The 144,179-nt window shown below is 43.2% G+C and overlaps 1 protein-coding gene across 1 annotated transcript; it reads right to left on the reverse strand.

Moving 5' to 3' along the window:
* Positions 1 to 7,073: 7,073 nt before the first annotated feature.
* RSPO3 (R-spondin 3) lies at positions 7,074 to 68,716 on the reverse strand. Its single transcript, XM_086632091.1, has 5 exons — positions 68,620 to 68,716; positions 33,604 to 33,795; positions 31,947 to 32,093; positions 29,279 to 29,476; positions 7,074 to 7,267 (listed from the first exon to the last, which is right to left on the reverse strand). Exons 1-5 carry the CDS (start codon positions 68,714 to 68,716, stop codon positions 7,074 to 7,076), a joined length of 828 nt encoding a protein of 275 aa, XP_086488217.1.
* Positions 68,717 to 144,179: the final 75,463 nt, after the last annotated feature.

Raw genomic sequence — 144,179 nt, forward strand, 5'->3', positions numbered from 1 at the left:
TTCGTTCTGGGATCATTTATCCTAGTGTTTTATTCCCTTTATACAAGAAAAAGCAGTTGCTGTTCCTAGTTTAATTTTGTTCACATCACCCTTTTAAAGGTGGCGGACCAGCTGAACAACTCTTTTCCCTCCTGACCGTGTTATATTGCATCCTATTTTTGTGGTACCTGCAGATTTTCTTCTGCCTCCGCAGGGCTGATTACAGGAAAAGTTGTGCTGGCAATTCCATCCAAGAGAGCCTACTTACCCTACCCTCCTTTTCCCAGGCTGAGGCTCCGTGATTACAAGCATGGTTGGTAGTGAGGCAGTTTGGTTTCACTTTACTCCATAGCCTTCATGAGAAGAAAGAACTGCAGTAAGATAGCAAGGGAGAGGTGTGAAGAAAAGGAAAAGGAGGAAAATTAGAAGTCAAATGCACTCAGTTTACCACTCAGGTAGCAGACAGATTTGCCGGTGAGAATACCCAAGGTGAATTAGAAGAAGAGGAACAGAAGTAGTGAAGAAGAAAGATGGAAAGTGGAGAGGACAGGAGGAAGAAGCAAGAATAGAGGTGAATGTGAGACCACTCTTTCCTTCTATGTGTGACCACAATGACCAGAGCTTCAAAAGTTCAGCTGGAGACAGGAAACTCAGAAGATATGTGTATCTAACTGAAGAAAAGACAGTCAGAAAGGAGAATGGTTAACGACTCAAAACCAAATCCATCTACACGTCTATGTGAGCTAAGCAGGACAGAGAAATTTAGATGTTTGCACAGTGTGAGTGCAGACCTGGATGTGCATAGAGAGAGGAAGGTGGAGACGACTGTACCTGTTATTCACCAGCATTCATCCATCAACAACCCAGATTGGGTGAGGTAAGGCTGAGATGGAAACAGAGCCACAAGGTGAAGAAATGCATCTTAAGGACTACTTCTAGGAAACTGGCACCACATGGCCAATTTCAAAGACCCTTAAAGGTCCATTTTCTTGCTGGCATATGCATGATCATTCTCAGACAGCTTTATATCTAAAAAGATGTTTAACAAATGTTCTTCAGGCAAGGTGCATTTCCAACCAGCCTTCTTCAGGAGTGCAGAGAGCTGATTTTTAAGAAACTGGATGACTGTCTTGTGTATGAGGGATTGATATGGACGTTACTAGTACTCTGAGATGCTCTAGAGAACAGTATCAGCAAAAGTTTCATCCACCCGTGAAGACACAGAAATTTCTGTGCCAGATCAATCAATGGGTACTCTTGTTTCTCAAAGACAAATGCAATTAGCATTCTGGATCTGAAAAAGCAAGCCTACAATCCACTAGGAATCATAGAGTCATAGAATCATATGATGGTTTGGGTTGGAAGGGACCTTAAAGATCATTTAGTTCCAACCTCCCTGCCACAGGCAGGGACACCTTCAACTAGACCAGGTTGCTTAAAGCCCCATCCAGCCTGGTCTTGAACACCTCCACGGATGGGGCATTCACAACTTCTCTGGGCAACCTGTTCCAGTGCCTCACCAGAAGTAAGAATTCTTCAGAGTGAAGAATTTCTTCCTTATATCTAATCAAAAACTACCCTCTTTTAGTTTAAAGCCATTGTCCCTTGTCCTTTCACTACACGCCCTTGTAAAAAGTCTCTCTCCAGCTTTCTTGTAAGCCTCAAGAGCTGTCAAGAGCTACCAAGAGCTGTCTTCCATCTGAAACCCCTTTGCCATTTAACTCCTACACTTAATTAAGGCAGGAAAAAGACACAGTCCTACTGATTAGTTTTAAGAATTATAGACAAATATCACAGTTAAGTTAGAAGAGGAAGACATAAAGGACAGACAGGTTACTATAATGATAAACAAACATGCTGACTTAATTTATCTTTAAATTATGCCAATTTATTACAAAATAATAGGGAAAATCTGATCCTCTATTAACAAGAGGCCATATGGAAGAATTATTTAAGGATGTGTAACTGCAGAGTACGCTTGCTGCATAAGGGTGCAAGGGCTTTACCATGTAAGGTTTGTGCTAAGTAATGACAATTAAGTAGCAGATCTGAGCCTGAAAAGGTGACAGTACTGCCCAAGCTCTCGCTGTTGGACTTGGGCAAGCCTGAAACTGCGGCTTCAGCTGCTGCTTGCAGAATGTCTCTGCAAAGAGTGGCTCCCATGATCAGCTGTTGCGTCATGCTGTGCAGGTTTTTTTTGTTTGAATTCTTGTGATGTCATGTGAACCATGCAAATGAAACTTGGTGCTGTCTCTGAAAGTAACAATGCATAGCACTTCAGTACGAAAGTCATAGTATATTCAGCTGCATCATAAAGTTAAGCCTTCAATATGTTTCGGAGCCTAAAACCACAGAAACAATAAACGGCAGTGACTCATGAGGGCTGTAGAGGAATGCTTCTGAATTAATAACAATATTCATGTGCTGCTTTCCCATCAGCATATCAGCCACAAGTATCCAGAGGCAGTTGGTAGAGGGTACTTCACAAGACCTTCATTGTGGGGGATGACTGGTGATGGTGATGGTCCCATTCTGCTGATGGGTCCTTCTGCTGCCACTTTGCTACAGGGTACAGCAAAACCTGTCATTTATTTAGTGCATTGATCAGCCCAACAACTCTGCTCTGGTGGATCAGAATAAAGCTGCTGGGACAATTTCAATGAAGGGTTCAGAAGTTCAGAACTTAAACTGTGTGTGATACCTTAACACTGGATTTCCTTATACTGATCTTCACTAACATGGAGCCAAGTGAGAGAACAAACTACAGCTTGATTAGACAGATCTGAAGCCCGGGTCATAACAGTTGCTTTTTTGCATTTTTCTGCCTCATAGTTACTATTATAATTCCCTGAGCAGCTTAGCTGTCAGAAGTAGCACCTCATTTGTATTTATCGACTGACCATAGCTGATATTTAGTATTTTATTCCAGAACTGTTCTTTAATAATTAACATGCTATGAATTTGGCTGACAATTAACACCCATTCAGTTTAGCTCCCATTCAAGCAAAGTTGTTTATAATCCTCCTGTATTCGTAATCCTCCTCTGGAAATTAATTAAAATTGACTCTTAGGGTTTTGAGGTATTTTATAACTGGGAAGTAATTGTCAGGAAGGACGTTTTACACAAATTTAGTCACACCTACTTGCAGTACTTAAACAGATCTTCTCCAGTAGGGTCATATGAGTCCCCATTAGCTCTTCCTCAGTTAGCATGTGAGATCATCGACTCCTGATTTTACATATTTGTTACTGAGTGGCCAAAAAGTGTTATAGCAATATATATTTGACCTACAAAGGCCCATATTCTTTTTCAGTTTCTTGGGAGTCCCAATGGAGTAGTTCACCTACCATCAGGGTAGTCTACATTCCATGCCAGGACTGGAGAAAATTTTAGTTGCCCAGATGAGCTGGGATGTATTTTTTAGTGCTTCACCATGGCTACAGAAAATATTATCAAACATTATTCTGTGCGGGAGGGAACAATATGACGGCAGCTTCCTTGATCATTTCCAGGAAAAGTTGTATCATAGTTTTTCAGGTGCTATTCCTACGAATTATTACTGCCACGAGTCAAATTTCTTTTATATTTTTATCCCTTGCTGAAAGGTGATAGTATTCCAAGTCCTGCTTTTGGTAAGACAAACCGTCTCTCTTGTCACTGCCACTTGCGTAAGCAGGGAGAGGCATGCTGGAGTTTGTAATAAAGGTTTATGTGGCAGTGTATAACAAAACTCACATTTGTATCCTAAATTCTCTTCTTTTCCTTTCACCTATTTTTTTACCTTCAATCTGTGGCTCTTCAGCTACTTGACACTGCTTTTCCACCCTTCCGACTATCTTTGCCAAATAAATGGCATTCCTTTGACTCCTCCAAGTGTTGTAGTAGAGAATAACTGAGATCAGGGACATTCTGGTTTTAGCTACTTGTTTTGCTTTTTCCTCTTTTTAATTCCCCTCTGAACACTCTTGTTCATTTTTATGGTTTTCGATTGTGCTTTTATCAAGAGCTGTCTTCCATCTGAAACCCCCTTGCCATTTAACTCCTATACTTAATTAAGGCAGGGAAAAGACACAGTCCTACTGGTTAGTTTAAGAGTTGTAGACAAAGCTCTCCTGGATTCAGTTATCTGTGTGATCCAGTGGGTGGTCTAGTTTGCCGAATCCAACTAGCGATACTTCATCTGGCCAACAGCCTGTCCCTGGAGGAAGTAAATTGAGCAGTAAATCCTTCCTGAGCAGCTGAACATCCCTGTCTGCCCACCAGCGCCCCAGACAGATAGGTGACTGAAGCTGCAGGAGAGGGTTTGAAGCACCAAGTGCCGCTTTCTGTTGTGATGCCAACCCCTCTCAGCCTAAAACTGATGCTTGCACCTCATCTTTTGGTGCCAGCCTCTGAGCCTGGCAAGCAGCAGGATTTCTCCTTTCCTCTCTCTGCCTGGCTTCAGCATCACCCAGAGCCTCAGTGGTGAGCACAGGTCCTGCGCCCTCTGCTTCTCCAAGATCAGTGTCTCAGTTGCTGCTGCCAAGGTGGGAAGATGCTGGTGGAGGAAGATGACTGCTGCTGCCCGGATGGGTAGTGGGAGACCGAGACCAGCTCACTCTGGAGGAAGGTGTAGACAAGTTATATGATGGAAGGTGTCCCTGCCTGCGGCAGGAGGGTTCGAACTAGAAGATCTTTAAGGTCCCTTCCAGCTCAAGCCATTCTTTGATTCTGTGATGGAGCTGTGACCTCACAGATAGCCACCCCCACTCCAGTTCCAACTGTTAGGTGCCTCTCACAGGTGTTCAGCACACCCTGCTTTTCTCTCTCACTGATTCAGTCTTCATTGTATGTGATGAGTGTTACACGCATATGATACTTATCTCTGTAAAATTCAGCCTTTGGCATTTAGATCTTCTCACCAGCAAAAATATAATATATGCCTATAATCGGGGACTGGTTACAGAAAGGTTTGCCTAATTCTCATAAAAGTTGGAGGCAAGCTGTGGGAGCCTTAAACACCCATGTTATTATACTATCGCGTCTATACATGTATCATTAAGAGACAAAGCTCTTACAAAGCAAAACATAGGAAATTACCCTGCCTCGCTGGCTGGATGATTAGCATATTTCTCCAAAAGTCACTGAAGCCTGTTGCTCAGGCTTCCTCAGCCTCAGAGACAAGCTTCAGTGTTGGGCAGAATCTTTTTTAAGATCAAACTCACTGTGAAAAACAGTGAACAGGGACAGGAACTGGCTGGGCAGGTTTGCCTGCCACATTTTCTTGTCCACACACTGCACTGGGCAGGCTGTTATCCCGTGACAGCTGCCCTTGGGGAAAGCATGGCACCAAAACACATGCTGTGAAGCATGTTTGGTTCCTCTAGGTATTTCTCTAGGAGCAGGAGATAATAATTCTAGGAGCAGGTCCAGAGGAGGGCCACGAAGATGATCTGAGGACTGGAACGTCTCTGCTATGAAGACAGGCTGAGAGAGTTGGGGCTGTTCAGCCTGGAGAAGAGAAGGCTCTGGGGTGATCTTATTGTAGCCTTCCAGTACTTAAAGGGGGCCTACAGGAAAGCTGGAGAGGGACTTTTTACAAGGGCATGTAGTGATAGGACAAGGGGCAATGGATTTAAACTGAAAGAGGGCAGATTTCGATTAGATATAAGGAAGAAATTTTTCACTCTGAGGGTGGTGAGGCAGTGGAACAGGTCGCTCAGAGAAGTTGTAGATGCCCCATCCCTGGAAGTGTTCAAGGCCAGGTTGGATGAGGCTTTGGGCAACCTGGTGTAGTGGAGGGTTTCCCTGCTCATGGCAGGGGGGTTGGAACTAGATGATCTTTGAGGTGCCTTCCAACCCAAACCATTCTATGATTCTATGATTCTGTAAAGGGTATATCCATTTCTGAGCAGAGACTCGGTGTATAGCATAGCCTGTGCTTCACTCGTGAGTCACTCTGGCCACTAATATAACCAGAATGGTACCAAAAGGGGCTTGGTTTGTCCCCTGAGCAGTGGAGATTTTCAGCTCTACTGTGTCAGAGGGAAGAACTAGAACAAAAATTTAAGTAAAATTGGACAGAAGTTTGTAATTTCTATCCTTTAATAGGTTTATTGTCCTGGATACTCCTTCACTAGATGCACATTGTGGATGTTAGTTGTGTCCTCTTCTGTCTGTGAAGCTATGAAATTATTCCCTCCTCCAGTAGAAAAGGCAACACCATCACCGTGAAAAACACATACTTACATGATGTATTTTTCTGGTTTTTATTAGCTCAACATTGTCTCCTACTAATACGATTTGTCATTCACCAGAAGATTTGAAATGTAGACTTAAGTTACACAAAGGTATAAAAAGCATAAAACAGCACACACGGTACCACTGTTTAGACCAGAGAACATTGTGTTGTTCCACAGATAAGAGCGCTATTCAAGCTCAGCTCCATCACCTTCTGCCTCCGGGATTCAGTCTTCGAAGCTGCAGATGCTTCTGCTTCTTTTCTCTCAGCTTGTGAAGCCCTGCTAGCTTTCCCCTGGTGTTTCTCACCCATGTCTGGAGGCCAGACCAGGGAAACAGAGGACAATCTCGTCCTGCTCCACCAGAGGTTATAAACCCTTGGGTTCCTACTGGCTCTTCAGAAACGTTTTCCTCCTTCTCTTAATATTTATGTACAATATATGAAGGGATACGATTTGCATCTTTGATTTAGACATATCTCTTGCCTCATACTTAAACAATAACTTGAAAAATATTTTACAAAGAAAAAAGAACATTGTTCATCTGAATGTCATTCATTATTATATTGCTATATTTTATACCCTATTATTAATATATACAAAAATTCTTAATTGCCTTTTACAGATGCATGGAAGCATATAATATAACAGTTTTAAAGTATCCCATTTTTAGAAAATTTTTTTTCCTTGGCTCATGTCAATCTCTTTAATAAACTATGGTTGCTTGGAGAATATAGGAAGTATTTGGAATGTTGTTTAAAGTTTAATAATAACTGGTAGCATTGTCCATTTGCGGCCTGAACGGTTGGAGCACCTGTCAGGGCGGTCTGGTAGAGATAGCAGCATCATAAGACTTAAACAATCATGGAGGGCTGTTAATGTGCAGTGTCGACGGGTGCCAGGGTCTGTTCTTTATTTGGGGCTTTTCTTTTCTTCGGCTGCGTTTTGTTGTTGTTTTCCCTCTGTTCTCGGTTTTGTCTTCGGGCCGCTCGCCCTTTGCTTTCCTGTCTTGTCTCCTTGCTTTCGTCTTTGTTGGACTTTTTTCTTTTCTCCTCCCTATTTTTTTTCCCTGAAATAAAAATAATGGCACGTTAGAAGATTTGCTCAGGCTGTTGCAATTTCTGACTCCCCTGCTTTGCCATAGCCTGTAAAACCAGCCCTGGATTAGCACCTCCCATTAGAAGCTGGACACTGGTACTAGTGTTTAGAAATCTCCAACTCTTCATCAAACTGCTAAATTCAGCCACTGGACTAGCACCTCCCATCAGCCTGACTCTCAGCAGAGCTGAGAACTCCCTGGGGAGTCCCAGTGCAGTAGTGCTGGTGTAAATCCCTCACACAGCACATCCTGTCTCCCACAGCCAGGGGCACAGCTCCATGCACTCCACCAAAACGCAGCTGGTTTGGGGACATCTATAGCTGAAGCCAAGTAACGTTAACTATTGACTGGTCGAAGTTTATCTTGGGCTGGGACCCAGAGCATATGGTGAGAGGAAATTAGCCATCATGTTACTCCCCTTCACTGCCAATGCTCAGCATCTAGGCCTTTTAAAAATCCTTCTCCCCTTCCTTAACCCCCACCACACCCACATCCCAGGGGATTCTTGGTATTGCAGCATAAATCCCATGACAAAGTGTCAACTCCAGCACAGGTGTGTGACCCTGTTCAGACTAAAAAGTGGTCTTAAGTCTTAAGACTAAAAAATCTCAAGTCAAGCTTTAGATCATTGTTACAAAACTAGGTATTCAAATACTTTATTGCTTTGAATGCTTATAAAGGTAAGATGTTCAAGATTTTGTTACTGCTACAGACCTCTCAAATAAAGCTTCCCATTCCCTTAGGGGCATTAAAACTTTGTGTATTGGCTGAGGAGATGATATTGAATAGTGCGTTTACACTTGGACATAAGGAAGAAATTCTTTTTGACTAGTGTGGTGAGGCACTGGAACAGGTTGCCCAGAGAAGTTGTGGATGCCCCATCCCTGGAAGTGTTCAAGGCCAGGCTGGCTGGGGCTTTGAGCAACCAGATCTAGTGGAAGGTGCCCCTGCCCACAGAAGGGAAGGGCTGAACTAGGTCACCTTTAAGGTCCCTTCCAACCCAAACCAATCTGTTATTCTATGATTCTGTTCCTTCTATTTGCTTCACAAATCAATGCAGGTATGACATTGAATCGAATTTGTACGTACACACAAGCCTAAAACAGATTAGATTTTTTTTCTGTGTAGAACCGGTTCATCTAGTACGCTATGCAGCTGAAATTTATCTGTGGTTAGATGAATCCCAATGATGTCTTCAAAAGCAATCTCACATGAGACTTCCATGACACACTATCATATCGCCCTGTATGCTTGCTTACATGGAGAAATTTCTGAACAAGTATTGAAAAGCATCTGACCAAACTCTGTTTTATGATATCCTGGTAACGATGCTACTGAAAGTAATCTACCCCTCTTTGTTACAGCAAAAGTACTTTCTGCTTTTAAATATCAACAGAGATAATCCAGGCCCTGTGGAGGTAGGTCACAGTGAGGGAGTAGGTGCAGGGACAGCGCCTTTGTTCTGAGAACAGATGACCATCCAAGGAAGAGTAAGTCAGATAAAGGGAGAAAGATTCAGAGGAGGTAAAGAGAGCAAGGAGTAAGACTAAGATGTGAGGATATGCTGTATCCTCTTCTTGTTGTGTAGCTCCATGGGCTTATTTTACAGCTTTCCTTACCATCACTGCCTGAGTTTGGAGAGCAAGGGAAGATTTAGATACACATGGTAAGCCAAGTAGGAACGAACGTCTGCCTTTCTCATCTGTTGTTTCTGAAACATGCAGTAAAATTTTAAACGTAAAATGGCACCTCAAATTTTAGGTAGCCAGTCAGAGATTACGCCAATATACGCCCACATACCTGCAGAATCCCTGTCTGAATTTGGCAATGCCATCTCAAATGTGCAGAGGTGAGCAGGGGAGACCTGCAGAAAGGGCCTGCGAGGCTCAACAAGAGCTACTGCCATGGGGAGAGCCCCACGCAGGAGCAAGCCACATCTCACCCAGCTCTAACACTGCCTCTTACCAATGGATAAATGACAGTATGGAATTTTGTTACAGTGGTTTGTAAATACAGTTGGCCCAAGATGAAATGTTATTTGAATGGAAGCTGTCCAGACATTCAGTGTTTGACATTGTTCACTTGGTGATTAGCCAAAATCCTTCAGCTGTGACTTCCTAACCACAATTTAAGTACGTTGGAATGACATTTAATGTTTTCTCTTTCAGTCATGGATCAAATCTATGCATTTATATGTATGTGTATGAATATGCTAAGGATACGGTGTCTTGCTAGAGGTTTATCTAGGCATGGCTTTACTGTTTCTGTTTTAATCAGACTGGTGTCATTTTAAGGGACAAGCAGAACTGATCTCTGGAAAGTACTTAAAACTCAGTCCTAATCCTCTTCTCCTCTGAAGATAACTAGTTTGGAGTCCCCTGTGCAATTTTATACATGGTTTAATGCCATCATCTCCATGCTGTTGCCATTTGTGAATGCATCTGCCCTCTAGACCTGTGCTGTTCTGCTAATGCCATAAAGCATAGAAGGGTCATCTTTGTTCAGGCTGGTTGTTTAGCCCCTTTCACCCCTATTTTAGTGGGGGTTTTTACATGACAATATAATGTTACTTCCAGTCAGTCCTTGGTTCGGTTTAGACCCAAGAGAAGATTCTGCTAGCAGTTATCTGCTAGCATGGGGGAGTAGCTGGAGCCAAATTCTGGCATGCATCTCTCCCCTTGTTCATATCCCTGCTCTCTTCCCCGGACTTCCAAACAAGAGCGGCCAGCAGGTCACAGGAAGTGATTCTGCCCCTCTACTCTACTCTCGTGAGACCCCACCTGCAGTACTGTGTTCAGCTCTGGGATCCCCAACAAAAGAAGGTCATGGAGCTGTTGGAATGGGTCAAGAGGAGGGCCAGAAAGATGATCAGAGGGCTGAGAGAGGTGGGGCTGTTCAGCCTGGAGAAGAGAAGGCTCCGGGGTGATCTTATTGCAGCCTTCCAGTACTTAAAGGGGGCCTACAGGAAAGCTGGAGAGGGACTTTTTACAATGGCGTGTAGTGATAAGACGAGGGACAATGGCTTTAAACTGAAAGAGGGGAGATTTAGATTGGATATAAGGAAGAAATTCTTCCCTCTGAGGGTGGTGAGGCACTGGAACAGGTTGCCCAGAGAAGTTGTGGATGTCCCATCCCTGGAAGTATTCAAGGCCAGGCTGGATGAGGCTTTGAGCACCGTGATCTAGTGGCAGGTGTCCCTGCCCATGGCAGGAGGGTTGGAACTAGATGATCTTTAAAGGCCCTTCCAACCCAAACCATGCTGTGATTCTATGATTTGTTCCAGAATGTTTTTAGTTCTCTGCACTACTTGCTGAAGCCCACTTCATAACAGCATAGCCAGCTGGGCACCACAAGTTGCGGAAATTCATTGGAAATTTGGGCATTAGGCTATCTGTGAAATGGAAAGTGTAAAAATGACACAGGTCGTTGCAAGTTCGTCTCTGAACTACTTTGCAGAAGAAGAAGAAAAGGTCAAGGGCAGCATTAAAACTGAAGCTCATCAGAGAAGTGAGTGACGCAGCAACATGACTTAGAAGAAGGCGTTCTGCCGGCATTTCGGCTCCCCGCGTGAAGAATGTTTTTCTCAGAAAGCCCTTCTGCGACATTTTACGCACGTGTCTATCTCGGTGCCTTTGCAGGCGGCTCTACCGCGTTTCCACGAGGGTCTCTGCCCGCGGAGGCGGGCCGGGGCCGGCAGGGGGCGCCGCGGCGCCGCGCCAGGCCGCTCCGCGGCGGGAGGCGGCGGGGGGAGCCCGGGCCGGGAGCGGCCCCGCCGGCCGCGGGGGAGGCGAGCGGCTCCGCAGGCGCGGAGGGTCCGTCTCCCTACCGGCGGGTTATTTCTGCGGGAGTTAGCGGCGGGCGTTTCCCGTTCAGTTCCCTCCCTCCGCGCTTTTGCCTTGCTGCTGTATCTTCCATCTACGCTTTGCGTTGCCTACGATGGACTTTTTAAGTATGCAAGGAAAAGGATATTAAAAAAAAGGCACTGTGCTGTGCCACGGCATGGGAATGTTATTGTTTCCTGATGGGTTATAGAATTCTCTTACAGTGATGACTGTTGCTACTAACGTTTACGTCTTCTTACGGGTTCACTAAAACCATCCAAAATTAAAAAAAAAAAAAAAAAGGGTAAGGCTTTTTAAATAGGATAGTCAAACATTTTCCAAGAGAATGTTTTGCTCATGAAGATGTGGATTCATGAGATTCTACTAGTTCTGTGAAGTAATTATTTGACATTAAAATAGCTTTTATTCCAGAACCCAAAATTCCTACAGTCAACTGTGCTGGAAGAATTAGTCTGTAGACAATGCCCAGTGAATTTCCCTGTAGACAGGGGATACTTTACTACTTCTAAGAATAGCAACTTTGTATATTGAAGAAAATCTACAGACATGTTATAATTTTCAGAGAGCAGAAGTTCAAATTAAATGCAGACATGAAATGAATTCAGAGAACATATAACTACATGTCAAATCAGGTTGAAGGTGCTGAGTTCTTGTTAATCTAATTTATAGCCCCTGGTGGAAGAAATCCCTGCATCTGTGTTTATGCAATCTGTGTCTGAATACATCTTTAAGTATGCAACTCAGACTCAGAGACGTCTTTGCGTTATCACAGCACATGTGGTGTTTCCACTAGACCTATAGCTGTGTTTTATGGAGTAAAGGGAGGAAGGGTGCTGACGACTTGGAAGCGCTTGATACTTAAGAGTACCATGAGAGAGAGTTAGTTACTGAAAAAATCGTGACTGATCTGGATTAACTGCCACTGGTTCCAGATTTCATCAGCTTTAGGCATTATCACTTAGTCGCACCCTATTATGATCAGCTGTCATTACTACAGGGAACTCAGAGCAGCATATTTGTTCACTTCTCCCTTCCATGGGCACTGAAACCCCAAACCACCATAGGAAGGCATAAAATCTGATGGTGCAAACTGCTTTGCTTTGGTGGGGGGGTGTCGCAGAGTAGGTCTCATGGAAACCCCAGAAGGATGAGAATCTGGCACCAGGCATTTGGGATGATCCTGTTTGGTTTGGAGAGATCACTTCCACAAAGAAATGTACCCTGGGAGAGCAGAAGGAGCAAGAGGAGTCACTGAACTGTGCCTGGCAGGGTTGCAGGCACCGACCTCATCAGCTCCTATCTGGAAGGGTCCTGGCGCTTCTACTGTGCATGTCACCACGGACCACAAAATCCTCCCCGCTACACTGTAATAAGCTGAAGAGCTATAATAAACGACCACAAGCCACAGCTGTAACGCACCACAGTGTTCTTTCACACCCCTCACAGACTCAGCTGACCTCTCAGCACTTTCCCAGTGACAGGAGCACTGTCAGCACCGGTGCTGCAGTACCAGTGCCCCAGTACCTCCATACTCCACAAGGCACAGCGACAAAACTTGGGGACTAAGTGCCATCCCTCTATATCGCCCTCCGCCTCACCTATCCACATCCTTCTCAGAGACTTTTTAAAGTCCTCTTAGACTAAAAGTCTGTCACCTTTTCCTCATGACACAACCTGGACAACAGCAGCGTGACGTGTGCTGAGCAAAGACCCCAGTAAGAAGAGCATGCCCCAGGCTCTAAAACCACTTACTACAAGCTCTGTCTACAATACATTCCTGTCGTGTTATGCAAATGAGTACATCACTCTCATTTTCCAGAAAAGTGACACATTTTTTTTTCTGGAACACAGGCCGTAGCATGTACTCATGCTGCTTGCCAAGATAACAATCCTCGAAACCCTCAACCAAGCAGTGATGCAAAGGACATTCTCCTTTCGTTCAGAAGCCATTAGTGGCTGATTCATCTGGTACGTCTTGCGGAAGTTTAAACAGCATAACTTTCTTATCAGCAATCATTGTTTTCCTAGTTATAGTGGCCCTGTTTTATAATCACTAGATTTTTGGGTGACCAGAGTGGTGAGAGTCAACAACTGCAGAATGACCTAGGTGCTACGTGGCTCAGTGCATTTCCTGGCCTTACTTACTCTTGAAGATGCATCAACTGCTGAAATGAATCTGGGTAAAATTTTTAAAGGAGGTAAGGTTCAAAGGCATTCAAAGACCAATTAATTTGGCCAAACATAAGTTCTCCTGCTATTGAGATGCATGAGGGCAGTCTGCCTGGCTTCCACATACCAGTCTGGATGAATACAAATCTTAAGGCATGTGTCATATCCACTGTCCTGTGTGATCTTAGATAACCCAAGATACCTCAAATGACACTTATGGTTGAGCAACTGCATTAGAGGACTTAGTGCCTAACTTGTACTTATGTGCCCTATCTCCTCTTGAAAATGGAACTATTTCTCTAGATGTAGACTCTAGGTGATGTTGGAGCCTGAGACCTCCAGAAGCCTTTCTATGAGATTTAGGATCCTTCAGTGTCATTTGCCTCTGAAAATAGGATCTGGAATACTAGATTGCCTTCACTTGAAAAATGTTCTTATTTATGTCGTGTGTGCTAGCCTGTCCTTTCAAGAAGAGGACAATGCTGAGGCAGGCACGTTAGGGGGAATGAGAACATCGTGTCTGACTACAGGGATAGATGAGCCCTGCACAACAGCTGTTTGCATAAAGCAGGCAGAGACGAAAGAGGGGAGGCTGAGCAGATCAGCTGTGCCAAGACAAGAGATGTCAGGCTTTGCTGCTGTAGCAAAGAGCAAGTTGTATCCCATTAGATGTATGGGAAGCAGGAAGGGATCATTTCTTCCATGGGCTGCTTGGGAAATGACACCGCTATACTCAGGAGCTCATAAGCGAGGCTTATGGAAAGTCCCTGGCTTAACTGTCTTGTGAGGACCTCTTTGCAATAGAAGTGGGTTGGATCTGCCTTTCCTGTGCCGTAGAAAAGACGTTGCCAGTGCCTGAAAATACAAGGATATGCTCCAGTCAAAGCGGCAGCTGGGGAAGAGGATTTCTGTAATGAGTTCTGTTTGCTGTTTGTGGAGACATTTACTGCTGTCTCTTCAAACCAGAGCCTGTGGGGATTTATTTCCTTTGCACTTGTCTGTTGAGACTAAGGGAATTTGTTAGCAGCCTTGTTTTAATCAGGACTAATGTTGTGCTAACAAGAGCAATTTTATAATTACATAACAGTTTTCATCTTATAAGATCCTGCAGCTTATAAACTCTGAACACAACTTCCAAAGGCAGGAAAGTAATGGCTATTTAGCAGAGCAGAAAACCACTCCGCATTGCTTGGCACAGGAAGTGACATACACCGTGCCGGTATTTAGGAAAGTGGTGTTTTCTCGCCGAGCTTGCTTTGAGATTTTTAACAATGACTTCTGAACGGGGTTTAAGTTTTACAACTCTCCCAAGACTTGTGAAAAGGTAGAGGAGTGTCCAAATCCACCATACAAGCCTCTTTTTAAGACTAAACAGACTAACAGAATCAGATGCTGATACAAAGATTGGTGATAGCAGTGATTGGTACAGAAAACCTTATCCTGTTGTTAGAGCATCAGAAAGGCAGAAATCTATACTAGTTTTTTTTCTTTTTAGGCAACAATAATCCAAACTCTCTCATTAGCCCAGATTGAGGTAATAAATATAGTCCTTTTTAGAGACTTAGTTCAGCTGGTGCAGGCTTTGGAGAAAACCAGAAATAAAAATGTGATGCTGCATTATGTCAGAGCCTCATGTTTAGTCTGCCTCTCTAGAAATAATCAAGAAAAGTTATACATGATAAGAGACAGATGCTAGCGCCTCAGCGGACATTTGAATTCTTTCTAGTACAATAGTAAAAAGGAGAAAACACACGAAGAAACTTGTGTCTTTAGTACTAAAATTTGTACTTGGAGTTCTCTGAAGGGAGAGATAAACGAGAAAAGATGTTTTCCTTGGCTTTACTTAACCCAATTGCATTAATATAACATGCCCATTCCTAAGATACTCATATGACCCTGATATTCGGATGGATCCATAACAATGGCTTTTTCCCTAAAGGATTACGGCTCAGAGCTGGGCTATACCGATGCCGAGTACAGATCCTGGAGGGGATTTGTAAGTGCTGACTCCAATGCTTGGACCAGGCCAGCACTTCCTGCCCCAGTACTACATGCCGGGGCCAGAGATCCTGGGAACCTTCCACCATTTCATTTGCTGGTATAGGTGCAGCTATACACTCCCGCTGGAGCCCCCTCCTTATGTCTCCTTAAGTTTCCCAGTGTGCCAGGAAGGTGAAGGGAGATGGGGAGTCAACAGGATGCACCTCTGGCCCCACTCTGCATGGTTCACTTGTCCTGTCCGCTCTAAGCACGGTTTGTTTGCGTTCCCGCCCGAGGTGACACCTGTGCTGACAGGTAGACGGGAGCCCATGCGTGTCCCACAGGTAAGCCAGCCCAGCCTGATGGATGGATCGACCAGTTGGCAGCAGCTAATATGCAGGGGGAAGGCAGACCCTGATGGATCCACTCAGCAAAACCATCAACCCAGAGCCAGGGTGCTATTACTTAAATTCACCAGCGGCCCGATTCTGCCCTCCCTTGTACTTGCTTAAACACATGGAGGTCACCGAGGTTGGTCTCTTGTGTAGATGGAGGGAGAATTTGCCTTCAAGGATACTTTTCAAAACAAGTTGTTGAAAAACGACTGTTTATTTCTGTTTCCTGTCTCCAATGTGTGGGTACTATTGCAACTGGTCAAAGCATTCATCCTCCTCTCTCTAGGTAGTGCCAATATTCCCAAACGCATTTTCATGCCTATTGAAATGACGGGTCAGCTTTCTAAATTTCATACAGATCAGAGACTCTAAAGGTCTTCTTTCAAAAAGGGTGACATGACATGTCACTTTAGCCATCTCTGTATGTTTTCTCACCTACTCAGAAGATATCTGACAGTTCACCAGGTAGAGGGCAGCTTGCGGAGAAGGTGTTTTCAATCACCAAGACTCTCAGGCTGCCTCTGAAAAAGGCTCAGGAAATTTTATTCCAAAGTGATTTAGAGCTTAGCCCTAGGAAGCTTGGGGAGCTCGGGTGACCAAGATGCTGTCAAAGGGGTCTCAGGTTTTCAGGCTCTCAAGTCGTTGTCCGCCTGCCGGGTGGGCTGCCAAGGGCCAACCCAATGAACCAGCTGGCAGGATACTAGGCTGAAATCTAACACAAAGGCAAAGTTGCTTCAAAACCTGCCTGCTTTCTGCTGAGGCTTCATTGAAATCAGCAAGCTTCTGGGAAATGTGATGACTTTGATAATCTGGTATTTTCCATTCCTTTAGAAAAATCAGCCCTATAAAATATTTAAAAAAAGATTTCTAAGTAGGGGTCATGGAGGACATGCATGAAAAAAACTTGAATGGAAATATTTTAACACTGCCCGTAAGTCTTCAATTTAAAATGAATCACAGATAGAAGTTGTCCCTGTATTTTTATCCAGGCTGTCTTGTCTTCTTTTTTTTTCCCCCAAGAATGTGATAAGTTTATTCTTTTTTAATCCCTCTGGGAATGAACTGTGCCTTCAGAGCTGTTTGTAGTAACACAGGCTTTGCACATTGAACTGAGCAGCCGGCTTTATGAGTAGCTTGAAGTGGAATGTGAAGAATAAGTATGCCATGTGACAGTCCATCGCTGGAGTCCACTTTATTTGGTATACTTTATAAACTGTCCACCACGCCGTTTAGATCGGATACAGACGATGTTGGATGGCCCAAAGGTTAGATGAGATGCAGCCCCGAGCAGGATGAGAAAGCAGCCTCTCATGACAGAAGACACCAGCAGTATACAACGACAGTTCAGAAGAACTTGCCATAGGCATGTTTTATTTTTCTGCTTGGTGCTTGACTGGTGTCTTAAGAGTTTTACAGCTGTGCTGGTACAATGGTAGCAATCCCAGGCTCTACACTTCCAGGCATGCCTGTGGGGTGTGTGCAGCCCATACAGCGGGGCTGGTTCCAGGAGCAGGGTTGTAGGGCTGCAAAAATGTTCTAGGGAACCCGAAGCAAAAGTTCAGCGTGTGATATTTTCTGTACTACGATGTGTTACAAGAAGTCAGGACTTTCTCTAGCCTCTGAAAACTGGGACTGTGGGGACCAACAGTCTCTTTCCAGCTGCCTCCTGCACCATATGAAGGAACCCACTGTACACTGGTCGACTGGTACGTTCACGCTTCTCTGTAAAACCCAGTAACTAATCACTTTCCTGCCTCCCACAAGAACTTTTACATTAGTCAAAAGGAGAAACTACTACTATTTCTACAGATCTGAGCACCACTTGCGTTTTCTAGCAAATCCTTAGGCACTCTTCTGTAACATCTGAGATCAGCCCTATGAAACGAATAATATTTTGCGAGGGTCTGGTATGACATGCTCAGAAACGCTTTATAGACTGTCATACAGAAGTGCAGAACTCTCTGGGGCAAGAAAACAGCAGACAGTTGGTGCATACAAACTGTAGTAAGATAACAAAAGGAGCAGGATGCATTGTCCAAAGAATCTAGAGCAAATAGACCCTCGACCATAAACTCTAAAAAGGTGCTTAAAATCGTTGATGTGCTTTTGAAAAGGTTACCCAAGATGTCTCTATGTCCAGGAATTTAATTTATGGGCTCTGAAAGAATGAGTTGCTTTCAGTTAGAGATTCCATCAACCTTAAATCTGAATATGCCCTGTAGTATTCAGAGGGATTCAGAAAGATTCTTCCATCTCCATATTGCGTCTTCCACTGTGTCACATTTAAACTTTAGAGATTTACCCATGATAGCTTTAGTTTGATTTAAGACCACTGGGGAAAAATTCCAGCAACATAAAATATACTGTGGCTGCGAATGTGATCCTTTTTCTCAGTGATGAACCTTTTTTTTTCTTTATAATACAGTCTTCATATCAATTCCTCAGGCTCCACAACTGTAAAGTGAAGATGGCAGTTCCTTAATTTTGCTGAGTGCTTTGGGATCCATGGATGAAAACCACTACTGGTGCAAATCAAAGCGACTGAAGTGGACAGAGAGACAACTCCTTACTTCAGCTAATGTTTTGATGGTCCAAACATCGTGCTTCAGTCAGATAGAGAGCTCGGGGTCCTTCTTTACAGAGTACAGTTTCCTAGAGAGCTTGGGGTCCTTCTTTACAGAGTACAGTTTCCTAGCTCATGCTTAAAAGTAGCAGGAGCTGAATCACCCACTGGCATTCCCTCCCACCTCCCACATCCGTGCAAGAAATAAAATCAGTTCCTCTGAATTTAAGCTAAATCCTTCTGGTTTAGCAATGCACATTTCTACTTAAGCAATAAACATCTGTCGTCTGCCATTCATTAATATTAATTATAAATGGTCCCTAACTCATGGGATCCAAGTCCACCAGCTGAGATTCTTCCAACTCTGACCTTGTTAGGGTTTGTATAAAAAGTGTTCGGAAGGGTCCTTCGAAGCTTGAAGCCAACAGTAAGTGCAATTTGCAGAGTACAGCGTTTAGATTATGCACTTAAAACAAGGGCAGTCAGAAAGGGTGATGGGGAGCGGGGGAGGGATGGAAGGAGGGAATACAGAGCTTGAAACAGCGTTCCTCTAAACGCTTAAGAGTTTTAGACCTTTCTGCAGGCTAATGACAGGGAGAGGCATTGTCCATAATGAAACTGGCCCATCCATTAAGCATTACTGTAAATGAAAGGTTGCGTGAATTAAAGGTTGTTCGTCTCATGTTTCAGGAATGTAGCTGTGTTTCATGTCTGAAGCCTATTTTCCTTTTAAATGGAGTTCTTCAGATGACAAATGAGAGAGAATTTCAGAAAGCAAATGGTAAGAAGTAAATACATGCTTGAGAACAAAGCAGAGACATAACTGGAGCTGTAAATCTTTATACTGGGGCTACTGTTTGCCATAGATATTGAGGATTAGATTAGAATTGAGAAATTTCATTACTGGGTCATTTTGCTTGTAAACCAAAAAATAATAGAAAAATCCCCACAGTTAATGGTTAAATTTGAGCCTTAATATCACCTGTATATCTTTCACTCATGGACCGCTGATTAATTCTTTGCTACCATTTTGAATTTCAAGGAATTAATAGAAATAGAAAAAAAAATAGAAAAATGTAGGGGAAAAAAAATAGAAAATGTAAGGAACAATTTTTCTCAAGTTTATGTGGCTGCCGCATCTTTAAATGATAAATTATTATTTTTTTCTCCCCTTTAATTTCTTGTCACTGCAAAACTGGTTCAACAAAAATTACTGAAAAATAGTACTTGTTTGCATCAGTCCTTAAAATTAGCTCACTTCTTTTCAGGCCTAAGCATATCGCACTATGGCCTTCATGGGCCACATCTTCATCCACTCTTAAAATACACACAGCTTCAGTGCAGAGACGTGCTAGCTTATCTTCCTGGTGAATCAGTGTAACGAGTCCACGGAAATTTTCTGTAAGAAAGTCCAGTCCTATACTCTTCCCATAACAATGTTTCAAAACTGATGAATGCAAAGAGGAACACGAACAGATATCTCAGCAGTGCAAATGACTAAACTCAACAAAATGACAGGAAAATTGGTTTTAGTTCCTTGACTCAGGCCCAAATAAAAGTCTGAGCTTGGCAAAGGCAACAGGAGGCCCTGTATTGATGTCAATGGACAGAGATACTTACATTTGTGCTCTGTAGATGTGCAGTATGCTAGCTCTTTGTGGCAGTCTTACAGAAAGCAACAGGCAAGAGAAAATTTTGTGGAAATTTTGTAGCAATTTTAGAAATGCTTATCAAAGCATTATCTAGTCCCCTACTAGGCTATGAAGCTGAATTACTGTACTTAGCCTGTCTCTGATGGATGTTTGTGTAACCTCCTTTAAAATCTTCCATGATGGAGATTCCCACAACCTCTGTCCTGATCTTTACAACCTCTGATAATAACTTTGGATGTTATCATCTCGTTGGGAACACTCTGAAGCTCCTCTAGACTTTTGTAAAGGAAAGTTATGGCAGCAAGTGTTTTCTTTTTCAAAGTTCTGAGGTTGGAAGAGAGCTGGGAGGTGGCAGCCTAAGCAGACCAAAGGCTACATGAGGTGTCAGAGCTGGCAGGGAGGGTGAGCTGAGAAGAGACGAGGAGACTGGAGATGCAGAGATCTGGGTGGGGAAAAGCAAACAGAGCTGGGTGGGGAAGAACAGGCAAATATCCAGTAAGATGAGGAGAAATAGCAGCCAAAAAGTGCTGCTTTATTTTCGCTTTGTTACAAAGGAATCCTGCAAATCCCTTCTCTACAGCTAGATCCAAAGTACTCTGAAGTCAATGGGCTTTCAGTGGGTCTTGGATCAGATCCTTTAGAAGAGCGGCAGCTATGACACAATAGTGAATGAGTGCCATTGCTGTCCACGATTGGCAGCATTATAGCAGCATTGCTATACATGGACGTGTTCCACAGCCCTGGATTTAGCTGATTAAACAGTGCTGCATGTGTCACCATTAGACTTGAAACATCCACTGCCTGATTTACTCCATAGCTCGCATACCCCAAATGTTTTACATTCTTAGACTAAATTTGATAGATGTACTAACAAACTTCTCTCTTGCATTTGTTCTTCTTCCCAGGGCACGCAGGCCAAAATAGTGAGGGGTTTAGATCTCCAGGTGGTGAGGACTGGGTGAGCCCTGCTGTCAGCAGCCACTTCCCTTTACTCTGTGGTAAAATTGCCCAAAGGTGAGAAAACAGCTTGCTGTGGTCTTCTGGAGAGTCAAGAGAAAGAAGTTGGCAAGATACCTTGCCATGACCTGCAGGCTGGGAGAAGCTCATTTCTTCTCCCAGCTGTAAGAAATGTGTCCCTCAGAAAGAGCTCCCTAAAGCACTGGAAGTTAGGGCAAGGACTTCAGGAACATCAACTGCAAGAAGTGATAGAAGGACCAGTGTGGAGAGAAAGATGATTAAGTGAGGACGTGAAGGCAGAGCAAGCAAGTGGTGTGGGGTAGGAGGGAGCGATACTCTGCCCTTTCACACGTGGTCTCTGCCCTGTGCTGGGAGGAGAGAGGAGCCGCAGTTTCCTGTTTGCCTCTCCCTGTAACACAACAATGTGATGTCTCTGAAGGGGAAGGTGCCGTGGGTGAGTAAAGCAGAGCTGTACCAGGAAAGAAGGCCAGTGACCTGGCAGACCCCTGCGTATCTGCACAGCATGACTGGTAGTTTGTTTTAGGACTTGGTTTGACCTGCCAGAGCCATCCCTCTTCCCCAGTCACATCTGCTATGGAGGGAATAGCCCCAGCTAGCTTGGATGCAAGCCAGAAGATGGTCCTTGGCCTTGTGGCCAAGGAGCAGACCTTTGCCTGCTTTTCTTTGGCAGTATAGACATAGCTACAGATTTCACCTTCTAAAGCTGGAGCTGCTCCTCTCAATCTCAAACATTTTTATTCGAGAGGGAAGATGTTAGGCAGGTGCTGGAAATTTGGTGCTGAATGAATACCTGATGGGCACTTTGGAAGGCGGTGGAAGAAGGGTTCATGAGAGGTTTGTAATTCCTCCTTTTTTTTCCTACAGAGCTCAGGCATCTAAAAGATAGTCAGCCAGCCAATTCTGGAGCACAAGGAGGCACTAGAAGGGAACATCAGAAGAGAAAAAGCTGATTTCTATCTCTTATTTGGTTTACTGATCTGAGGAGAACAGCTCTCACGTCATTCACGTTTTCACAGAAGAATGCAATCAGCTTTTCTCTTTGATTCACTTCTCTTAGGGGAACAATTGACCACATGCTTCTATCTCAGCTTTAACACCTTTCCCATTAATATGAGGTTGATGCTGTTTACCAGCAGTGTGTCCAGCACATGTTTAATAGCACGCTCCAGAGGACCTCAGGGCAGCTGAGTGACCTCCCCTCTGCTCCCAGGCCCACCGGGACAGGCAGGAGAGGGGAGGTGGCAGGAGAGGAACTGGCAGTAGGAGAGGAGAACATCTCTGAGGAGCACAGAGGCAGCATCAGCCCAGTACCCTGCGAGTACCCTGGATACGTGTCTGTCAGAACTGGGAGGTGTGATGAGAGTTTAGTGTTCATGCTAACACAAACAAAATAAACATACTTGTAGCAAAAGGCGATATTACTATTCATTAGTTCAGATTTTAAGGTCTTGGTTTGCAGGTAGTAACCTGATAAGACTTTCGAAACGGCCTGTGATTAAATTTTGAAACTATTATGATTGAAGTTTAAAATGGCTTTTTCCAACCTTTTCAGCCCTTGAATTCTAGAGCTAGTAACTCCTCTATTATTAGCTATTTGGATTCACAAATCTCTCTGACTCGTCTCGGTCCCGTTTTTCCCCTCTCAACCCTTCTCACCCAAATCTCTCTTCTAGACAGTGACCCTGTCCACTGGCCTGCGGCGGCGGGCAGCCCTGTGCTATCCCTGCCCTGCCTTGCCCAGGGTGTCCCCAGGACGCCATTTCGCTTCGTGTCGCAACCAGCGGATTCCCAGTCTCGACAGCCTTACTCTTGGTGGCTGGAAATGTGTTAAAGTTAAAGAGTCAAAACCCCTGCAAGGAAAGGAAATGAGAGGTCCTCTTGGCAGCAACAAACAGAAAATAAACAACCAAACTCTTCACAAGACAGATTCCTCAATTATAGTAACTCAGGCTCGCAAAGGCCAGAGTTATGACCCGTTGGTGTACGCAGTATGTAAACACAGGGATGCAGTAATTAGCTTTGTGTTCCTTTTGAGGCTTCGGAAGTCCTGTGACCCGCCGTGGAGTAAGGTCATTAACCCTAACCGCACTGGTGACCTTCGCACAGGACACCCCGTCTCTCTCAGTTACACGAGCGAACTGTGCACTGCGATGGCTCTCTGGCTCACGTGCTCCAGCCGTCCGGCTTTAAATGCCGACGAGCTGTGTATGAGGGGGAGGATGTGACTTTTGGGATGAGCCGTCACTGGAATAGCTTACTTTCCCATGTAGCTATGCTTAGGACTTAAATGTGGTTAAGAGAAAATACTCAGTACCAAAAACATCCAGGATTTCACCCAATTATTATTTTTTTTAATCAGAAAAATTTGTTTAAAAATAGTACACTGGGGAATTATTGGATTGGTGTGTGCCTCAGTTACCCTGGGAAGAGACTTTTATCTTTGGTGTGTGGAGTGTGTAGGGATAGACTATTCATAACTTGTTCTGTAAAGGGCAATTCACCTTTGAATAAACAGGTGTAGAGCCATTACTAGATGTTTATCAACAAACACAATAAAAAAACTGCTCTAACCTTGATTTTGCCAGCAATAAATGAAAGCAATATTTTGAATTTTGGGGAATTTGGGGATTTTGATTTACTGTGGCTGACCCGTGGATGCCCTGAAACATGTTCATCTTGCTCTACAGAGTCAGCCTGGGTGAATCCTGGTTTAGATTTTGCAGTGTTATGAAGTCATTACTGTGCAGACGGAGAAAATGTGCTAATTCTAAGCATGTAATAGTTAGCAGGTAAAAGTACACATCACTCATACTAGGCTGTCCTTAACAGTCATTGGAAAGAAGCACTTTCAGGAGGCAAATTATTTTGCCCTTCTTAGAATCCATGTTACAGTGTCATGGATCCCCCTACTCAAGTGAAGGATTAACTCCACAATTAATGTGACCCTCCCAGAACTTACTTTGACAAAAACAACTAATTTTTAGCTGTCCAACTTCAGTGCAGTGAAGCCCACCATGCTCTTGAGAGCTTGTCTGAATTCTCAGATAGCAAAAACCTGTCTGTGAAAATTGCATCAACGTCCAATTCAGATTGTCCGGTATGAAACATTGCTCAACAAAATGCACAAGCAACTGTTCCAGAGGCCTGGAGTCCAAAATTTTGGGGAAAAAAATTATATTACCACATGAATAAACACATTGATGTGGCACATCCTTATGCAAGTCTTAAGCAGCTACACAGAATTTTCTATGGGTTGTGAAGACCATCAAACCCTGATTTTATGTGACACGATTCAAAACCCGTACAAAGAAGTGATGAAACTCGCACTTATTTCAAATGACTTTCTTCACTACTGTACTTCCATGTACATTTTTAAAATGTAATGCAACTTACACATGTTTTCTTTTAGTAGGGGCTCTCTTTTTCTTTCTCTGTTTTGCCAGGGACAACTTAATTGACCGTTAATGAAATCACAGTGCACCTCAACCGGAGATCAGCTGCAGAAACTTTTCTTTGTGAGAAACGCTAAAGGAGCAACTTTGTTTAGACTCCAGAGCTCTCTGTGCTCTGCTGTTACACGGATCCATATGGCATCAGAGCGTGTAGATTACAGTGGGTAACTCAATGATTTTAAGAAGTGAGTGAAATTAGTTTATTGCCTAACACTCTACGTTTGTTAATATTAAGTTACGTTGTTTTCAGCTAAAGTAAATTCTTGAGGAATGGCTTGGGATTTTTAGCTGAGTGATGGTTTTGGAAATGTGATGGGTGCCTGATAGGCCTCTTTCCTCACACCATAGCCAACTGAAGACATTTTCAGACGTGATCTGATTAGCATGTTTGAAGCATTATGCGGACATATAGCAATAAGGAGTGGAGGAACTAGTTCAAAGAAACAACAGAGATGACCTGAGTCTCAGTTCTCTAAGCTATTCAAATCAAACCTGGATTTTTATATTCCAGTGCAGGATAGAAGCGTATATTTTACTTAATTTCCCCAAAATATATAGGCTTCCTCATTAAAACTGCTCAACAACAAATCCTGTTCCCTTCTGTTCCCTTCTGTTCACCAGTCTGCATCTAGAATTCAGTTCCTTATCTCAAAGGCACTGCTTTCTCTCTTATTCTTGCTGTACACTAAAAAAAAATCACAGCGTAACATCTATATTCTCCTTACAGTACAAACTATTAATGACAAGCTACCTTGCTGCCAGGGCATCGCAGCCTTGTGAATTTTGACCCTTATCCTTTCGTAATGGTATCCTGCTTTCAAACTGTACAAGGCAACAATTCCTACACTCCACAGTGAAAAAGGAATTTGCTATTCTACATTCATCCCACCATCTTTTCACATCTAATGCTTGAATTTTTGCCTGTTTGGAACAGGAGCTTTCTTTGATCTGTGTTTGCACAGAACTGGACATGGTTAACATTGGTGCCCTCCTTTGAACATGTAAATGCCACCAGCATGGAAATGAAACAATATATGAACAAGCAACACTTGAAGTGTATTTATTTTTTTACAATAAAACTGTGTAACCTATATAGCCTATCTATCAGCTTGCACAATACCCAACCCTTTAAGATGTCTTCCTTGTTCATAGCCACGCACTTAGTCTTTTGGTGAGTGGTTTCAGTCTCTTCAAATGGATCAGAACATGTTCTCTGAAAGCACTTAACACTGTCTGCTCTATGGAGGTTTTAGTTGGGACTCAATAGAAAGTCATATCGTAAATGTTCTCTTCTTGGCAGAATTACTCATGCATGAAAACATGCAAATCCTTCCCCATAAATACCTTTGTATGCAATTCTGATATTTGTCTTTTGGTCAGTACAAGTCAGTCTCACATGTTTGCAGATAGCTGTCTAAAGGGACTTGCATTTGGCCAGAGCACATTTATTAAGGCAAAGAAATAATATTGATTAATAATTTTCTATGTTTGCTGATCTCTGCAAGTTATGCTTTTCCAGGACATCTAAAAATGCATTTGCCATTTGTGGACTTGGCTACAGGAAACACTTGACTCTCAAAGTATGTCTAGAAGTGAAAGACAGGAGCTAAGAATATGTTAAGTGTGGAAAGGTAAAAGTAACAGTGAACTGTACTGGGGAAAGAGAACAGAAATACGTGAGCGAGAGAAAGGAAGAAGAAGAAACGGGAACTTAAAATCATATAGTCGTGCAGACTAAGAAGAGCTCACCATCATGGGATTAAAAGAGAACAATTATGAAATAAATTACAATGAAGTTTAGATGGGACTGAACTATAAAAGGAGCCTGTATGTGAAACACATGGGAGTTGCCACATCAGAACACACCAGGATCAACTAATTTAGTGCTAAAATGAGTAGGAAGAATCTTTTAGGCTAGTCAGGCTATTTGTAACCTCACTATTCCCATTCATTTGCATTCATTCTGAAATTACTAGCACCTTCGCCTAGTAAAATTTCATTTTATAGCCAGCGAGGGGAAACAAAAAAAAGAGTTGCAATAGATCTCACCAGCTTTAATGACATGCCAGCAGATGGGAAAAAAAAAAAAATCCTCTCTTCATCTGTATTATCTTGTTTTGCATAGCTATTCCAGAAACATATCTGTGCTTCTGTGTGATAGCAGCGACTTAACTGACTAACATCCTGTTTCTGACCTCAACTTCTTGAGCAAAGTCACTGAGGCATCTGTGACGAGCATACCCCGTCATCATGTGGTCTTTGCCCTAACTGCCTCGGCCGCAGACATCTACTCAACATGGGAATGGCAGAGGCCAACTAAACTAATTCTCTCTTCATCGCCATGGAGAAAAGATTAGCAGCACTGTTGGTTAACTGCTGAGTCTGCTGGTAGACTTCAAAAGCTGATGGATGCCGCAGAAGCTAAACTCAAGAGCAATGCCTGAGTGGCAATGGGGAGTGGTAAAATGCAAAAGAGCATTTTTGATATTTCTTAACAGTAAATACAAGCATATTTACTTTCCCTTCCCTTTCCCAAAGTGTTTCTGTTGTTATCTCCTTCTCCACTTGCTGACTGGACAAAACTAGCCTAGGAAGAGAACCTGGCTTGGTTTCTTGTGTAATTACTCTGTTGTTCCAAGGGGAACAGGAGTTTCCCTCTGTGTAATAAGGGACAGTGGCAGTAAGGAAGATAAGTTGCCTGGAGATTAAGTTGGAAAGCTTCATTTCCCCACGCCAGTAGGAACAGAAGGAAAACTTTTAGTTTAATTCTCAGTTTCCTGGCTTGTGTCACCATAATCCGTCCCTTTAAGCTATTTTAACCTAATGCTTTATGTGTGAATTTCCTCAGTTTTATTAAGGATTATCTTTTTTATATATAATGTTAAATTCATCTCCCTGTGAAGGGGTATGAAAGTGAATGGGACAGACTTTTGGGGCTACATTTACAGAGAATTGTACAGTGCTAGATTTCAGAACATTTTTGAAAAAGGAATCTCAGACATACACATAAAAATCCCAAGGGCAGAATTGGAACACAAGTTCCATCTGCTTGCATTAGTTTCAAAGGAAATGTCTACTGAGTGTAAAACAGGCGAGAATATAGTCCGTGACTTGCTCAAATGGAAGAAAAAAAAAACACCTTTATGTGCATTGCAGAAAAAAAAAAAAGAAAAAGATTCACAATTGTGAAGGAATTCTTGTGGTGCACAGTATTTTTCAAGTATGGCTTGGCTCAGATCCCATAAAATAAGAACTGACAGTAAAATACGTGAGTAGTTTCTTTTAAAGTACTTACTACACAGGAACAGCAGGCATTTCACAAAGAGAAATGTCTTGTCCAATCTGAAGAGATCGCCAAATTGCCATAAGCAAATCACTACATAATTATCACCTCAAAAAAAAAACAGTTTCACAGTTCTAAGATTACAGTTCAGTCCTACATTTTCAACATTCACAAAATTAGCTTTGGTAGGAAAAAACTCGACTCTTTTCTGCCAGTTACAGTGGGCTAACAAGACTGTGTTTCAAATTGTGCCACTATGCAGAAGCAGAAGCAAGTATATTGTTATGGACATTTTCGATATAGAGTCTACCCATAAGAGGATCCATAAATAGCTTGCCATGGCTGCTCCCATGAGACAGATACACCTCTCTACCTCTTCGAGGCACTGCCCAACACAAGGAGGTTGAGCCAACCTCAGGGAGGTGACATCTGCCTCATAGGTTGCCATAAATCAGCAGATCTAGCCAGTTCTTGGGTAAGGGAGAGGCACTTGTAGCTATCTGGTTCATAAGATCTTTCTGCTAAAGTTGTTTTCCTTCTCATGAGATGTATCCCTAGGGAACAAGCCAACTTTCAAAGGATTATAAGCTTTAACAGTTCTATAAGTAATCTGCAGCAACTCTAGTGACCATTTAACAATGAAACAGAAGTTCCTACTTGGTACCAGCTGCCAGCTGGGGCTGACTCACACACGTTCACACAGGGGTCAGCTGCTCCACCTGTTCCACTCATCCTCAAAAGAGGTGAAATCCTGGTTTGAGCATGGGAGGTATTGGGAAAAATGGAAGGGATGGGGAAAAGAAAATATTCCATCAACACTCCTGTGCCAACCATAGTAACTTTACCGAGGACAGAGCAAGTAACTTCCCTCCTACAAGAAGCATAGAAAAGGGAGCAATGGAATAGCAATCGCTACTGGGTGGAATTTGTATAAATTATTATTTCATAGACTTCTTAAGCGTCTCCCATTCTTAACATGTAGAATGCCATTCACAAGGTGCTGTGATGGGGAATAAGTCCAATGATCTGGCTCGCATGGAGCGGTGGTTCTGCTGGCACTGTTGCTTATTGGGCAAAACCAAGAGGAGTTTCCCTTGGCTGCCACGCAGTGCTGTGGTCTTTCTCCCATGCTGGGACTCCATGAGTCAGATGCAGATGGCAGGATCAGGCCATGTTGTTCAGCCAGAGCTAGTACAAAGTGTTCAGAGTGGGAGAGAGGCCACAGCACTGCAATCATAAGAGCGATGGTCTTACCTGTAAAGAAGCATGAAATAGGGATCAGTTTGGAGGAATCCAACAGTTTAAGTGTGAATCTTGGCTGCCTGATACCAAACAAACAACTCCCGCCATGATATGTTTTATGATGAATCTTTTTGTTCTGAGCTCCACATGCAACCCCTCATCTTGGCAGCTCTTTCATCAGAACTGAGAGAGAACGTTCCTTCCCATCCAACCCACCCTGTCCTCTCTGGATCACACAGAGCATGTTTTTTGAGCAGCGTTAGTACTTTATTTACTCCAGGCAAGGGCACAGTTCTCTCCAGCCCAAACAACACCACATCAATGGGAGCTTTGGTGAAGCCTGCAATTGAGGTCTGGGAAGTCAGATGTAAATTATTAAACAAGCACAATACCAATCTCATATTATGACGATGATAATGTGGTACCTTTTCCTTCCTTCTGACATCTCTTTCTTTGTACAATACATTTTCTGCTCTCGCTTGTAGCTGGGCAAGGATTGCCCATTGCTGACGGATGCTGTACGATCTCTCTGACCCTTACTTCATTTCCTCTTTTGAAACCACATGTTTTTCCTTTCTTTGTGCAAGGGCTCCATGGACTCCACTCACTAGCTTCACAGTGCACTGCAATAAACATAGGACAAGCTGAGCCTGACCAATATCTTTTTGTATTCACAATGCATATGGTACATTCATTGGTTCTGCATCAGCCAAAAGACAGAAACAATTAAAGGAATTAATCAGGATTTGCAGCAGTGAATTGAGAGAAATTGGACTGCTGAGAATATATTGCACAAAATAATGTCAAATAACTATGTCAGTTACTATTTTGTACTCGCTGTCTTGTAATTCCATTCCTGAAATGGGGCAACACCACCACAGTTGATCTCAATGAAATCAGTTACTGGGGCTTGTTCTGAGGTTGCTTTGGCTTTGTGGAGGTATAAATCCTTATAGCTTCAGTGGAAGCTTTGGTCATGCCTATGTGAAAGGAGAGTGAAGTCACTGGGTCAAGCTACTGCAGCTGGTCTTGAAGGTATTGAATTTGGAAATGAATAGAGTTATAAAGGACCAACTGGTATCAAAAGGCATTACTTTAAGAATCAAGTATCTTTGGTGATCTGCTGCTTGGTATTCAGTTTAAATGGTGGAAGAGCCATCATCTGTAGCATACACAAGCTGTAAGTAGGCAAAGCAGAGGAGATTTTGGGTTGAGGGTGTGCAAGCTTTTCAGAAAAGTGCAGGTTGCAGCTTTCAAACCACAGTGATGTGAATGCGCGTTCCGTACTATTGGGAACTCAAAGGTGTGCAGGTGGACACTTGTCCTAACAGTGTAAGCAAAAATGAGAGAAAAATTGGAAGCTTAACAACATGCTCTTAATGCCTATTCTTCTTTTATGCCATCTCCTCAGTATCCTTCTCTTGATAAAAGATAGTAAACATTTATATTTACTTTACGTTCACATGTGTTCTTAGGACTATAAACTGTCACTAAAGAAGGAAAGACTTCCAACCCCTCTGTAAGGAGGAATTTGTAAGTCAACATTTTTCCAGCTCCAGAATTGACTTTCAATTTTTTCAAAACCTAAAAATATAACTGACCTCAGGCAATCTTTGAGCCCTCCTCCAGTGAATTGTCATGTGGGTCATTTTGTTTTTCACATTACACTGGAGCTCTCCTGTTAAAATAATTGGCCTTCACGTGCATAAAAAGGTTCTGTTTTTCCTCCGTAGCTTTAAATGGCTTTTCCTAGTTGAGACTGACTCATTGTTAAAGCAGCTAAGTCTACAGCACTTGGAAACAGGCATCAAGAAACAAAAACAATCCCTTTAATTACTTTCGAAGATGAAAGTCTTTGCTTGAAAATAAAACTGTCACTACCACCTGAACTAATATATAGTTGAGAAGGAAAAAGCCAAACTACTGTACATTATTTTTGTTCCTGCATTGCTTCCCCTCCAAAACACACGATGCCGGGGAGAGCCATGTGCATGATCCTGTGGGGGAGGAGATTTCCATCATGGCCAGACTGCGCCTAAGTGCTCCCTGGTTGCTGGTGGCTGAAGAGGTTACCACTCCCACCGCAGTTCGCAGCCCTCAGCCACCACAATTCACAGCCAGCGTACTAAAATAAGCTTCGGCGATGTCAACTGCAGCAGCCCGGAGGCAAATATGTCGCTCGTTCTGCTTTCAGCCGGAGGGGTGGCAGAGGGATGGAGCAGACCGTTAGGTGTGGTGACCTCCAAAATCGCCCCGGTGTGAATAATTGGAGCCTGTGAGCCAGAGGTTGCAGAGGTACAAAAGCGGGTCTCTTCTCCGCAGCCGGTGAGCCACAGGACCGGTGTCACCAATCTCGTTCCTTCAGCGACAGTGCCACGCTGTTTGTGTTTGATTTTAATCCTCAGTGTCTGGACTCAGGTGATTATGCACATATTTTGGTAATTTTGAGGTTTTTTGGTTTTCTTTCCTGAACGTTTTAGCTTCCAGCCTTCACCTTTGTGAAGGTAAGCTTCAAAATGCTGGCGCAGGCATGCTTCGAAGGCTCAGGCAGCACAAGGGAGGTAAAGCAAAGCAGTTAGCATTTTAATCTTTCAACCAGACGCGGGGCATGGCTCAGGAGTTTTGAACCTTTGATGTTAGCAGCGCTGCGTAACACCATAACAGACCATAACAGAGCGAGTAAAAGTTGGGTGTCGTTCACCCTGAGGGCAGAGCAGACAGGCGCAGTGGAGCCGGCCATGCCTCCCGAGGCAGAATCGCCCATGGTGTCCCTGCCCATGGCAGGGGGGGTTGGAACTAGATGATCTTTGAGATCCCTTCCAACCCAAACCATTCTGTGATTCTATGATTAGCGTCAAGGCTATGCTTGTGGGACAGAGCCGAGCGTGCCTTCTGAGATGAAGCAGGCTTGGGAATGGCCTGGAGTGGGTCGTGTTGTGCTGGGGCATACATCTGGTGATGTAGAATGTTTCCGTTTTAAGTTGCACTTTCCTGATGTTGTAACTGATCCTGACACTCATGGCCTTCATGGCCCTCTTAGCTCCCCCATTCCCTGTGAGAAAACTGGGCGGGATGCAGGGGGACCAGACTTACCGATGCTAGTGCACTCCATCGTGTGATTGTTGGCTTCCAGCCCTTCAGGGCACTTTTCAAGGCACTTTCCACTGTATAAGTAAAACCCACTTTTACACTTTGTGCAGAAGTTTCTGGTGAAGCAGGTATCACAGTCAGCTTTACATTCTGAAATGCAAACAGTAAACAACAATATTGTTGCTCTTTGCCACGAAACGTCACGGGCTCGCTCACATGTACCAGAATCACACGACTCTAGCAATGTTAAACAGTCTTCAAAGGAAGCAAATTATATTTAGATCATCTTTGTGGCCTTTACACAAACAAGGCCAGCCACCAGTGACCTTGGCATGAGTGAGCAGTTAATAAGGATGGCCTGATGCTGAATGACCTCTCACTGCTTGTCTTATCGCAGACCTATGCAAACTGAAGACAGAGCACAGCACAGCAGAATTGCAACATACTGCTTCTGCCTTACACAGGCATAGAACAGATAATAATTAACATCTCAGGGCGCAGGTACTGGGCCAGTTCCACGCTATCTGTCTCCATTCATCTAGGAGAAATAAAAATATGCCAGAATTTATAATCTGCTTAAGACTGTTTTTCATCAACATCTTTGTCTTTTTTTAAATGACTCCCTGATGTTCGATCAGATGTCCTGTATATTTCATATATTCTCTGACTACCCAAATTGGCTTTAGTGCTATATTTCCCAAGTCTTAGATTTTTCAAAAATAAATAGATAAAAACTTTTGTATGATAAAGCTCATGTCTGATATGCAAGGCCACTAAAAAGTAAGCAAATCTTTACAGGGTCAAGTTACTCTGTAAGACTTTACTCTGGGGTCCATTCATTAAATAACTTTTATTACCAGGCAAAAACTGGGAGAGTTGCTTGGCTGTCACTCTTACGTTTTTATATCACCTGTGGGATTAAAAACAGTGAATTCAACAACATAAAAAGGAGTGGGGAGGACATTGCAATCTTTTCCAGTGCATTTATGGTTCAAAATACATAGTGGGGTCAAAATGTTGCCTGAATGGTAAAGAACAGAGTTGAGTTCTTTGTCTCCAAGCCCGGAGGCAACGTGAATTGGTAACTTTCCCCAATCAGGCTTAAACCCGGCCAGCTACTACTGGCGTTTAGCGGACTGTACTGGATGTGAGACAAGCTATAAAGAGACCAGGGCAAGCCACATCTCCAAAGAGTGCCACCTGCCATCTTCTCTCCTTGCCTCAGGGGACAGGAGGGTAAGGGCGGTGGGTTAAAGGGCTCCAGCCACCAAGACCCAGCATCCCTCAGCCCCCGCTCACTCTTAAGAGCTGCCACCGCTCCCTCTTGCTGCCGGAGGGCAGTGCCTGGTGCCCACCAGCCCTTCGCTTTCGTGTGGGGACATGGAGGAGGACACCATCACCCAGATGCTAGGCAGGTCATTCATGCAGAGCTGGGATCCCTGAGCTTTAGGCTGTTTTATGATCTTTCACCTTAACTTCTTGCTGGGGTTAATGTTTGCTTCACTACTATAAAACGACTGAACAAATAAAGACACGGCCTGTCCATCTGCTTCTCTGCCGGCCTGTCAATCTGCTTCTCTGCCAACTTGACTCCTAAGGGAACACAGCATTTGAAAGAGAACAAACAAATCCATGCGCTTCCCCTTTCCCCAGCACTTACTTGCACACTTATTAATGTCGGGATACCGTGTCCCATAGTATCCGCTTGGACACGAGGAGAGACATACTCCAATCTGTTTCATGCCAATCCTCTCCAGAACAAAAAAGAGCCTGGGCTTACAGGACAGGCATCCGTTGTAGTCAGAACATGTAGCACACCCTCCTTGGCAACCCTGGCTCACGTTAGGATGCACTGAGAAGACAAGCATTAAAAAAAGAGCAAACAGTGAGAGAACAAGATATTAGACAAGACCATGAAATAATGGTTCCTCTGTACTTGGAAGGGTGGACCATCCACCTCTCTGACAGCTGTTAAAGATGACTTCATTTTTTCTTGTGTCTCTTATGACATGAAGTTTCATTTCGGCTATTGTTTTATCTGCATAAAAATGAGAGGCTCAGCTGATGTGCTCACATCTTGCAGAAACGGCTAACAGCTAACAGCAAATTATATTTGAAATAGATTTTAAGGAACAGCAGCATCCTAGAAAACAGTTATTTTTCTTTTAGTTATTTTCGGTGGCTTTTCTGCCTTGTATGCATTTGGCTCAGTAGATAAATACATGTTCCCTTATCTTTGCTTTTCCTAGCTGGATGATTAAAAATCAACCTACTGTATAATTTCTTTCATTGACTAAATGCCATTCGATTGAGTTCTGCTGTGTAGGAATATGCCCTTGTAAGATCTGATGCTAATTTGCCTTAATAAAAAGACACAGGAGAGCTATCCTTCTCACCCTCCTTCTTTCCCTGGAATGTTGTCTCTGGCATGTTTTTAATCTCTAGCAATTACAACCTGATGTTCAGACTTAACTGTGGCATTTACCCTGCTCCAGTCCCAGCATGGAGCACAGGTAGGATTATATTTGTCTTTCAATTGAATTGTTCTAATTCTTCAGACAAGGAAAGGAAAACTTAGTACACTCACTGCTTAAGACTAATCAGTTCTTCTTTAGGTGTTGAGGGTAGCAGAAAAGAGGATGCTATTGCAGACTATCTTTTCAGTAGCAGACATTAATCAGTATATTATTTCTCAGTGGTAGAGAAAAATATTTTGCATCTTCCTCTACTTTAGAAGTTGTTACCTACTTTTAATTCCTTCTTGGTTTCATTCTTAAATAAGAATACTTAAGCATCAAATAGCTTCAGACCCTGTGTCCTCTCTTTTCTGGCCTTGTCTTGTGTGAAAAACTCAGCCAGGCATTTTTTTAAGTGTAAGCTTTCATCTCTCAACCTGAGACATCTGGTTATTTTTCATATGTAAGAGAAATCCAGTCCTCATTTACATTTGTAAATCCTATTTGTAAATACCATTGACTTCCAGTTCTGCCTTCTCCTCAGGCCAGTGATAATTTTATAAACACGCACGTGCCACACTTTGATCTCCCATTTTAGTGGTTTGATTTTTTTTTTATCTGCAGACCCTGCTAAATATCTTCCATACGCAATGAACTTGCTTTTGTCAGCTTCCTTCTGTGGATCCCTTGGAGGCAGACCAGAAGCCCATATGGATCCATGGCTTACAGGTTGAAAGCCACCACTGTCTGCTAGCTCGTGGGATTTTGCCTGACGGCAGAGAAGTTCAGGAATACCTCTGTACTTTGTTCACACACAGTTTTGGCAGAAAAGACGTGGCCCATGAACGAGAAAAGCACTCCTCTGTGCTCTGAGGTTTCGATGACCAGTCCCGCAATCTGAGAAACCTCAAAGGGAGTTCAAGTTCACTTTTCCTCTTTCATTAATAGAATGAGGAATGAGGGTTATGTCTCTCAGTAGGGCTGAACACGCAGCAGAAGAGCAAACTTTGACCCTGCTGCGGACAAACAATTTCAATGAGAATATAAGAACCCAATTCTCTGTGCCCCCCAAGGCATTCACTTTGTAGCACAACCTAGAGGAAAGCATTTTTACCACCAGGACACACCAGTACTACGAGAATAAATGGCATTCTGCATAGTGAGAAGCTGCAGCCCCAATTCAGTTATCAGACTTGCTTTCACTAGACTCTCAAAATACTGAGTGCTCAATAAGTATAGCTTTTTTTTTTCCTGAGGCGATTCCAAAGACAGAGAGTATGTTGATTTTGAAATTAAAGGCCTGAAAAATTGGCTTTCTTTTTAAAGTTGAGAAAATGAAAATGTCCTTGTCTCTCTCTCTCCTCTATCTTGTGGCTCTTCTAGGAAGCTACTTTCAAAGGCACACACAGTAACGTGATCTAAGAAGTTGACATTATTTAAAAACTATCCATGGCTTTCCTTCATGAAGCCTGACAGAGGGAAGAAAAAGCAAGTGAACACAAAATACTTGTCATTGAAGCTGCTATATGAAATATGGATGATCACTTTTGACAGGAAACATATTATGTGTGAGCACCTGTGACACGTCATTATGAACAGATTCTCTTGACAGAGAAAACATTACGTGCAACTGCTCTGAGGTCAAGCGGTGTGTGAGCCCTTGAGACAGGCAATACTTTATTACCAAAATATGATAATTCTCTATAGCTAAGATCCATTACATGGCCAATTTCCATCTTCCCTTTAACTCCAGAAGTAGTAAGTATAAAATAAAATGTTCTCCTAGCCATTTTCACAATTTCTACCTCCTTTAATGCATCCCAGAAACATCTCATAGAAATAACGTGACAAAAAAGAAAGCCTGCAGTTCCAAATGGAGAATCATATTGTTAGTATTACGGAGCAAGGAATAAATTAAAATATGTAAATCAAGCTCCATTTAAGGGTTGATTTCATGCCATGTTATAACTCAACGTGTGAAGCAAAACAAGCTCCTGTTCTTGGAAACACATAGAGCAAAAGCCTCATTGAAAAGTAAAAATTGACATTTTAAATTAAGAGAGACATTTTTTTCTCTTAAAAGCTATTAAAGAGATCTTTATTTGATTGTCTGGTATTGTGCCTGGCATTTCTTTGAGCCTTGTATCTGTGTAATGAAACTGCCTCTCATTGCGCTTGCTCTGAATGCTGGGTAGACCCTTATTCTGGCTTAGGCAAAAAGCAAAGCAGGGACAGCCAAGTGCTCCTGAAATTGGTACTGTTTGAAAGCACAGCACTGGGCTTTGTCATGGAACCTGGGAGAAAATAAATGATGAAGGAAAAATATTTGTGTCTAGAAGATGAGACAGCGTGTTTGAAATAAGACATCTCCAAGCTCCAGCTGAAGATCTCATTCTCGTTACCTCTCAGCCTCCTCCCTCACCAGTTCAGATCCAGGCATCTGCCTGATCCTTGCAATGTGGGGGCCGGTCCTTCCCCTCCTGCGGAGGCCAAGTGGGGTCCAAGGGATTCCAGAAGGAAGCGGGGCAAACTCAGGCTCTGAAACATCTTTCTGCCGCAGGGAGGGAACTTATCCCTGCTGGATACAGAACTGATCCTTACTATGCCTCTATCGTTGCAGCAAGGTGCTAGTGCCTGCAGATCCCAAGCACTTCAGCAACTGCACACCGTAACCACGAGGACGCAACCAGAAATTTTACCCATTTTTTTCCCTGTATCAGACACTGTGAGTGTCTCAACTCAGAGTTGAAGTGATGTGCCACAACAAGCTGGGAACATAAACCTCATCTGGTGAAATCCAGCCACGGTACACCTGGTGTAAGCATTGCTTCAAATTTCTATATTTAGGTCAACAGTAGAATTGGGTAAAAGTAATGTATATCCATTTAAGAAATGCTTTGAAGTCTACAGGTGAAAAAGCACACGGACACCACAGCCAACTCCTGTTAGCCACAAGTTTCAGATGTGGTAAGAAAGACAAAGAAAGGTCCAGCCTCTTGGCAGAGGGGCAGGGGCTATGGCCTCATGGGTTGGGCACTGGCTGCAGAACCAGGAGGTCTGGGCTTTACCACTGCAGTTAGGTCCAAAAAATTCTCTCACTTGTAACCACTCGGTCTTTGGTGCAACCTGCTCCATTATAAAGACAAATAAAATGAAATATAAAAAATTCTTCAAAACCCTCAGTGGGGATTAAGTATTCTATGCATGGGCCATTAGAGCAGTGTCTGCCTTTAGAGATGACCCTACCAGCCATCAAGCGGTCTGGCCTCTTGTATTCAAACACTCTTTGAGCACAATCAAATCATAGTCTCTCAAGGAGGGAAAATACAGCACGGCAATGGGAAAAGCGAGTGGTGGGAGCACAGAGACCCACAGATGAGTTCTTCCCCATCTCTTATGAAAGTGCCAGGCCTGCTGACTCACCATGTACAAAGTATGTATGTGCAGGCTCTTGATTGTCTTTAGGTTTAGAATCCATCCCTCTGTTTTTCTTTTTATAAAACCTAAATACTGGAGATCAGACAAGACACTAAGTTAATTTTGAACTAGTCTCTTTCTCTGCCTGGCTTTAACCCTTTTTTGGCTTTGAGGCCTTTTTTTTTGTGCCAGCTGTTTGTCCAGTTATTAGTTTTAAGCCTCATTAGCAAATGAAATCACTGGGGATTTTCCTTTCTCAGAATATTTTCCAAAGCCCTGCTCTGGAAACAATGAGTTATGGTGTCTTTGTTAAAAATAGAAAGTTAGAGACAAGGAGCTGAATTTGAATCTGAACTTTCAAGGATGAGGCAATAGGCGATTTTGACGACATGCAGCAAATAAATTCTAAGATCTTTGCAATGAAATTTTTCTATCAGTTTTACTTCATATAGAGATAAAAATTTATGAGATCAAAAAAAAAAGAAAATAAGAAAATGCAGGACGAATCCAGGTGGGCATATGTTCTGACAGCCAGGGGAAAAGCTTGGGGTAGAAGAATATTCTTTGCCCATTTGCTGCAGCTGAGGTGCACTGTCTCATCACCAATCTTCAACGACAAGGTGTCCATTTAGAGGCTCGCTCTTGAAATGGATGTGCTAGACAAATGAAATCCATCGCTGCTAGACATCTGCTGTTACTCCTGGTTTCTCAGGCTTGCACGTTCTCACAGGAAATATTTTCACAGCAGAGCTGCTCTGGAATTTAGCCTCCCTGGTTGGACTGCCCCTCGCCAGGAGACCCAGGCCCTGCCTCAGCTTTATCCACCATGCAGCATCCACACGGGCACTAGCCCTGGTGGTGGGGGGGGCGACGTGGAACAGGATGTCCCATGGGCTCCTGTGTCATTCGGTCACTCCGTACATTCACTGGTGTTCATTTCTCTCTCTCTTGCCTAGTAAGAAGCAGCTGCCTGTGGCAGTGGCCTGAAAACAATTCTTCATGCAAAGCAGAGCTACTCTTAATCGTGCGGACCGTCCTTTAGGCAAACGCAAACAGCGTTTGGCAGTGAGCTCTTCTAATGAGAAAGTCATTAAGGAATTTGGTTTGCAAACCACAGCGTATTTCCTCAGACTCTTTCTTGGACAACGTTTCTCTGTGTGGAAATGCGTTAGACAGCGGAACGGACAATGGTGGGGCAAAACCACTGAACCAACATGTAGGCAACATGCAGTGTGGAGCAAGGAGAAAGCCCAGGAGTGGCGGGACAGCGCTGAGAGAGCAAGTACACGTGGGTTTGATAAGTTTGTATTATCACTGCTAAATATATTGCCAGCCTGGGCCAAGATGAAACCTGAGCTCCATCTTGCAGGCTAAGCTCTGCTTGATTGCTTAAATCACCTGCAGGGAGGCAAGAGACTTGATGTGTTGTGATGAGGTTGCAGCTGGGCTCTGCATGGAAGATAGACCCGTACATGGCAATTGCTACATTGGATTGGCCGTAAGTTTTCTGGGATGCAACCGAACCAGTGGTAATAGCTGAGGGATGTGGACTCTCCATCCAACCTCCCCTTGATCTACAGGAGTCTGAGGTGGCTTTGAAAGGAGAGGCAGCTACAAAAGGAGCAAAGAGAAAAATCAGTCTAAAAGTCCTGTTAAAGGCTTAACGTCTTGTGTTTCTCTTTGTGATTTGTGATTCACAAATATTTTAAGATTTCTTTCTAACGGAATGGTAACTCCTCCAGAGATTTGCCTGACTTCAGTTTTACTTCAGAGCATTGCTGCCTTCTCTGGTACAAAATACATAACAAAGAAGATCCTTCAGTGTCCTCCTGTGTTTTGAAGGAAAAAGATCCCATAAGGATTGAAAAAAATTTCCTCAAGTATCTGCCTGACTTGACAGAATATTTTCCTCCTCAGGAGGCACTTCCCATCTGAGGGAAACAAAACCAACCTATTTTGTTCACCAAGTGTCAACAGTTCTAAAGAGCAACAGAAACATGAGTATGGGACTGTCCCACAGTCTCGGGGAGTATCTGTAACTGTTTTGTAGTGGTGTCTACGAGCAAGGAGGCCCCCAGCCCAAATGGCCAAGATCTCACTGGGGAATACCTCATCATTCTAAAACACATATCTGGCAAAGTACTCCTGAAAATTAAGTATACTGGTTGCCAGAACACATTTCCCCTGAATTTGGTTAGAAAGAGCATCAACAGGCTGAAAATTCTCACCAGGAGTGCAGAATTTTATGCAGTCTCCTAGCATCTTCAGCACAATAGAAATCAGCCACAGCAACCACAAATGACTCCTTCTCATTCCAGAGAGTTTTGTAAATAAACTGAAAAATTCTTTTCATGGAGAGAGAAGGGAAATTGACTTTTTTTTTCCCACGTACTACAGAGCACCGCCAAAAGTCAGGGATCCAGGAAGTTTAACCAGTATAGGAATCAAAGAGGATCCCTGAGGCATGTTGCCTTAAGCACCCTGGTAGTGATGGTAAAGGTAAGGCCAGGTCATGCAGTGCCTTCTCATATCAAGTTCTAAAGCCTATGAGCAACTACAGAAATTACTTTTAGAGTCAGCTGTAGTTGTTTCCAAACACCCAGCCTTCCAGACTATACATTATGAATCTTCTCTAAAAATGGAAAACTGAATTACATTGTCTTCTCCTTATTGTCTAGATAAGATCATCTGTTATAGAAGGGAAAGTATGGGATCTATAAAGAGTAGTAACCTAATAGTTGTATAACCTAATAGTTTTATAACCAACATGTTATGACACTTGTCAGACTTAGCTACTTTCAAATGAAGCTTCTGTACTGAGACGAAAAAAGGAGGCATGAGTTTTGGAAAGAGATTATATTTGATGCACATATATTTAGACAGTATTTTAATACTCGAATCTTGCAAGATGCCATCATGAAGATCCCCAGTAGTTTTTACACTGTTTGTATGCACACAGAACACTAAACCCGAAGTTGTCAATGTCACCGTGGCTCCCATGACTCCCCAATCTCTTCCCAACAAGATGCATACTTCTACCAAGTGAAAAAGCACAGCAGTATATTGCACATGCTTGTTCTTTGAAATATGCAACCTTTCTGCTTGATTTTCTCCTTGATGCTAGCATTTCATCTACTGTTTTTGTGTTTCTAACAAAGCTTGTTGGTGCTCAGGTTGTCCTGCTGGCAGCAGAGCCTCTCCCCCTGTTTCCTTCTGCTGTTTTGTTCCTTTAACATATCGGAGACTTTTATTGTTGCATATTACACAGATGCTCATGTACTTCCAAGCTGTAGAAGGATCACTCAGCTCGTACCGTCAACATTACACAACTACAGTAGCATTTGCAAGTTTCTTGTTTCCCACAGGGTCTTTTGAGACCAGAGTTTTTCTCTCAAAGTTTTGTTTCAGAAACCACAGAAAGAACAGCAGGATGTAACAGATTTTACTTTCCATGCTGGGGACTAGGGAGAAGGGTTTAGACAGCAAAAGCCTGTAATCCCATGTCAAAGTTATGATTTTGTACTACCATGTTTACAGCGTTAAAAAACTAATAAGCCAGACAGCAAGCCAGCCCACTGCCTTGGCGTTGCTCAGATGTGCCTTTGGTCAATTACTTAATATCCTCTCAATTTTCTGTATTTTCCTAAGTGGAACTGATCAAAAGTTTGTACTGAATGAAATAATTTTTTCTGTGTAATGATTAAATTCATACCATACTGAAGCTAACTAAAAGCCCTGAAGCATGTTGTTTGCAGTGGAACTCTTCTGGACTGATGCCTGCAAACATTGAAGTGGAACCTGCCTCTTTAAATTCAAGTCTCACATCAAGATTTGAACCTACAGTAGAGATACTAAGGAGTATCATAGTGCTAGAAGGTCTCTAAAAATTATTTTCTACAATTCGTAAGAAGGAGAAAGCCTGATCTCAAATTTTCGTAAAACAAAAAGGGTAAATTCTCTAGCCTGACTGGACCATCCATCTGCCAGTGACAAAAAATACTGTCCAAAATTCCAAGTTTAAATTAATAGTTAAAATAGTAGCTCTAGTGACCGCTTCTCTGCTGTAGTGCTGTGTGGCGATGCATATGCTATCAACACTCAGCAAATGATGATTCAACTGTTTCCACCTTTCCCTCATGCCCCTGGGACCCATGCCAGTCTGAAAAAAAAGAAGTCAAAGGTTTTTGAGTGGAAAGCTTTAGCAGTGTGATATGAAATCGAATTCAGCTGTGACGGAAAACAGATGAGAAACTTCATCACCAGTCAGCTCCGACTCACTGACGGAAGTCTTGGCCCACCAAAGTCAATGGCAAAACTCCTGTGAAGATACAAGGCCGAGGGTTTCACTAATTTGTTAGTTGACGTTAGGGTAGTCAATATTTTAGAGTACAATTATCTGATTTTCAGAGGGCAGTGTGATTGGATGGCCCGTTTTGATCTGGATTCAATAATAGGACGGGTGAGATTTAAGTAGACGTCTGATTCCTGAGAAACTGACTCAGTTCAACAGCTCCGTGTGCCTGGCTCTTCTCGTGAAGTAACTATGAATGGCACGTAGTTAGGGCTTGTTTCATCACCCCTTCCGCGCTCTGCCCTCCCTTTGAAGTCTGAGTCTTCCCCTCCCAACTGGCTTCACTGCTTCACACGCTGACCCACATGAAAGAAATGTAGTGCTCGCACCAAGCACCATTCACTTCCCCAAAACTGTAATACATCTAACATCACTGCAGTGATATGCAGCAGGCAGCTTACGGGCGAGCTAAAGCCATGCTAGGAAGTATTTGAGCTGAGTTATTGAGGTACTGGTGATGAAATCAAGGCTATGGTCTGTTTTGTGCTTAAGCAGGGATACAGTTCATTTTTTATGTGGTGGTGTACCACTGTTTCTACAAGGATTTGCATGCCTATCAGTTCAGTTGATTGCAAGAGAAAATGAATTAAAACTGCTTGTTGTTTGTTTGGGGTTTTTTTTTAACGTAACATGTGTAAAAGTGTGTTCTTTATCTCAAAACCAATTAACAGTATAACGCTGACACATCAAACTTCCCAGATAGTTAAAATAATTGAAAGCTCGTGCACAGGCTGTATTGGAAAACAGAAGCCGCAGACTGCGCAGGGTTGCTGGTGACTGTTGCAGCTGGTGGTTGCACAGATCCGGCGAGCCCCGGGCAGCCGCGCCGTTAAATGGCAGGCAGCGCCGTTATGACCTCAGCGGTCAGTAAGGCAGTCCATCACAGCTTTCCCTCTAAAGCTAGTTGGCCTGCAGCAATCTTGTTGGGTGCATTAGTGGCATGAAGAAGTCCAGGCAGAGGCCAAAATGCCTTCTTGTCCCCTTGCTGCCCTCACCAGCGTAGAAGACATCCCTTGTGGCTGCTGGGGCAGTGCAGGATGAAGCCAGATCCCCCATACCCACCTTCACCCGCACTCTTCCCGCTAAGAGGAGCCCCATGGCCACCACCTCCCTTGCAACCTAAGGCTGAAAGCTGCCAGGCAGCTCCAGCCTCTTGAGGATGACCTGGAGAGGATGTGCAGCAACTGGGAAGTTGGTTTAATTGATTAAAGGTCTCTAAGAACCTTTTGCTCTGCTCTGATGTCTGCCTGGAAAGATCACACCTATAGGGGATGATGGGGAATGCTATTTCACAAGGATTTTCAAAAGTGAGATTCATTCAAAATTTCTGTAAAATGCAAAATTTTATAAAAGATTCCACAAAATATTAAAAAATAATCTGTTCCACTTTGTTGGGAATACTTAATTTCAGTTATTTGAAAAAAATGTTGACAAAATTATGTCAAAGCTGTTTTAAAAAATATTTCTGTTTTGAAAGAGTGACGTGTTCTAATTAAATTTTGTTCTGTCAGTGATTCTCTGAGTGGTTTTAATTTGAAATAATAATAGTAACAACATAAAGGTGATAAGGAATGGTAAGATATGGAATTTCAATTGAAAAGAAAAAGGAAATTCTAAAGTAAAAAAATAAACAAACTGAGGCCACCTATTGACAATACTAGGTAAAGAAAAACAAAGAAAGTTATATAATTAAATACAAACCCAAGAATTAAATATCTAAGAAATTTAAGGTTAGTGTTATGAGTGTTACTAAACATTTTATAGTAAGCACTGTAAAATCAAAGGTTTTGAATCCACTTTAGTGTTTTCCTACAACTGCAAAAAAATATGAAAAAAACCCAGCCTTATGTGTCTTTAAAACCAGTTCAACCTAAACTGAAGATAAAAATGTTTGGAAATATTAATGGGTTAATCTATGAATTAGAACTTTTAGAGTTGACTGTTTTATTTGTCTGATATATTATTTACTATTGCTGATGCGCGTCCAAAGTGATATCTGACACTTTTTATGCACAATGGAATAAGTGACCTTAAAAATACACTTTTGCTAAAATATTTCACCAACGACAATGGTAGGAGTCACATAATTTAGGCTGGATCACAACAGCATCCTGAGGGCGCGTGTTTAACCTTACGCTGCACGTGCAAGTGCAAATTTGTGAGACGCCTCTTCCTACCCAGCCTGCTGCACAACAAAATGATCCATTTGCTGTTTCGTAGCCTGAAAGAGCTGCTTTTTCAGGTGCCGGATGCCTTAGCCAGCTTGCAAAATATCCTTGGCACTTTGCAACAGTGTTCTGTTGAAGAACGTTTTTCTAATAACTACAGTAATGAGGAAGAGAGGACTGTTCAGTTCTGTTTTGTCACGCTGTAAAATAGTTAAGTTAAGCTGATGCAGAATAAATGATAGAAATAGAACCTGTTACTGCAAATAGAATTGACTAATATAAGTTATGCCAACAATTAGTTAGGCTTCAGTGAAAACCAAACATCCCCTAGATATTAGAAAAGCATGAAATCGCAGCAGTTGTTTTTAAAGCATCCAATACGATGAATATTTGGCAGCTCAACTGGTGGCTAGTGGCTTGCGGCATCATGTTGGGCTGCCATGAGACAGGGCTTGGATGTGAGATGACCGCAACAACACCACTCCAAATGCCGGGCTGCTGCAGCAAAAATCGTGATAAAAAATGACACAAGCAGATGCCAAAACAGAATAAGTGAAAGGAAAGGTTGAACTGTGCCCTAGTGTGAAAACATCTTTCTTAATTGACTCCTTGGCCTCATGGAGGTGCATGAAGCAAGTCAAACAATGTGGTCTCACGGAGAGGTGGTAGTTCCACGCAAGTACATGCCCCTGGTGACAGCAAGCAAAATTGTACGTATAGGAGATTCTGTCCTGGGGTAGACTGATGGACTCAGTTGTCAAGCTATAATCTGTAGACCACCGGAAGCCTGCATAATGTTAGAAATGAGGAAAAATGATGGCAATGGTATCAGTTCCCCACTGCCAAAGCAAACATATACACACTCCAATACAGATACAAAAGAAACAAACAGCGTGGAAGAAAATAAAAGCACTAGGTGAACTTTCAACATCTAGTTACTTTGTCTTTCGCTATGTTTGAAACCTCCCTAACAGCACCACTGGATTAAGTGCTTTTGGAGAAAGCTAGAGGTTCTTGGATTTGAAGGTTGGTGAAGTTGCCTGCTTATGGTCCCCTTCTAGCATTGGAAAGCTAAAAATATTAGCACTTTCTCAAACCCAGGGTCTCCAGTGAGGCAACTAATCTCCTGCTTCATTCCTACATACATAACCTGACTTTCAGAGTGCCTGTGGAAGATGCAGATGGTCAGAGGTCTGAAAATGCAGCTATTTATTTAAGAGTCCAATCAAAGGATTGCTGCTTCACTTCTAGAGCCAAAATTAAAGGTTTTGGCCTTGTCATCTTTGGGCTTCATTTTCTTCATCTGCAACAGAGAAATGATACCCATTCTCTTAGGAGTGTTGAGGTGCTTAATTCATGGATGTTTACAATATGTCCTCAGCTTTGGCTGAAATTCCTGACTTCTTGGCACATGCAAACCTTCATGTGCGGTTGATTCTGTTCCTGGCGCTGCATTAAACCTTGTTTTATACGGGATTCTCTCATATGCATCAGGTTGTTATGAACACAACTCCTGAGTCATGGGTGCACGTGTGGCAACAGTCTGTTGTAGCCACTCGCACAACCTTTCCACTCCAAGCACAGATTTCAGAGGTGGACTGAGACAAGTCGAGAAGTCAGCTCTTTTAACTTTCTGATTTCTGCTCTGTGACAGAAGAGATTAGATTATTGGAAAACATGCTGTTAGCACTGGCTTGCAGCCAAAGGATCTGCTCTGCGTTCTGCAAGGGGTGCTATACTTGCTGTGAATTAGGGAAAAGAGCTGGGTAAGTTACTCCAGCGAGGAATGTTCCCTTTGGGAATTGTCCACAGCAAATGAGAGCTGTGGTTCGTGAGCAAAGAGCAGCAGGGAGAAGAAAAATAACAAAAAAGGCCAGAAATTTCAGGGAAATAAAAGGCCCTTTTTGTCCTCTATGCTGAGCACCAAGTTAACAAGCTTTAATGTTTGTTGATCCCTTTTACGCTACTTTCTGCATACCCAGACCCAATTGGAAAAAAAAACCCTGAACAACTACCACGTAAACCCATGCTTTAATTCCACCCCATTCGAAAAAGCACATCAGCATATGGTTACCTTCACACATGTGTTACAGACCCCTTGACTTCAATTAGGCTTAAATACCTGATTAAAATTAAGGACACATTCTTGAATAGAGGCTCTTGTGCTTGGAGCAGACACATATCTTCCTGAAGTAGGCAAAAGCCTAGCTCTTAACATACTAACTTTGAAAAGAATACCTCGAACTTCTCAGCTGTTAACTAATTCAAAGTTTAAACTATTTTTCATTTTTTAACTTTTAAATATTTTTAGGTAATTTTGTATTAGAAAAAATAAAATATCAAGTATTTTCAACATAATGGCTATGTTTTCATGGTGTTCCAGAGAGCAAAACCATTATTCTTTTCTCCTTTTTTAACAGATTAAAAAAAAACAAATTCTTTTCTCTAATTCTGTGGAGAAAATCATAGCTGTGTGAAATCAAAAGGCTTAGGAAAGCCTTCTGGTACTACTTTAAATTATTAACATTTCAAAATTAATGTTCATGTATTTTAAATCATTGCTGTTATATCTGGGAGTAAGATTCCTACGGTGCTTGGAGTTAGCAGCCCTGTTTCTTTGTGTCTCAGCAGGACACCCAACGCAGATGATAATTTCATCGCTTTTTTAGTATAAAGATTTTCAACTTTGAGATTATTAAATAATTTTGTAAGGGGCTACTGAACTATATCCTGATAGGAAAGAAAACAGATTGCCTTGATTTCAGTAAGAATCAAACTGGTGTCTCATAAAAGGAGAGACTGAAAGCCCATTCATTAATCTGTAAAGTATCTTTTTCAGCTTAAATCTGCTGTTTACTATGTAATACTTTCCATACCAACATCATATGTAACACTCCATATGGAAAAAAAAAAACAGTAAAACAAAGGTGTTCTCACAGAAAATCAGAAAGAGGTGTTCAAAGGGAAGCCAAGTGAAAAGGAGGCCCAACGATCAGGCAGAACGATCACAAAGTTTTTCATGGACATGTGAAAAAGAGAATAAATATAATTGCCCAGAGAAGTTGTGGATGCCCCATCTCTGGAAGTGTTCAAGGCCAGGTTAGATGAGGCTTTGGGCAACCTGGTGTAGAGGAGGATTTCTCTGCCCATGGCAGGGGGGTTGGAACTAGATGATCTTTAAGGTCCCTTCCAACCCGAACCATTCTCTGATTCTATGATTCTATAATTATTGCAAACCGTATTGTGATTTCAAGCTTTCTTTAAAACCCTCGAGAACACAGCATAATCAAATAGCAACAGCAGCAGTAACAGTAAGACTCCAAATACATGCAGGACCTTTCACCCTGTGGTCCTCAAGGCACTTTAAAACCATCAAGTAAGATGCAGGTCCATGATGTAAGTAAATGCTGTAGGGGTCATACTACCTTTCTCTTAGGTGACTGCAGCAGCTCTTTAACAACACATGTTTGGAGAAAAAACGGAATGCACTGCCTGTTTGATAGCTGCTGTAAGCAATCTGAACTGAGACATTTGGGGAACATCTAGGGCTGAAATTCTGGCTCTTACCAGCAAACCCAGCATGATTGCTATCAGCCTTATTCTGCTTTAGATTGCAAGGAGGAGGTGTAGCCATCCCAAAGCTCATGCTGAAGCAATAGTTCAGTACTAAGGATTCAGAAGGGTCAGTGCATCACCTCACTGCCATTGCCTTCCTCTGAAGATCTCTAAGCTTTGAAGCGTCTTGCCTACGTAATGCCTGAGAGCTGCTGGTGGCAGGTGGGGCACAGCCATGAGGGAAAGTAGCACTGAGATGTCTTCATGGTCTTCACTTCCATCAGGAACACAGTTGCTTAGTCACAACATAGGAGTAACATTGTGATAGAACCTCCTCCAGTTCTTCTGTTATGACTTTATAAGCAAAGAACAGCTCCATGAAAGTTTGACACCAAAAGGGTTGCACTGGCACAAAATAGGGTTTAGATCAGATAGGCTAAATCCTGGGTCATACCTTCTTTTAGAGATTAAAAAAAAAAAAAATCCAAACCAAAAACATAGTAAAGACTGCATCTCACTTAGTGGGGTGTTTTCTCCAAAACCAGCCTTGCCTGAGGCACGCTCTACAACAGTACCACTTTCTCTGGGTGGAAAAAAAAGTCAGTCTGTAATTAAGCGTTCCCCCTAAAATATTGGATGCTGTAAATCTGTCTGCTACTAGAAGTAAAGATACAACGGATCAATGGTTGGAAATGGGCATCAATGAGTCTCAACTGCATTATCCAAGACATTTCAGAAAGCCTTGATAGTTGAATCATTGCAATGATCTCAGGGAGGCTGTGTAATCTCAGTCGCATGTATGCTTCAAGTAAGAGGTCAGACATCTTTCTAAAAGCGTGCTGTAGTTTGAGCATAAATCGTTGTGCCTGAGAAAGCAACCATTGAGCGGGTCCTACAGCTCTTGCCAGGCACCTTCAGGCATCCCTTGCTGCTGTACCCCTGGCTAGGGGCTGCACGCGCTGCCAAGCCAGTCGTTTGTTGGCATTTTGCCTTTGAGATAGCATCAGCAATGTCATCGTTTTCTTACTCGCAGTGAGTTGTGTTATGTTCATCAATCTGATTCTGATGACATTAAAAAAAAAAAGAGAATGAAATAATCATGGATAAAAGCAAATAAAAATGCCGTATTTTTAATATAAGGGTGATGATCCAATATTTTCTTTGTGATTTGAGCACTACTTGCTTCACAGGAGTTTTGCAGAAATAAAATAAACTTCAGTTTCCTTAAAACAAACTCCACATTGTTGCCTTATGAACAAAATTGGATTTTTATGTCTCATAAGGTTTCAATGTAGCGTATCTGCTGGATGAGGCATCGGTGTAAGCAAACAGATGGTAGGAGACTTGTTGATTTTACCACGATGTATTTGTGCAGGATAGAGAAGGGGAGAATCTCAAGAAAGTATCCTTTTGATTTCACATAATTTTCTCTTGCTGTGTCTTAGCCACTTGTCTAATGCAGTTTAACATTCATATGAAATTACTGGCAAAACAAAAGAAAATTAACAGTACCTTTTCACTTTTGAAAGCCTAAACATATATCTAAAATTCTTCAACCATATGGTCTGTTCCACAGTTTGTTTATTCTTTATATTAGAGAAAATTAGGAAAGCACTAGTGAACTAGTATTTTAAAGAGGGTGTAACCATGGAATATTGTTTCATGTGAAAAAATGGAGTGAAAGGATGGAATACTCCTCTTTCGAAAAGCAGAAGGAATAACAAGCCAAGTTATCCTGTCTTTTCTGAACTACAGCATATATTCCACTTTGTTTCTTCAAACTAGCATATCAGAGTCTTTAAGGTGCTCTTGTACAGAACTTGGAGACACCATTACCTTAAACAGCATATTCCCTCAGCCAGTATGGCTGTGAGTAAAAGAAAAAAAAAAAAAACCTTTATTATTACAGCCTCTCTTTTTACACTTTTCATGCATCCCCATTGTGCTGTAGCTCCTGCTCTGAAGGCGTAGAGCTGGATCCCCTCTCCTGCTGACCCGGGGCATGCATTCACATTTGGGCTAAGAGGCTCTAAAGTGCTTCTATTCTCAACCAGCAGTTTCACACTCAGATTGCATGTGCTTGTGCTGTAACCAAACATATGGCAATGGAATAGTAAATTTTGAGAAATGATTGTTTTCATTGTGATCATTATGTTGTAAGATAAATGGAAATGGCCCACAGTATCACAAACTTGAGAGGAAATGACATCCCAGCAATCCTCCTTGAACATTCAAGCACGGCTCCAGACTTGAAATTAAGAGCTCTGGAGGTTCAGTTCCCTGTCAAGTACATTGTAGCACCTCTAAAAGATTTTTGCCCAATTTTAAAAATTAAGGTGCCTGCACTTAAGGACTCATGCTGGGATTCATTTCCCCTTATTGTAGGCACTGAAGATTTGGACATCCATGTTTGACCTAGCTCTCCAGGCTCCTCAAGAATCCACATGGGTCTTGCCAGGTTTAATTCTTCCATGGACAGAAAGGGAGATCCTCTGGGCTTTGGGACACCAGACTTTCTAGTCATTGGAGGCAAACAGACACTCCTAGGGTTCAGTCCATTTGAATTATCTTAAGCCTCTGCCTAGGGATGAGCTGTCCTGGGAGTTGCCATTTTATGTCCAATGACTAGTTCAATTGTTGGTGTTTATGCTTTCAATGTGTGCAGCCATGGGAGATGGTCTAATTATTTATTTGGGTCAAATGTCACTGTCCTGTAAAAATCAGCAAAATCCTGCCAAATTATCCAGCAGAAAATTTGTTCCTTGAGGTAATGAGATCTGACCACCTGGACTTCACTAAAATTTCAAGTGAATGATCTGTGTGCCTTAAAATGAGATCACTGCTGTTGACTAGTCTTAGAAAAGAACTTATCTGCCTCCCTCTCACTTTTTGAAAAATTATGACAATGCTCTCTTGCAAACCTGTCAAGAGGATTAATATGAAAAATGAACTGATATTTGTACAGGTTTTGAAAGTTACATTCTTGTTGCTGCTTCTTATTGTTATTAAGATGAATACAGTCACTTAGGGGAGTTTTGTGCAGAACCACTCCAGTTGCGCTCAGCCATCCAAGCTCTCCAGCTTAGAAACCCTCCTTACTAACGTTCCTCTTCCTTGAAGAGCCCATCTAGTTTGCTCCTCTGTAGCTTTTCTAGAGCATGGGCATTTCTTCTGCCTGACTTGCTGAAGCTCCCATATATGCATACATGGAGGTACCAAAGGTGATAAATTGCCTTACATCCTACCCAACATTCATCATCTTTGCCACTGTCAAGAAGCTCACCATGGCTCCCTCACCCTCTCATGCTGCTGGCTACTGACTGTAGTGATAGAAGAGCTCCTGGAAGCCTATAAATAAGTTCAGAAAGACCAAGGCCTAAAGAAGACTTGATGGCTTTCTGTCTCCTGTTTTTGGATGTGAATGATTTGTGATGCGAGGCCAGACCCAGTCTGTAGCAGTCATTCTCTGGCAGACGGCTACTGACTGCAACAAATGTCAGAGATGGCCCTGCCTCAGTAGCACCTTGACAATGTACCACGCCAACTGGAGTCAGGCACATCACTGCCAATGCTCCAAGTCTGTCTTGTGCTTGGGAACCAGTGATAACAAGACATTTGCTTCATTTGCACTGAGTACTAGTTGACCGTGCAGAGGAGAAGCTGGAGCAGACTTTACCTTCCTCTTTGCTCTTGACACCAGCCCAACATCTGAACTAGTGAAGAAGCTGTTAATGTCTTTTGCCACCATCCTTTCTGTTTAACTTGCTGAAGCCTGCTTCAGGCAATCACAAGCATTCTATCTTCCCCTTTTTTTCTCTGGGAAACCTGCAGTACCAAAATTTACCTTAACAAGTTTCATCCTTCTTCCTTGCTGTGGCACTGAATTCAGCAACTCCATAAGCCACTATGATCAGTGATGGGAGTATCCGACAAGTCAGCGTGTTCCTGCTCAGCAGCTCACACCGAACACTCTCAGTTACCCAGCTGGCTTTTATTGGTTTCGTCAGTAAAGATCTAAACTCGCATACAGAAAATGGTGACTCTGAGTTTGAAAAGTCAGATGCAGTTATGGAACTAAAATGAAAGGTCAAACAACATAACTCCTAGAGACTATCTAGACACTTTCTTTAAGGTAAGGGATAGGAAAGTAGAAGGGGGCTGCCAGCTTAAAAAATTAGAAATTGTGGCTTACATGCATTGTTTTTCAATATCAGACATACCACCCAAGGAAAGCATCATGAGTGGCCTGGGTCCAGGTGGACACTGGAGCCAAGTCTTGGGATCCATTTTTCACCTCTTCTGTATTGGAACCAGCAAACTCTACTCAACACAAACTGACAATATATAAGGTAATTTAAATGAAAAAAAAAAAAAAAATCAGTGTCAGCAACCTTTGCTGGGATAGAAAATTCTGTCATGGTATGCACATGCATATACCTGCTGTTCACTGTGTTCCTAGAATATCACATATTTTTTCTGCAAAGACATTGGCTAGAGTATAAATGCATTTATACGTCTCCATTCATCTCAGTTTGTTGTAAATGTGGCCTTTTTAATCTTCAAAATCGAGTCTACTGGAAAGTGACTGCTGTCAGCACTGCTTCTTCAGTATCTCATTGCCAGCCCCAGACAGTTAGTGTTCATCCCTTCTTTGTGACTAATCTCACACTGCATAGTGAACGTTTAAGACACTGTATAGTCAGGATAATTTTAGAACACAATAAAAGTTAGAAATTCCACCAGAGCGGTGCTTTTCTTTTCCTCCGTGACACATGATGATTCTTGGTACATTGTGAGGTGGGAGTGGGCTTGGAGTTTTTGAGGGGTTTTTTGGGTTTTTTTATATATATATTTTTGAAGCAGAGGCAAAAAAGTCCAAACTGGGGCTCTGAGTACTTTTGCAATCTGATAGAGACAATTTAAAATACATTGGTCAGGATAGCACACTCTACCCGTTGCTGTCGAGAAGATTTGCAAGCATGGTGCACACATTACAGAATGCTGTCTCTGCACTGATTATTTATAATGATAACACAGTGACGCTCAAATTACACTGTGTTCTGGCTGCTGCCTTCTATCTTGCCCTTTCCTACAAGCAGCCTCGAGGTAGGACTTTCAGACGCGTTTGTAAAGCGCCTATTGCTGCAAACATTAGTAAGAGCTATCACTTAGGAGCAGTTACTTACACTTTGTTTAATCTCTAATGGATTCTTCTAAATATTTACAGTAGAACAGTTGTCAGACCAAATGCTGGAAATTACTGGCAACTTCCCAGCAGCCAAAAGGAAAGAGAAGAGAAAAGAAAAGAAAAGAAAAGGAACCCACTCATTGTTGCATTCTTCTGTGGGGTTTTAGAAAGTCAGAGTCTGTGTTCTGCAACTTGGTGGCACTGAGCAAGGATGGTCCAGAGAACTGTGTGCACACCAGCCTCCGGTTGTGCTTCAGCCCTGTAAAACTGCCTCAATTCTTGCTAATCTTGAGGGAAGTAACTGTTTGCTTTCCAGACCCTGAAGAAAATAAACTGACTGAAAGGCCAGTGGCTGCGGCAAGAGGCGGAGGAGCTGCACCCTCTTTGGGGGTGTCAGCAGAGGGCACGGTGCTGCTGGCTGTTGGCTGCCTTGTGCCCTGCACTTGGGCAGTCTCTTGGCTGTCAGAGCTGAAGCCTGCAGGATTCCCTGGTTGTTGTGGCTCCCTGACACAGGATGATTGCAAGCATACGGACTATCCAAAAAAATAAAGCTAAGCCCACGAGGCTTGGTTGGCTTCATCTCCACAGGCTCTGAAATTGCCTTGTGTGCAAGAGGATGTGAAGGAGGTGTGGAGGAGGAACAAGAGGATGGGTAGCAATGAGAACCTGTGGCTCCAGTGAGGGACTCATGTGCCAGCAGCAGCTGGCTGACAGATCACCCACCAGGCTATCCAGCTGTGCCCAAAAAGCGGGGCGCCATGCAGGCCGGAGCTGGGGACGGTGGCTGCATTACTGCTTTACAGCTGGCAGAAGTGCCAGCGCATGGGAAGGGGACCTGAGACAGGAGGCACTTGTGTGGCTCCCTGTCACCCACTGTGACATAGCAGGTCTACACTTACACAAAAAGGCATGAAGGATCGTTGTCTTGCTTTAGAAAAATTTCTGTTGATTTGAAACTGAGAGCTTTGCCTGAATAAAGATCTGTGAATTTATCCAGATATAGAAGTTTTCTGTAGTATTTGCTATTGTAAGGGCCTGTCCTAATTTTGAGATGTACGTGCGTGTGTGTGAGTGTGTGTGTGTATGTGTATGAACGCATGTGCGAGAGGGAGAAATCTCGCTGCCTAAAACTGTTCTGCCAAGATAAACTTTGGAGCATTTTATAAATTAACTCTGCTCTATGTGTTTATTTTTCTTTTGGAGATTCTAAAAGGAGACTGTTCAACTCATCTTATTAGGGGCAGCATATTTTTTTAAAGAGAAAAATAAGTTCCTACTCTGTACTGGAAAGTATTTGCTATTTTCAGCTAAAAGTATTCTTTCCTTCTGACCTGGCGTATTAGATAAGATTTATATTTCTGACCTGACATTAGGTAGTTAAGATTTATTCTTCTATATTAACTTCACTGAGCTTGCAAGCTATTCATTTACAGCATAGGGAATATATTTATGGCAGAAGCAAAGAAAGTTCACTACAAAGTAGTAAAATATATTATTAGGAGTGTCCTGTAGACTGATGAAAATTGTGAATACCCTTGCAGCTGGCTCCCTTCTGGCTCTTTTTTCCTTCTTTGTTATTTCAACTTTAAAACTTGAATTTGAAGTCAGTTTCAATGGTGAATAGCTTAAAAGAGTCCAGATGATTCTAATATATCTGCATATATACGTACATATATGCTGTGATTGAGAGGTGCAGGGAAGGGGATAACAAGTGACTTGAATTCTGTCCGCGTTCTGCTGGCAGTGACCCAGGCATAAGTAACGCTGAACCTCGCTCTCCTGCCAGTATAAATCAGGAGAGACTCCGCTGATGTATGAAGCTGGTGTGTGAGTGAGAGCTGAATCAGATCTAGAGCTTTCCTGTATCCAAAGGTGTGGGCCCAGGCAATCTGTTAATGTCCAATTGACTTGAAGAGGGGAACTGCAGACTATGATGGAAACCTGGAAGCACGTCAACCCTCTATAGACAGAAAATTGGAAAGTTAAAGGCCTTCTATTGAAATCAGTGACAAACCCATTAACTTCAATAAGAACAGAATCAGGCCCTAGAAATGGCAGGAAGCCAAAGAACTGGATGGCTCAAGAAACAGGTAATAGGAGCTGATGACTTTCACCAATAAATCACTGATGCAAACCTGGCCATTCTTGGTTTAGACTCAAAATTGCTTTCATCTGGTGTTTGTTTGAGATTGTAAGCATTATAAAACCTTCAAGAACTACTGGTCGTGATAGCTGTCTCAGCAAGAGGCCGACGACTGGACGGGGAGTGGTATGTCCTCTGTCCCCACGTCATGGGAGGGAGTCCATCTTAAAGAGCAGCAAGAAGCCCTGGCCTGCCTATAGAGAGAGCAGTGCTGGGGCTCTGCCGTTAACCAGAGGTTTTCTATTTCACAAACTCTCAGACTAACTCTGTAAATCCACTTAGACTGAATATATTGGGGGAGGGGGTTATGGATCCACAGCAAGCCAAGAGAAGGAGTAGATATTTCCATTTGTAGACATTATTCAACTGCTGTCACAAGAGAGAATAGAGATGTGCAGAGCTTTGAGGAATTAAATGTGCCGAAGAAAGGGCTTGGCATAGGGAAAGTTAGGACAATCAGGCATTACGAAAGCTGGGAATTGCTTATAGAGCACAGCAAGCAGAGCCATGTGTTGCAGTTCGGCTGATGAACTCCGCTGCCCATCCCTTCTGCAGCTGAGGAGGCAGATTTTGTGAGTTGTGCTAAACTGAGGCCAGTTGCCCTGCCATCCGTTGTGGCACTCCCTGACAAAGTTGTGGGGAAATGCAAAGCGTTATGGAGGTGACTTTCCTCCCCCACCAATGTTTTTGCAAACGGTGAACTTTTTCCACTGGTCCCCGAAGGGTCCTGCACTGCTGCTTGGAGAGCAGTGGACAAACAGGGTGAATATTTTGGTATTTGTGCTTGGCCAAACAGCCATAGCCATGTTTGATGTCAATTGACATATTCAGAGTAGCTCACCACTTTCTAAACTCTGCCTTTCATATTTTTGTATTTGACAGACCTCAGGGCTACGTACTCTGTTACAGTATACAAACTTTTCCAGCTCCCTCCTTCTACCAAGCCATGTCTGATAAATGCACCAAGAATTCACATCTTTTTGTATATGCAGAGATTCATAGCTCATTTGTAAATCAAAGAAGCTGTTCACTGCTTCTTTTTTCTAACCAGCAACCCACTATCATCAAGCCATCACACACTGCAGCTCAAGGGTGTCTGTTCTCTTTCCACTATTTCTCCTCACAACCCTGGTCTCAGAACAGTAAGTTGCAATAACCTGTGGCTTGGCATCAAAAGGGAAGAGTATGCCGAGGAGGAAACTTACTTATAGGTACATATAGGGGAGTAAGGTGAGTATTCCTTTGGGGTGACACTTAGGAAGAACAGGAATTGATAGGGTGCTGAGAAAAAAAAAAAATTCATTCGACAAAGGACACATTATAATATACCTTACATAACACTGTCATATGTGAATTCTGGTGTGTCTGCTCTGATTCAGTACATTCACCTGCTAGTTCTTGCTTCCAGTGGGCTTGGGTTGGATCCAGGCATATTATGGATAGTGAGGAGGACGTGAACCATGCCTATATTAAATCAGGCAGGCTAACGGAGCTGATCTAGAGTTCCTCTACCACTTGCCACTTCAGAAAATGCAGCATCTTGGGTCTATCCCTGCGCTTACTTGTTTAGCTAGTCTGGTTTGGTGTATGTTCTCACCATATTGCGCGAGACTGAATTGCTTCAGTCACTGCTTTGAGAAAAGAGAGGGAAGAGCGAAGCTTGACAATGGCAACCAAGCAGATGGCAAAGGAGGAGAAAGCTCATGAGCGCACAGTGCTGGGCAGGGTGAATAAGTACAGCATGGGGAACGCAGTAAAAGTGTCCCTCCCACACTTTTAAGTGGCAAATTGCAGCTGTTGTCTTACGAAAGACAGTGGAATACCTTTGCGACCTTTACCAGCACCTCACAAAGAGAAGTGCAGATTGCATTGCTGCTCCTCTTCTTGGTGAGTGAGAACAAAAATCCCCCACCAACTATCGTGGCTTTTTAATAGACTGTATAAACATTTAGGCTGGATTCTGAGCACATGCAAATTTAACGCTGGCAGCGCTCTGTGAGTTATTTGCTTCCTGACACGAGCTGTAACTAGAAGCAGAATCAATCCCTTAACCTTTATGAGATGTTTATTCTGCCTAAACCAACTCCCATTAAAAACAATGCAGAGGCTCTAATTGAAAACCTCGTGCTAGCCTAGTGTGTGCCTTCTGATCATGACACTTCTGTTCTCAAATAAAAGACAGGAATATTGACTCTCCTGACTATTCCCTCAGCATATGCACAGATGCAGGTGCACACATACAGGCACATCCATGGACATCTTTCCAGGGAATGTCAGCAGCGGTGCTGCTGGGCTGTCACAGGGACAAGGAAAGACTCTTCTTCTCTAGCACCCCTGCCAGAGCCCAGCCTAAGGAACATCGTTTTCCTCCTCATTGGCTGAATAGACTTTCCAGCCTAGTGATACACATCATATGAACAGCCAAAAAGTTTTCACCTGTACACAACTGAAAAGGGAAGGGTCCATATAACATTCTAGTGTAGTTTTAACAGTTCAGGCCCAACAGAAAGAGAAGAGGGTCCTCTACCAAGATTCCCATGCTTTTTTTTTTTTTTTTTAATTCAGTGTTTGATTTAACCTACATAAAACACAATTTTGTTTTCCGTGATCAACAGACCATAAGAACAGCAGGAGAAGAGATGGAGTTTTCAGACAAACCAAAGGGCTTTGTGTGGCTTGAAACAAAACTTCTTCTGTCTGGGGCTATCAATATCCTTTTTACCTATATTTTAAGACAATTTCAAAGTGAAAATACTTCAAGAACATATCAAGACTTTTAATTCTTGCTTGTGTCTATGTGAATTTTTGTGTATGCAATGTGAATGTGTATATACAGATATAGATATGAATGTGTAGGGGAGAAGGGAGAGATGACTAAATGTCATTATATTTTATATTATTTTATATTATTTTTATTTTTTTATTTGGATATTTATATTTTCTAAAATATTGTTATATTTTCTCATCAAAATTATGAATTGTGTTAATATTTTGTGAACAATTTTAACCGCCACCCTGCACTTTTGGTAGGTTTACAGTTTTCTGACACCTTTGTCAAGTGTTACATACACTGATAGTCAAAATGGTTGTTTTAGCAGATCGTGGGCATAGACTGGGTAAAGGAGCTTTTCCAGCTCTCGAACTACAGCTATAGGCTTAGGGGGTTCCAGGGGATGAAATGCATAAGCCAGAGAAGGCTTATGTAGGAGTTAGGGTTTATGAGATGGAAGGTTCTTCTTCTGAATAAGCTCCCTTATATGCATACTGAAATTTCTGTGGCTGATCTCTTTCAGACAAGATGTGTCCAAGGTCTCTGTGGGCTTCCAGATGAAAAACACAGGCTCTTTTTGATGCACACAGTGGTAAACATAGTCAGTCAGGGAACCAGGGTGGAAGGCTTGATGAGCAAGTTCCATAGATAAATAACTTATTTTTCAATAAATTATGCAAGACTTCAGAAAGGATTATGGATGGACTTTCATAATGCTTGGTGGTCTTTTAGTGGTAGCTATGGTTAGAATCCTCCTGTTTTACATAATCAATGAAGCATGGAAATATAAGAAAAGACTACTCTTTTGATTAATCTATTTTATCTGGACTCAGGTGTGATTTATAATGGGGAAGAAATGAACTTCTCTGCTCACTGGTTAGATGGGAAATGATGTGATTTCAGAAGGAGGTGAATAGCAGCCTGTCCTCATCTCAAAAGGGTACAATGTACATTTTCTTTAGCCGCCAGCCAGATCCTGGCAAATAGGAATAAGACCCCCCCACTCCAATTGCTCCATACCTAGTGCTTTTAAACTCCATAAAGCTTGGGGAGACTTGTGTTCATCAGAGTATCCAGACACAATTGTAAAAGAAAGCCTATTTGAAATCTCCACAATTTTCACATCCATGGAATGACGGAGCCCACTGTGACCTCTAAGAGACCACGCAATCATAATATACGTCACCACTTGTTACATTATTTCCTGAAGTATACTTAACTCAGGGTTAGTAATGTAACAGCTTACTTGTTGTAAGACATACATTTGAAAGAAGCTGAGGGTTTAAAGAACGATTAGTATTTCAGTGCAATCAATACTGAGATGAAAGAATGTGGCACCCAGTCATGGAAGAGAATAAGCATTTTCAAATCATAGGGATTTTGGAGGCTGTTAGCAGAAATAAACAATGCCAAAAGAGAAAAGGAAACATTTTTGTCCACAATCTCACCAGAGGAACTTGTTTTTATATTTACCTGTTCCTCAAAGTAACTTTGGTCTTTTCTTAGGAAATAATATATGACCTAAGCAGCCATGTGGATGTTCTCTTGCTGACAACTCAATCCTACTGATAAATTCTTAGACCACTTGACGCTTCCCCTCCATGGATAACTTCATTTAAGTTGTTTCAATTCTAAAGCCAGGGCCTTGGGCTTAAAAATGCTTGTCCAGGACATAGCATGAGTTATAAATTCTATCCTCTAGTACAGAATTCTACTCTTGCTTCTAATACATCCTCAACTCTGAAACTCATTAATTGCTTGACTCTTCATAAAACATAAACATAAAAGACGAATGTGTGACTTCATTTTGGACTGCAAAACAGAAGCCGGCTTTTTGTAATATACCAAATTGTGTAATTTATTTACCTTTCCTGCCTTCAAGATCTTGTCTATTAGATTTTCTGACATCTGTGGCCATCATGCCCAGCACAAGCAGGTCTCGGTTGATTATTTTCAGTTCTGTGTTACACTAAAACTTTCTGGAGTTTTCATCCATCGTGTATTTGCTAAATACATGCACTTAATGTCTTCTGACTCCCATGTTAAATAAATATCCTTTGGTCCCACTTGGTTTTATTTTGGAGGGGGAATTTTTCACTCAGCAGTGTAACATAACGTAAAATAAAACCAGCAACTCCTCATTCAGCGGCATAGAAAAAAGTGAAATTAATTATGAACATTCTAGGAAAAGGAAACAAGGTTATGAAACACTTGCCGACGCTGGTGTTTGTAATCTTCATGAATAAGCAATGCAATAACGCAGGGCAAGTGTGCGTGGGAGGCATGCTCTGAAGAAACTGGCTGTTTTCCTCTCTCTGGCCAGTTGAGCTGTTACGAATAAAAAATGTTGTTGCTAAAGAAACCTGTAATAAATCCTGTTGGGAGTATTACATGTGCTGATAACATACATAAACTTTGTAAACATATTAAAGTGTCAGGTTTTAGTAGCTCTGGTTCATAAGGATGTTTGTAAATGTTAGTCGAGAAATGCAATGGAAATCTTGTTCCACCAGCTGGCTGCTCCTACGTTTCTGATTCACTCCAGAGCCTTCTCCTCTTCTTTACCCTTGAAACAGAACCTCACTTTGCAGGGGAGATGAGGAAAAAGGACTCAAGCCTACAGTTACTGCTGTAATTTCCCACCGCAATTCCCACCAGAGAAGCTGCACACCTGGTGAATTGTTTGGAGAGAAGTGAGGTTGGATAAGCTGATGATTGAGAAAGAAATTATACTCTTCTGAACATCCCTGCTTTGTGTAGCAATGCCCTCCGTCTGAGTACAGTTGGCAGCCCGGAGTGAGGCATCCAAGTTGCCTTTTAGTAGGGGGGAAGAGTTGAGTGCCTCCGAAAGGGATTGACAAAACCTAGCATGCAGAACAACGGATTCTCAACCTACTCAAGGGGAAATGCTGGGAACAGAAAATATCTCAAATCTTGGCTGTCCAGGTGGTTTAGGTGTCCTGGCACTGCTACCCAGCCCTGCAAGCCAATATGTTCTTTAACAAAAGAAAGGAGGACTCAACTCTGTCCTTTTGAAACACATCAAGAAGAGGGCGGCAGCTTTGCTACCCTTAATGTATCCAAAACATCAGTAGCTCAAATATTCAGCCAGGAGTTAGAAATCTAGGTTAAATTAATTCTTCAATCTAGCATGGCTCTAACCCATGTTGATCTGCGCTAACAAACTGACTTTTTATTGCCTGGATTTGCATGCGATCTCAGGTCAGTTGGTTGCAACCATTTTAGTTAGCACAGAAGAGGCAAGGGCTCAGGGACCCAGGTACAGGAGCAGACGTGTACGTGCAACTATATTGCAGTTTCAGTAAGTGATCACCTGCAGAGTCCTGTGCTCCCTGTGGAAGGACTTTGTATTGTTATTTTTATCATTTGTTATTATTTTGCCTTATTATAAGATCATTACAATCTTGCCTTTTTTATCCATGGTTTCTTTAAGAGAAAATCTCAAAATCTCAGCAGAAGGACCTGAGCTCAGAAGTCTCGCATGCCAGCTCATGACATGGATGCTCAATGTCACGAGCTGAAGTCTCGTGTAAGACACACCAAAACATCTGAGAAATGCCCATATGCCAAGGGGAAAGTGGCAATTAAGCAGGGCTTTGAAGGTGGGGGACTCAGGTGTTTAAATCCTGCCCCAGACACACCTTAGGCACCTAAGTCCTGTTCTTGGATCCGAGCCTTGCTGCGTCTGCCCTCGTGCTTTACAGGAAGCCGCAGGAATCACACATCGTTGCTATTCCAACACCCGTCAATGAGCTCCTGTTTTATTTTACAGTGCCCCAAAATCTGCTTTACCCTGCAGGAAATATCAAACGTCTGAAATCCCATCTAAGACCTTTCAAGTTTAAACATGAAACGTGTCAGGATGTAAAACTGACACACAATAAGAAGCTTGAAAGGATAACGTTTATAGCAGTGTGCTACCAGAACTTGGTGCAGAACTGTGGTTTGGGCTTTTACTTTAATTTAGAAGTGTCACTATATGCATTTCTTTATGTTCTTCTCCCTAATTACTCTGTTGTGTGGAGCCGAAGCATCGGCGCAAGGCCGGGGGAGCTGCGTGGAGCAGGCGGGAGCTCGGTGCCACCGTCCGAGCCAAAGGCAAGATTTTCCTTCACAGCTCTCCCGGTTCAGCTCCAGTCCCCACAGCTGAGTTCTTGCCTAGCAGCTCTGGAGGGACATAAGTTTTTTGGCTCCTTTGCTTCAGCGGGGGCAATTTTTGATCACGCAAGTAAACGCTAACATTTTTAAAAGCATGGTCTATAGCTCATAATCTGGAAATCGAAACACAAAAAATGTTTATTGGTCAGCTACTGTATAACCGTAGTACAGCCGTTCCTTCTTTTTAAGTAGTGTTGCTTATTGGACTGCTCACTGCTAACAACAAACACAGGGTTAAAGTAATCATTAATAAAATCGGTTGGATTTTATTATGACAAAATGTCTAATAAGTAATTGTTCTGTCATTGCCAGGAGCTCAGTTATTCAATTATTTTAAAAAGAGTTGTAACTCTTCTCTTCTTTTTTTATTTTGAGAGCCTTAACATGTTTTGCATGAATAAATATTCCCTGAATATTTTTATCTGCGGCATTGTTTGTGGTAATAGCAGACAGACAGACTTTTGTATAAAAACGTACATGGTTTCAGCTGCCTTTTGTCATCTGATAAGATTGCTTTGTTCAGAATTATTCTGGTAAAAAATTGGCAAAGTGATTTTGAGTAGTTCAGATTCCAAAATTAGAAATGAGACAAAAATATTATTTTTTCATTGGCTTTTATATCTCCTCCACCAGGCTTTTCACTTTAATTTAATTTCAAGAGCAGAAGAGATAATTTACTGTTGGGGAAAAAACTTCATAAGAACCTCCATAGTTTTAACGGATGATTTTTCCTAGTAGTCACTGCCTATAAATGACTGAATATGAAATTACAGATAGCGTATTAACGTTAGCAATAAACAGCAGTGGTCAAGCCAGCACACTAGGTTTGTTAACCAGAAAGCACAATGAGCACGCTAAGCGAGAGATAATGAGTAAGTCTGATTTTTAAGTCCTAGCTCGGATTTTATTAGGCATAATTTCCACTATCTTCAGTGAAGAATTTACAGCAAGAAACAGCAGCAGACTGGGGATTTGCAAAGGCTTGATAGACTAACAACAAAGCTTAAAAGAAGAAATTAATCTTAGGGTTAACTTTATGGACTTCAGTTGGCTCAATAGGTGACAGTAGTCAAATAGGTGCTCTTTTCACGTACTTAGGAAAGAGATTGCCTCCAATGCAGGCTACATATCATAGTTTTGAAAGGTACAGAGCATTGTTTTTTCCTATATAGGGGTCCTACATATTTGGATCATGCGATTTTGCAAGTGCTCTAGCATAGGAATTGTTCCAAACTCAAAATGTTTCCCGAGGTCCTGCAGAAAAAAAACCTCTCCAGCTCCAGTGAAGTCCATGGGACTTTCTCCACTGAAAGCAAAGGAGGTAGATCGAAGCTCTAAAACCATCTCATTAGTAATAGCGGTATTTTATTCCGGTATTTATTCCGGTATTTATTATCTGCAAAGAGATACAGGACTTTTTGTGTATTTGCTGATACACCGTCCTACATCAACGGCTTTGAGAAGTTGTGGTAATATACGTATTTACAGTTTAACAGAAGTTTTATATATTATAAGAAATGTCTTCAGCAGCTGAAAAAAACAAAACTTGAAACAATCACCCTTTCAGATGTCAGGTATGAAATGGGAACTGGCCTGTAATGTCCTTTAGTCTCTTGGAGTAATAACACATACCGTTCCACATGCAGCTGGTATGCTTCAAGCACAGATCTACATTCGCACAGAGTTATAAAAAAAACCCAACGCAAACAGGCTATTCTGGTAATGCTTCTAATGCTTTCAGCAATGGGTAGTGATTTTCTAATATTTAATTATTTAAGATACTGCTACGATGACATATATTCACGGTTTATGAAAATACGACGAAACAGTTCTCTGTCCGCTTTTGTTTCTAATGACTGCAACAGGAATTTTAGTCTATTTCGAAACAAACAGGAGCTCATCCAAAAATGAGAAATACAGTTTCATTGCAGAAAAGATGCACTTGTCACCAGCAAAGTATTTACCCTGACAATACTAATATGAAAACATTACAGAAAAAAAAAATTATCGGCGGCCTACAAATACTTTACAAGAGAACTAACATTGAATAATTTAATCCCGCCCAAGGACAGATTCAGCTAACTCAATGGCTAACTTCTGCTTTAAATTATTGCACTCAGGTATTAAATTATTTCTTTTTAAAAAACTTGGTAACAACACCTATATTATATATAGAATATGTAGCATTACCATCTGTGCCATGCCAACCCTAAACATACAAGTAGATATCAGTAATATATATGTTGATGGTGAACTATTAAAAAAAAAAAATTACTTCCAAAATGCAGTGTTATTTTGATTAATAATGTAATTTCTCTTTCCTTGTTGACATTTTACCTCCATGTAAAAAACACCCTCCACGTAAACAACACCCTCCACAAGGATATAAAAAAGATGAAGACATAATTTTACCAGTTTGTGTTTTGTCAGTTCTCTCCTGTTTTGTTTTATTTTATATAGCTATGTTTTCTATCGGGCTGTTACGCATCTGCTTAATTTTGAATGCGCAACTAGCTGCATGCAAACCGAGCCAGAACAACAGAGTGTTTGCAGGGTGGAGCCCTCCACTCGTGACTGTGACCAGAAGCAGATGCTGGAAGGCCTGCAGTCCCGCGTCAACAGAGGAACCAACAGAGGAGCGACCGACGGAATGGCCGACGGAATGACCGCAGGGTAACGTGCAGTTACAGCCAAAGGCAGGAGGCAATTGCCGACATCAGATACCGATGGGCTACCAATAACATACATCACGGTAGCTTGACATCCAAATCGCAGTTCCGCTAAGTCATACTGATAGTTTTACTCTGACGGTTTTACTCCCAGATGCAGGAGTTGTGGTATAAATGCAGAATTTTCTATTACTTTGCTTATTCTAGCTATTTCCGAAAGTTGTCCATGGCTCGCTGGTTGTCCACCGGGTCACGACAAATGGCCCATCGGTCATTCACAGACCCCTAGCAAGTAATACTTCACGTCCCATCAGTCAAAAGGTCAATGAGGAAGGTGCACAACTGGCACTACAGAGTTTTGAGGGCTGGCGGTGGCCTGCAAAGCGAAAATGTTTTTTAACTATTGATTTAATCCTACTTTTTTCCTGAGCAACTGTAATCATTAGCAGATACATATAACTTCTTATGTATTGGTATGTTACTCTATGTTCAGATGCATATTAGTCTCTCTTGTAGGACTCAAACACGCAACTTCAATTGTTAATCTTAACTGCTCTTATCAGAGTACAAACAAATCTATTTGTTAATGATATGTTTGCTTTTGAACTTTTATTGATCTTATCTGCTACGTCTAATTATGGACCAAATCCTCTCCACTCCATAGTGGACTTCAGAGGAGTTTTTCCTCTGCACAGCCAACTACGCACTTATTACTGATTATGAGACAGAGATTCAGGATGCTCAAACTAGAAATTTCAGACGGAGTTTGGGAGTGAAAAGACTGCAGATCAGACTTTTCTCCTAGTAAAGATTGCTTTGGCAATAGGTACAAAACAAGCGATGGTTCAGAACCAGGTCCGTCTGGTGGGATAAATTAACAAAGAAACTTCAATTTATACCGGCTGAGAGTCTGGCCTGGCATATTCTGAATTAGTCATTTCAGGCTTCGTTATTCCTTTGTCTTCAAATATGGGAGTCTCCAATATAATGCATAGAATGAGGGACTCAGATATTAAACAAAATGAAGTAACACGGCCTCGCTGACTGCTTGGTGGCAAGTGGTTTGTACTGCATTTAAAAATACATAGGTTAAATGGAAATTTGAAAACATTTCCCTAGCAATGGGTTTGGGACTTATGCTTAAAGGAGACTATCCGGGCCAAAGAAACAGAAATCCAGAGAAAGCTTTCCGTATAATAGATGATTTTGACAGGTGTCTTCTTTATCCGCACACTATCACTTTTTTTTTCAGGTTCCAGTATTCACTAATAACGATTCACAAATTTTTAGAGTCAAAACAAGCAGTGCAGGTGGTGACAGTAACCTCTTTTATAATAACTTTCATAAACGTTTGTGCTCTAATTTTTGCTTTGCTCTATTAGAATAACCACTCGTTGCACCAAAGAGTGTTTTACAACCAGCCCGATTTGAAGACCTCAGCCAGCAGACGACAAACACCATGCCCAGGTGAGGCTTTCTGGCGGTTAGTTGTCTTCACTGCCAACATAACGAGCCAGATTTCCATCCTGACTCTTTCCAGCCATGATTTTTCAGCCACTTCGTTCTACTGTGAATTTAACTTGCCTCTCGCATTTTAACCAGAAAACTTTGAGCAAGCGCTCAGGACCTTCCCCGCCTTGTACCTACCAGCTGATTACTCGCAGCCGACACTTCCACCTCTACTTCCCGAAAACTGCGCTGCCGAACGGGAGCCCTGAGGCAGCCCCAGGCGGGACGGTGCCCGCAGGCGGGGGGCTCGCCGCACGCACACGCCGCGGCCCCGCTGCTGGGAAATCGCTTCTTCCCTGCGCCCACCCAGCCGCGGGAGCGGCGGCGGGCAGGAGGGCGGCTTGCCTTCCCCCGCCGGAAAGGCGGTCCCGGGAGGGGGGCAGCGGCCGTGCCGGGCTGTGCCGAGTCGAACCGAGCGGAGCCGAGCACCTGCCGCCGCGGGCTGCCCGCCGCGGCACAGGACAGCAGAGGTCGCCGCCGGCCCGGCTCTGGCGCGGCGCGGCGCGCACCAGGTGCCGGGGCAAGGACGGGCGGAGGGGTCCGCACCTCGACCCTCGTCCCACGGCGGGGTCCTACCCCCCCCGCCCCTGCTGTGCCCCCCTCCACCCGCGTCCGACGGGGTGCCCCCACGGGAAGGTGGGGGGGGTGTGGAGGGGAGGAGGGGAGACAGCTTGTGGGCCCGCGGCTGCCAGGGGTTAAAGGAGTGGGTGGGAAGCGATGGAGGCTGCGGAGCCCTCCCTTGCCAAGGATAATAAATCGGATGCCCTGACATGTTTTACTTAGCCCTTAGTGCTCCCTCGCTGCGCGGCCGCTGGGATCGGAGGGCTGGAGCCCCGGTCTCTCTCGTCCTCGGCTCCGCTTTAGGGGCACTTTAGGTGAATCAAACCTTGTGTGCGGGAAGCAAACTGTACAAAGGAGGCTTTCAAGGGCTAGCCGTGCCAAGCAGGGGAAGGGAGGGAGGGCTGAGCGAAAAAAAATTAGAATAATAGTAAGCCCCTCGTCCCCTCCCCAAGGAAGTGTCTCAGTTACTTCTTGCTGATTAAATGCAGGCTGCCGCGTTTTATGACATTTCCTCGGCATCTGCAGCTGTCAGGGAAAGAGGACAGGCATGATCAGCCCCTCGGTGGTAGGTGCGCAGAAAATGCCTCCCCAGAAACGCCGACGGGTCCGATGCTGGCGAGGTGGCGAGGCGGGATCGGGGGCACGCCCCTGTGGCCCCCGCTGCCGCATCCCGCCGCCGTCGGCGGCTCTTTGCGGCGCCTCGGCGGGGCTCTGCCCGGCGGCCCTGCCGCCGCAATCAGCGCGGGAGTCACCGCGGACCCGGGTCCTCGGAGCTGCCCGGTGCTGCCGGTCACGCCGGAGCCAGAGCCCGCCCGCCCGTCGCAGCTCCCCGCGACCTGGACAGCGCCTTCCCGGGGGGGAGACTCGCTTGCGCCTGACTTTTCTTCCTGCCTCCATGCCGGGGGGCTCGCCTCGCCTCTGCTCTCCCACATCTCCTCCTCCGGACAGCAGCGCCCATGGAGTCGCTGCCAGCACTCCTCAGTACTTCCCTTCGCCTCTCGGCTTCCTCCTGCCGCCACCCCGGACATTGGTTAGAGGCTGGCTAAATCAGAAGGGACGAACTCCCTTCATCCCATGGGATTTAAAAAAAAAACCCAAAACAATCAAAAGATCAGGAGCCACAGCCCTGGGGCACTGCCGATGGATGACCCAGGGGCTTCCCGGACGGTGCCACCGAGGTGACTGGTGTCAAGTGGAGGCTAGAGCCAGCGGCCGGGTAGCGCCGCGACACCCCAGCCCCCTGCTCCGCATCGCCGGGCGCCAGGCTTAACCTACAGCGATAATCTGTATAGCTGGTTCTTGGGCTGGGAGCTTCTTGACCGAGGTGGAGAAAAGGCGCCTACGGCATCACGGCAAAAAGTTACCTGTCGTGTCATCGCGCTTTCCCTTTAGGAAGTGCTAAGAGCTAAGACAGGACGTTCCCCTTTTCCCAAACATTGAAATACAGAGGAGCAGAAGCAAGTCTTCCCGGAGCCAGCTCTGCTCATCCCGGTGAGGTGAGAGAGAAAAGCAGAAAGAGATCAAAAACCGCCTTCAGCCCTCCAATTCAATGAAACTGTTTGCAGATCCGCTCGGCCGCGCCGCGGGAGCGGGACTCACTTCGTAGCCCACTCGCAAAGGCACCGGGAGCGGACGGGAACCTCCCGGACAGGTGAACAGCACAACGAGAGGAAGCAGAAGTTATCAAAGTATAAATCTCTTCGCACTTACTTCTTCCCTGTCGCCGTACCCTGGAGGCGTGCTGGCTGCCAATGTATTCCATAAAGTTCAAAGTGATAAAAAAACAAGAAATCAGTCGCAATTGCATAGTAACCCTTTGAGAGTTCGACTTCTCCTTTTCGTTCTTTTTTTCTTTCCTTTAAAAAGAAAACAATAAACCGGGGTGGTAGGCGGCAAGGGATGAACACAGCAGCAGAAATACCTGCACTGAGATCCAAAGCTGGCCTTGGCCGGGTAGATGGCTTTTGCCTTTTTTCTCCTTTTTTTTTTTTTCTTCCTTTTTTTTTTTTCTTTTTCCTTTTTTCCTTCCCCTCCGCTTTTCCTATTGCACTTTCGAACCGTCCGCCCCGCTACCTGCCGCAAACCTCAGAGGGGAGTCAGCAGCGGAGAGGAGCCGAGCAGCCGCCGCCGGGGTCCATGCCGGGCCGGTGGCCGGCAGCATGATGTGGGGGTGCCGGGATGCGTGCGGCTGTGCGCGCCCGTGTGTGCGCCGGGCGGGCGAGGTGCCGACAGGACGGATGGATGGATGGCGGTGGGAGAGGAGTGTGCGAGGGCGGGAGCGGCGGGGGGGCAGGAGGAGGACCCAGCCCCGCCGCCGCCGCTCCGGAGCAGCCGCGCTCTGCGCCGCGGGCACCGCCAGCCGCCGGGCGCAGGTGGGCCGGGCCCCCCCGGCTCTCCCGCCCGCCGACCAGGAGCCCCCGGGCTTCATGCGGGAGCTGCTCCGGAGCGGGGCCCCGGGGGAGAGGCCCCGGGGCGGGGCGGGGCGGGAGGAGGCGAGCCCCAGAGCCCCGGCACGGCGCGGGGAGGCTCCCTGCGCCCGGCCGAGCCCCCTCGGGGAATCAGCGCCCGAGCATCCTCCAGCGGCGGGGCCGGGGCTCCGCGCCGGTCCCGCGGCTGCGCTGCCCCCCGCGGTGGAGCGGGGCGGGCCCGGGGCCGGGGCTGGCGGCGGGGCTCCGTAGCCACTCCGGCAGCCCCCGCCCGGAGGGCTCCGCTCGCCGCTCCTCCGCCGCCGGCCTCCGCGAGGATGCCGCTGCCCCCCACCCCAGCCCCTCCGTGGGCAGGCGCCCCCCCACTCGCCGGCAGGACGGGGCGATGTGCTCGGCCCCTTCCCCGCGGAGGGGGACACAGGGCAGCGCCCTCCTCCTGCCTGAATCTGCCCCCCGCATCCCTGCCCAAAATAGAGACGGCGAGACGGGAGAAGGGTCCTCTCCTTCCTCTCGGGATTTTCCCCCTTGTTGCCTTTTCCCCGTGGGACAGGCATTCTCCGGGGTGACTTCCCCGGCGGGACGGGGCAGCGCAAAGCCTCGTGTCCCGTCGGGGCCAGGGGCCGTCCCCGCGGGGGCTGGCAGCGGGGGAGACGCAGAGCTGGGCCGCGGGCCGGGGCCGAGCCGAGCCGCAGCGCCCGGGAGTGCCCGCAGCCGCCCCCTCGCCGCCGGCGGGATCCGCACCGGAGCCCCGGCAGCGAAGGCGCAGCTCCGCTGCACCTCGGCGAGGCACGGCCGCTTGTTTGACAGAAGGGTATCGCGTTTCCTTTCTCCGGCAAGGGTTTCATTTGGGGGCAAAGGAGAGGGATAGAGAGAGGGAGGGAGAGGGCTAGAGAGAGGGAGGTGAGGCTGATTCAGGAGAAAACCCTTTCTTGCTTCGATTCTTATCTCAGCGTCTCTCGCTGGGATGTGAGAGAAAGCCGGATAAAACGAGGCTGATCGCATCAGGAACCACAGTGGTGCGAGGAGCAGCCACTCTATTTGTAACTGTTTTCCTCAGGCTCTCCCCCCGCTGCCCCTCTCAGAGCTGTTAAATATCTGTACCATAAAATGTGGGGGATTTAAAGGTCTGTGGGAGGCTCCCTTTGAAAAGGACTCTGGGGAAAGTCTTTCTAATCCAGGATACTTGAGCCGGATGGGGTGGGATTGCCAGAGAGGCATAAAATAAAAGTCATTCAGCAGACAAGCCGAGGGGCTACGCCGACGCAAAGAAAGCGCATTCGCCTCGGTGTTTTGGTTTGTTTTGTTGGAGATTGAGACTTCTCATGTGCTAGTGCCTGTGTGGAAATTTCTGAGCAAGCTGGGCGAGTGGCATAAATAAACAAGGCTGCAGAGAAAGGATGGGACACGCGTGTGAGCCAACCTGCAGTCAGCCAGCCAGCTCTCTGGAGCAGCATTAGCACCAGTGGGCAGAGGAAGCATGTCAAAAAATAAACGCTCGGCGAGAAACATAAGGAAAACATTAAACAAACGGGGAGTGCACTCCCTCTCCTCGCCCTGACGAAGCATGGCTGAGAAACTCCACTCGCTGCCTCTTCAGCCTCTTCCCTTCTATGTGTCTCTGCTACAGCAGGGATGTGTGGGGCAGATGTATTGGGAGACAGTCCCGGGCACCCCGTGGATCACCCAAGGGCCTCAGCAAAACCGACTTGTGCAATGTGTGCTGAGCCAGGGCCAGGCAGCAGGGCAGGGTATGCATGAGTGACCAGCGGCGTGGGGTGTGTGGGGGGGAAGGTCACTTATTTGCTGTGGAAGAGGGGCAGAGGCATAGACCCGGGGGAAAACAAAAGCTAAGCCTTGACTTGAGATGGGATCTGAAAAGAGGCAGGGCGAGAGGACGCCGGAAAGCCAGGCTACCCCCCTAAACCAGCTCCGTTGGGAGGAAAAAACACCCGACAACAATAACAAACCGAACCCATAAACGGTTTCTGCCGTTCTGCGATAAAAGGAGAAGATTTATATTGCTGAAATGTGTGGAAGGAGCTTGTTCCAGAGCAAAACTCTGGCATGTAATTCTCTGTTTATGTCGCTCATCCCGATGAGATATTGGTGGCAAAGTTCAGGCTGACATCAGCCCCGGGGAGGCAGAGCCAGTGGGGCCGCACAGCTGCGCGCGGGCCTGCAGTCGGTGGCCGGCCAGCGTCGGGGGGGATTGGGCTCCCAAAAAAGTCTCCTCTCGCCAGGCCGGGGGACAAGAGGAGCCAGCAGCAGTGAGCAGGGCGGAGGGAGCTGAACATCGTATTTCCTTGCAACTGAAACGGATGAATCAGAAACAGCTCCCAGAGTGGTTTCTTGCACCTCTCTACTTTGGGGTTTATTAAAGAGGATGGGGAGAGGGAGAATGGCTGATGGTCTGTATTGTTGCAGGAAAGTCAAAGATGCCTGAGCCCTCTCTTTTACTGAATTACATTAAAAGCAGCAGCAGGAGACTGTAAAATCAACTAGCTGGTGTGATTTTTTTGTTGTTGTTTGTTTGTTTTTTTGTTTTTTTAAAGAAACTAATCAAAGATGAAGAATGTGTAGTGGTTTCACTATTGCAATTCCTGCCCAGCAGTTTCTCTGTGCAACTTTCCATAGTTAGAAAATGTTAATTTCAGTTTTCAGAATAGCTAACAAATTGCGGAAAAAAGGAGGTGGGCTCAAGATGCTCAGATTATATTCAAAAAGAGATAATAATGTTCAATTAATACCTGATATTATGCTTGCTTAAAATGGCACTCTAGTCATAAAAACTAGCCATGTGAACAGGACAGCTGAATGCTAACCCTTTGTCATTCTTCTCTAGACTGGAAATAGTTTGTGTAAGTGAACAAAGGGGTCACTAATTTGCCTTTTCAACTTGGGAAACACAGTAAAGAAATAAAGGCCTTAGATTTCCTCTGATACATAACTTGAAAATGAAGCATACTGTGTCCAACGCAATATCTGGATTTTTCGGGTGCTGCTCAGGGGGTGAATGGCGTAGGTCAGACTTCACCACCAAGGAGGTATCCACAGTAGCATCCCCACAGTCCTGGGTCAGTAATGTCCGCTGAAGGGAGGAGGATTAGAGGACTGGAGCGGTCATCCTGAGTAAAGGTTGCACAATCTGACACATTTACTATTTGTTAAACACCAACGATATTCTTGGCACTGCACAGAACCCCAAATCATGACAGTCTTTGCCCCAGATTTCTTCTTTTTCTGTGTAAACTAAGAAGCAGGCACAGAGTGGGCATGCAGAGAGGCACAAATATCTAAGAAATTACCCAAAACACATGCACACACACTATTGTAAATATGTAAGTAGGGGTGTGCGTGTCTGTATTACTATTCTTTTCCATATTTCCAAATCTGACAGTTGTTACATTTCTCCGTGTTTCCTACCATAACCCAGTTGTGCTTTAGTCATGTTCAGTTTAGGAGGTTAATCTTCTGTAACATCATGAGCGTTCTTGAAAGCTGTTAATATCACAAACAGAAGATTATAATTGCATAGTCTAAATAAACTGAAAGAAGTGAGTGATGGGAAATGCTTTACTCACAGTAAGTGGAACCTATGTTCACTTTTTAAAAAATAAACTGGTTCCTAAAGATCCAGTCTTTAGCGTCTTTATACTTCAGATATTTAAAAGACGTAATGACAGAACATTAACAGCATGTGCAGTAGGGAACAATCCTACACTGGCAACAAATAGACTAGATGACCTAATTGGTTTTTCCCATCTCTGACTTGTGCAATTCTGTCATTAGAATAAAATCCCAGTGTAATCCAAGTCTGCAGGATCAGGCCTTAAATTTGCATGTTGGTCTGAACTATCCCTCAGCCTGGGCCAGGTCCAAAGCCTGCTGCTGTCAGCTTGACCCTTCATCAGCCTGAGAGAGGTTTGGATCTGGTCTTTTGGGTCATATTGGAAGAGAGTTGAATTGTTGTTTTATTCTACGTAGGAAAAAAAAAAACATATTTGTGGGAAAAAAACATGGGCAAATTGTGCAGTACAAGCCTTCCAGATGCAGTTCAGTTAAAAAAGTCCAACAGGAAGGCCTCAAAATGAAACTGAGAACTTTTTGGCACAGAGGAAGCTTTAGCAGTTAATACAAGGATGATCAAACCTTGCTAAGTCATTGTTTCCCTGTATTCATCTATCTGTGGGTCATCTCTTGGACCTGTGATCAGATTGTAAATCCTTTGGGATGCAGACCAACTTTTTGTTCTGTGTTTGCAGAATCTGTGCCCAGAGCAACTGTATCTACAATAAAAAATCTCAGCATTGCCATGGAAGTATCTTTGTATTTTAAGTGTAAATACTCAACTTAGAACAGAAGTTATTAACATAAAAATGTATACTAAGTTGAAAAAAAAAGCCTTTAGTCTAAACTAACTGTAACCACCCAGAAGGCAGAACCAGAATAACTGTGCTGGTTTAAATTCATGCATCAGTTTGCCCAAGTATATTTCTCCTGTGGTGACAGTCCATAAGGTAGAACTACAACTGAGTAAAGCTGAAGGATGTGAGTAAACCACAACAAAGGTTTCACAGGACTCTGACACATCCATTTGTCTAGGCATTGACTTCTCTATGATTTGTGTCTTTGGGAGGGCAATTCACAACACCTAAGTTAGGAGCTGTTTTCTCACTTTGGCAGTTTCCTGTGAATTTCTGTGGTGGTCATGCCAGCCTGAGTAGATGTCACACTTCCCCAAGGGAGTTGCTCATTCCTACTTCTTGGGCTGTGCTGATCAAGAGCATTAGCAGTCGTACACTGGATTAGGGAAATATTGGGCTGAAAAAAATAAATTCTGGAAAAAAAAAATTATTTCCAGCAGATTCAGTTCCCTGATCTGGTTGATCATGAGGAAGCGGGAATGAAAAGCCTGACACGTGAAACGATGAGGGCAGGGAGTGTCTCAAAGGGGTCAGCAAAGCAATCTCACTACTGAAGGTGAAATTACAGATGAAGGGTCCCTTGGAAAGGCGAGGAGCAGAGAAGCAGCCTGTTTCTTAATGTGTGTGCTCACACCCCGGCACGGGTGATGGGCGTGATGTCTGGTGTGCATGCAGAGGAACAGGTGGGCATAAAGGATGATGGACCATGGTGTGGATGGAGTTCACGTGCTGCAGTTCCAGCTGTCCGCAGCAACCTCATCCCATTGGCAGCAAGTCCTGGAGCAGTTCAGCCCGGGTCACCTGAAGGCCTAAGAGGTACTACAGGGCTGGTAGCAGCTGTGCTCCAATGAGGGACTGGGCAGGCACAGAGTGTGCAAGGATGGAGTGCCCTGCCCTGTGCCGGCAGGGAAGGGCAGCAGGAATCTGGCTGAGCTACACAAATGGGTCTTGGGCCCCATGTTAATAAATACAGTAAAACAGCAGCGCTGCCTCTCCTAAGCAAGCCACCAGGGTTGGCACAGGAGGAAAAGTTGTTCTACTGTCCATACTTTGTGGCACTTAATTAGAATTTTGTCAGGTGAAGACAACTATTGTGAGATTTAACATGTTACAAGAGGTGGGGCTTCACTAAATATTAGTAAATAGCTATTCTCTGAGATATTTCAGTAACATATGATTGTATTAGGCAGATAATGCTGAGCAATCAAGAAGCACTTCTGTACTCAAATGCTCTGGTTGCTTATATTTCAAGATGTAAACTGAAGGTCCTGAAAGACTGCAAAATTGTAGTCCTTGAAGAAGGATGTTCTCTGATTAACATTGGTCCACCGGAGACAAGGTCCTCTGTTGAGAAGAACTTTTAAGCACAAGGTGATGTCAGTTCCTATGCCTGGAAAGCACGAAGCAGGTGCATATGTTGTATTGACACCATCAGAACTTAAATAAGCCCTTGCACTTGTCTGAAGAGGCACATCTTCTTCAGTCAAAACCTTGCCATTTCTGTGTACCTTCCAGTGTATTTCTGACCACTCTTCCTGACTGGAAAGAACCGCTCTGCATTTTAATACAGGACCTAGTTCTTTGTCATATGGGGCTGATGGTTGATAGGGGAACAACAATGATTTAGTGATGTGGCACTTCTGCTAAGCTAATATCAACATTTACTACACTGAACAAGCTGCAAACCAGGCATCAGAGCTACAACTCGAAAGCCAAGATTTAATGAAATAAATAGTGGCGTCTTCAACCTAGGAGTAACAATTCTTATATTTTAGGCATATGAAACTTCTTATATTTTAGGCATACGACTTTGCAAATGACATCAAACACTCAACAGTTAGGTGCCTAAACTCCCCAAATAAACTGTGGGAAGAGGTGCACCCCTCCAGACTGCTATGAGAATGGACATTCATCCTGAACTGAAAGCTAACAGGAGTTGGCAGTAAGGAAACACCCAGCCCAGCTGGGGTTTTCTGCCTAGCTGGATATCTGCTGTGCCTCAGCTAGCCAGCCTCCTCCATCAGTGGAGAGGTTCGGATCCTTTCTTTCAAAGAATCAAATTGTTTTTCTCTTTTCATTCAGAATCCCTTTTAGTATAAAAGCACAATGGCAACAAAACTTGGCCAGAGTGTGGACTATGCTCCATGTGTACCTCCAGTGTGAATGTGATTCAGAGTGCAGTGGCACCCCGCACCCAAGGCTCCTGGTCAGGGGATTCTTCAGCCGGGGTCACTCCACAGGCTGCTGCTGCAGCCACGCCACCGTGTAGCAAAGGAGACCAGATTCTTGTTGTCAGACCATGAGAAGGAACTGATTTTAAGACACATGAAGGGAAGTCTTAATTCCTGTCTCTCTCTTTTTTTTTTTTTTTTTTCTTAAAGATTCCTTGCACATTTCACATGAAATGGAAATTTATGAGCAGAAGCTGGTATCTCCTGGCTGCATATACCCTAACCACTAAGCAAAGGCATTATGATTACCATTTCTTTTTTTCTGTCCCTGTTTTATAAAGAAACTATAGTGCACTGCTTGCTGAGAGGGATCTGGTCCCGCTGCTGGCTGGATCTAGCTCCTGGGAGAGTTTAGCTCTGCTACGCTCAGCTTTGGTCCACAAGCTGCTCACCCAGACTCCTGCCTGGGCTGGCTCTGGTTCTCTGCAGGGGCTGAACTCCGAGGCGCATTCACCCCAAACAAGGAAGGACGCCGGGAATTTAATTAAGTGCTTCCAGGCTAAGCTGCTGCTGAAGATGATTCTTAGATCGCAGCTTTCTACATAGCCTTCAAAGTCCTTGTTTGGATCAAACTTCTCGTACCAACATGCTTTAATATGCCTGCAGAGTTACATATAGTAATAACATTCAGGACATTGCAGGGAAGAGCTTCACGGTTTCTTACATGATGCTGTCCCGTCAACCTGCCAACTAAAAGTGAAATAAAATCTCCGACTGCTTAATTTCTTAGTTATTTATCTTTAATAGTTAACTGTTTGAAAGGGTTTTAGTACCCATAAGATTTGCAAAAAGGCGTCTAAAGTAGCATTTCGTAGCAAGACTTAATGATCATCATGAAGAAATTGTATCTTCCTGGATAAAACATTTATTTATAACGTGTGGAGTTAAGAGTGTTTTTTATCTGCAACAGTAGCTTCCACAGTTGTTACTGGCAGGCTATTTAACAGAACCCAGGCTGTTTAACCGTGGGGTATGGCTATAAAGAGCACATGTATATGTATTTCAGGAACTAGAAAGCTAATTTTGTAATATGGAGTCAAGCAGGGCATATGGTAGATAGCAGTCCCCTTTCACATTCTAACACAGGATTGAGATTTCTTAACAAAGGCAATAGAGTTGCAAAACAGCATGACTTTGTTGCAGTTAGTAATTAATGAGGTGCTAAAAGTGCCTAAACAGAGGATCCCAGACAGAGAATGCATGACTCAAGAGGATAAGAAGCCCCCATCATTTCAAACAACAGTGTCATTTAAATAAACAAGCAGCAAGTCGCTGGTGTGTGGGGTGGGGAGGCTGCACTGGGAAGGCTGCAGCAGCATGCACGTCTGCCAGCGCTTTTCTGCCTGTGAGAAACCAGTTGTGCTTTACCAAATGCAGCCGGAGCCTTAAAGTGTGAAGCATTTATTTAATCCATTACTGGGGGGTGGGTGGGGGGAGTCACACACTCTTTGCTGCTGCCGTTTTTCTAGTGGCGTGTTAGTGATTTCTACTTATAATCAAACAGCAGTGAGCCCTGAAGGCTGTTACCAGCTACACACTATGCAGGATGGAGTCTACCTGGCAGGCTTCCCCCCCCCCCTTCCCCCCCGCTCTGTAAAAGACATAATTTCCGTGTTTTCAGATGAGATATAAATAATTTGGTTTATTCTTTTTTTTTTTTTTTTTCCTTTTTGTATTTTAACAAGCATGGGAGATTTTATGTCATTTAGCACAGCACTCCAGGATTATTATTTTTTTCAAGCAAAACCAATTCCAGTTCCAATATTATATGAAAACAGCAAAGGTTTATAAAGTGTTTGTCCTGTAATGTTTACTTTCTTTCCAATCAAACATTTATAAATAGATTGAGAGAAATGTGGCAAAGCACCAAAATCATCCACTAAACTATTTCATAAGAAACTATAATGTGAAAGGGGAATAAAGAAGCACTTTTAGAAGTGATGTTTGTTAGTGAATTCTTTTTCGTGTAGGGGGATATGATGCAATATGTCATGTTGACCCTTTGGAGTCTATGGCACAGTAATCCAAATTTATTCCTGGAGGGACTGCAGTGCAGTACATGAGTTGTAGTCAGATTGAATTTATCTACACATTTATGCAGCTAAAAAGATGCTAGTTTTGTTGGTTTGTTTGTTTGTTTTTCTTTTCCTTTCATTTTTGCCTTTACAAAACTAGTAACTGAGAATCCATCACATGCTGAGAAGTGATGGAGCCAGTTAGTAAGAAATCCAATTTCTGTATTTTCAGATCCAGGCAACTACAGTATATTTACACTTTTTTTTTTTTTTTTCTTTCCCCCTCCAGATATCTTTCCATTTTACTGCTTGGCAAAGAGAGAAGAAAAATTGTGCTTGTCCTTTATTCCCTCTTTGTTGTTACATATAGAACTTATGGAATGTATTTGATGTTCCGTTTGTTTTTCATTAGAAACATAGATATAAATGCTTTGGAAGAGCCCATGTCTTGTTTTTGTTCAGTTCTTTCTTGAAAATTCAGTTGCTTTTTCTGCATTACCTTTTCTTCTGTTCGATACCTCACTGCTACTTGTAATCCTTTGTGGCTCCCCCAGAGTGGGCGGTGGTGGGAGCATTACTTGATTCAGAGTATGGCTGAACTTTGATGTTTCTTATTGTGTCGTGCACAACAGGAGCAAGGGAGTTTAACTGAGAGGGTTGTGAAGACCTCAGTAACTACATTGGCACTGCTCGTTTTGAAATAGGTAGCCCATCTTCCTTCTAGAAAAAATAGACATTTGGGATCTGCAGATGTTGCAACATGTGTTGAGCTTGTTTGAATCCCCAAGGGTCAAAAAGAATGGTACTACAGTACAGAATTGTACTACATGTCCCTGTGGACATGGATTGTCACTACAGATCCGACGGAAGCCCTCCTACTGCCTTCAGTGGATGAAGACAGGCAGGATTTGATCCCCTTTATGGAAAATGTAGAGATACCCTATTACGACTCTTTCACTTCTTATTAAAAAAAGATCTTCCTTTGTCTCCTGGCCTCGGTGAGGCACTGAGGCTCTGGGGTCCAAGTCCTGCCAGGGCCTGGCTGTGACCAGCACCAGCTGGAGAGCTCTGCCAAGGAGGGGCTGCTGGGCACAAAGGGGTCGTTGCATTTGGAGAAAAGTACCTTTCAGTGGGACTGCTGGGCGAAAGATCCTGCAACAAAAAAGGAACCTCCTGTATCAAGCTTTTCCTGAAAAATACTCTAGAGGGAGTCAAATCTAAAGTTTATTTATCTTTAAAGTATTTCAATTGCAGCTCCTTCTTTTAAAAAAGTCCTGTTTGTTTCCTGTTTATTTATTTTAGGCCCGTCTATTAATGCAGCATTTTTGTTTGAATGTGTTTGTACATTTTCAGATCAGATGTGTGCTAATAGTACTTAAGAGACATTACTAGGAGTGATGTGTCACTGTCACAACAATAAATAGCCCTTGAAACCAGCAAATACCAGTTTTAGCTTTGAAGGAAACAGAGCCCTAGGAAAAAAAAGAAAAAAGCAGAAAAGAAAGTGAAAGAGTTTCACATCCCAAAGAAACGGAGGTATTGCTTGTCTTGAAGATAGTATTCTACAGTGCTTTGTATGACTTCAGCATCTGGTGACACATTAAGTCTGTTATACGATAACTTCCTATCAAAAATGTAACTCCGAATCAGATACAACATCCCATCAATTTCACACTAGTATCTTGAATGAAGGCTGTGGACATACTCTATTTTAAAAAATGAGTCCACTTTTAACATTTATTTGTGGTTTGAATATGCAACTATCCTTGCTTTGCAGTGGTCACTGGACTGTGTTTTAAAGAATTAAACCTGTATCGAGGTGGGAAGGGAGGACGGGCTGTGCCACTTCAAAAATTATTCTGGGTGACAATGCCTCCTGGAGCAGAGCTATCTCTCTTTAACCTCACTTTGCGTACGTATCTAGTGTAGCAGCAGACTGGAAATTTTCTGCTTTTATTTAGCTTCCACTGTTACAGCTGCTAAATGTCTCCTGGCTTTCTGACAGCAGCAGAAAACAAGCATTTGTCAGAAAACCATGAATTCAATTTCTTCCCTTAGAGGAAAGAGAGAGGAATGCTCACGAGGTTCCCTTTTAGAGATTCCTCTGCAATCATCGAAGGAATTACATCCACTGCCTCACAGAAAAGACTATCTGGTATCTGGAAACCCAGAAACTCCACAAATTCCCTGAGATCTAAACACCCAGCAGAGATAATGAGTGGGAGGCCAGAGTTAGCAGTTGAATTTCAACCTGGTTTCACTCATCAATGAACACATCCTGGAGCGAATCTGCAAGCAGAGCTCTGCTTGTGCTGAGCCTTGCACTGTGAGTGGATCCCTATTTTTCCGTGGGGAAAATGGGAAGGATGTGCGGGGAATAGTCATGGAGTTAGAATTGATCTGACCACGTATCTGCGTATGAACTTGTCATCTAGACTGCTTTTGTAGTCAGTGGAAAGACACAAGAATTTTATAAACTGGTATATTTGTCTTGTGATAGATGTCTAAAAGCTGAGTGTCCTAAAATACATAAATGTCTGAAGTTAGATGAAACAACTTCCCTTCTGCACTGCTGTGTATAGACAAAGGAACGTGTGGAGGGAAGATCCGACGACTGGTAGAATATGGGAAATTAAATCCTACCTCATTGATATTTCTGATTTCCAGAATTATTCTTGTTGGCTTTCTTTCACACAAAATGCCTGAGGCATTTTGAAGAAACACCTGGAAAGCACTGCTCCCTTCCTCTCTTACTCTTGTGCCTCATAGAGTGACAAGGGCGTTTGTCTGTTCTGAGAGAAAACTGTGCTTGTGTCCCTCTTTGCCATCACATTTGCTTTGGAGTCTGCAGCAAGAAATTGAATGGGACATCTTAACTAACAGTGTTCATCAGGTGGACACAGGCTTTTCCAATCTGTCATCTGCATCTTACCTTCAATACCCTTCCCAACTTTTGAGCTCCAGAGCAGCACGTTGCTCAGGTTGCTCTCACTGCCTGTCTGACCGGCACCATGGAGGGATGTCCAGGTCTCTGCACAGGAGCTGAGCATCCCTGTCACTGCAGGCTGGAGAATCTCCCTTCGTCTATGACAGAAGAGAAACTGTTGGAAAACTCCCAGCTGATTTGCGAAAAAGGAAGTAATTGATGAAAAATCACTGCTTACGGCAGGGAAGAGCCACCTTGCTTTTCCCATTTGGAGCCAGGAGGTACACAAGTTTGATTTCCAGCTCTCCATATCCTCAGAAGGAGCCCTAATCTACCCTATCCTACTTAACTCAATCCAACTGAACTCAGCCCACTGCGATCCAATGGTTTCTGTCTGCTCCTGGCTGGAAATTGTCCAAACTTTGCAAATAGTATCAATAAAATCCCGTGATTTCCATGAGAAACTTTAGCTTCCATGCATCCCCTTTTCTTACAAAGATGTTAGAAATTTAGCTAGAAAAATCTAGTTAAATTCCTCAGCAATATTTTTCTTTTAGTTCTTTCTAACCATAACATTGAGTGTCCCTGAGGAGCAACACAGGCCATAGGACCAGTGGATGAACTATGGCTGTGTTTTTCAAAGAAGTCAGCTGGATGAAGAGGAAGCCGGGGTTAATGTGAAACATTGCCCTACACCTCACATTGGCTCAAAGAGCATATTTTCCTTCTTTGCCTCTCTCTTTCTTTGTCTCCTTTTCTTATTTTTCTTTTTGTTATTAAATGAGATGGATCAGGTTTTCCAAAGTTCATGAAGAGGAAGTGCATCTCCTGATGTCATTGTTTATGTACAGAGATCAACTGCCCTCTGTCACATTTAAAAACCAGCATCACTAGAACATTATAAAAGGACATTTTATTTAAATTAGATAGTCAGCTGCTGCCTTTGCCTCGTCTATGCTTTTATAACTAAATAGAATGTTTCACACTTTTCATTTTCAAAGCACTTTATAAGACTCAGCAGTCTTCATTGTAACCTTGAGAAATATCATTGCTGATATCGTGTCCATGAAGAAAGCGGAGACAGAGATGACCTGATGAAAATCACATTTTCCTTACAAGTTGCCCACCAGCAGAACTTCTGTTGTGGTACTGATGATGGGAGATCTGATGTGGACAAACCAGCAGTGGCCACCGGCATGGATTGCAGACACTGCAGTCTGCCCTGGACCATGATTAGACGACACGGGTGTTGAACTATCAGGGATCAATCACAGCAGTGTCACAACTGTTCCTACCTATTGGTGGAACTGCAGCAGTGTGAACGTTCTTTGGACCAAACTCAGTACAGACACAGAAAAACAGACTTGCCCACAACCAAGCCTATTAGCTATTGCAACATAATTCTTGTGTAAATACTCCCGTTAAGTTCAGCTGGAATCATGAACTCTTAACTCAGGATGCTTGTAAGTCATGGCTAGGTTGTGGAGAGGTGAAAATAGTAGTGCCAGTAATTCGGTTTAAATAGCTTTTCCTGTTTGGTGGTGTTTTTTTTTTCCCTTTTTCTCCCAAAGCAGTTGTTGATCTTGAAAGCAGATGCCTCCAAGCCTGTCTTCTCCCTCCTGGAGGAATGTGCTGCAAACGCTCTAACATGGCAATGGAGCCTGCCTCCCACAAGGCCTTGGAGGGAGAAAAAGGCAGAAGGCATGTGGCAGAAATCAGGGATGAAGGACAAGGAGCAGCATAGGACCCTTGAGGTGCTAGTTAATGATAGAAATGCAATGCTGTCATCAGAAGTATTGTGGCCCAGATTTCTACTCTCAGGTGATCCAGCCTGCAGAGTCTTTCCTGTTGTCTGCCTCTGGACAAGAATGTCCACGTATATATAAAACCATTTAGGGATAGCTAATTAATTTTAAATTTATAACCAGTCTTCATCCAGATTATTTTGCAATAATCATCAGTCCCCAACTTTTTGCCTTCACCTAATTTAGTTAAAGAGGTAAAGTCAAACCCATCCAGGCCCTATATAAATATTTTTATATCATTTCTTAAAACTAGCTCATTTTAATTCACATAACAGCTCTCCTTGACAATTAAAAAACGTTTTAAAAGAGGAACTAACTAACCATTTGGGATTTATGCCAGCCATTAAAACCATGGAGGATGCTACATCTGCCCTCCTGGGGATTCTTGTTCCTGCCTTTGCAGTGCCATTTCCAAGTTATTGCCAAAGACAAACACTGCAATATTTGCAGATTCAGGGTGGTTATGCTTCTGCCGCACCAGAAGTCCCTGGTTCAGCTAAACCACTTATACACAGCATCCTAAAAAGTGCCTGTTTCATGCCCGGGCTTAAAGACGAAGGTTCTCACATTTTGTCCTGGCTTTTCTGACTCATCAGTGAAAACACTGAGGAGCTCCCCTTCTGTCCTTTGCAAAATCTCACATAAGCAACACGTCCCCTGGCAGTCAGTGCCTGTGTGAAAGGGAGGACACGAGGACACAGAACTAAACTAAACTCAACTTTTTTGAAGTTGAAGAAAGAAGGAAAAAACCCTGAAGAAACAGAAGGGGGGAAAAAAGTATATGCAATCTGAGCTCTTCTGCAAATGCCATTCTGACTTGTGGTATTGACTTTTTATGGTGGACTTTGGTGGAACTGGGTCCTGAAGGAGTATAAGACGGATATTAGACATGATTCTGCAGTCTCACCTGGTGTTGGTCAGCATTAACGTCTGCACAGTTGTTTGTTATTGGTGTGCAGTTTGTGTGGAGAGCAGGGTAACTGTGCCATGGATAAACAGACATAGGAGCAAACACTAAGCTAAAGATTTCTATCTCAGGGGTGATTTTGAGACAATATGGCTGCACCACTTCCAGCGCCTGCTGGGATCCAGAAGCAAAGTAGCTGCTTTGGTTGAGGATGAACCCCAAGCTTTGCCTTGCTGGGCCGGGGCTGATGCTGCGAGGAGCTGGCTTGAAGAGCATTGTGCTGATCCAGGATGCCAGGGGACGTAGTGCCTCAGGCACAAGGTCATACAAAGGCAGATGCTCCACTGAAGCCTGTCCCAGTGCAAAGGCTCTGGTCTCCTGATGGGTGCCCATATGCTTATGGGGTAGGTGTGTGAAGAGGTGGTTCCAGTTTGGGATGGCTGGCAGTGTCTCACAGGACCTGAGTTGACCTTGTGCTCCATGTCTCCGTTTATAAAAACATAGAATTACAGAATGATTTGGGTTGGAAAAGACCTTAAAGATCATCTAGTTCCAACCCCCCTGCCATGGGCAGGGAGACCCTCCACTACACCAGGTTGCCCAAAGCCTCATCCAACCTGGCCTTGAACACCTCCAGGGATGAGGCATCCACAACTTCTCTGGGCAACCTGTTCCACTGCCTCACCACCCTCAATGTAAAAAATTTCTTCCTTAGATCTAATTGAAATCTCCCCTCTTTCAGTTTAAATCCATTGCCCCTTGTCCTATCACTACACTCCCTTGTAAAAAGTCCCTCTCCAGCTTTCCTGTAGGCCCCCTTTAGGTATTGGAAAGCTGCTATACGATCACTCCGGAGCCTTCTCTTCTCCAGGCTGAACAGCCCCAACTCTCTCAGCCTGTCTTCATAGCAGAGGTGCTCCAGCCCTCAGATGATCTTCGTGGCCCTCCTCTGGACTCGCTCCAGCAGCAACATGTCCTTCTTGTGTTGGGGACCCCAGAGCTGAACACAGTATTCCAGGTGGGGTCTCACAAGAGCAGAGTAGAGGGGCAGAATCACCTCCCTCGACCTGCCCACCTCTGCCTCCCAGTATTCTGAGCTTCTGCCCTGGGGCCTTGTGTCCCTGCCCTCCTCACCCCTCCACTCCCCTCTCCAGACAGCACAGGGTTAAGCAGATCTGTTGGAATGACTGAGCCTGAATTTAAGCTTTTGCCTGCAAAAAAAAGGCTGCAGAAAAGGCTTTGTTAGAGATCTGTCCAACTATGAAAAGAGGGGTCCATCTGAAGTCTAAGAATAAAAGTGCCACCCTAAAATGAAAACCTCAGAAAAGATGGAGGAAACAGGAGAAACACATCCACTTAACGATGCTCCAGACTGTCTAGGTGGCAGCCAGCTGGGGCGAGCGCCGTGGGTTAATGGAGTAACCTCTCACCCCTGGAAACTAGTTTAAATCTTGCCTTAGGGTAATAAAGGAAAATTGCATCTGAGGGTATCAAATTAGTCCCTAGTGGAGTTTTCTCCACATCACAAATTCACCACAAATTTCACACAATTTGTCATGATTGGCAGAATCTGCCTGGGAGAAGTTTAGGATGGGAATAGCTCCGGTTTTGTAGGCTCCGAGTCAGGGGCTGTTTGCAAATGGCTTTAGCGCTATCAGGGCCTTCGCTGTCAGAGCAAAGCCCCGGATTCATCCTCACTCTTCAAAGCAAGGGAAACAAATAGAGTAACTGTCATCTCATGACAGAATTAAACTATTATTCACCTGTAGAGCCAAAGAGGTTTGTCAGTGACAGATCTGACCTATCCAAGATTGATACCAACGTCTTGTTCGGTGAAGTTATTTGAGGTTCATATCAGTCTAAATGAGGGCAAAAAATACAGTCACATACTAGAGCTTAAAATAATCAAGTATTTTAAAATATAGTAGCTTTGGCATAAATAAAACTGCAGATTCTGATGAAATTTGGCCATTTCACATGGACCACAGTGTGTGAAATACCAGTTTGGAGACTCCCCCCCACCGAGTCTGCAAACGTACATCTGCTTTGTGCACAGGCACACATCTGGTCTCACACTTGCTCTGTACACACCAAATTTGAGGATAAATGACTTAAAAACCATAACTTGCACATTAGAATTTTGAACAAAGGATTTCTAAACAAAGAAAAAAAGGCCCCTTGAAGAAGGCTTTGAAGAAGACTTATGAGGGTATGAGAAAAAAACAGGAAAAAAATGAATGTAAAAAAGCTGCAGGAAGATGGGGTCTGGATTCATTCTTAGAGCTGATGGGATGTCAGGTCCCTCTCCTCTTGGTCCTAGTACCTGAGGAAAACCACCTCTGATGAAGCTGGGATCCTGCTAAGAAAAGGACTGGAGTATTTAGCCCAAAGTCACTTCATTTGACAGTGTAATTTGAGAAATAAAGTCCTTATCTCTGGATGCCATGAGAAAGAGGCAGCATGCTGGCCCACATGGGTGTTGGAGTAATAACAGCACCTACTGACGCAGTCTGGTGTTACTGTACGCCGCCTTTGAAAGTGTCACAGCCCCCTTTTACGTTAGTGCTGGGTGTCCCTACTGCAAGTTGTAGGAGTCGTCAGATGGCCGCTTTCCAGCTTTATTGACTTTGCTCGTATCCTGTAGAAAATCCTTAATAACCGTGCTGAATTGGATATAAACATGTGCCCAATGTCTCTGAACGCGAAACTTAAGTGCTTTGCAAAGATCAGCTGAAGTAAGTGGCAGTAACGTGTGCGCTTTCTTTTAAACAACAGGCAGAAGTGCTATACCTGTTTATTATGGACGATCTCTCTTGACGAAACACACTTCAGAAACCTCGAGCTACCTTGCCCCCTCTGGTCATTTTGGCTCGTTCCTGCTGACCTTTCTCCATGCTGGCCAAGGATGCAGGCAGCAGCGTCCTACTGCAAGCCTGGCCCTTCCCTGCGACCGTGGTGTGTGGGCAGGGGGGTGTCCACCAGCAAGCTTGCTAGTGGAAAAGGGCTAGAAGCCCTTGCTCTACAAGTTAGGGTCATATCTGGGGGGTTGAGAGCATGAGGGCAGCACCAAATCCAGCCCTTGACCTGTTTCGTGGCCCAAGGAGGTAGGGTTTCGTGGATGCCTTTCACTGCAGGGCCAGCTCAGGGAGCTCTGTCTCGCTGCCTCTCCTGCCCATCCCTCCTCCCCAGCCCCCGCTGGGCTGTGCCCCCAGGGCATTTTGTGGGGACCCCTCAGCACTGAGCCTGTACCTGCTACAGGGGGTGTCCACTGCGTAATGCAAATGAATGGCATGGTGCAAAACCGATATTTTTTTTTCAATATATGCATACATACTGTGTAGTTTTCTACATAACTAAAATACAAAAAAATGTAAATCACATAATCCTTAGAAATGCTGGCTGAAAAGTTAAATTAAAAGTCTGTTCCCTCCAGTTTGCATCCTTAACAGCTCCCTTTGAATGATTAATATCACGTCTTTGCATCAAGCTTTTCTTTAGCATAGTCTGTTGTATTGCTGATCCCTATTTAGCTCTCTAATATGAGCAAGAGCTAACATTTAAACAAAATAAATCTCTTTTCCGGTGGAAGTGATCAGGTGGACCAAGCTTTGAAAGAAGAGAGTTTTTGTAGCTCTAAAGGCCAACTACAAAGCTGAGTTAAGAAGTGCATTAAGGTGAAATATATGGGCTCAGGTCCTCCCTTAGTACTGGGAAGGTGAGGAAGGGAGAGATGACTCAACTGAAATATGTTTAAATTGTTTACAAAAAAATAAGCCTTTTTCTGAAGTACTCTCTCATTTCCTGTTTTTCTAAAAACCCAATAAAATTCCCCAGAGCGAACTGATTCACAAAACCTCCTACATGATTTGCCACTACTTAGGAGTAAAATTGACCTGAAATTTGACTTCATCTCGGTTTCATATTCCATAGAAGCAGAAGAGCAAATGATTCTCAACATGTGCACCGATGAACAGAGACATGTCCATCCCCCGACACATATAACCCAACTCAACCTGTTCAAATCATACTTTCATCAAAAGCTACTGATAGAGGGGAAGGTCACGGAATATGATGTGCTGAGGTGGCTGAGAACAACCAGAGATGGTGTCATAGGCAAGATCTGACAGCAGAGGAAGGATACAGATCTACACTTACATTAGTCATGGTCTCTGTACAAATCCATGTAGAATTTTTTTTTCCCTTCAAAAAAAATACATCCCTTAACTATTTTAATCTAAACCAGCACTCTGTTAGCTAGTGAAAACAGTGAGGTCTCATCTTTTTGCAGGCTACTCGCTAACAGCATAAATTAAACTTAGAAAATTCTTTCTGCTGTGGATGTCTGAGGCATAAATAACACCATATGTTCAGCAGCAGTTTAAATAAAATATCATTCCTACCTTGACAATGACAGTCTAATTTAGGAGCCATGGCTGTAATTGAAACACAAACACCCAGGCGTTCTGCTTAATCTTTGTAAAATTCTATATTCATTTTCTGCTACCCTTAAACTGTGCGAAGTACTGCATTATATATGCAAGGGGAAATCCCCATCACTTTCTAGCTCTGTGCTGCCAATATATACCAATCAGAAAATCTAAATGTCATCAGGAATGACCCACAGGGTGAAAAACTTGTTCCTGAGAGCATACGGACTCCACTGGCCTCAGGAAATATTTGAAGAGTGCACACACATTTCGTCAATTTTTTTGAAATCCCAGGGGGAAAGGAAGGAATGAAAACATGACAGAGTAATTTAAAATGGCAGGTATTGCACTTTTCTTGTTCAACACTGGAAATTAGATACCTAATATCAATAGAAGTCATTATTTTTATGACTCCTACTAAAGAGGTGAACACCTGCCATCTCCTAGATTTCTGAGAGTGGTTTAATTTTCCCTTCCCCTCTGCAGTGGTGGTTATATTGCTCCGGGTGGGGGCAAATGCCAGTACATTAAAGATTGGCCTCTATTTTACCTTCCCAGGAGACTGTACCTGGAACAGTCTGTTTTGAGCAGAGGGAGAAATAAACCCTCTCTGCTGGAGCAGAAGCAGAGGCAGCAGCCTCTGAATGCAGCAAGGCCAGACTTTTCCTTTGGGGAGGGTGGGAGGCAGCTGCCCTGCTGCCTCCTCGTCCCAAGGAGGACCTGTCCTGCTGCAGCTTGGCTGCTGGAGGTGGTGGAGACATGTCCTGCATCAGGATACTCAGCACTGGGCTGTAGGGATCTGCTTTCGCCTTAGCTCTTCTATCCCACAGCCTCTTTGGGAAAGTCATTCGCCTCACTTGTTTCCTTTCATCCTTTGTAGGGGTGATTTAGATAGTGAGGGGTGAGATCCTTTTCCAATTGAGGGCTGAACAGAGTTTAAAAAACAATTTTTTTTAAACTCATTTCCATAAATGAAAGTGGAAAGAACTTAAAATCGATGACAGACAGTTGAATTTCTCTTCTTTCTGAGTGCATTTCACTGCCTGCTCTGTCTACTTTGCCTGCTTATCGTTCTCACATTCTCAGGACCCTGCTGGAGAAGAGTTCATTTTACCTTTAAAGTCCTAGAATAACACTTTTATACACTTCAGTCCTGCAATTAAAGTGTCTTTTTCAAGGCTAGGTATAATCATCTCTCTCTCTCCTTTTTTTTTTTTTTTTTTTCTCCTGGTAAGACAGAGTTTATAAACACAGATAAAATTTTTAACCTTCTGACTATATGCAAAAGTGATCTGGGCAGTCTGATATAAGGCCTAATAGCAGGCAATTTTGGCAGTTGTTACTTTTGTGGTAGTCTCTCAGCACAGGCAGGTAAACACATAGGACAGTGGTGAGAAATTTTCTACCAACCCTCTACCGCAGGGTTTTCAAAGGTGTTGTACGTATTTTTCAGGCTACTGCATGGAACATTCCCTTGAGAGCACAGAGGGCTTGGATTTACTGCCGCTGGCACGGCGTATGTGTTGCACTCATCTAGTTAGAGTTTTCCCTATAAATCACATGCAGGTTACCTACTTTTACCTTTGCAGCAAAGGCATGAGAAGCCTCTGCCCCTGGTGATGTATGGCTTCATATTAGATGCTTTCTAGTAGTGAGTAGCTGAAATATTGCGAGGTCAGGACATTTTACAGAGATGAGTTTGCTGCGCTGGCGTTCAATGCCGCAAAACACTGCCACCACTTCCGAATTTCTCCGGGGTTTTCACAGCTTCTTTGCCCTCAGGTTCAAGGACATGTGAGTCGTGTTACCATCAACAGGGGAAAGCAAGCTCTGGTGACAGAGTCCGCCTCAAGACTGCTACTTCATCCAGGCTTGTTGTGTGGTCACTGCACTCCTCAGAGAGGCAGCAAACCAATGAGGCTTTCACACAGATGATGTTCTAAGTATATTTCTTCAACTTTCAAACCTTTACTGCTGCCAAAATCCCCTAGGGAAGTGTTTTGTGGCATAACAGTGCTGAGTATCCCACTGGTCATAGACATATTTTCAGTGGGTGTCATGGAGAAAAGAACCTGCCTTGATTAAATGAATGTGTGCTATTAAAAACCCAGAGACAAGAAATGAGAGTTGCTGAGATAGACTAGACTGGTACAGGTTTTTGGTGACCATATTGATTGCTGGTGCTGCTGTGCCTAGAAGCAGACCAAACAGTCAGCCTTATGAACTCCATGAACAAATGACATCGGTGCCTTTTGCCGATGATTTTGTGCTTATATGAAAAGATCTGGCCAGCATATGCTGGGAGAAAGAAGGAGTGAAGAAGAAATATGAGAGACATTAACAGACATGAACCTTCACCATGTGCATCAAACTCCAGGTTTGGAGACCTAAGTTCAACTACAGCCCTTCCATGGGGGCCTATGGTTAAGCCTCCCTAGTTTTTAGTGGACATGAGTAGTAAAGTGAATTAGAAATGTGGACTGGTAATTACCATTCATAAATTTCGCAGTTAACACAAGCCTGTGTGATGAGACTCGGTGCCAGATATCTGGGCTGGCACTGGATGAGGTTGCTCCAGGAACAGAAACAGCGTCGCCACATCGGTATGGCACAGGACCCAAGCACGAGCCATGCTTGGAGATGCTGCTCAGTGCAGAGCTGCACTGTGCTGGTTATCTCGTTTCTGCCGTTGTCGCTCATCTCTTTGTGTGGTGCTGCATGGTGCCGTGTAGCAACCAGACTGTGCTCTGAGGTACTGTAAAGACATAAAGTCTGGCTGGAAGTTGCCATTCCCAGGGCAGAACTGTAGAGGAAACAACCTTCATCACTGCCAGTGCAAAATCAATGGGGGACTTTAAACAATCTTTGCTGTAGGATGCAGAGGGATTTGTTTCCTTTCATTAAACAAAGCCCAAGTCTTTATTTATTAAGCTTTTGCTTTTCAGTGCTGCTCCAACAGGTAGAGCAGGGATGCTGAGCTAGAGGCTTGCAGGCAGCATCTGGCCTGTAGGTTTGACTTTGCCTCCCAGAAGCATGTAGACGGAGCCAACACAGCATGTACCAAAGTAATCTTTTCCTTTTTCTCGGGGAAGACCTGTGGCTGGAGAGGAAGCATGTGCTGCCCGGCTGCCTTTTCCCACTCAACCTTTTCCCACTCTTTCTCTGATATGCCAAAGGCACTGCACTGCAGCGCTGCACATACCAGCGCTAGTAATGCAGGAGACTGGGGAAGGGAGGGAAAATATCAAGAAATGGATGGATAGGAAGGTAGAATAGCAGATGTCTGAAATGAGTACTCCTGACCTTGCCAGCCTTTATCTACAGATGGTTTATCTAGACTATTAATTAGCCATGCCACAGGTGCAGAAACCCTCAGAGCAGACCCATGCATCACTAATCGATTAAGTCAGGCTTTGCAATATCTAAGTCAGCTATGCTCCTTCCAAGGTCACTCAGCGGCTTTCCAATGTTGTCCAGGCTAATAATCCCTGTCAAGCTTATTCTGATTCCATGCAGAGGCAAAATGAAGGTCTCTGCTCTACACTTTTGCATACTGGGGTCCAGAGGTGTTATTATGGCTTGGATACTTGCAGTACTTTGCTTGAGGCTGGAGTTCACCAATATAACAACTCCATCTGAAGAGCTGCTCCTACTAGATCAAGAGGTACCACAAAAATATGATGCAAAGCACTGATCAACTATGCCAGTGAATAAATTCATTTTGCTAGTACCAATTTGTTGAGTTGATTACACTGGCTTATCTTTCCATCAGTTAGGTTTATGTGGCTCAGGCATTGTCCATCTTGTGATTTCTACCTTGGAAGCACAAAATAAATTTTAAATAATGTACCTCAAGGGGGCCTACAGGAAAGATGGGGAGAGGCTGTTCAGGAGGGCCAGTTATGATAGGACAAGGGGTAATGGTTTTAAAATAGAGGGAGGTAGGTTCAGGTTGGATATTAGGAAAAAATTTTTTACTATGAGAGTGGTAGAACACTGGAACAGGTTGCCCAGAGAGGTGGTGGATGCTCCATCCCTGGAGACGTTCAAGGCCAGGTTGGACAAGGCCCTGAGCAGCCTGATCTAGTTGGAGATATCCCTGTTCCTTGCAGGGGGGTTGGACTAGATGACCTTTGAGGGTCCCTTCCAGCCCTAACCATTCTATGATTCTATGATTCTAATGTGCTCCTGTTTATGTGTTGGGAGAAGGGTTTTATGTCCACACTGCATCCAGATCAAACTTTTGTGTCTGGATCCGTTGGGAGGGTTCAGATCTGGTATTATCATTGTGGACCCATGGCCAGGCACAGAAGGAACTTGGAAGGGAGTGGAGAAGCAGGAGCTGGCTTCAGTTCCAAGCACGCATCATGGTCAGTGTCTCAGTGTTGCTCAGTCCGCTGGCCCTCTGTCTCCCTCCGTCAGGGCTTTTATACCAGCTAGGGAAACTCCAGCCTTGCAATCGTCCTTTGACATCTGTTGTGAAAAAAGTCCTTGCAGCAAAGCATAAGAAAAACAATTGCTTCTGTATTATGTGGTAGTTCTCCCATAATTAAAATCCACTACCCAGATGTTGGATTCCCTATAGAACAGTACCAGTCCCCAACAGAAGAGAAGAGGTTACGAAGGCGGGAAGAAGGCTCCAGAGATACAAAGCTACTGACAGCAAATAACACTTCTCTCATGAACGAAGACTTCTTGCTGGCTCAGAAATTCAATCCAAAAACTTCCAAAGCCTTTGGTTGTTTTCTCTGCACATTCTCTGAAAGCATGTTGGACGAGAATGGTGTGCACTCTTTCCACAGTTGTTGTAGCATGCATAAATTCTGCTTCATGATAGCGTGATAGGACTGGCCAGCACACAGGCGATCGTAGGAGGTGGGTGGCAAGAACACCCAGTGCACAGGCACTGTTTCTGTACAGGTGATGGAGTACTGGGATGATGACAGCACTGGATTTTCTTTCTGCTGGCTTAAAATTTATTTCACATGTGTTTTGCTTTCTGCTTTAACCAGATGACGATTTCATAGATTTGATTGGTATCTTATGAACCCAGTATCATCTTATAATACCATGACTGCCTACAATGAAACAGTTCTCCCATGTGAGAAAGAAAATGCCAGGTCAACTTGTATGAGTACTGATGATAGTGATATGTGCCTTATTGACGAATAGCAGAAGTGAATAAAACAGTGTGAGTGAGATAACAAGTTTTAGAGTGACAAGGAATGTTTCCAAGGGTCAGGCAACCATGTTTCAAAAGTGCCAGAGCTTATCTTGATCAGTAGCCTTTACTGTCATGACTCAAAATAAATTTTTTGTCAAATTTTTACTGTGACAGATCCCTGGCCTACAAGTCTTGCCTAAGAAAAGGTAAAATCACTTGAGATTAGACTTTATATTATACTTGTGTAGGCAAACTAACAGCTCTCTTTTCTATATTTGAGAATTTTGGATTAAGTTAATTATGTAGCTTTGTGAAACTTTTGATTCTTATGTGATTTAAAATCAGATTTTTTTAGGCTCCATAGAAGCAAGTGTATGTCTTGCAGCTGAGCGTTCACAAGACAGAACTCTCAGTCTAATAAATACCACTGACAATGACACCATTACATCCTTTCAGCCGCGAAGTGAGATTTACTTTCGTTCTTCAGGGGGAGAGCTTTTTCTTCATCAGTCTATAGATCTGGAACACTGGGTTTGAAGCAGTCCATGGTGATTTGCTCATCTCACTAAGCTATGTTTCAGAATAGGTATATCTTTTGCTTTCATGGCCAATTAGTACTAGTGTCTGTAGGAAAACTTGAATGATTGGAGGTAGCCCCCAGGGCACCATATCTCCCTTTCGGATGGTTAAGATGATGCAGCGGGCTCTTTCCTTATTAACCTACTCCTCCTGAAACAGGGGCACACTAGCAAGCAATCACAAGGGGAAGAGGGTTGATATTTTGGCAAATTCCCCATTTACATTGGAATCGCCTGGGAAATAGCACCTGCCCAAATTAGCATCGGTAGGACTAAATTCCATCTCTTATTTGGCACAGACTTTGAAACTGAAGTTTGTGGGAACTGAAGGCGTTCCCAGGAAAAGTGTTTTTTGCAGGAGCTCCATCATTTTCTTTGCTGGCTGAAGCAAGTAAGGCTGACATGGTGAAGGGGCTTCACAGAACACAGTTTCTGCTGGAAAAGCCCAATTCATACCTGTGAAGTACCCAGCTCGCTTTCCCATAGCCCTAGCCAGGCCACTGCCATGGGACAGGTGTGTGCCATGAGGCAGTGCCGGGATCCCCTATGCCCGCTCAGCCACCCTGGCAAGGAAGGGTGCGAGGCTGTCACCTCAGCCGCCTGCAGCGTGGGAATGGTTGCACAGTGCTGCGGATCCACAAAACTTGTCACTGGGAGGGATGAGCAGTCAAGGTAGCTACTGTCAAGGAGGAATCCTTACCAGCTCTTGCCCATCAACAAAGCAGCTCCACTCCCATGAGCCCTGGTATCCCACCTCCTCTTCCCAGTGTGCCGCAGCCAGCAATGCTCAGGGAAGTGTAGAGAGCTTCAGTTCCTTCACCCTCTCGCACCGTCTCGCAGGCTGGGGTTTCTGATCCACGTTTTGCTCTTTCACATTGCTGGCAGGCAGCACAGCTTTGTGTTTCCGAAGCTGTAAGGAAGGAGTTGATTCAGCAATAAGCATAGCCTGGGCTGGTTGGGTTTTTCAGCGGCTGTGAGCAACGGATATTACTCACGCCATACCTCCAGGATCATTTGAATCTGGTATAAATCTAATCTGCTGCTGAAAGCGGTGGTCTCATCCTGTCCTGTGGGCTCAGTCTTTCACTCCCACAGCCCTCCCTAGTGCTGTCACTAGCACTTATGTGGGCCTGTGGTGAGCTGGATCAAAGAGGGCATCCCACTGCAAACTAAACTCTCTCACCCACTCCTTTGACCATGAAAAGCTCCATACTGATATAAGCAAGTGCAACCTCGGAAATGCTCAATCTGCCTCTGCTAGGAGTTTGCCTCCCATACAGGACTCAGGATACCAAAGGAGGAAATTAAAGTGGCAGGAAGCAACTTCTTGTTGCTTTCCAGCAGTGGTGGCATTTGTGTTACATTGTTTTTAGACTCGCTCCAAATGTCCAAATGGGGTAAGACAGATCAAAACTAACTTGGAATAGCTCAAAACACTTGTGAAGTCACAACACCTCTGAGCACAGGCCATGAAAGTTGCACCTGCTTAGTCCACACTGCATTATTTTGTTTCATGTAGTGCTTCAACGTTCCCTGCTATTTGAGAAAACTATATTTAAAGTGCCAGGAAACCTGATTGAAAGTATGTTCAATAAACTCCCCAGGGCAGTTTGTGAAAAAGACAGTGTAGTTCAAGTAGCATCACACATGTTTAAAATTGCAACAGACACTTTGAAACCATGTGTTGTGTAATGATCAGAGTGCTAAATCATGTGTCAAAGCTGAGGGATCTGGTTTCACTGAAAAGTGCTAATGTTTTTTGATGCTGAGTAGAAGCTGTGTTTAAAAGAAATGATCAGAAAGCACAAGCCAGTTTATGAGAGCATTAGTGCTTCAGATGTGGTTTATCTACTTAGCAGCAAAGCCAGCCTGCAGCAAACATATTTTGGACATACGAAACAAATCATTCTATCTGCACACATAACAGCTTGCCTTGGTAGTAAAAGTAACCAGTGATTACATAGCTGCAACAGTGAAGTTGGTAAAAAGTGATGTGTCAGAGAGAACATGTTGGTTAATGGTAGGTGCCCTTCTGTTGAAAATGAAGGCTTAATGCTGCTTCTTGACCAAATCTGAAACGCATTTCAGTGATTTGAACTTCATCCAAGACTTTCTCAGAACTATTCTTAATAATCTGTCTGCACTGTCTTGCACTTGGAGTTGCCCCAGTATGTCCCTGCAAATCTGTTGCACCTGACATTCTTGATGTCTACAAGTCTGACCGGTGTTTTTATCTCACTAAGATCCAGTCTATACTGTGATGAGCTGGACCAGTTGCTTACCATTTCCCCAAGAAGAAAGCCCATTTTCTTTCCAAAAAATGAGAGCTGCTAAAACTCATCTAGGAACAGAAAGACAAGAAGAGTTGGAACAGTCAGTAGCAGCTTTGGGACCAGAGGGAATTAAGCAGCTTTCAGGCAAGACAACCCCAAACTGGGATTATTTGACCTCTGTAAGGACAAAAAGGAAGACCAGATGAGAGGACAACAGAGAAAACCCAGCTACACTGTGACCTAGAGAGCACTGTCTTTACTCTTGCTGTGGAACCATTAGCTGGTACAGCTTTTGCCTACTACTGGCAAATTGCTTATTGGAGTGTAAAATATTCCCTGAGCTGAAGTGAGATTTTTCACATAAAGCTTCAGTTGAGGGTAGGACCTGCATTTTCTTTATTTCACTTTTGATCTCTAGCAGATGTGACTCAGGATGGGCTGTTAAGTAGGGGAACTACATTTTCAAATATGTAAAAAGTGGTTTACAGCATCAAATGGAACACAATGCAGGCATTAGTGACAGAAATCCAGCAATTCTTGTGGATGAAAATGCAGGACGCACAATCATAGGTATATTGATCTATATGGTGGATCTTCTACCTCACTTGAGTTTTCAGAGAAAATTTGGGTTGGAAGCCCAATGTGTAACCTGAATCTATTGGTCGATCTGAGATAATTTTATACCTCAAGCATTTGTAAAGTGCACAGATCCCACAGCAGCTTGCCATGAACAGGGGTCCTGCAACCTCATTTAGCATCCTGTTCCTATTAGCCCAAATTTCAATCCCTGCCTGCACAGTGGTGCAGGGCAATTACCTTTGTAGCAGAAATTTCAAGGTAGTATGTTAGAGAAGGGACTCCTACCATTTTCGTGTAACACACAAATTTCCTCAGTCTTCAATGTACTCTGTCACCAAAGCTCAAAAGAGATCCATAAAGACAGGCAGATACACTCCTACCAGGGTCTGGCTCCTTAGTTAGGTTCAGCTCTTCCAGTGCCACCTCAGCCTCAAAACATGTTAGCACTATAGGCTAATAAGAGATTAGTAGCCTACAGTGCCTCTTTTCTCTTCCCTCACAAAGTCCAGCTCAACAAACTAGACAGAAGCCTTAATATTTGATTTAGTTGAAAATGTCAGGAGTTTTAGACATCTTCAACAGTTTTAGACATCTTCAACACCACAAAAATTGCTCACCTTTCATTACAACCCCTGCAATTGTCAGCATTAAGCTGTTGCAAACCACAAACCTTTGGCCATTTAAAGGCCAGTTTATAGGGAGATGTTTGGTAACAACCCATTTCTGGCTTGATAGGGTCTTTCTGATTTGTGTGACCTTACCTGGGTTGGAGCATGTCTCTCATGCAACTTCTTAAAGGCTGCACCAGAAAGCATGGTGATACAGTCCTGGCATTGTTGCAATATTGACAATCAGCATGAGGAAATGCTGTAGTTATTAAAACCTGCTGTATCCACTTGTAATCTGTGTGATCTTCTTAACAAAGCCAAGCTGCCTTTTCAGATGTCAGGTTGCTCAACAGTACACCTCGTGTCACAAAATTTGCTCTGGGGCTACAAAATGAAAGCTGGATTAACGTCAACAACTAGAACAGATCTGTAGAGTCTGTGTCTTGCCATCTGTTGGAGTAAAAATCCTGCCCAGAAATATGGAGCATAACAAACAGGAAGGAAACGTTACTGAGTTGGTGGGCTGTGAGCACTTCAGTGTAGGCATCTGGAAAGGAGCAGGGTCTCTTGCAACACATAATGAATATGATTCCATGTAGTGCCACCTCATACAGCGCTGTGAGTCACAGGATATGTCCTTATGAGTCCTAGCACCTCATACGAGAGGTGTGCACATCTGGATGCGGTGACGAGAGGATGGCTTTCTGCTGCAGCTGTTCACATCCACGCTCCACTAACCCAGGTGCGAGGGAGCATCTGAATTAAGTTCACCAGGTGTGGCATATTCTGAAACACCCTGTGAAGGCACGAGACCCTTAAGATTTACTCGCCACACTCAAAAAGACCAGCACACAACCTTTGTTTAAACAATAGGACACACATGGTCCAAACAGTGTTTAGGATGAAGATTTGGATTCATGGACCAAAACAAAGTCAGTAACCAAAAGCCAAGCTGAAGGTCAGGGGAAGGGCTAGCAACAACAGGCTTCAGTTGTCAGCCAGCCCAGGAGCAACTGCAAGTTCTGGCCGCTCTCTCCAGCCAGTAACCCAGGGTTACTTTAGCATGACCCAAAGTGGTTGCTTATTCAGTCATTCCTGCCAGGCCTCACTGGCAGGGAGGTCTGGTCCAAACCTAGGACCCAGAAACAAGCACTTGGTTTTTATTTGAGAAAATAAACAGAGCTAGAGTTTCAAACTGTGGGTGTTAAACGCCCATGAAGAACTTGCACGGTACAGGTCATTCTCCCTCCTCGGCTTGAAATATTCCACATGAAAATCTGGCAGACCATATCTAAGCAACAAACACATTTGTCCCACTGTGGGATCTATTTTGAGACAATACTTAACCAAAGAAGGGCTCAGCCTGAGGAAAACATTTTTCCCAGTCGTTGGTAACTTGCAGAAGCAATTTTGAAATATGCTTAATGTTGGACAAAGTCTACTATTAAAGTGAATGTCTAAATGCATAAGCACCAACAGAAGCCAATTAATAGCAGACAAAAAACACTTTTGACAGTCTCCCTCACATAATTCCCTGTGTTGGAAACACCACACTGTAGGAAGATTAATATCCGATGAAGTTAATACGAAGAAATAAAGAAAGCGATCACCCTTTCAGCTTCTTGCATTTGTGTAATTCTCTTCTTGCAAATGGTAATCCTGTCAAATGTCATAATGATTTTGTAATTTAATTTTTTTTTTTTTTTTTTAAGACAGGATTCTTTAACGGCCATTACTAATATCTCTTGGTATGTAAAGCATGGCCATGATACAATACAGGAAACCTTCACAATTCAGAGAGCGAAATGATAAAACACAAGCCTTAAAAATCTTTTCCAGTTGTGTATAGATTTGTATGAAGAGATTTTTTAGAAGAGACTTACAGATTGTGGGCAGTAGTCTTATGTTCCACATGAGTGAATATTGAGCAATGATATCAACTGCATTATAGTGTAACTTTGGGAAGCTGAAGTAATTTGATTTACTTTAACTGGAATCATTCCAGATTTGTATTAATATATCTGAGAACAGAAGTCATTAATTATCTTTCCTTTAATTGGTGAAGTAGCTCCCACTCCCATTTCCCACTTCCCAGGAAGTTTTACTGAAGCTGATGATGTACCTTTTTGTCCTATACAGCATAACTGATTTATTAGGTTTACACAAATTACAGATGCCACTGAGCTTTGTCATGTGTTGCCTAAAGCCAAGTTTTAGTAAAGATTTCAAAAATTTTTGCACTTCTGATATGACATTTTGCCATGCTGACAGAAGAAGCATTATAACATTTTTTTAAAAATAGCATTTCATAGGAAATTGAAAAATAATTTTGTTGCAATTCTAAATTAAAGCTAATAACAGAACTTCTACATTTCTTATAAAGGAGAAATACTAGTGGTTTTTCAGCTTTATTCATTAAAGCAAGAATGGGAATAATTTAGAATAGATGATTCCATGTTTTCCAGAAGGTTGTACGTGGATTTGTAGCTGTGGAAATCCTCAAGAGAACGAAACTGAAAATAACAACACAACAGCTTCTTCAGAAAATTTTTAAGGATCTCTGAAATGTATAGTTAGAATACTGTGTTACATGAACAACAACTTTGATGGCAAAATAGAAGTAGAGGGTATGTATACACTGGCTTTGCCATCAAAGTTCTCCCAGACAACCTTGATTCCATCACAGCACATTTTCTTGTACAGAGATTTGCAAAACTTGTCCATATCATAATTCATTGTGCACAAAGATGGCATATTAGCTTGTAAGCTATACATTCGGGCTTCTCATGGGTGTGGAGTCCAAACACTAATATATAAAAGAGGGAAATCTAAGCCTTTCATAAATATCTTTCCATATTTTGTCTGGGGTTTTGGGGAAGTATAGTGAGATCTTATTTCCTGGAAGTCTTTTTCCATGTCTATAGTTTGGAAGGATTCAGAAAGCCACAGTCTAGCTCACAAATGCACTATACATTTCCAATGTATTCTCTGCTGTTTGGCTGCTAAACTCACCGTAACAGTTTTAACTCTGTTTAGCAGTGTGACCATAGTTCTCTCTAGTAAATATAATTCCAGTAAGCACACAGAGGCTTCATGTCTTGTTTGAATTATTTTATAGGCAATCTGCTAAGGTACTGTAACATTGATAGCAGTGGAAAAACTCTTACTTTCTCATTTAAGTGCCTGTGTATTTTTCAGCATCCAGATATAAACATGGGATATATTTCTACTTTGTGTGAGTTAATTCATTACTCTCTATTTTCTTGTCTTATTTACATAAATTATCACTCTTCAGCTCTTCCTTCTTGCTATAAACCAGTCTGTTATATGGCAAAAAACTTCCCTGGTACTTCAGCTTTCTGTTACATGCAAGAGATCATTTTGGTTGTTTTCTTGCTGATTTTTCCGGTCAAAAATATTTCTTCTGTCTCATGCTACTTTACTGTTAGCATCTGAAAGACCCTCTCTCAGATTATTCAGTCTGTAAGCATTTGTGGGGAAGAGCTATTTGCTCCATGAATTTTTTCTTTGCTGTTTTAAACACAAGCAACTAATTGCTTATTCTTATAATATGGATAGAGTTGATGTCAAGGAATTTCCCCAGAGCAGGGAATTTTTGCTTGTTTGGTCAGGCTTGCAGCACATTTAAATTGCTATAAATTCATTCAAGACAACTACTTATTGTTAATTAATATGGTGATAATATAATGTATTTTATTTCAATTGTTTTGCAACATGTGGAATGTTGGTGTGTATATATCATGTTGATCAATTCATATGTCTCATGTTAAATACCTAAGGAAGAGGGATAAGGAATAGATTTAAAGGTGTCAAAAACTATAGCCTTATGTAATTTAACTTGGGAAATGTAGATGGAAGGCTGGTTGCCATACAAGATTCTTTTCTGCACGGCAGTGTTTCTTCTACCTCACCATCAACAGGTATCTGCTTTGCTTTATGGTTGCTAAATTCAATCCTTATCTAAGGATTTTTAAGAGGCCTTGATGTCTGAAAAAAACAGGCAATAGTGGTAATTTATATAAAATGGAAAACTAAAGAAAAAAAGCCTCCAACCCTTTGATAGAAAGATTATTAATGATATTCATATAATCTGTTATTCATATTGCTGTGCACATGGTTCTGATCAAATCCTTTTCTCGTCGCCATTTTACACATCAGATGAACAAAATGACACATTAAATTGGCATTTGTAGGATGGAACAATTGTCACCAGGATTTTCAGAAGTTAGCTTTGCTCTTTTCATACATCCTTCTCCAGTTTTGTCAGTAAAGACAGAAACCTCAACAAACTTGAACACAGCTTTGCAATCTGTCTCTTGTGGGCTGCGCCAGCATACTGACTTGTATGCTTCTTTTAAAGAGCACAGATTCGCTAAAATCAATTATAACCACATGGGAACATTCAAGGCAGTCAAAGAAGAGAATGAATTAAAAATGAAAGAACCTGGAAAAGTGTCTTGCAAAGAATCAATGTCAAGAGCACTAGTATTTTGTAGGAATGAAGCTATGCAGATGTTATCCAAACCAGCACAGTGAGAAAGGACAGTAAGTGACATTGACTTTGTCACACAGACGATGTGGAAAGACTCACCAAATGACAATTCCTGGATAAAGCCAGCAGCAAGAACAACCATGTGGTGCTGGGCTGAGCTACGGCAACTTGTCACCCTTGTAATGCATATATTTTTCATTCTCTTTAATTACAAATTAGGATGACTCAGAACACCTGACTTTTTAAATTTACTTTAGGCATTTGCTGCTTCTTGGGAGCTGAGATTGACCATTTGTCCAAGGCAACCCAGGTGGCATGGGAGGATGAAGACACCTGGGCCCAGATGAGGAAACAGGGGCCTGCCCTCCTTTTTGGGACTGATACTGGTCCACATGACAGCTGGGTCATTCCATAACTGAAAGATGCAGCATTTTCAGCGTCAGAGGATGGACTGGCAATACTCCAGTGCCTGCTGCCACTGTGAAGAGGGAAACACTATGAGAAGGATATCTGTCCTAAGAAAATCAGAAAGCCCAAGTGACTGATGTGTTAAGTGATCCTGGGATCCACAGGCTGGGCATCACTTTGCCTTCCTCATCCAAAGGTGAGAAAATGCCTACACAAATGACGTCTGTGTAAGGCAGTGTCAGTAACCGTTACCTCTCAGGATAACTGGAAGAGGTACCAGTCCTTCTCACCCTTTTCAGAGAACTTACTGTGGCTGACAGCATTCAAGAAGCAAGAGCAGTATCAAATACTCTTCTGCTCCTGAGAAGTTTCTCACTCTCTTTTCTGTCATCAAGGAGAGGTACTAAACCACAGAGATGCACTCTCATTGGTTTCTTCTTACTGTGTTCATGAATTTTTCATTCCTAAAATGAAAAGTTAAACCACTGCAGGTAAAGAGAAATGATATGTTGTGTTTCACTCACTGGTTCCCCAAAATGAAAGAATTGCAGGAACATGGGAGATGTGATGTGACCTTTTTTCAGCCAGGGAAAGGCTGAAAAAAACCCAGAAGGACATCTGTGCCACAGTGGTACTGAGGACATAGTCTAGCATGGAGAGAAAAGGAACATTTAAAGTATTCTCTTGCTTTCCACGTTTCATAGTAGTTGCGACGAGCATGTAAGTGTGCAACAAACTGGCTTCTCCAAATTCCCCGCAGAGCTCCCTTGTTTCCTTTGTAGCTGTAGGCTGATGGAGCCTGGGAACTTCACTTCAGGCTGTCAACTGTGAGTAGCAGGAGCTGTCAGCATAAAAAAAGCTGATATGGAGTATACAGACCATATAGACTTGGAGAGCCAATCTTTGATCTCATTAAGGTTTAGTTATCCATCTATAAGATAACGAGCTTTTAACTCCCGGGCTGATCAGTGGAAACATCTTTTGTTAAAGACAATGAGAAACAGAAAGACAGCCTTATACTCACACAAATACTTCTATTTGTACAGATCTCTTTTCAAATGGAATTATGCTTGCAGAACCAGTAAGACAACAATAGTTTTTATGGCATTTGGAAATTCCTCAAATAGCACTTAGGACTTTTAGAATTAGCAAAAGTTCTCCTTAGACACTGCAGATAAAAGCTTGGCTCCCAGTATTCAGTGGGAGTTTCATCATCAGTTTCAGTGGAATCTGGATTTCAACACATAAGTATGAAGTCATAGAAACTAGAGATGGAAAAAGCTGCTTAATCATTCAGACCAGACCCCAAAACTTTTTTTTTAATTATTTTTTATTTTTGTCTAGGACTTCTTTGGCATCTGAGAACATTTCACAGACTTTTGTTCTGAGATGCTCCTTTCTTTCCTTCCTAAACATCTCAGATCCCTTATTTAGCTGGGGAACTGAGGAGCAGAGCCAGCAACTTGGAGCTCCTGATGTTCCTGACTGATAGGTCCATTCCCCTTCTGCCTTCGTTACCTCATCAGCCCCAATAGCCCTTTGCGTTCCCAGCAGGATGGAGAAGAGATTCTGTCCCCCCTACTTCACCTGAAGGACGCTTTCCTGCTGTAACGTACACATGAAAATCCATGCCAACCGAACAACCCACAGCATCCCTCAGAAGCCCAGCTTTAGCCACTATGACTTTAATCTATCCTGTGCCAGTTCAGCATCATACCCTACAACGGAGCTTCTCTATTGTTTGTAGGCTTTACACACTTAATTTGTTATATGGTCTAAAAAAAATGTCTGTTAAGGTATAACTTCAACAGGGTGCAAAAGCAAGAGGAAAACCAAGATGGTGTTCTCCAAGTGGAAGGAAGACAATGCCTACTTATAAAATGCTGTTTGAAAGCTTAGCAGATTTGGTCTACATAATTTAAACAGATAGCTTCAGTCAGACAACTTTCTTAAAAAGAGCGGATAAGTCAGAGAGGGAGCAAGCATGAGAGTCAGGACATCTTTATTCATATCTTGGTAACTTTGTGGAAAGCAATATTCTAATGGAGCTTCACAGGAGATCTTGTGAAGGAGTTGAGCAGGTGCACTAGTACAGTTAAAGAAGGTGGAGCAAAGTGCCAGATATCTAAAGTTATTAAAGCAGTTAAAGCAGCAGATTGCCTGCAGGGATATTTTCCGGAGTGTCAAGTGACCTCACACCTTTTGATCAAATCAGGTCTGGGAATTTGTGAGAGCTCTGTGTGTCTGTCTGCTGCATAACGCCTTTGACGGTCAGGCTTGAAGACACTGAGGAAAATGTCTGTAAGTAATGAGCTGCTACTCTTTTATGCCTGTTGAGAGTTTGCTGTTAGGAAGCTTTAGGAAACTCTCTTTTTTTTTTCTTATACTTATTCTGTTTGTTCTTATTTCTCCTTCATTATTTCTGGCTATATGTCTTAGCACATTCTCGACCCCTGGTGATATATCACAAAATCTTCATACGGTGCTGAAACACAAGATAGATGCAGGAGGGATGGTGAAAGGGGGCTTCTAGGAGCAGGTGCAAGCATAGGAGGTGGCAGTGGTTCCTACAGGGCCCACGGCTGCATTACAGTGTAGGTGGGATGCTGGTACCCTCTGATCTTCCTCCTCCCATGTTCAGAGACTGGGTTGTCCCAGCAATCTGCAGGCAAGCTCAGCCTTATCGCCAGTCAGTTACTGTAGATAAAGCTGGGCAACCCCAGCACATCAGGAAAATTTCTTTTTCTTTCTCGGTGTCTGTGATGCTGAGGAACATGAAGCAAGGCTTGTGCCACAGCTTAACCAGGCTGTACTAATCTGTTAGCATTTCCATTCTTTCCTCATAGGTTATCCCTCTCGCTTCCAGTTTTTAAACTTGATTGTATTTCACTAGCCCTGTGGGTTAGTGTGCGAGGTGTGTGCAAGATCTACAATGCGGATGTCTACATGGGGGCTAGTTCTCTAGCTTCTCTTTATTGACGATGTGAAGGAGAAAACGGGCATTTTTAGGGTGTGGTTAACAGATCCACTTTAGAAATCTATTTCAGGAGGAGAAGAGCAGTGCCTTACAGAAGCCTCTTCCTCTAATTGTCTGAAAGAAGAGTTTAGATGACCAGCTCAGATGTACACGTTTACACTGCTGACACATATGAAGTAAAAGGAAGCCCAACTAGGTATCTATTAAGACATCTATGTACCTGGGTGACATTTTCATTTGGAGGTGTTGAAATCAAGTCTTACAAATCTCAAATAAGCTAGAAGCTAGAAACGGATTTATGGGTTCTAGACATTCAAATGTGAAAACTAGGCCTTTCAAGTTTTCAGTGAAGAAATGTAGTCATCTTTTCACCATATTCTAGTTCCTCTAAGACAAAATCCTATGGTTTTACCCCTATAGAGCTATATCACAGAGTCACAGAATCACAGAATGTTAGGGATTGGAAGGGACCTCAAAGGATCATCTAGTCCAATCCCCCTGCCTGAGCAGGACCACCTAGATCAGATCACACAAGAACGCGTCCAGGCGGGTTTTGAACATCTCCAGAGAAGGAGACTCCACAACCTCTCTGGGCAGCCTGTTCCAGTGTTCTGTTACCCTTACTGGGAAGAAGTTCTTCCTCATGTTTAAGCGGAACCTCCTATGTTCCAGCTTATATCCATTTCCCCTTGTCCTATTATTGGATGCCCCTGAGAAGAGCCTGGCTCCATCCTCATGGCAGTCACCCTTTACATATTTATAAACATTAATGAGGTCCCCCCTCAGTCTTCTCTTCTCCAAGCTAAAGAGACCCAGCTCCCTCAGCCTTTCCTCATAAGGGAGATGCTCCACTCCCTTCATCATCTTTGTGGCCCTGCGCTGGACTCTCTCAAGCAGTTCCTTGTCCTTCTTGAACTGAGGGGCCCAGAACTGGGCACAATATTCCAGATGCGGCCTCACCAGGGCAGAGTAGAGGAGGAGGAGCACCTCCCTCGACCTACTAACCACACCCCTTCTAATACACCCCAGGATGCCATTGGCTTTCTTGGCCACAAGGGCACATTGCTGGCTCATGGTCATCCTGCTGTCCACCAGGACCCCCAGGTCCCTTTCCCCTGTGCTGCTCCCCAACAGTTCAATCCCCAACTTGTACTGGTACATGTATCTACAGATCAAGACCTGGGGATCTGGTGATCGGGATAACTGTAAAATCTTAGATCGGGTCTAGAAGATGCAAACTGTATGTTTGTCATGCCCATCAATTCTGGAATTCGACTCATCTGTAGATCTGTGTTTTATCCACTGCCGTATGGGAGAGGTATATTGTACAAAGTATAGATGAAGATGCAGATCTGGTAGAGATGAAAAGTACATGGTAAGAGTGCTTTGCATCGGAGAAGGAATGCATTAGTGAACATATCGCCTGCTTTTTATGGTGAGTATGTGCATTACATTTTGCATGCACTTGTCTAAGGGCCTGAACTGCAGTTCTGTGTAAATCATTTCCCAGTTTTCCTCTCTTCTTATCAACGGTTGTGTCCTATTGAGCTTTATAGTTTAATGTGTGATTGTCGGAGAGGCAGATCACATTCTCCAAAGTTTCCTGCATGTGGAAAAATAGCTTAGCATTTAATTTTAAAAACTCCTTCTCAAGAACTGCATAGCAAATCACACATGATCTCTCTCTTTTCCAATTAAAAAGCCTACCTTTAAGAAATGTGGCAATAAGCAGAGGCACATGGGCTGTCTGGCAGCCTGCCCGAAAATCCCTGCAGCCAATGAATAATGATTACACTACAGAGCATCTGCTGTCCAGAAATAGACTGTACTGTCTCTTGAACCTGCCATTGTGTCTTTGCACACAACGTGGTAGAGGTGAACACATTTTTTCTTCTGGGTGCAGTGATGAGCCAGATGTTAATTTAAATTAGAAATATGATTAAACAAGGCCTGATTATAGATCATGTTTGTAAAATATTAAAATACATCATCCATTCTGCTTCAGATTTTTCTGCATGGATGTTAAGCATTTTGTTTCTTGTTATGTAAGGGTAGAATAGCTCTAACAAAGTTGTTTTCTGGTAATCTCCTATTAAAAATTTCAACACTGATTGAGATAAATGACTGACATCCCAAAACAAATGTTTCAGACAAGTTATTAAACAGAGAACTGTCAGGACAGGTCAAGCCATTGCAAGCACTACTTCTCCACCCACAACAGGAAAAGTGTTTTCATTATCATCAGGAACTTAGCTGATAAATCAAAAGCCAGTCCTACCTTTCTTTACAGGCAGAGGCAGAGAAAGTGCTGAAGGGTCAGTCATGAGGAACAAAAATGCCTCCAGAAGGTTGCGTGGAAAGAGCAAGCCATAAATAGCTGGAACAGTATGAACTGGAAAGAATGAAGAAGAGATCTGCTTTCCTGCTTTTTTTTTTTTGAAGTCACAGTACATCTCTGTTAGAAATTAATAGGCTCTCAGCACCTTGATATTGGTATCGCTCTTTCGTCAAACCAGATCCACCTGTACCGCCCAGCATTAAAGGTACATGGATGTCGGACAGTGGCACTTCTTCTCCTCTGTGTTTCAGTGACTTCAGTAGAAGCTGCAGGGATTTCCTTTGACTGCTGAGCAAGGAAAATAATAATTATTCTCAATTCCTAGGACTTCCAAAAGAATATGATGTTATCAACTGAACGGGAATTTAGGAAGTTTATCTGTGGGCAGACTACTGCAATCTATGCCTGGGTTTGACAACCAAGTAGAATTTAAAAAGCAAAAGATTGCGTGTTGGGAACTCGTATGTACTGGCGTAGCATAAATAGGAACGCCCGCTCAACTATCCCATATGCTTCTAAGTGGCTTGATTTAAAAACTTCTGGGTTTATGATGTAAAACTGAGCATAACACATGTAAAACAAATAGCCGAACTAAGAAAAGATTTTAGAAATTTTAGAATTGGTGGATCCAGCTTTTCTCCAGAAATCCTGAAGGCAAAAAATTAATACATGTTCTGAGCAAGGCTTCATTTTTGTTTGCTTTCTGATGCCTTAGAAAGTACGTTAATTTTAGTCAGGTTATCACAACTTGAAAAGATGTATGAAGGTGAAAAGGATGATCTCTGCTGCGCTGTGATACTGATTAGGATGTGAAGCTTCAATTTGTTATGCATTAGCTACATCTTCTTTGTCTTTGGCTGCACAATGGTCAGAATATATAAAATTATGCATAGCTGTAGACATTGACTGGAACAAAGTCACAGATGAAGTCATCAGGCAGCTCTGGAATTATGGATCCAAAACTTTAATTGGATAGTTTATAAGTATATTATCTTCTTTTTCTTCTGTTTTGTACAAAAAAAAGGTTCACCTGGTCTTTCAGGGCTAGATATCTAGTCCACAAGAAATTACTGAGGTTTTACAAGTCTATAAAGAGAGTTACATGTTTATTTGTTATAAATATCAAATAAAGTGAAATGATAGTTGTAATTTTAATATGTGAAGTGAAATTTATCCTCTAATGTACAAGCTATTGCTAAAGTAAAAGAGTATTTAAAACGTTAAGACTGTGTACAGTTTTCTGATTCTTTTCCTTATGAGGAAAGTTACTTATTGCAATTGTTTCCTCTGAACATCATTCTCTTATTATATATCAACCTTGATTTGAGCATCTTGATACTATTGTCACACGTCAAACCAAACATTACTTGGCAACAGGCAAGGGCAAACAGATAGGTTTACAGTTTGCTTTTATAATTAGCTACTGTGTCAGTGTGAAAGCTAGGAAAAAGCTTTAGGATACGTGGCCAAGGTACATGGTCATGAAGTGCCATGCAAGACTACCTGCTAGGCTCATTTGCAGCAATGACTGTCATGAACAAAAAGGTATGCAGCAGGGTGTAATCTCAGGCAGGACACGGACAGTTTCAATGATTAAAATGTCTTATTACTGAAGCTGCATCTAGAAATTTAAGCAGAGGTGGACCACGGCAGGTCATCACAGAAACCTGGAATCAGCCCACCTAGTTTCAGGTCCTTGGCAATGGTGCTTAAGTTATGGGCAGAGACCTGCTAAATTTCTTTTTCTGTCTGTGGAGGGATAGAGGATCACTGCCAGAGGCACATGTTTAAAGTTAGGCAGAATGAGTGAAAGAGCAACTGTTTCCAGGCGTGGGGAAGGTGACACGTACGCCTTCACATCTTTCTGCATTTATTCCTACAGAAGGGTAGTTTACACAAGGTGTAACTGAGCTGTGGCTTCTGCAATTCAGACTCCCCCCTGCCCGCAATGAGTAGATGCTACCCATGGTAGGAAAACTTCAGAGTTTATGGGTTACATGAGGACAATATCCTTAAAGAACTTGTCTTTGTAGACTGAAAAATCATACTAAAGTATTCTTCATACACCATAACATAGTAAAAGGAATTGTTTGGACAGAGAGGAGACATAACAGTGCTGGGAGCAAATACGGTGGAAGCAAGTAAGTTGATCAGTGGAGTGGCTGCTACTCTGGGAAACACAACTCAGGGTGCAGGTGCAAGAGGAACTGTAGGAACTCCTTAGGTCCCCACCAGCCCTCCCAGGAAATTCACCACTAAATTATGCATTTGCTTACGCTGTGTGAAGCTACACTGAAGTTTTAATTATGTCACATTCTGTTTGATGGGGGGATGTGCTATGGCAGGCTACTTGACTGTGTTGTCTTCTTATGCCTTGCAACATCTTAGGAAGTCATGCAAGCGCATTTATACTGTACGTGTGTAGAGTAGATGATTTTGTACACATACATGCATGCAAAAACTGTTTGCTTGGCTTGATAATTTCTGCCGGTTGAAACTACTTGTTAAATGCAACTGTTCTTATCTGACAGAGGTTTTGTACTGTATTGAGCTATGTGCTTGATATAACAGGACACGTAATAAAACCGGGACCACATTGTCCAACTTCACTTCTAGAAAAATAAGTAGGTTAGTTTTACATTTTGGATACACTTCAACAAAGTGATTGTTGAGATGTTCGAACACATACTTCAAAACGTTTCAATTCTTTTCCTTGTCAGGATCTTTTTTATGTTCATGCCTTTGTTTTTTTTTTTTTAATGTGAATACATCCAGTCAATGTTTTCCCGATGGCAGAACGATCCCTGTGTAATGTGTGCATTTGTTTTCTTGAAAATGTAATGAATTTGAGACACTTTCAGCAAAACAAAGAAGTGATCTGCAAATTCTCTTCATTCTTGACAGCTCTGCCCTGAGGACAGGACCATTGGGTCCCCAGCCTCGGGCAGTCGGTTTTGTCTGAAAACAGTGAACCATCAGAACCTTCTGTTAGTGCTCAGGAAAAGTGTTGATTTCTCTAAATAGCTGCAATATAGAGGAAGAGATTATTTGGTCGGACCAAACACGAAAGGAAATTTTGTCTCCTTCTCCCCATCATATTTTCCTAAAACGTGGTAAATCTGTTTCCTTACTGGCTCTATCTGTAGATATTTTTTTAAATAACTCCAGACTAAGGGCTTAAAGTTTTAGAATATTCACTCAGTCATTTTGATCCACAGCATGATGGAGATAAGGGGTCAGGTGTTTAAGAACTCCAGTGATAACAGAAGGGATGCAGGGCATCCAGATCTATTTTGCTGAGCACAACAGAAAGCAGAACATTCTCCCGGAGCCCAGAAAAGATCTATAAATACTGTGCTATTGTGTGTCAAAATAGACACCTCTGTGCTTCAAGTTGATTCAGGTTGCTTGCCTATTTCTCTAACCAGACACTTACTGCTCCCTCTATTTTGTTTCTCTGATCCAAAGCAGTAGTAACTTGCGAGCATGGATTTATCACAGAGGTGAGAGGAGAGAGCTCTAGTTCCCCTAAGCCATCAGGCAGGGCAATATGTGCTCCTGTATTATGCGAGGCAGTTGTGGCCCCATGGCTGTGCAGCCCCTCCCTTCAGATCAGGGCATCAGCTACTGCTGCTCTCAGTCCTGAGTACATCACTGTCTTAAAAGCATTGCCGCTCCAAGAGCCTCACCCCAACTGTCTCTGTGGGTAAGATCCAGCTAATAAAATAAAGACAACTGACAGATAGTTTCTGTACACTTTCTTATCCCTCCTTGCTGAAGGAATTCGGGCAATTTTAAAGTGTGTCATAAAAAAATTCCAGTGTGAACATAATTTTTGTCTCCCAAATGACTATAAAGGGAAGCAAGAATGGACAGTTCAGGGGCTGACATTTACTGCGTACATATCTATAGTCAGATTACTTTAGAGTTCCATGACTCTAAGAAACTTCTGATGTCTATGGCAGCATAAAATATTCTGGAAATGAAGATATTAATAGTGTGATGTGAATTGACTGAATTTAGAATACTGAAAATTTGACCTCAAGAATGTGGAGGCCAGTTGCTGTGAAGAAATGTAGCTCGTCAGAAGTTAGTGTGGTCCCTATTCCTGTAGAATAGAACCACCACAGACATTAAGGTTTCTATCCTTAATGTGTGTTAGAGGGGAAAATGACATCATTATTATTTACACTTGAAGAACCAAGGGTACGGGCAGGTGTACTTTTACTTAACTAGCCAGAGTAGTTTATCAGTTTGCTGCCCTGTCAATTTGTTACCACAAGCCCACCAGAGCTTATTGCCACATCCTTTGCTGCGATGACATGACCATCCCTATGAGCTCCTTTAGTTTGTCTCATAGCCTGCTCCACGCTGCTAACTTAGACCTTCTTTGCAGTTTTCAAACCACACTTGTAAGTGCTGTAAAGACATGTCTGCCTATCCCCTGAGGCAGCAGCGGTTGCTGCACCTTTAAAACAGAAAGGCCACATGGGTTCAGCTCATGTAATGCCAGGAGGAGGACAGTGTGGTGGAAGAGACAAGGGCAACGCTCTCCATTGTCCCTGTCTCTGCCCATGTCCGTGAAGGCTGAGAGATTTTCCCCAGGCTATGCAAATGGCCTATTTAAGAGTCTGGGAGCTAGCTCTAAATGTCTTGAGCTTCAGGTTGATGGCTTCAAATCTGACCTCTCAAGCAAAAATAAAGGAAAAGAAAGAAGATGATTTATGGAGAAATTAATCAGTAAAATTACTTTGTTTGATATGAAAAGAGATAACGTTCCCTATCAAAACCTCAGCAAGGAAAGAGAATTAAACAGATTGTCTAGAAAAAGATTTAATCCAGAATATAGGTTGAATGCAGACTTTGCAATGCCTGGGATAAAATTATGCTCTAGTGTTCTTCACTAACTTCACCGAATTCCCAACATATGGGATGAGGCAACAGAAATGTGGCAAAACAGATGAGGCTTTTACAAAGTAAGATGCTGCCTTGTGCCTTTGTTTGAATAGAACTGGTCTATAATGCCTGTTTCAATGCATGGCAGTCATGGGCTATTCCAAATTGACCAGACTTACTTATTTATGATACTCAATTTCCTGACTTTTGCCAAGATTAATAAAAGCATCAAAACTCAATGTTGTATAAAATGTCAAATAGATGCAGTAGAAGGGGAAAACTAAAACACAAAACAAACAAAACCAAAAACAACCCAACAACTTACATCAATGTTGAGCAAAGTAACTGAAATTCTTAAGAACAGATGTTACTTAAAATTCACAGGCACAGATCAGCATTTCGGAGAGTAAGGAAGTTTACCATTTAAAGATTGTGTTGGCATTCAGGAGTCAAGCAACAGTAAGCAGAAGAGATGCTATATTAGGATTTGGTGAGGCTATATGCCTGGATTCATAGATGGCAATTCCTATATACTCATTACATGTTCTTTAAAAAGTTACAGGCTGTATAGGACATCCAGAGTCATTTTCTGTGGTCATAGGCAAACAGCACAACTAGTTTGCTGGCATTTCACATTTTCTGCATCTTATTTAAAATTCTTTAGATTCACTGTACTATATAAAAATGCGATAGTTTGCATATAGAGAGTTGTGGTTTTGTTCAGATCTGTGGTTTTTGCATCCTGGAAGTCTTGTTTTGAGAGAAAATCTGGTCATTCCAAATTGATTACACAAAAGCTATAGAGTAGGTTATAATTTCCATGGTGTGTGTAATATGTGGTGTAGCTGATTGGGTGCTCAGAAATTGTGGTAGACCCTCCAGCTTGCTAACTTCCTAACTCAGCAGATCACAAGCCTTCAGATATATATATGTTCCATAACAAGGATAGTGATGTTATTACTGTAGGTCTAATTAGATATCCTTTAATGTTACTTTCACTCAAAAATCTTGGAGATGCATTTCATCTGGATTTGATTCTTTTCCAGATTTGTTAAAAAAAAAAAAGGAAAAAAAATATTTATTTTGTAGCTCTGCCACAATATAAAAAATATCACTAAATACTTGTAGGAGATTGCAGACTGAAAGGAATTAAAACAAAACCTCCCTAGGAAAATGAAACTTACACCAAGTTACAAAAAAAACCCTCTGCATGAGTAATTGGATCCCAAAATGTAATGAAATATTGGCTGAACGTTGTGCTGCATGCCGAATACTCTCTTTAACAAGCTGAAATCTGAAAACAGTGGAAACATAGGTCAGAGTTTCTGCTCAGAAATAATAGTGCAAGGACAAGGAGCTGCATTAGAAATAGGTTTCCCATTCATAAACATCTTTATGTTAAGCATCGTTCTGAAGAGACCTTTTTTTCATGAACAGTTAGAATCAAAAAGGAACAAAAGCATCAAATAAAAACCTACCAGGGCTTATGGGAACTGACACATTCCATTAAGAGAATGACTTTTCTCCTCCTTAGACAGTGTTGTCACTTGGCAGAAATTAGGACGAGAGAGAGGAAATAAAAAATGTAATTTATAATCTGGCAATAAATTTGAGTTGGAAAATTTTTAAAGGAAATATCGGCTCTCACAAGAATAAAATAAAATAATGGGTGAGTTTGTTTGCAGTTATTAGATCTATTAATAATGCAGAATCAGGTTGTCACCACTCTGGAAAAACAAGTCAAAGAAAGGATACTGCACAAATGCACTTGCAAGAGGTCTCCCTCTCCTTTCCTTCTCCCCAGGTCTGGAGTTTGGGAACAAGGACAGATGAGGCAGAAAGTGAAGCTGAACAAGATTGCTGTGGCCTAGGCCTTCCAAGATATCAGCCGAAAAGCCACCGAAAGCTTAACATAGCGTGATTCTTACTTGACTAACCCAGACACGCAGTGAGATGCTGGAAGATAGACAAGGTTTTTAAATCTCGATTCCGTAAGTGAGGAGCAAAAGCATGAACAGCGGTTTCAGGAGAGGACTGTCCTGTGCATTCTGCTCAGTACTCGCTTCCACACCTGTGTCCCATCTCGTGAAGTACTGCACCAGTCCTATGGGACTCGACTGTCCTCTCTATAAGGAGGAACTTCAGTATCTTCTGCTGTCGGCTGGAGATAGGATCAGATACAAACCTAGGGAGAAACAGCTAGTTTAGGTCCAGGTATGCTTTTAAGGTCTTAAACTTTACTTAGGTCTCAAACTTCACTGTATTAATAGGATGTTATTTTTAATTTGGAATGTATTTTCAAAATTGGACTAAACATCAAGTTGAAGGAATTTGAGTTTCTCCTCATTGTCTATCGCTGTGACAGGTTGAGTGATATTCCATACTGTGATTCTATATAATTTCAAAAATCCCGGGAAGAGGAATCTTGCCAGGACATTTCCTTAAGTGTGGTAGACTAACATCTCCCCACTAAAGTGAGTGGACCTCCTCTGAATTTTACTGACTGGCTATGTGGCACCCATGCTTCTTTTCCACAAAGAAGCAAAGTAAGTGAACTTCTTCCTGTACAACGAAAGCCTCATTTCTTTGTCAGAAATTGCCTTTGGGTTGATAATTTTGAATTTAAACTTGCTACAATCAGGAGAGGTCAGATCTATAAGCATTGTTCGACACTTGGGACTCAGTTCTCCCAGACATAAGAGAGTATCACTCCCAGCCTCACCCCTTGCCCTTATCATTTAGATATTCAAGTTGTTGGTCCAGAAATGTATGAGTCTCTTAGAGGTTTGCTAGTTCAATGTGGCAGATACCCCTCTCTGATATTGTAAGGTCTCTGGAGTGACAGTCAGTTTCGGTGTATGAACAACTGAATCAAACCCATTACATTTGTCACAGGATTTTAAAAAACATTTTTTCACTTGTCTCCCACTGAAAGTCACTGAAGGTGCATTTGAATCATTAACATCATTAGCAAACTAAATATCTGGCCTAATGTACTCCAACCTGTCACCATGCAATTATTGAATATTTTGCATAACAGCTGGTGTATGTCTACTAGGTAATTTGTGAGTTACCAGGAAAAGTGTATAAGTGTATCTGTGGGCAGAATAAAACACAGGGCTTTAAAATCAGCACACAGTTGACTAGGCTTAGAAGAGTTTGACATTGCTATGTAAAAGCATTATAAATATTCATTAGTAATATCAACCTGTATTTGCAGAAATATACACTTATATATAAACAGGACTGTATTTCAAGGGAAAAAAATAACTATGTACCTGAAAGCTTTGAACATATTTTCAACAATATATTTGAAACACAAGCCGTATTTTCTGTTTTTTACCTGTCTACTTTGGCATTTAGCATCTTTTTCACATAATTGATACACAATTATCCTAATTTTGTCTGGTTCTAGAATAGTAATCTGGATTTATTGTCCAAGTTGTAGTTCAGTATCATGTATCCTCCGTTGCAGTCTCATAGTTCATAATCCTGTTTTTCAAAAGGTGATAGTGACACAAGGGAAAAAATAAAGCACAGCACCGAGCAGCAGATCAAACAGCACAGGAATTTTTCACATCCCAAACTTTCCTCCCAATCTAACTGTGGACTGCAGTCTTATTCCTTGGCTGTCTATGTTCAATAAATCAAAGAGAGGGAAAGAATGAATTCCCAGGGCACCATCACTTAGTGACATTTGCTCTACCTAGAGGCACTGAACAAAGCAAGAAGCTCATAATCTCTGCAGTCCCTTCCCTGTCCCTTTTCCCTTTGAATTTCTCTACATTCAGTAGCAGAAAGAGATCATTCCCTGTCGGTGCTGTAAGAAATCCTTCAGCAGGAACAAAATTATGACCTGTTAAGACTTCTTGAGGAGCCGTGGCACCCCGAGAGCCAAGGGGTCCCTACAGCTGCTGTGCCTTCTCTGCTTGCATGTGCTCCACAGATCTGTGAACTTTCCTGGTATCATGCACTGCTGCTGTACCCATCAAGGAGCTGCAGCCTTTCTCTCTAAGGCTGTGGCTCTGCAAGATTTCTTTATCCTTTCTCATTCATGCAAGTTTCCCTTGCATAGGATGGGATGATGCCTTGAAGGTATAGGCATTCTTTGAATAGGTTGAACAAAGAAACTACGTTCCTTGGTATGGCCCTCTTTTCCTGCTGCCCTGCCCTGCCCGGCTCAGCCCCAGAGGTGCCAAGCAGCTGGGAAGCACAGGCCAGGCTTTAGTTCCCTGGAAATTCATAAGAATAGCTGTAGATACAAGGGAACAAATAACACTCCACAAAAACATAATAGCATCTCTTCACTTTTATTCTTGCAAGGTATTTTTCCCCTGGAATAACGGAGTCATTTACACCACAGGGGTAATGTGAAGTAAGCAGACAAAGTTTGCCACTAACAGATCCCTGTGTGAATGGGAGGTGTGTTTTTTCACTTTGGCGCTTTAACTCACCTCACGTTGTGCCTGACAGGTTGGGCAGCATGTTGGAAAGCAAGGGCCAGCCTGTGTAACAACATGTCCGACCATCAGCAGCTGCTAAATCAGTTTCCCTCAGATGAGGATGCCTGGATAGGAGAAAGAGAATCAATGAGTTTTCTCATCTATAACAGTCAGAGCACTTTCTCACTCCAATGAGACCATGCTCCTGGCTGGCATGAAGTCCCTGACTTCCCTGGAACTCCACCAATTTCGCATAGCTGAAGAGCTGAACCAAGATAGAGTCACACATCCAGATGAATAAATATTTAAAAATGTTTATACCTAGTGGGGAGAAATTGAGAGGAGAGAGGACTAGCTGTGCTTCACGCCTCAAATGTGCGGATAAGTAGGAGTCATTATTAAGCATCCATACCTTTGGGGCTGTGAACAGGGTCTCCCTTACCTCTGGATTTTTTCTCCTCTCTCTTCTACCCCCACCTCAACATGTTTGGCATTTGGAAGTTTTGAAGTAATTTCCTCTCTTGGCCTCACCTGGGATCTCTGCTGTCCCAGAACCTCCTCCTGACCTCAGTGTTGTGTTTTCATTTAAAGTCGGGGATGTCTATAAATGTCAGCAGTACAGGGCAATTAGAAGTTTGAAAAGGGCTGTAACATAAACCAGCATTATAGTGAAATGGATACTGCCTTAAGCTGCCTGAAATTCACTTGCTGTTGGAAAGATAATATCCTGCCATTCTCCCATGGTGGCCTTCAGTTGAACACATTTGGCTGAAGGGTGACCCATTATTAGGATAAGTCTCTGCATGGCTTGAAACAATGAAGAAACACAGGGATGGAGAAGTCAGCAAATTGGGCTGGTAGTTAGCCAGCACTGGGCAGAAATGTGACACTGGATTAGGCCTTAATAGCTGTCTGTGGTGCTATCTGTGAAATCCAATGCTATCCTTGTTTCCCTGCATTGCAGGACAGAAACATGTGGTTAGATGTTGAACAAAATCCCCCCCTCTTTTTTTTTCTTTTTTTGACTAATAGCCTCTAAAACATACCTTCTCTAACTCTAAAAATAAACAGTCATTGCAATAACAATTTGGTTCATTAACAAGGTCCCTTTTTTCATATGTCATCACACTATGTTAATTTACGATGTTTCTGAGTAGCTCTGTCCTTGTCCCTCCAGGGGACACGTACTGCTTTCCTTCTTTACTCTAGAGTTGCTATATAGACACTCTACTACTGCCTTCACACCAGCTCCATTAAAGCCATTCAAATAGCCTCAAAATTCAACATGGTCCCTCACTGTGAAGGAAAAGGAGAGGAATTTTCCGCACAAAATGTGTTCTGGATTCATCAACACTACCTTCTTTTCTTTTTCATGATGCTACCTAGTATAAAAGCAATATGATAACATTCTCTGAGCGCCTGGGAGTAGGTGCTAAAGCCAATCAGGACAAAAAGAAAAAGAAAAAAGCTCCAAAGTGATCTATTCCATGGTTTTCTAAGCAAATACATATATTTCTGAAGAGAGATTTCATGGAGCCTTTCTTTCTGTTCCTAAGACATCACTTCACCTTACTGTACTTTGTTATACTCAAAAATCCACACAGGCAGAGTTTTGCCAATTTTCGGATGGGGAATTTTGAACAGATATGCCTCTGATTTATTAACGTTTGGATTCATATATGATACTTTTTCCTCTTTGAACTTAGTATGGAAAGACAGAGCCAGTTTCTTACCTTGAAACATCCATATGAAAATAATCGTGCTTTACTGTTGCTCCTTAAAGTTAGTTCACTGACCTGCCTACTGCCTAATAGATATGGGTGTTCTTTTGTGGCACCTTGACTTTTTTGAAAGGTCCCATACTGCACATTCACCTAAACACATTTAGTTCTCAAGCAGACCAGGATGTCCTGATGTGAAACCCTGAAAAGATTCCCATTGCCTGAAGCAGACTTTGGGTCAGTCTGTGAAGGTTTTTGAAAGGATGCTCTAGCAAAGTGGTAGAATTGCAGCACACCCACCGTACCCAATGACGTAGTGCTGTGCTGTCCCACTGCACCCCATGACGTAGTGCTGTGCTGTTCCACTGCACGCCATGATGTAGTGCTGTGCTGTCCCAGGAGTGTTCCTGGTATGTACGGCAGTACGCTGCTACGACGTACACACTAAAATAAGAAGGTATGGTGATACGTTACAAAGGCTGATTTCAGAGCATGTGTCAAAACTTCCTAGTCAGTATGATGCCATTTTAACATCTGTAATAAAACTAGTCCTCTACATGAGATACACAAACAGATCACGGCCTGTGAAAATATCAGAGGTGTCAAGGGAAAACCAAAGTATGAGGTTGACGCTGGAAAAAAATGTGTAATTTACTACACAATAGTTGGTGTACGTTCTTGTTCCAAGTCGGAGTCACTTCCTAGAAGCAAAACTTTGTGGCTCCGTAGGGTATATAATATGGCTGTTCCAGCACATTTTTAGTCACTCTGAGATGTTTTTCAAACAGCATGGTGCTTAAGCTTTATTTCTGACCTTAACAGTCCTGTTATGAAACTTAAAACATACATGATCTCAAGTAAATATGTTACTTACACAGCAAGCATGTCTTCACAGCGGTATAATGTTGGCTCCTCATCTACTCAAGGGTCAAGTCCACCTTTGGGAAAGAGGCAGAGATGTAAAAAGACTATTAAATTTGTCTAAAAATCTCTGTATGTTTTCAGCTGAAAAGAAAGAGGTATATGAGATCTGGAACAGGAAAAGCTTAACTCAAAGAAGAATGGAGACTTTGATCATTATTTTTTAGATATAAAGTATAGATAAGCCCTTTAGTTGTTATTATGGACTCTTGAAAGTTGTATAACCTACCCACTCCAATCTCTAGCCTCCATAGTGCCTGGGTTATCTTCCGCCGTGGAACGTATGAGTCCTAGGTTATATCCTCCTCTAACAGCTTTGGGTGATGAGGGAAGATGGGAACAATATTATTGACTACAAACTCTTTTTCAGCTGTTGATACACAGCCATCCAAGAGTTCAGCCTATGACTCTATAAAAAGCCATATCCCTGAAATTATACAGACACCCATGGTTCTCAGATCTTCATCAATAAATTTGAGAGACTGGATACTGAAAGCTGAACAGTCCCCATGCTGTGAGTTAGGCTCTGCAGGGAATGTAACATTGCCAGAATCCTACTCTGATACTAGTTCTAGTCCAACTCCTTTCTGAATCTATTCAGTACTGCAAGTGAAGGATATTTACTGCATGCAACCAAACGGGAAGTGTGGACGAATAACTCCTTTTCATACGGGCTTGGGACAATCCTGTCCCAGCTGTGTGTCAAAACATGGGCCTATGGAGTCTGAACATCCAGTTTAACACAGCTCCCAACTCTCACAAACCAGTGCAAGAGCTGCCAAATATCCTGTACAACACAGTTTTCCATATTACACATCCAAATACCATGTTTTATATGAAAAAAAAAAGACATGACTTTTGTTGCATTTTTGCAGCAACCACTTTCCCAAATGCCCAGAAAATGGGATCTTGGAAAGAGACTACAGAGCATATGAAGACTTTCTAAGGGGGGCAGAGTAACACCATGCTGAGCCTACCATGAGCTCAACCACATAACTCCCAGTTACAGATGTAAGGCAGAACTGGTTCCTGCCACTGGCCTGCCCACAGCTTCCAGGATCTTCCACTGCTCCAGCCATGCTTGCAGTCTTGGCTGGCTCCCACCGGCGTGCGGTCCCTTTGGCCCCTGGTGCTCAGCCCAGAGGCTGCTTTGCAGCAGTGGAAGGCAGGCAGCGACCCAACACATTCACCTAATTTCTGTTGCTCTGCAACACAGATAGACGCTCGTCAAAATTCTTCACTACCATCACCACAGTCTCAGGGGCACCAGCTCGAAATTCATCATGTATTTAACTGCTTTACAGTCTCTGGCTGGCAGAAGATAAGCACATACCCAAACACTTTCTAGAACCACGGCCTAATATGAAGGACCGTTTTAGCTGATATAGGTTAGTGAACCACTGAGTAGTGCTCATTTGCTGCTTAGATTTGACTATGTTTTGCCTCTTCATTGGGACAAAGACATTCAACTGTTCTGGTAAATTCTGTCCTCAATTATGCCAGTGTAGAACTGGATTACTCCTTCAGCAAAAAGCAGTCATTTCAGCCTTACATGGGCATTGCTGAGAAGAGGACTCAGCCACAACTTACAGTACTTGTCACAATACCAGCTGTGCATTTGCCACAAAACCATGTCAGAGATGCTTGGGTTTGTTTCAGTGGTGAATGAAAACAGGTAATCCCTTCTTTAGAGATGGTTGTGTGGGAAGGTTTTTTTTCCACTTTCATGAGAAAACCTCCATAGGGCTCTAAACCATCTTCTTGGGACTCTGATTCTAATCCTTTCTACATGACTTTATACCACAGTGAGTACAAGCCAAGCCCAAATCTGTATATAGCAAGCCACAAGATTGTACAGCAGAACACCACCAGTTTGCAGGCCAAACGCAGAACAAAATGTGGGATGCCCATAGACCACCTGATAACCTTCTGGAATGACCAACATGACAGGCAACAGAAGGGGCTGCAGCACATGGGACTGTGTTTAAGAAAATGCCAAGATTACTTTTGCCTTCTCAGAGGAATATTTAAAAATGCTTGTAGGGAAAAGTGGACTGAATTTCCCAGGAGTTCAAATTAGTTTGAGCTCTACTGAAGTCAGGGAGGCTCTGCGACGATATATCCGCATACAATGTCGGTCATTGTACCCTAAAATATATACAAGCCTATTCATTGTCTTTGGTTAAAAATGACACAAATAGGGAAAATCACATTCATTTCAGTTATGATCCTGTTTCTGTAAATGCTGCACGGCCATTCCCCGAGCCCACTATTCATGGCAAGTCACAGTCAATACAACAGAAGAATTATCACTGAGTTTACAATTATATTTGTCACGCAGATAAAGTATCTGAGAGATCTACATCTGTATTACTGAAACAGAGTGCCAAAGACATGGGGCAATGTGTTTGCAGAAAAGTGCATAGACAGTGGCATAAACCACTGACATGTTAATTCAAAGAATCTGAGTTGTTAGATTTGAATACGTTATGCGGAAACCAAATAAATAAATAATTACCTTTACATGAATTCTTCTTGGCTTCTGCATGCTTAAACTGAAGAATTTGCAATAACCAACTTGTACATATTGGCTCTGGTACATTTTAAAAAGACAAATAATGAGAGGAGGTAATATACATACTTTATTCTCTCCGAAGTCTGACTGCTAGTGCTCAAGAATGAAAAATAAAGAGTGAAAGCCTACCTTAGGAACCTTGAGCAAATTCCTTGCGCACCACACTGGCACTTTATTGCATAATTAAATTTATAGTAAAGGTACTTTATCTTCATTACACATGACAACTTTACTTGTTCGCCCTGCAGTCTTCTCTTTAAGTCTTTAAATTCAGAAATTCTTGCTTCTCCAGACTTAAGTGCCCATGCAGTTTAACGAGTTACAGAAATAATTTATCTGGGAAGAGTCAGAGTATATTTTTGACTTATGTCTCAATCAGAGCTGTCAGACAAGCACAGTTAATGCAATGGATTGCAGTCTGGCCCTTTACTTTCCTGCATGAATGTTAAATTCACTGTGCGTCACACTGTTTCTCTCCATGTGGCTACATGACTATCCTGATTACATCATCATAAAACAAAATAAAAGCCAGTTGTAAAGGACTAGTACCAAACAGTCTTTAGCTAGCACATACCAAAACAAGCAGTGCTGAAATTTAGAGCTGAACAGTGATTTTTCTTTCAGAAGCCCCCAAGCTTGCATCCTGGTTGACAAGACGTAGCAGAATTTGTAGGTCAGCTCCTCTTGGTGACTGAGGAACTTAAACTAGGGTCAGAGAACCTTAGGAAAATAAAGAAGGAAATGACCCTCTAGGATCTTGTTTGGGTCTTTAATGGGAGGGCAGGAGAGCAGAGAAGAGAACCAGAATCCAGAAGGTGGGAGGGAAGCTGGTACCTGGAAGGAGGGCAGGTGGAAGGAAGCTACAGCCAGGGAGGAGGCCAGGGCAGTGCTGTGTGGAGGATGAAGCACAGGGACACAACCCACATAGGAGAGAAGATGCCTGTTATGGCAGTCCTGATGAGAGGTGGGGAAGGGGATACAGACAGGCAGAGAGCAAGATGTTAAGCATCCAAAAGACATGATCTGGGGAAAGGGCAGCATACAGTAACTCTGGTTCCCTGAAATCTTTTTTGGTGAGGACACTGGAATTGCAGACAGCAGCTGAAGAGAGGAATCCAAATTCAGAATAAAACAGGAGAGGCAAAGTGCCAGAAGGGCAAGTGTGAGGGATGGACAGGGCAGAAGAGAAAGGAATTGGCATCTGTGTTTGGAGGAGGTGACAAAGGAGCCTGTGAAACGAGGTCTGCAATTGTGCTGGGGAGAGGAAAGGAGATTTGGTGGAGAACAGCCTGATGGTAGCATGGTGGTGAGCCATGGGGAAGGGCGATGGCAGCAGTGCACTGAAGATTGAAGGTCTTACAAGGCAGGTGGTCAAGGTGGGACAAGCAATAAATGGAAAAAGTTTCTGGAAAAAGTTGAATCTGAAAACTCAATGAGTTTCTGCAGAAGGGCCTCATCGTTTGATGCCGTCCCATGAGGAGGGGAAAGGAAGGTTGCTTAGATCTGGCACAGGAAAAACATGGAAGAGCAGCATCTCTCCTCTTTCTTGTGACAGGTGTCTCTTGCTAAGCCACCAAAGTTTCTTCATTTCACTGTTTTTCAGCATGTGGAATATGTAACATCACACACTAGCCTGGCTTTCTCTGACAAAGGTTCCAATTTCAAGCTTCAATAAATAGTTATGGCAGAGCCCACAGCTGATTATTTTTTTTCCAGGCTTTTTAATAAGTTTGTCTGAGGTCTTGCAGTCAAATAAAAGACACACGCCATAGTCTGGACACCTTATCATCTAGGTGGGATTTGAGCAGGATTTGTGGTTTCAGGAGAGTCCTATCAGAGGTTGCACAGACATTCCTCCAAACCATCACACCACATTTTTCACAGTCTGTGGTTCTGTACCAGATTTAAAGTTTGACCCTTAGCTGTGAGTTTCTGGGTTTGGATCAGACATGGGACATGTTTGGATCTGCCGGAGAGACTGTTCTGCTCCCCTCTTTTGTCAGAAGCAGCAGAGGGTACCGCAATGATCAAACCTCCCGTGTCTGCACTGAAACACAGCTCTGTGACTGCATACTTCCCAGCTTGCTGAAATACTAAAGGCAGTTGCAGAGGTCTCAAGGATAAAAGGTCCTGTTGACTGATTGCCCCCTCTTTAGTGATCCCATTGCCAGGGCTTGTGCTCTGGGATGAGCAGAAGGGTTATAGGCTGTGAAAATAACAAACCCAAAAGAGTAAAAACTGCTTAAACTGGATTCCTCTGCCTCATTTATGTCCCTTTCTGTCACATGGGGTTCATGGAGGTCATGGCAGTGATGGGGATTGTGGCAATGAGCAGCATCATTCCATTCCTTCTTCCACTGCCTCCAAAAAGTAGTAAAATATATTAATGATTTATGCAACGGACTCTGGGGTAAGATTGTCAAATACTGTTTATTAGAATTAGAATTGCTATATGTGATATGTTAACGGTTTCTATTTCAAAGCCCATTAAAACCCACAGCAGTGACATCCGTGGCAGCCCGGACCTTGGTAAGCTCATATTACGTTTACAGCTACAGCCTTTCTTTTGTTTCCTTTTTTGTATAGCTTGTGTTTGACATTTTATTTTTATATTACGGTTCAGGGAGTCTTTTAGTGAAGCCTCATGTCTAATTCTGGAGGACTGAAGACATCCAAACGTTGCGTACCCAACCGTGCCAGCCACCTGCTACATCTACATGACAGAAGCAGGGAGGTGGTATCCGTCTGTATTTGCTACTTGCCTTTTGTAACCAGCGTGTGAGAATCAAAAGAAACACCCACGCTGCTCATGTGTGCATGACATAGCAGCCTCTCCTGGGAACAAATGTCAGCTCTGTTTATGAACGTAGGTTCAAATGTTGGTTATAGCAGCACGGTTGGTATTGCTACCTCAGAGATGAACTCTGACCAAACCTTTTGTGGTTTCCAGTTGCAGTTGGTTTGTGTTCCCTTCTCTTTCTCAAAGTCTTGGGAGAGGACAGGTGTGGGACTTTCTGCAATGCCCAGCAGTTATAATAGCATTCATCTGAGAGGGGAGATGTTTCTTAAAGTGCTGCCACTGCAACAGCACCTACGTAAACAGAAATCCCAGCACGCCAGGAGCTGCACAAGGAGGCATCTGACAACGGAGTCTGTCCCCAGGGAGTTCGCAGCCCAGCCAGGCAAGCAGAAAATGGGGAGACACACAAGAAAGGTCGCTGTGGAGTCCTGGTCACTGAGCAGGAGAGAGAGCACTGGGAGAGCCAGGATCTGGGGAAGGCAATTCCAGCTCCCCAGATCTTGAGCCACAGCAAGGGTTTACTGTCACTGGCCAAAGCCAACCAGCCCCTAAATAACTCAAAGACATTATTTTGTGGGAACCCAAAAGAAAACACTTTGCTTTCATGCAATTGAACTCTTATCTCTTTTACTTAAAACTGTAGCCCAACATCAAAATAAAATTGGTATTCTGAAATGACAAATTAAACTGGCTTGCCTTAAGACCACTGAAACAAAATGTACAGACTTTAGAAATGCCTACATCTTCCTCTCATCTTTTTGACTGAAGCAAGTCTTTCAGTTCATAGCTGCATTACAAAGCAAATATGTTTTATATTTATATATCATATTTGCCAAAAATGCATTCACTCAGGTCTACATATAGCACTCCAGTTTCTGGAGTGAAATAAATGAAAAGAAATGAAAGATCATGTTTAACTTTTTTAACTGTGTGGTATAAGCAAGTCGAAATGTCCAGAACAACTCGGTTGCTATGCAGGCACTCCAAAGAAACCTCCCTAGCAATCTTACAGCCCATCTTCCTTGCTCCTGTCAATGAAGGTCTGATACTCAGCCTGATAAGTTTTCTTTTAGCAACCCTGTAGCTCCATATCAGGGCATGAACAAACAACATCCACAGCTGCGCTGAAGGGAGGCAATGTGAGAACGGTCTCTCTGTCTGGTCAAAGGCACTGGTTAGCAATGGTGGCTGCTTGTAGCTCTCACACGAGGCTTCAGCTTCATGCCTTGCCTGTGCCCTGCTCAGTGGACACTGCTGCCTGGTGGGCAGATCCTTAGCAGCACCAGAGGACTGGTTAGCCCTCTGCAATAGCCTGACTCCCACCTGTTTTCATTGGGTTACAACACCTCGACATGGGAAGGACACTGATAAACTGGGTTTAGATGGAGCCCTTTGAAGTGTCCCTTTGCATTCCATAAACTGAACTGCAGTGGCAATTTGGTGTCTTCCGATAGGACACAGTGCCCTCCCTCCTCTTCTCCCTCTGTCCTTCTCCTCCCCACTACAGGCTGTCTCACTTCTAAAAATAGTTCTAGTAAGGTGATCGGAGGGTGAAATTACTGGGTCTTGATCTTTTGATTTTCATCAAAGCTGGTTTTCTAACGGATTCTAAAAATTATAATTTAAAATATGCATCAAAAGGAATCCAAGCAGACTCCTCTTTACCCTGATGCCTAAAGGTGAGAGAAGGCACCTGTCCTCAGCAAAGTGGCAAAAGCAGAGTCTGACCAAAACCGAGTGAATTGCTCTGCGATGCAGAGAAGGGCGGTAGCCATGGACCCTGCTGTCTCCTGAAGCAGCTCCTCCTCTGTTTCTCTGAATTGCTGCATGATACGTGCCATTCTCCATGTCACCAAGCCCTGTATAGCATCCAGCAGGCTCCCTGGCACCCAGGAGGGAGCCTAACCTCTGCTAGGTTGCTCTCGGTAGACAGGGAAGAAGTTTCTGGTATGGTTTTGTCTCCAAGATGATAATGAAGCCTTTAATCATAAACCCTGAGTTTGTGGCAAGGAGTAAACAAGACTAATTGGGGAAAAAGTGAGAGTTCTATGGAAAATGACTGCAGAAACAGCCTCATATTGATTAGTATTTAACGAGGGCATCTTTTCAAACGCTGGCGATTTGTGAGAATTACCAGAAGGTCTTCAGACAAATGGTGATTTTGTTCATATAAGAGCAGAAATAATGCAATAGGTAGCATTTTCCTTGGGGCAGGAGCACAGCTCTTGTATGTGATGGTATGGAAATGAGAATCCTGGTCTTAGCAGGGATTTGGGAAGCTACAGTGAGGCAGATAAACAGCCTCAAACCCTTCCAATTGGACATAGAGCATGCTGCTGTGTAACTGGGGCCAGCTTATTTCAGGTAAAAAGTGAAAAGGTAGAGAAGCATACAATGAGTAACAGCAGCCAGATTGTTGGTAGTTAAGGCATTGACTGGGCTGTCAGCATGTCCCTACATGGCTAAGGCAGGGTCTGAAAAGACCCAGCGATTTAGGCAAGGAGAGGCCAGACTATGAGCTATGGCAGACTCATGGGCAGCTCGAGGGGAACTCCCAAACATCAAATGTGACTTTCACTGTGACTGTGTTATCCTGGGTCCGCTGGGTATCTTGAGTCCTCCAGAAAGGGTGGAAAATACCTTGTCACAGGGGCTGAAACTGGTGCTCTCAGTTCTGTTTGGGAGTCAGCTCTCCATCTAGCCCAACCTAGTCGCACAGATAAGCAGTGTTATCCCTTTGTATGTTCATAATATCATGTTATGTCTTGCCTGTGAGCTGCTCTTGAAGCTTTCCCTTCTCATGGGGTCCAGAAAAAAATGGTAGATCTTACAGATCCTGGTTAGATGGAGATTTGGCAATATATGGTGAGAGCTAGTTTTAGAATGCAACATGGTCCACGAGGGCCAGTGCACATGTGGAGTGCCGCAGCTGTCACGCCTGTGTGCTGTGGGTTACAATCATAGCAACATAGAATGGTTTGGGTTGGAAGGGACTTGAAAGACCATCTAGTTCCAACCCCCCTGCCATGGGCAGGGAAACCCTCCACTACACCAGGTTGCTCAAAGCCTCATCCAACCTGGCCTCGAACACTTCCAGGGATGTGGCATCCACAGCTTCTCTGGGCAAGCTGTTCCAGTGCCTCACCACCCTCAGAGCGAAGAATTTCTTCCTTATATCTAGTCTACCCTCTTTCAGTTTAAAGCCATTGCCCCTTGTCTTATCACTATGTGTCCTTGTAAAAAGTCCCTCTCCAGCTTTCCTGTAGGCCCCCTTGAGGTACTGGAAAGCTGCTATAAGATCACCCCGGAGCCTTCTCTTCTCCAGGCTGAACAGCCCCAACTCTCTCAGCCTGTTTTCCCAGGAGAGGTGCTCCAGCTCTCCTCCAGTGGGAGAGCCGGGTGATAGCGTCCAGGGAAAGCAGGGACAAGCTGCATGGCACCGAACCGGGCGCAGCAGTGGGCACCATGGCAGCCCTCCATCCCGCTGAGCGGGCTCCCCTTGGACACGGTGCACAGGGAGGGTTTCAGTGGGCTGCTGTGTGCCCTGGCTGTGCGTGGCAGTGCGGGTTTGGGCACGAAGCAGAGCACAGGTTTCAAACCTGAAGGCTTTGTCTCTTCTGCCAAGCATGTGTTGCCTTTTCTCATACCAGGTGCTCTTGGCTGGTGAGTGCAACTCCAAATGTCTCTGATGTCCCTCTCCCACTGCAGCCCTGGAATGATGCTGATAATCCAGTCGGCCTCTTCCAGAACTGAGTGTTTTACCAGCCAGAGGAAGGTTTCCCCCTGGCCGCCCGGCAGAGCGGCAGCCTGCTCCAGGAGCTGCGCGGCTCCTCCAGCGCCTGAGCTCAGGGTTCCGCTGCAGGAGCCGTTCATCTGGATCCCATTCATTTTCCCTGCAAATAAGGGAATCTGAGGAGTTTGTCTCTGATTTCTCCAGTGACACCGAGTTATGTAAACGCGCCTGCTGCCGTTAACAGCTCGCCATTTTTACTGTTTGAAACATAATCAGTTTGTATAACGATACGGACCGATCTGGGTATCCGGGCCAACACGCCCTGCCTGCTGGCTAAACATTTTATTGTTGTTAATTTATGACAACTGTGCTGGCCTCTTCGAAAGACCTTTCTGAATCGCGGCAGTTTATAATGATACCACAAGGCAATTCAGCATTTCCAAGAATTACTTTGTTTTCTTTAGAATAAAAAGGACTTTTTTTAAGTTTTTTTTCCCCTGTTTCTGATCAAACAGAAATGTTTCTATTTATGTACTTTCAAAATAGGATTCCCACTGTCTCTTTTTTTTTTTTTTTTCCCGCCTCCTTCCCCTAATTGTTGGCCTGACCCTCTGACTTCAGCAGGAACAGGTGAGGGGTGCATTAGTACCTTGTTGAAAAGACTGTAAGCATCCTGCCCGGAGCTGCACGGGTCCCCAGCCGGGCCCTGCCACTGCTCCCTGTGCACGCTTTGGAAACCGACCACAGACACTCGGGAGCGTATGCCTCGGCAAACCTGAGCGCAGAGGAAACTATCAAACATTCAGAGCAATTGTTGACAATTTCCAGTCACCGCTAATTGCTTGGGGCTTTCTTGGACCTCAGCCACATCTATACCTTTGTGTCCTTAATCACTAGGCACCCTTTGGATAATATGTCACACCTGGGACATAAGATAATTTATCGCTTGCAGATGGATTAGCATCGCAGCTCGCTTAGATAAATTTTAGTTTAGCCTCAGTCCCAGAGGCCCTTCTTTTATAGCACAGTTTTATCCATTAAAATTATGACTTCCAAAATTCTGTTGTATTTTATGGCTTCCATGAGATATTTATGACCCTTGCCGCTTAAGTGGACATTTCTAGAGATTTACTGCAGAAATAATTCAGGCAAATAGCTCAGAAGAGGTACTGCCAATAGCTTACAGTTTAGGTTTGGTGCTGTTAAAAGACACAGAAAAGAGTGTGCATATTTAAGTACGGATTCTTAATGGATAATACTGAAATGACACTGAATATGTATTCAAAAAACCTGTCCTTATGGACCAGTTCTAGGCAAAATCTAAACATTGAGTTTTAATCTTCCAAGCTCCCTCTTTCCCCAAAGCTGTTCATATTCTTTGCTTTTCTGCAAAGTGTGAGAGATGAAAGCAAAGGCCAATTAAAAAGAATTTATAGTCAGAAAAGCTGAAATAGCTTATGCAAACCATCCCCTTGCTAATGCAACACGACTCCATAGTACATTTTCAGTGTTTTTACTGCTCTTGTTCTAAGATGTCCCATGAAATTAAATATATGCCTTTTACCTTGGGAAGCTGTCACACAGTTTATTAGAAAATCCCTTTTTTTGCTCTTTCTTTATACTTCTTTGTACCACAGCTGCCTTCAGATATTTTGAAAAGTCAAATATACAACTTATAGTGGCTGCATAGACAAGTAATTGCCCTGAGATTTATTTTTCTCCTAGAAATCCAGGACTCTCTGCATTAAGCCAGCAGGAGATGTAAAGCAGGAGATGACTGCAAATGGCTGTGATTCCTTAAGTCATTGATTACCAGAAAAACTGAGAGAAAGCTTTTTCAATAAGCAGTTGTTTCTTATAAGTTGTCTTTCACCAGTGAGCTTTGATGTTTGTCAAAGACACAATACTCACCTAGATGAGGCTGGAAGTGTTCCTGGTTTTTACACAGCAATTAAGTCAGTTGTACATTGATGGATTTAGGGAACACAGAGAAAAGCCAGACAAGAGGATTCGGAGAGGAATACGTGACAGAATAGCTCTTAGCTCAAATATAAAATCTAGATTATAAGTCTAAGAATAATGCACCAGGTAAAACTCTAGTCACATTGAAGTCAGACCCTTGTGAGCAAATTTGTGGTTATTGTATATTAATCTCAGCCAGCTCTTGATATTCCAGGGGGACCCACAAGTTGCCTGGAAGAAATGCACTTCCACAAGCCCTGAGAGGGGGAGTTACGAGAGGTGTTTCTATTTTCCTAGCTGCTTAGTTTTGTCCTAATTGGGCTGATGCTATGGGTGGCCAGGGCCCCCAAAGACAGAGCTCAGGTTGCAGTTTGACAGAGCCACCGGAGGCTTAACTTGCTGCAAGGGGAAAGTTGAGCTCTGTCTGTTTGGTCCTTTTAGAACTAGAACTGGTCATCTGTTTTATGCTACAGAAAGTCTGAGGATTGGAAAAGTAGCCTCCACGGCTTACGGTGCGTCTCTGTGAGAAGAGACTGGTGCTGCCGGGCAACTCTAATACATTTCTCAGCTTTTTTCTCTTTGGGGTGAGCATGAAGCCTTTTGCAGCACTTCAGCACAGGAGCAGAAAGCACTCTTCTCAGCTTATCAGCTCCCATGCTTCCAGCGTGCACCTATTTTATGGCCTTCAGCATCCAGGTCCCTTAACGAACCTGCAGAGAGGAACTCCAGGGAAAGTCTCCAAGTGCCTCTCTGGGAATAGAACACTAGGCTGTACAGGTGCTGGGCTCAGTGGACCACAGAGCAACAAGAGGTACTTCACAAAGTGCCTCACTCCTATGGATTACAAGTGAAAATCAAAAAAGCATACTTATCCAGATATGTAGGCTTGCAATGCATACTTTGTGTTACGAATCAGCTTCCTAAATCCTTCTAAAATTTTACACAGATTACTGTTCAAAATGTGGAAGTCACTGCAGCATCAATAACTTTTGCTCATTAAGTTAATGCAATTCAAGACAAAAGACCAAATCCCTCCCTACAGCTGGTTCTTAAACAGATTTTACAGCATGACAATATTTCTGCAATGAATCAACTTGCATCTGTGAAAGTTATGAGTATGGTCCTCAAAAATGCTTAAAGTAACTGATTCCAAGAGGGTTTATCTGTTTGCAGGGGTAAATTCATAAAAGGTGATGGGAAGAAGACAGCCAAGTTGAACTGTTAGTTAAAGGTAGCCTGTCCGCATCTGTCTGGGAGAGAGATAAATGTACCTGCAGGAAGATATCCTGACTGCTTGTTGCAGCAGCCCCAGCTACTAAATGGCTCACTCTGGTCCCAGCATCTCTGGCTCTGTCAAGGAACCACAGTCAATAGCAGAGCTGCTGCAGAAGGAGAAGGGGTTGAAATTAAAATAACGTGATTTAAGACTGACATGGATCTTTGACTGACCTTTACACATGGCAAATTTTATCCTTCAAGTTTCTTTCCTCCCCTCCCTGCCCCAAAATATGCTCCTTTTCCCTTCACTGCTCTCCCCTGCTGAACTTGCTCTATAGAGTTTTGTAACAGTACTGAAAAAACAAGAAACAGACACACTATTGTATGTTCAAGCTCATACAGGACTCTCAAACTAATCTTTGTTCTGGCAAATCTCATGCAGCATTGACTGCTTTGCTGGCTACTTCATTCATCATGTGGAAAATGCATTTTACTGACTACCAATTACAAGAGCCAAACAGTGGCTTTGTCAGTATTACATGGTAACCATTCCCTTTGTAATTGCATAGTGACTGATGTACAGTATGATGTAATGACAGGTTAAATAAATGCATACTAATTTGTCCTGCTAAAAGAAAGGAATGCCAGCACGTTAACACAATTGCAAGCTATTTCATATGATTATATCATGAAGCAAAGGTATACATTTATTGTAAAAGTCATGGGTAGCTGCTACGTTTCAACTTCTAAAAACTCTTTCTCACCTTCAAAATGTTTAGAGATGTATAATCTCTCTCTGCACCTTTGTTAATAGTCTTTGCAGAAGAAATATTTCAAAATGTGCTAGAAATGTTGGAGTTCCCTTGTTCTAAGACTTGAAATGGGTCCTTTATTTTTTTTTTTTTTTTGTAAAATGTTCCAGTAGAAATTTTCATTTACTTATTGAAAACTCAGTAACAGTATATTTTGGTAACTCCATAAAACAATGCAGGTCTAAATTTTGAGTAATATAAGTTGTCATGTGTTAAAGAAAAAATTAATAGAAAATTACTGTGAGGTCAGTTATTTACAAAAAAAACCCTCTCATGTACTTAAAAAGATTTCTGACAGGAGATGTTGATGTGAAAAAGGTCAGTGAATCATAACTGGGAGGTAGGGAATTAATCTCAATAGCATTTCACATATGGAGAAATAGAAGTAAAATTAATGGCACCAAAAAAATTATAATTGAGAGCAAAAGTTGGAGGTTTTCAGTTCTGTGCTGAGAGCACTAACTCAGGAACACAAATGAAGAGCGTGAGAGTGCTGCTACTGTAAACCAGAATGATCAAGCAGTCACAAAACAGATTTCGTCTGCATCACTGCAAACTGAAATAGTCAGTTTGGGTATTCAGGTTAGTTTTCCTCCCGGGTCATCGAAAGCCCAGATTTCCCAGTTCACAACCTGTAGCTAGGACTGCCTCTACCACAGTGCCAAAATGGCAGGAAAGGCCAGGGTTACGGTTGTCTTGCTTTGGATTTGGCAGGTCCAGAGGAAAAGAAGGAAATTGAGCAATTTGGAAACTTGCTTGCCAGGAAAATCCATGCCTAAAATCTTTTCAATCCTTTCCCCCACAAAATCTCTTACTTCTTTCCCACATCTAAATTCACCTTCCAAAACTTCCTCTTCTTTTTAAAATTGATATGTCTTTCCTCCTGGTCTCCAGATATGTCTCTCCTTAGTGCTTTAACATTTCACACTGTTACTATAGCATATCTTCTCTTTCAATGAAATAATCTGATCTGGCTTTGCAATTCGCAGACCTTTCATGCTCCCAACAAGATCTGGGGCAAGTAATAGTTTATAGAAGAAAAAGAATAGTTTTTCCCTATGTAAAACAAGTCACAATCATCTAAACCTTTGATTTGGCTTTTATGTGTTCAATATGTAAAGCTTCTGTGGAATGTTCTTCCTTGTAAATGCAGGGATTTCTGGGAGGATTTTCTCTGTTGGTGATAACAATTCCAGTAGCAATTTTGTGATGGAAAGGAAAAGAAAACAGAATGATAACATGATTTAAAAACTTGTATGACAGCCTTGAAGGTAAGGTTTCGATTAGATACAATTCCTACATGCAGAGATAGAGAATGGCTCAGGCCTTGAGAATGGTTGGAAGTCTTTCCTCTCTGCTTGGAAGTCAGGAATATCCCCATTTTGGTGGAAGCGATGCCCAAATTGAGAAGTTATATTCCTGTTGTAGCCTTATCTTCTCATAAGTCACAGAGGTAGGCTTCATCATTTCAGGCTGGCTATGTAAAAGTGAGGAGGCTTAAATGTGCTTTTATGCCAAATTAAGGAACAAGAGTCATAGAAGAAATGTAAAAGCATGCTGGCAGTATTTCTTGTCTACGTGGCAGGTTCCCAAACACAATGAAGCTAAACTCTTTGGAAGGTGTCAAAATGCTCCTGTTGCACAGAGAGGCTTGTGGTATGGGGGCATCTAAGTAGACTCACAGGAAAAGCTGAGTGAAACAACATCCATCAGGCCGGTCTGTGAAGGGGAGTTGCAGTGAGACCAGCCTTCTGGCATCACCTCTGCTGCTACTGGCATCCAGAAAAACAGGCTTCATGCATGCACAGGGGTAAGAAGTGGCACTGACCGTGATGGAAATGAAGTGAGAAGGGATGAGGGAACAGATAGAGTCCAGGAGCTAGAGGACTAAGGATGGGAAGCTGCTCAAGTAAGAGGTGGGGATCATGTCATCATCCTGTTGTTTCTATTACTAATTTCTTATTCCAATTTCTTAAAATTAAAAAAAAAAATAGAAAATTGCTGTGCCCTGTCACACTGGGCGCAGTAATATTTTTTGCATGTCTTTATGAAGACACATGAACCTTGGGAATCTTGTCCATTGTGTCCATCCTTTCTGCTATGTTGGACTAAAACACAATTGAATCAGTGAAATTTTGTAATGACATCTAGAGGATATAGCCTTTTTCTGATTCAGAATAGAAAGCAAGATTATGTTCTTATGTAGAAGGAACTATTTCCTCTTCTCTCCAAGCGTGCAGTAGATATTAGAAGCTATGAGAAACTTAGAAGATCTAGGTTTAAGTTACAGAACAGCAGTATCATGTGAACAATCTTCAAATTATCATGTACGGTATGTCTTCAGAACTGATTGCACAGTACCTTCCATACAGTGGCTGGATGTGGCAATTATTACTGTATCATTACAACATAAATGCACGATCAGTCTGTTCTCCAAGCTGGGGGTTCAGTTTAGTGAAATTATATGGTTACCAGGGAGGAGCAATTGCCTAGATTGACACACGATCTTAGCAAATTCTAGTAACTGTGTAAAGTTGCATAATTGCATTCAGTTATTCAGCGATATTTTTTTTTCTCTAATTTCTACTTACTGCCACGTAATTATGATATAATTACATAGTTATTTCACCTTATGAAAGAAAGTAAACCATAAAGATTCAGAGCTTGCTTTACAGGCCCTGCTCAGCTTTAAGTAGAGGAATCACCCTAGACAAAGTCAATGTGGCTTTCCCTGGGCTTGATGCTAAGCAGCGCTAGGGCACAACAACGTGCAATGTGCCAGATTTCTAAACTGCCTTTGAGTCTAAGCAGGGAAAGTCAATCTCATTTTGGAATTTTAGCTTACTTAAATGTATTGATCTCCATATACAGATGTGAACACAATTTAGTCCATTTCCAATTAGGAACAATTATGGCAAAACAGGTGAGAAAAAAAAACAGTAGAAAGTACATAGTTTAGACTATCCATATATATATATGTGTGTATTCTTAACTTTAGCTAGACTTTTATTTAAATTCGTTCATATTTGAAATCAAATGTGTTTAAATTACAGAGGGAAAGTGCTTGCAAACTCACCATGCATTTTGTGAGTGCTGCAAGCACTGTTGGCCTGGAAATTCACCGTGCCTCAAGCTTCTCAGAGTTTCCATGTTTTCCTCGTGCTGCAAGGTGCTTACAGCGTCAATAACACGTATGTTGTTTGTGGTTTTGTCATGCTCAGGACCGTCGTTCTTTTGAACCACTTTTATTTTGTCTGCAAGGAATTGTAATGAGTCTTTTTTCACGTATGGGCTGGGAAGGGGCAGCAGAGGACTTTGAGGCCCCTTCTCTGTCTTTGGACTAGGTAAGGCACAGGCAGCTGCATGCCAAGCTCTCTCCTGCTGCCTGCCAGTGATGGGAGGGATTTTTCCCTGCAGAGCTGGGAGGTAATTGAATCTCCACGCTGGATCAGACCTGGGCCATGTCTGAGCAGCGATGGCATGTTGTGTTAAATTACACTTGCATTTTTCAGTTATACCATATGAACTACTGTTTGGGAAGACTGCAGTGAGACCACCCGGCAGTCTTTGCTCTGGCACATTGGGGTGGGCAGAGGCTGGAGATGTTTTTGACCAATGGACAGAACGATTTCTCCCAGGTCTCACTCGTTGTCCTTATCACCCCTTCCACATGCAGCAGTTGTGTGAAACAGATAGCTGGAGGCCCAAACACCCTTCCAGCACAATAATCTCTCCACATGCAATGGTTACTTTTGCTACTTCGACATCTTGTGTTGGAAGAGCTAAGGCTGTCAAAGGTTACTTTTCAAATGCTGCAGATCTAGTCCTGAAAAATCCAGAGTACACTAAAACATTTTAGACTGGGCATGTGGGTGCTGTAGCATTCTAGACCACCAATTACTTGTGATCTAAGTAAGGGTTAATTGGCATAAATAAATATGGAGGGGGTATAAGAAGGCAAGGTTAGGCTGTCCCAGCTGTATGTGTGGGAAAATAGTGCAAATACTTGAGAAGTACAACATGTAGTTGTATGCAGCTCTTCAGGGAGGCTCACTTGGTTACTTGAGAGAAATTATTTAAGAAAATTGAACTGGAGTGAGCACAGACAAAGGGTTCTCTGGCAGAGACATCAATTGGGACAGTTCTTTCCAACTGTGATCTTCTGCTCATCTAATCTTCAAGGTCAGGACCTTACCTCAGCTTTTCCTCCACAATGTAAAATTTCAGAATCTGAAAAAGCCATAGATAATTGTATATAGAGTTCACAGTTTTATGGAAAGGATGAACCCATAGATGTTAACAGCTACTAAAATGCTGGACCTGGAGCATTCACTGCTATATAACATCAAAAGGGACTTCAGGGCCCTGGGTGCAGCAGTCAAGGACTCTGGGGCACAGATAGTGTTCTCATCAGTGCTTTCAGTCGAGGGGCAGGGACCTGCAAGGGCCAAACGTATCTGGCAGGGTAACTCATGGCTCAGGGACTGGTGCTACAGCCAGGGCTTTGGGTATTTTGACCATGGGGTAAATTTTGAGAAGCCTAGGTTGCTAGGGGCAGATGGCGTGCACCTAACCGAGAAAGGGAAGAAGGTGCTTGGACAAAGGCTGGCCAGACTTGTGCAAAGAGCTTTAAACTAGTATTGCTGGGGGAGGGGGAGCACAGTTCAGCCCACTGCTGTCAGCATGGCGCCAGTGCCAGCACCAAGGGTCCAGAGGCTGAGGAAGGATCACAGGTATGTTCAAATGAACTTAAGCTGCCACCCAAGAGAACCCCTGTCGCTCCAGCCAGCGAGTCGGCTTTGTCAGGAGTCCAGCTAAAGTCTATGTACACCAACGCACGCAGCATGGGAAATAAACAGGATAAGCTGGAGATGCGTGCACATGAGCAGGGCTACGACCTTATTGGCATCACGGAGACGTGGTGGGACGACTCCTGTGACTGGAGTGTCAACATGGAGGGGTATAAGCTTTTAAGAAAGGACAGGAAGGGGAGACGAGGAGGGGGTGTCTCTCTCTATGTCAGCAACCGGCTGGAGTGCGTGGAGCTTCGCCTGGGGTCGGAGGAGGAGCTGACAGAGAGCTTATGGGTCAAGATTAGAGGACGGGGACGGATAGGGGATGTTACGGTAGGGGTCTGTTACAGGCCACCTGGCCAGGAGGACAGAGCAAATGAGGCGCTTTATAGCCAGATAGGAGCAGCCTCGCGGTCACAAGCCCTGGTCCTCATGGGGGACTTCAACCACCCTGACATCTGTTGGAGAGACAATACGGCAGGGCACAGGCAGTCCAGGAGGTTCCTGGAATGTGTGGACGACAACTTCCTCCTGCAGGTGATAGAGGAGCCGACAAGGAGGGGTGCCATGCTCGACCTTGTGCTCACCAACAGGGAGGGACTGGTGGGCAATGTGAAACTTAAGGACAGCCTTGGCTGCAGTGGCCACGACACGGTGGAGTTCAAGATCCATGGGGCAGCAAGGAAACCACTCAGCAAGCTCTGTACCCTAGACTTCAGGAAGGCAGACTTCGGCCTCTTCAAGGACCTGATGGGCAAAGTGCCGTGGGAGGCGGCCCTGGAGGGACGAGGGGCCCAGGAAAGTTGGTCCACATTCAAGGAGCACCTCCTCCAAGCTCAGCAGAGGTGCATCCCGACGAAGAACAAGTCGGGCAAAAAGACCAGGAGGCCTGTGTGGATGAGCAAGGAGCTCCTGGACCAACTGAAAATGAAGAGGTTAGCCTATAGAGGGTGGAAGCAGAGACAGATAGCCTGGGAGGAATACAGAGAAACTGTACGAGTGACCAGGGATCAAGTGAGGAAGGCTAAAGCCCTGAAGGAATTGAATTTGGCAAGGGATATAAAAAGCAATAAGAAATGCTTCTATAGGTATGTAGGGGACAAAAGGAAGTCCAAGGAGAATGTAGGCCCCCTCCGGAAGGATACTGGTGCTCTGTTTACCCGGGACATAGAGAAGGCTGAGGTACTCAATGACTTTTTTGCCTCAGTCTTCACTGATAAAGCCTCTTGTCTTACCACCCAAGCTGTGGAAAGAACTAGCAGGGACTGTGAGGATGAACCACCGCCCACTGTACTTGAAGAGCAGGTTCGGGAACAGCTGAGGAACTTGAAGGTGCACAAGTCCATGGGACCTGATGAGATCCATCCGCGGGTCCTGAAGGAACTGGCGGATGAAGTTGCCAAGCCACTGGCCATTGTATTTGAGAAGTCGTGGCGGTCTGGCGAGGTCCCCGATGACTGGAAGAGAGGGAACATAGCCCCCATTTTTAAAAAGGGGAACAAGGAGGACCCGGGCAACTACAGGCCGGTCAGCCTCACCTCTGTGCCTGGCAAGGTCATGGAGCAGATTCTCCTGGGAACCATGCTAAGGCACATGGAGAGCAAGGAGGTGGTGGGTGACAGCCAACATGGCTTCACCAAAGGCAGATCGTGCCTGACCAACTTGGTGGCCTTTTACGATGGGGTGACAGCATCGGTGGACAAGGGTCGACCAATGGATGTCATCTACCTGGACTTGTGCAAAGCTTTTGACACTGTCCCGCACGACATTCTTCTCTCTAAACTAGAGAGGCATGGGTTTGATGGATGGACCACTCGGTGGATAAGGAATTGGCTCAATGGCCGCACTCAGAGAGTAGTGGTCAACGGCTCGATGTCCGAGTGGAGACCGGTCACGAGTGGCGTCCCTCAGGGGTCCGTGTTGGGCCTGGCCCTCTTCAACATCTTTGTCGGTGACGTGGACAGTGGCATGCAGTGCACCCTCAGCAAGTTCGCTGATGACACCAAGCTGTGTGGTGCCGTCGACACGCTGGAAGGGAGGGATGCCATCCAGAGGGACCTCGACAGGCTGGAGAGGTGGGCCCGTACCAACCTCATGAAGTTTAACCAGGCCAAGTGCAAGGTCCTACATCTGGGTCATGGCAATCCCAGGCACAAATACAGACTGGGTGGTGATTGGATCGAGAGCAGCCCTGAGGAGAAGGACTTGGGAGTACTGGTGGACGAGAAGCTCAATATGAGCCGGCAATGTGCTCTTGCGGCCCAGAAGGCCAACCGCGTCCTGGGCTGCATCAAGAGGAGCGTGGCCAGCAGGTCGAGGGAGGTGATTCTCCCCCTCTACTCTGCCCTCGTGAGACCTCACTTGGAGTATTGCGTCCAGTTCTGGAGTCCCCAACATAAGAAGGACATGGACCAGTTGGAGAGGGTCCAGAGGAGGGCCACGAAGATGATAAGAGGGCTGGAGCACCTTTCCTATGAGGACAGGCTGAAAGAGTTGGGGCTGTTCAGCCTGGAGAAGAGGAGGCTCCGGGGTGACCTTATAGCGGTCTTCCAGTACCTCAAGGGGGCCTACAAGAAAGATGGGGAGAGGCTGTTCAGGAGGGCCAGTTGTGATAGGACAAGGGGTAATGGTTTTAAAATAGAGGGAGGTAGATTCAGGTTGGATATTAGGAAAAAATTTTTTACCATGAGAGTTGTAGAACACTGGAACAGGTTGCCCAGAGAGGTGGTGGATGCTCCATCCCTGGAGACGTTCAAGGCCCGGTTGGATGAGGCCCTGAGCAACCTGATCTAGTTGGAGATATCCCTGTTCCTTGCAGGGGGGTTGGACTAGACGACCTTTGAAGGCCCCTTCCAGCCCTAACGATTCTATGATTCTATGATTCTATATGACATACAATAGGAAACCTATACAAGTATCTGTTATCTTTCTATTGGATGGTAGGGCAAAACATAAGAATGCTCTAATAAATAGCAGACAACATGAAACAATTTGATTAATCTTCAAAGTCAGTATCAAATAATAATAATAATAGTACCTGTTATCAAGTCTATGTGGCAATGGAAAATGAGATCTTGCCTATATAGTAACTCTTATGGCAGCACTCAGTTGTTGTATTTCGAGGAAAGCTATAGTCTGTTTTCATTTTCTTTAAATCACGTATGTGTATATTCTGAATTAATATCATTTGTAAGGGATTAAAAACCTAATTGCCATTATGAAGCATTAAGGCAGCTGAGCTGGCTTTGAAGCTCTGCATATCTCCAGGCAATCACAACTGAAATTAATCCAATGAATAGTACTTTTAAAAAAGGATATTTTTAAAAAATAAACATTTTTAAAAGCATTGTTTTCTAAATTCACTTTTCTGTCATTTTAGAAGTGGCAGACTTACCAGTTGATCTCTTAGCCCTGCAGCTCTTCTTAGCAACATCTCAAATAAATAGAAGGGGTCTTGTCTTGGCTTCAGGTATGTCTATACAACTCCCCTTGATTGCAGAGAGATTGGTATGTGCATATTGGTGGTTTTTTAGGTTAAATAAAACTTCTTGTATTAAGCGTCTTTACAAGACAGATTTCTCTCTTTTTTCTTCCATGTTACTATTTTTTTTTTGCCTTGAAATATGCTATTAGTAAAAAGTACAGAAGAACAAAGCATGCTTCTATGTCAAAATAGGACCAATCTGGTAAGTTTACAGGTAACACGGCTTTGTTGTTTAAAAATATCTGGTCAAACCAAGAAAATTCTCACTAGTAAGTTACGTTTATGGATGGCAGAAATAAAAATGAAGAATTAGGCAAATTGCAACTGTAAGAAGACCACAGTGGAATAGGAAGACACTTGAAGGCCATACTGCAGAAGATATTTTCATGATGTCAGCAACAGATAAGCCTTGTCGTTGAAGGAAACAAGTTCTTTCTTAGCCACAGATAGTGGCCTCAGCTTTCAGCAGTGAGCAAAGTCCAATAATCTTTCAAGCTACTTCTTTGAGATTGCAATCAATTGCCTTTACTTTCTTGGGCAGCCCATAGATATAGACATTTCTCTTGTGATTCACAAGTATCAGAGTGAGTGGGAATGTCAAGCTGGGTTGAGGGAATTCTATTCCCTGGTATTTTAATATTTTTTTGTCACTAATACTATATTTCATTGAGAATTGACTTTTAAAATCAGGAAATATGTAAAAAACTGAAAGTATTGACTATGTCCAGCAGAACATTCACATTGGAGGTGGCGAGGCTCTTGTTAAAATGGTTTTTCTGCCTTCTAGATTCACTTGAGACTGTGGAAAAGTTTGTTAGGATCAAGAAACAAGATGGTAGTATCGACTTTATTTTCTGAGCTCTGAAGATTTGGAAAGAAAATGCTCTTTATGATAAAATATTTTTCTCAAGATAATTGTGGTTCACAGGAGGAATTGAAACTTACAATCTGTACACTGCTGTCTTGATTCATAGATTCATAGATTCATAGATTTCTAGGTTGGAAAAGACCTTAGAGATCATCGAGTCCAACCATCCCTAATCCCCATTAAACCATATCCTCAAGTAGCTCATCTACCCTATTCTTAAACACATCCAGGGATGGGGACTCAACCACCTCCCTGGGCAGCCTATTCCAGTGGCTGACAACCCTTTCAGAGAAGAAATACTTCCTAACATCCAACCTGAATCTCCCCTGACTAAGCTTATGCCCATTTCCTCTTGTTCTATCACCCGTCACTAATGTAAAGAGCCCTTCCCCTACCTCCCCACCATCTTTTCTCAAGTATTTATAGGCCGTAATCAGGTCTCCCCTCAGCCTCCTCTTCTCCAGGCTAAACAGCCCCAACTCCCTCAGCCGCTCCTCATAAGTTTTATTTTCCAGCCCCTTGACCAGTTTAGTCGCCCTTCTTTGGACTCGCTCCAGGAGCTCAATATCTCTCTTAAAGCGAGGGGCCCAAAACTGGACACAATATTCCAGGTGCGGCCTCACCGCAGCTGGGATAGGGCTAGTTTTCTTAGTAGCTAGAACAGTGTTGTTTTGGATGTAGTAAGGGATTTGGTATGAGAAGAATGTTGATAACATACTGATGTTTTCAGTTATTACTAAGCAGTAGAGCTAATGTTTTTCTTAGTAGCTGGTGTAGTGTTATGTTTTGGATGAGAACAATAGTAATACTACACTGATGTTTTTAGTTGTTGCTAAGCAGTCAACGACTTTCAGCTTCCTATGCTCTACCAGGTGCACAAGAAGATGAGAGGGAGCATAGCCAGGACGGCCGAATCAAACTGGCCAAAGGGATATTCCATACCATGGCATCATGCTCAGCATATAAAGCTACAGGAAGAAGGAAGACAAGGATGTTTGTAGTTGAGGCATTTGTTTTCTCAAGTAACTGTTACGTGTGATGGAGCCCTACTTTCCTGGAGATGACAGGATACCTGCCTGTCGATAGGAATCAGTGAAGGAATTCCTTGTTTTGCTTTGATAGTGTGTGTGGTTTTTGCTTTATCTATTAAACTGTCTTTATCTCAAGCCACGAGTTTTCTCACTTTTACTCTTCCAATTCTCTCCCCGATCTCACCAGTGGGAAGTGAGTGAGTGGTTGAGTGAGGCTTAGCTGCTGGCTGGGGTTAAACCATGACAAGTCTCCGGATGCTGAATGTGCAGGCATTCACACTTGCAACTATAGCAAGTGACTTAAAGAAACTAACTCCCAACTACTTTGGAGAAGCAGCTTATGGGAGGCCAATAACTGCCAAAGGCATTTTAAGCCATCACACTGTGGTTTTATGCTTCTTGCTGCAGGACATTATGGACGGTAACAGTTTACATGGGGCCTGGGTCAAAGCTATGGAAGAGAAGTTCCATAGTGACTCAGTGTCATGAAACACAAAAATATCACTTGTGGCTCAGGAAGTCACTAAGTCACAAGCTACTGAAGGCCATGAGAACACCCTGAGGAAGTATTTCTAGAGCCTTGGTCTATTATGTTCTACCAACATTCTTGGTGACAGGACACTGGTTTGGATGAACCTTTGCCTTGACTCAGTATGGCCTTTCTTATTCTTATGTCCCTGCGTTCACCATTAGTACCTCCAGAGAGTCCTGGGTGGGAGTAACAGAACAATTTTGAAGAAACTGTTAGTTCAAAGACACCCTGTACCTAGTTTAGACGTCAAAGGACTGGTCACATTCAGGAAAAATTCTGAAATACTGGTTTGAATGGGATATATAAGTGGGACTTCCTGACTCGGTTTTCAAATTGAATGTATATGCTGTTAAGCATGCATATGCTTAAACACTGATTTTGTTTCACAAATTTCAGCAGATACGACTATCCAAAACAGAAAAGTTGTCGGGAAAGCGAGCACCAAAACAGTCCAGAGAGACCAAAAGTGGCTTGTGGCCTTTGATAAGTATAGCTCTTCTCTCCTGAGGAAACATGTCACTGTGGTCTTTCTTGCTTGAGCAAACCTCAAGCAGTACTTTACATGTTAAGGGGGTATTTCAATGCAACCTATCTTTTCCTCTAACATTCTGAACTTTAAAATAAAGGGCGATTCATCTCCATTTTTGTAGCATCAGCAGCTGATGTGAATAGCTTAGGACTGCACCAAAGACTGACACCAAAATTGAGAGAAGAGAAAAGAACATAGAGATCAATGTAATCTATTGATTTTAACTGATTGGTTATAGCTGTAGAGGATCGTAAAGAAAAGTAATTTCATTAGGTATCATTCTGCTGTGATCATCACTTCAAACTGAAATGAGTCTGTTCAGTCCCAAAGTGATGGTGTCTCATTGTAATCACA

The sequence above is a fragment of the Tauraco erythrolophus genome, chromosome 2 (assembly GCF_009769465.1).
Source record: "Tauraco erythrolophus isolate bTauEry1 chromosome 2, bTauEry1.pri, whole genome shotgun sequence".
NCBI classification, from domain to species: Eukaryota; Metazoa; Chordata; class Aves; order Musophagiformes; family Musophagidae; genus Tauraco; species Tauraco erythrolophus.

Coding starts and splice junctions, on each gene's coding strand:
- RSPO3 (XM_086632091.1), bottom strand. CDS start 68,716: ATGCAATTGCGACTGATTTCTTGTTTTTTTATCACTTTGAACTTTATG. Junction 33,796..68,619: donor GGTACGGCGACAGGGAAGAA/GTAAGTGCGAAG, acceptor TTGTCTTCTCAG/TGCATCCTAACGTGAGCCAG. Junction 29,477..31,946: donor GATGGAGTGCACTAGCATCG/GTAAGTCTGGTC, acceptor TGTTTATTGCAG/TGCACTGTGAAGCTAGTGAG.